General features: G+C 41.7%; 1 non-coding gene and 1 pseudogene across 1 annotated transcript; both read right to left on the bottom strand.

The window, feature by feature from the left end:
• Positions 1-4019: 4019 nt before the first annotated feature.
• On the bottom strand, positions 4020-81531 carry LOC128574181 (seizure 6-like protein; annotated as a pseudogene).
• A 28189-nt stretch (positions 81532-109720) lies between these two features.
• On the bottom strand, positions 109721-109827 carry LOC128574442 (U6 spliceosomal RNA). The gene has a single exon (XR_008376793.1). It is a non-coding gene; the product is annotated as a U6 spliceosomal RNA (small nuclear RNA).
• Positions 109828-125690: the final 15863 nt, after the last annotated feature.

Raw genomic sequence — 125690 nt, 5'->3', positions numbered from 1 at the left:
GAACATAGTAGGAAAATTAATAATTGTTGTCATTTGTATTTATTGGAATTCCTAGCATGTGCCAGGCACTATGGTAACATGGAACAGGGCTTATCTCATTGAATATCCTCAACAATGTAGGTCCCCATTTTTCAGAAGAACCATTTGCCCAACATGTCATTTAGAAAGCTAGAGAGCTAGAATTTGAGGACTAGTCTGTCTTGTTCTGTAATCTGGGTTTTAAATCACTCTTTCTACTGCTATAGAACAAAAACACACACAGAAAGCTATGGGAACAAACAAAATAGGAGGGAATAGAGAGCAGGGCAGAATGAAGGATGACCCTTTAACTTCTTGGATTCTTCAGGACCAAACCACAGAGCTACTCAGCTGTGAGTATGTGCTATTCTTCAAGGAAGGGAAGAATGACCTGGAAGGGGATGGAGAGGCTATCTGAGCTGCCACTGCTACCACAGGCCCAGGAACCAAGGCTATGTCACAGGGTGGGGCCGTGTGTCTGGTTTCAGCCAGGATGACCCCAGCTGGGGCCTCCTGGGTGGGCTGCCCTTTGAAAACAGCTGTGTAGACAGGGCTGCTCCAAACTGGGGGTGATGCTGTCAGCCCAGGGGCCTCTAGGGCAGAGCATCAAACTAAAGAGGTTTATCCTTGAACTTTCTGATCTAATGGGATTTGCCTGGCTGAGCTTTACACTTGCTTGAGAGCCTTTCCTTCCTTCCAGCGATTCCCTTTGGAAGGGGAATGTCTGTCCTATGCCTGCCCCAATACTGCATTTTGGAAGCACGTAACGTGTCTGCTTTCACAGGTTCACAGATGGAGAGAAATCTTGCCTCAGAATGAATCATACCTGGCGTCTCACTCATACCTGATTTAGATGAGACTTTAGTGTTGATGCTGGGATGAGTAAAGACTTTGGCGGCTCTTAGGGTAGAATCAATGTATTGCATGTGAGAAGGATGTACATTTTAGGAGGAGGCCAGGGTGGAATGCTACAAACTGAATTTTTTCCCTGCAGAATTCACACATTGAAGCTCTAATCCCCAATGTGGCTAAATTTGGAGATAAGGCCATTAGTAGGTAATTAAGGTTAAATAAAGTCATAAGGGTGAAGGTCTAATCTGATAAGACTGTGGACTTTTAAGAAGAGGAAGACCTCCCCTTCCATACCTTCCTCCCCCAGCCGTGTGAAGACACAGGCAAAAGGCCTGGAAGGGAGCTCTCCCTAGGGCTGGACCTGAATTGGCTGGCACCCTGATCTTCCAGAACTTTGAGAATTTTGAGAAATGAATTCTTGTTGTTTAAGCCATCCCACCTGTCTTGTTCCAAGACTTTCCTGAATGCTCCTGGAACTGTTCCTGAGTGGGCAGTCTTGTTTTTGCACTCAAAGTATCAGTAGGTCTTATGCCAACCCAGTACCCTCTCCCGACTGGAAATATCCCACTTGGTGCCACCTTGGAGCATTTGTCAACAAATAATCCCATACATTCAACTCTTTTTCATCTGTTTTATTATCATCAATATATACAAAGTGGAAAATGACTTAATTTCATTTTTTTCTACCTTAGAAAGTTTGTTTTGCTTTTTATTCTGTTTGGCAAGGAAATGAAAATGAAAATTTTGCAGGAGATAAGCCTACCTTGGAGGGTGCCGAACGATTCAATGATATTAGAACTCCAGTGACCCATCACGCCTCGTCAGGGACATAGAAAAGTCATGCCCTTTGCATTTACCTCCATGGAAAGGGCACTTTTGTCTGCGCCTCATGCCTCAGCCTAAACCTAGCCCAGGTAATTTGCCAAATCACTTCCTCTTTTACAGCCATGCTGATGATGTAGCCACCTGGCTTCTTCCTGGGCTGTTGGGCAGTTTTCAAAGCTATCAGCCTGAGATTCTGTAGGCTATCTCCAAGGAGCTAGCATCAGAAGGTCATCATTAAAACACATCTATGAAACTAAGTAAAGATGGCCATCAACTAGTGATCAGAATACTTATGTTAGCTAAATAATTCTACCAAAAAAAAAAAAAAAAGGCTAAAAGCTGAGCTCCAAGCTGCAGAGGGTCGAATGTGTGCATTTTTAAAGCACAGGGTGGTAGCTGACAGATACAGCTTATATTAATTAGCATGTAATACGTGCCATCACATGTATTTGCTGAAGCTCGCGATCTCTGTAAACGTATGTCCCACTGTTTTAAAAACAGAGTGGCTTGTAGGAAGGCTCAGTTCATTCTCGAGTTTCTCAAGAGTATATCCTGTTCAAAAATATTTAATCCCAGTGAGTTTTAATATTGATTTTATAAAAACACACATATATGAACTGTAATGAGATGCCTTGTGCGTTTTTGGCAATAGTATTATTATCATTTGTTTTTACTTTTACATGTTACAAATACACATTCAGATATTTAAAAAAGAAAAATAGACATCAACCTGTCTTTTCAATCACACTGTACCTTTCTGAACGCACATGATCCATCCCTAGGCTAAAACAAACTTTTAAAACATGGTTAAAGGTGCCGAACTACCAAGACAGAACTAAGACATTGGTCTCCTAAAAGAAAAAAAAATACTGTTTCTATCTGTCCAATAGCCGAGAAGAATACCTGGGCCTGGCCTGGTCAGTTTTAGGGAGCAGGTTTAGAATAAATATATGTGTTTTGTAAGTCTTTACAAAAGGCTAATGTTTAGTTTTCACATACCCATACTATGTTCTAAAATCAAATATCATTAATAGAATTCTTCATTCCAGATGACCCAGGGTTAGGGTTAGAATTAGCATCAAATAGATACAAAAACAAGGATTGGATTCTGAATTTTTTTTTTTAAAGGTTACATTATTTATGTGTGTGTGTGTTTTTTTTCTAAACATGATGTTCACTAAGCTCCTGGAACTCTTCTCTGGTTTTTGCATTGAATGGGGGTGGGCTTTGGGTCCTGGAAGCAGCTCTTACCGATTTTTTGCCATGTATTACAAATGCAGGACTCTCTTCTGGAAGAAGTAAAATATTATGGCCTCAGATCCCCAGGATTGAAGTCGGAGCTCCTGCTGGGAAGGACGAGTGTGCATAAAACCAATATCCCTGTCTTCCTCAAGATGTTTGCAAAGTAACTACTAACATATGGACTCCTAGCCATTCTCCCTATGGCATGGCAGTTTTCTTGTTTGAAAACCAGCAGACCTAAAACAATTCTATAAAGCAAGGGGGGCAGGGCTCTAAAAGCCACTGAGCCTGTCTAAGCCATCGGCCATTATTGCCAGTCCCAGAGAGGTGGATCTGCCTCACACACCCTATTCCTTCCTTTTCACTATACTTGTATTTAGAAAAGAATTTTTCAAAGAGTCATATGCTCACTAATATGTTGGGACAAAAGGACTCTAATAACTATCTATGGATGCCCATGTGATCAGATGTGGTGCTGTGAATTCCTGTCTGGGCCGAAATTCTTCCTTCTGCCCTCATTGGTGTTCAGGTCAGATGATACAAATTCCATTGGATAATTTGCTTTTATTTTTATTTATTTTTTGGGGGTGAAAAATACTTATTTTTTCAAGTGGGGATAGGCAGTGTGTGTGTGCATGTCTCATTGTGTTGCCCAGACCGGTCTCTAACTCCTGGCCTCGAGCGATCCTCCCACTGGCCTCTCAAAGTGCTGGAATTACAGGTGTGAGCCACCACACTGGGCCTGGCTGTGATTTTGAAGTCCCCTGCCTCTATTCTCTGCATCTCCACAGACAGCATTCATGTCTAACTGTCTAACATCCAGACAGAACTTCAGGAAATAGAAAAGAAGTTCCTTCTCACAGGACTCTCCCTGCCAAATTACTTATTCCTGAAGGTGACTCCTTTTAGAGAAAGAGAGTGCTTGAATTTCTTCTGTTTTGAGGGTCAAGACTTTCCAGAAGCCCAGGAGAAAAACAGAGTTCACCCCTGGATTTAAGAACACAGCGGCTCCTCTCCCTCCCACACAAGCCCTAATAACTATATGAGTGAGTCGGCCCGTGCCTCCAAGCCTGTAGATTTATGATCACATCACGGCCTCCTGAACAAGACGATGGATTCTGACACTTGTAACATAAATTACTTCCTCTTTCATCCTTGATGGAGTGTCAAAGAAAAGAACATTTTATTAATTCAATCCCCTCACCCAACATTCCCCCTCGCCCAGTTCTTCATCGCAACTCTCAAATCTCTCATTTTCTCTAGAATTTCTCCTTTTTGTCATTTATCACCTTTTTAGCAAAGAAAAAACAAGTTTAAAAAAAATTTGTCACTGTCCAGTGAGGCAATGTTGGTAAAACACCACATTTATGCAACACCTTTGCTGCCTTCGGGACCATGAGAGGGAGGGCATGAGGCAAACCCTGGCAGAAGCTGGTGAAACTGGAAGTAAGGACACAGCATTTGTTTCGGAGCAGACCTTAAAAAATGGGTGTAAGCACCCGTGCTAAATTCCAAACTGTGCAAAGCCAACAAGAGCTACTAATCCTTTCCAACCTAATCTTGGGACTGAGATTTGTCCTAAAAACACCTCTTTAGGGCATGGATCCTAAAGAGGGCGCAATTTGATGCAGCCTCAGCATGGCATGACTGATGGGAAACACCTGACCTGCTGTTTTCTGTTTTGGCTGCTGCAAGTCTTCCACCTGCCTTCAGCATTGAGGCTGTAACATGAATTTGGCTATGGCCACAATACATCCAAACCACACCTATTTCACTTTTTTTTTTTTTAAATATAATAAATACAGTGAAGAAAACAAGAAATCTTCAAGAAAGAGTCTAAAGAAAAGACAGTTGACACTCCGGGGTTTCCATCAAATGCCACATGGTCTCTGGATGGATGTCTTGAGGAGGTTGTATTTGTGTTCATATCTGTAAGTCCCCTTCTTCCGTGCTCTCTTTAGATGGAAACCTCATACTGTCTGGTTTCCTGCAAGAGAGAAGCACAGATTTGTTACATCTTGTGTAGTAGAGTAACACACTGATGGTTCCATTTCTTCACACCTTCCTGTGTCCATGCCCTTGGCTGTGACTTTGCAGTGCCCTTCCACCCTGACCCCACCTTGCATTTGCCAATGGTTTAGGGGGAAATGGCACATGCCAGCTGCTTGAAAAGGGCATGTGTGCTTCTTTTTTCTGTGTCTGCTTCTCTGTCATCACCATGAACAGGACACGTTCTGCAGGCCTTTAATCCCTACAGAAAGGTGAAGGACACACAGGAGAATTGAGTCACCAGCAGGCCAGTTCCAGGATTACCACCCAGCCGAAATTAGCTTCAATCACTGCCCTACACACTGATGAGCAAATTAATGCTTGCAGCTTTCAGCCAGTGAATTTTGGGATTGTCTTTTACTCTACTGACGACGTTTTAATAACGTCTAGTCTTGAAACATGTCTCTTTTCATCAGGCTGACTTTTATTCAAGATTTGTAAGTAAGCAACAAGAATGAAAAATAACACATGCCACTGCAATGATGGCTGTGTGTGTGTGTGTGTGTGTGTGTGTGTGCAGCAACAAGTTCGAGTTCTCCAATATTTATGCAGTACGCCTAATGTATTCTAGACCCCAGGGACAAAGAGCTGAGAGATACAAGAAGTCATCGGTCAGCCCTGGAAGTGGTCACTGTTACATGCTTTACGACAGGTCTCTAGTTCCTGCCGAGTCAACACAGATGTGCAGTCCCATCTATGGTACGGGAGACTCTAAGGTGGTTCTGGTGGACTGCCCCCCACTGCAGGGTGCACGGCCTTGTGTGGTACCTTCCACTTAAGGGTGTGCAGGACCTGTGACTTGATTCCAACCAATAAATAGAATACTAAGGTGCTAGGATGTCACTTCTGTGTATGTGACACAGGATTCTGACTTGTCTTGTAAGGTGTGTCTCTTCCTTCCTTTCTCTTTTTGTCTCTCTGTCTTGCTTTGAAGAAGCAAACTACCATGCTGTGAGGTGCTGTCGAGAGAGGCCCACATGGAAAGGAACCGAAGCTGGCCTCTAGATGACAGCCTGCAAGAAACTGAGACCCTTCTTCTAACCACCTGCAAAGAACTGCATGAACTTGCAAGAACTCTTCTAACTATCAGCAACTGCATGAACTTGGGAGTGACTCCTTCCCTGCTCTAGCCTCAGATGAGACCATAGCTGAAGCTGATGCTTTGATGTAACCTGTGAACCCTGATGCAGAGAACTCACCTAAATTGTACTTGGATTCCTGATCTCTAGAAATTATGAGATCATAAATGTGTATTGTTTTAGGCCCCCCAATTTTTTTTTTTTTGAGTCAGAGTCTCACTATGTTGCCAGAGTGCCAAGGCGTTACAGCTCACAGCAATCTCAAACTCTTGGGCTCAAGCAATTCTCTTGCCTCAGCCTCCCAAGTAGCTGGGACCACAGCGCCTGCCACAACGCCTAGCTATTTTTTTTTCTTTATTGCAGTTGCCACTGTTTTAGCTGGCCTGGGGTGGGTTCGAACCCACCAACCTTGGTTTATGTGGCAGGTGCCGTAACCACTGTGCTACAGGTGCTGAGCCTAGGCCCCTCAATTTGTAATAATATTGTTAGTAATGATATTACTAGATATTAATATAGATAATAGATAATTAATAGGGGAGATCAGAGGAGGTGGGATGCGGGGAACGTATCAGGGACAAGGAACAAGTCAAGGTTATTTCCCTCAAATATTGGGAGATGATTAAATGTAGGTCACTACAGAAGTTTTGAGACAGACTGTGTTACGGTCCATTATTTCACTCCCAAGAAACACAGTCAGCCGCGTCCTTTCAGATTCACGCGTGCAGGTTTCAACTTGCTTATCTTGTTGGTGTTGCTGGGAGGGTTCCATTTGTTTCTGTTCCTGTGGATTTCACATTTCTTGATTTTTATGTATCTCAGAACTTTCATAATGACCCATCTAGTGAATTTGAAGGTCTGTGGTTTTGAAAAGGCATGTTCAGCCTTTGGGTTTCTCATATGTGCCTGTGTGCTCTCTCTCCTCCCTGGTCCCTTCTTCGCCCACCTCCTACATCTCAGCTTGACCATCACTTTCTCAACAATGTCTTCTCCAACATTCTCCCCGTGTCCCTCAAAATATGCCCTCATAGAAAGCTGTCCATTTTTTTCACAGTCCTAAAAAATCATGATTTATAAAAACACAAGTATTTATTGGCACATTTGATTTTTGAGGTTCAAGGTGGGGCAGGATAACATAATGATTGAGGGCATCAGGTTGGGTTGCATCCTGGCGCCACTGTGCATTCTGGCCATGTGCAACCTTGGCCAAATCATCTTCTCCTATCTTTGGTCCTCAGTGACCCCAATAATTAAACAGAGATACTGTTGGAACCTATTGCAAAGAGTTGCAAAGATTTAAGGAGATGATGCATTTAAAGCACTCAGCACACAGTGCATATTATTATCAGTAGTTGATTCATTGATATCTTTCTCCTTTGTGAGACTGTAAGCTCATTGCTAGCAGGATCGATGTCTATTTGACTGATGACCGTGTCTCCAGTACCTGACGCAGGGCCTGCCACTCAGAGGTGCAGGCATGTGGCACACATGTCCTTACTACATGTCCAACGTAGTAAGGAGGGGGACCGTAGCAGGATATGTGGAAGTGCTGCACCCCTGGGCACTGACTGACCCATCATGGCCCCTCTCTGGGTGCAGACCCTTCTTTCTGTGAGTGTTCTGCTGAGACGAAGAGCCTCAGAGGCCCATCATCAGCTCTGACTCCTTTCAAAGATAGCTGGGTTCTCCCACCAGCTATCTTTGTAGGGGTCTTAGTGATGATGGGATAGGACCACTGGGTTTGCCTCTTGTCAGCAAAAGGAAATGAAACCTTTGATTTCATCATGAGGGCGTTCATTCAGAGCAAAGAGGAAGGAACTCACCCCTGTCTCGTAAATGGGGTTATCAAACTCGGTTTCGACAGTGATCTGGCTGTAGTGGTGGGAGTACATCAGGGGCAGGCGGAGGCTGGAGTAATAGCGACGTCTGGGGGAGAGACAGAGTGAGAGAGAAGTTACTCCCTGACTGCGAGACGCATCACCATGGTATCAGAACGTGAAGAGTCAGTGCCAATTCCCAAGCAGCAGCACCTCCATGAGTGACAACGAGGATGTGTGCAAACAGCCCCGAGAATCCTAGTGAGGTGCAAACAGAAATCATAATTGTTCTCAACCTGTAACCCAGGCCGCGACAACAAAAGCCTGTGACCTCCCCTTACTGGGGAAGGGGTGGAGCTTAATCTGTAAGGTAATCCAAGTCCCTCTTATTAAAGGGTAACAACAGCAATAATGAGCTTTCATTGAGCACCTTCTATATGCCATGTCACCTTCGAGCAGCCCTCTGTGACCACCTATTTTAAAAGGTGAAAGATTTATTTGCTCTGAAGAGAAACCAGAGACCACCTATTTAAAGGTAGTTCCTCTGTTACACACTGCAGCCTATCTCTTTTCTCCACTGGGTTTATCTTGGTGTGTCATCATTTATTTTTGTACTTACTATCCTCTTGCTCTACTAAACTGTGAGCCCTGTGAGGTCAGGAGAAACTTATATTAGGCACATGCCTGCCTTAGGACCTTTGCACATGCTGTTTCTCTGCCTGAAACCTTCCTCTCCCACATATCTGTATGGGTTACTAATCACATTCAAGTCCTTGCTCAAACGTCATTTCTCAATGGGGCTTCCTCTACTTACCTCATTTAAAATGTAACCACCACTTCTGTTCCAGAACCCCCTTTCCTCTCTTCCCCATCTATCACCTCCTAATATACTATATGCTGTTCTTATGTACTTTGCCTATTTTCTGTCTTCCCCCATTAGAACCTGAGCCCTCCGCAGACAAAGTTTTTCTTCTATTTTGTTCTCAAACAATGTTTCTAGAGTACAGAAAACTTCCTGGCATATAGTAGGCATTAAATAATTGTGGATTTGAATGAATTAGTGACTATCCTAGTTACAGTTTAATATCTTCTTTTTTTATCAAATGCAAGTTACATGATCCTCAATATCTCGGACAATGTCTGGGGCACAATAAGGAAGTCAATTCATATTTGTTGAATAAATTCTTGAATGAAGGAGTGGATAAGTCATTGTGCCCAGCGATGTGCAACGTCTATGTCCTTTCTGAACTATAAAGCTCCTTGAAGTCTGTCTTACTTGCTGCTTTGCACTCATGGAGGCCTGGTAGGTGCCCAGTGTAAATATTTATCTCATACAGTGGAGTTGAATCTCACCATCTCTACAATCACACCCATGCTGCTGTCCCCAAGCTGCAGGTGGAGATCCTCAGTCTCAGTGGGTGAACTGCCCAGTCCCCCAGTGTGCCAAGTGCTTGGAAGCCCCCTCAGTCCCCTACCTTGTGATGTAAATGTAGGCTCCTCCCAGGAGTAAGGAGATGATGAGGACTGGGATGAAGATAGCCAGGGCCATGTTTCCACCTTTCAGCGACATCTCCGCTGCTGCTTCTGCTACTGAACACAGGAGCCAATGAGATCCTCATTTCTCACACAGGGCCCTGGCTCCCAGGTGAGCATCCACCTTCCCAGTTCTGCACCACTCAAAGAGCTGGCATCACAGAACCTTAGATTTTCAAGAACCATCTCTAGAGGAGGAAAGAGTGCTGGTTCTTTGCAATGGGGCGCAGATTCATCCTTGGGTGGGCTGGCCACAGGGGCAGAGGAGAATTAATACTGCTGAACCCTGATCATGCCATGCTCATTTCTGGGGGAACCATAGTTGAAATATGGTTAAAATCCAATTCAAAAGAAGACTTGGCAAAAACCCCAAATGCAGTATCTGAGAAGTCACATTTACTGGATGTTTCATGGACTGGAGAGGGGAAAGAGGAAGGGGTCTGGACCTGAGACTCAGGAGTGGTGGGCAGGGTCAGATTGCCCCTACGTCCGTGAGGTGGGTGGTGCTGGGGGCCAGACGCCAGGTCTCTAAGCAGGGTTTCCCACCCCTGGCTGCTCACCTGGAGAGGCGAAGCTCTTGCACCCAGACTGGTGGACGCCTCCCAGAACTACCGAGTCACACTCTCCAGGAGCAGGCTGTGCGCAGCCAGAACAGCAGCTGGGACACCTGTCACGTCTTCATACCCCAGTGACACCCAACTGTGTAGAACCAGTTTTGATTCTCAGAGGCCACTGCTTCACATTCTTGGGCTGACCTTGGAGGCTCCTGCTACCTCCTGATGTTTGTGGGGAGTGGGTGTGTTTTGCCCAGCACAGCTTGAATGGGGGAACCCCACATTTCTTCTAGAAACTTGGCCTCTGGGTTTCCTCTGCCATTCTCCATGGTCCCATCTAACAGAGCTTAGCTGTACACCAATCTGTAATCCATTAACTGCCACTTCATGAGGTCTGAAAAATCAATCCTAGCACCCGCGATAAATGCCTGAGCACAAAATGTTACGATGGTGCTCATAATCTCTGAGCAACGGCAGCCATCTGAGATATTCTCATGCTTCATTGGTTGCCGTCTGAGATATTCTCATGCTTCATTGGTTGGCAAAAGACGGAAAAAGGATGCTCTGAGTGGAGATTAACACGAAATGCCCTCTATTTTCCAAGTGGAGTGACTGATACATGTTCTTCCCTTTCCTTATACTAGGGACTCGGCTCTGCCTGCGTGGATGGAAACATTGTCTGTTGCCAGTAAGAGCGACTGATGAAACATAATCCACATAGCCCCTGGTTTCCGAGCGAACTCATTACCGTCAGAAAGCTAAAGATGACTCCAGAAACAATTATACAAACTGCTTAATGGGTTGCAACATTAAAAAAATGAAACTGTAGATGACAGTGTATGTTTTTTTCCGATCTCTCAGCTTGGGTGAATGGTTTTATACCAAATTTAACAGAGGTGACAAGGCATACAAAATGCTCTGGGAAAGAACTGCAGAATGAAAACAGAACAAAAATAAAATCCTGGAGAGTTTGAAAGATCTGGTCCACATTAGTAAAGGTCACTTGGGAATTCCCAGTAAAAGGAGAACAGGAACAAGGAGAAGAAGGGGAAAGGGACTGGTATCTTGGAGAAGAAAAAAGACCCAGGGGAAATATGGACCATAGAATGCAGCCGGGGCAAACTTTTCCCACCAGAAACCAGGAGATGCTCAGCATGGAAGGCGAGATGTCCCTGGACCCAGCTCCCCCCAACAGCATCACAAAAAGTTTTCCAACAGTGGTATGTCTCCCTCACGCTTTCTCTTTCCTGTGTACTCTCAACTTTTCTCACATCAGTGTCACTGTCATGTATAGAACTGGTGCCACGTCCCTTCCAGGTTATAGCTAGGACCCTGACCTGCAAGTCCCATTATTATTTTTTTCTTCTTAGGATATTATTTGTTTTGAAATAATCTTTGACAGTGTCCAGGCAAAATGTATTATTTATTATGTTTAAGCTCCTGGATGAAGATATTCAAAGGCCTGTCCTTGTTTTCTATGATTAGATTGATTTATTGGATTTTTATTATTCTGAAACTCACCTTCTAAAGCATGTTCAAAACTGTCTTGATTAACTGAAAGAGAAATCAGGAAGCACTGGTCAATGTAAAGTGAACTTACTCTGTTTGCATGAAATGAAGCCCCCTCCACCCCAAATTTAGATGCAAAAGCCCATGCCACACTTTGCTGAAGTTACTGCTGTGTTTTTACTTATCTTGAGCTACGAGGGTCTGTGAAATGTCAGGGCATATTCACTTCATAAGTTGCCAAGAGAAAATAAGATGCATAAGACATGAGCCAAAATGGTGATAGCAGGTAGTTCCTGAACACTCACCACCTGTCCAGTATTGTTCTCTATACACTCGCTCCTCTAACCTTCACGGTGACTTCGTTAGGGTGCTACCGTTATCATCCCATTTTATAGAAGAGCAGAGGTTCAGAGAAGTGAAGCAACTTCTCTGTCATCACACAGCCTCTGAGTGATGGAGGCAGGATTTAAATTGGGACTTGTCAACTTTCTCTTGTGGTTAGGGTTGTTTCATGGTTTTCATGTGGGACAAAGCCCCCATGAATCATGAGGCTCTAGATCTTTATTAAATCCAGATGGAAGTCAAACTATTTTCCTACTTTGAGGTATATATAGAGGATGCCAAAAAATGTATACATATTTTAAGTGTTTTTTTGTGTGTGTGTTACTTTTCCAAGTTTTGAATGGAAGGTACCATTACTGGTCAAGTGTACCTAGACATGTTACCTATGTACATTGATTTTACCTGCAAATCATCGATTTTACTTACAAGGTTGCTTAAATTGTGCATACACTTTTTGGCACCTCCTATATTTATGTAAATCTTTCTAATCTCATTTTTTCCCCACATTTATTTGACTAGGATCTTTGTATTTCACATAAAACTACTTTCACTCATTTATAATTTTTGTAAAACTTCTCTGGAGGTTCAAAATGCTGGGGGCTGGCAGCCCATGTTTTGGAATAAAAGTCATCACAGTTGCTGAGCATAAAAATATACCAACAAGAAGGAGCGTTTCTTCCAGAAATCCTAAGACTTCCTAATTAGTGACTTGTTTAATGTTACTCTCTGATTTATGTCCTTGTCATCATCATGTGATGACAGTAAAGGCAGTTGAAAAGCAGACAGTTAAGTACAGGCATTGCTGGGGCTTTGGCATCAAGAACATGGAAAGATTGAGGCAGATGCTACCCACCCAAGGCATGTGTTTGACTGTGGTTGAGTAGTGGGAGCCCGTGAATGTCCACAGTATCTTAGAATGAGGAGGCATTGGATCTTACATCTCCTGGAGCCCCAAGTCCATGACCCCATGGAGAACATGTTAACATGAAGGTTTCTGAGCCCTTTCTGGGACCTGCCAAGGTGGTAGCATTTTTGGAGGTGAACTCCTATAGGTCTCCCCAGCCCCCCAGGTAATTCTGATAAAGCAGGCCAGTCCACTGACTCTTCTTCAGAAACACCGATCTGGGCTCACTCAGTTATTTCATACAAAGGGAAACTAAGGTCAGAGAGGGAGAGTGGCTCCCCCATGGTGACACAGATGGTCCATAGATGACTTAGGATGGAGTCCAGGGCCCCTGAGTCCTAGTTGGGAGGTCTCAGATTGGCAGGGAATCACTTCTGCAATCCAGATCATAAAGTCACAGACCCCACATCGTTTCCTTCTAGAGTTGGTGGTGGGAGAGAAGGACCTCTGGAGTAGAAATGGATATGGCAGCAAGGTATAGGGGTCTCCCAAGACACTTACTTGCTGGGAATTATGTCATAATTGTGGATGAAGGTAAAGGGCAGTGATCACCTGGTGGGGATTCAAGGGATAGTAATAGAGGTTTGCCACAGAATGGCAAATAGAGGTTTCAGGGACAGCCTGTAAAACTAAATATTTAAAAACTTTTTCCTGTTGTTTGGTTACTTGTGTATTTTCTGATGGCACTTGCATTTTCCTATCAGATTGACAACTTCAAAAATAATCAATAACCTCCAGTGCTGGTGAGGATGTAGAGAAATGGACATTATCACACACCATTGGGGGGGGGTGGATCACTCTAATTCTGGAAAACAGTCTGGCACCATCCACAACAGCCTGGAATTCTCAGGTCTTTGCCACAACATCAGGCCTGCTTTAAGAACTAGGTTCTACAGGATGGAAACTGCCAGCACCCAAGAGTCATGTACAAGGATGTTTTTGGCGAAACAAAACAAACAAAAACCCCAGAAGAGAATTGGGAGCCTTATCAACAGATAAAAAAAGACTGATACATTGAGAAACATGTATAGTGTGAACTGGTGGGTAGCGGTTAAAAGAAAAAAAAGATGGAGCCATGTGTTTGAAAAACTTATTTTTTTAAATGACTCTGCCAAGCAGAGAAAAAGCAAAATACAGAGGACACTATGGTCTGACTTTTTTTGAATCCTCTGTATTCATTAAGCGGTTACTGCCCGCTCCTACCTGTAAGCCCTGGGCAACCACTAGTTTGCTGTCTCTGTGGGTCTACCTGCTCTGGATATGATATTTCACAGAAATTGATATCTGACCTTTTGTGTCCAGCTTTATTCACTTAGCATGAAGCTTTTGCGATTCATCTAAGTTGTAGTGTATATTAGTACTATATTTCTTTCTTTCTTTTTTTTTTTTTTTTTTGTAGAGACAGAGTCTCACTGTACCGCCCTGGGGTAGAGTGCTGCGGCGTCACACGGCTCACAGCAACCTCTAACTCTTGGGCTTACGCGATTCTCTTGCCTCAGCCTCCCGAGCAGCTGCGACTACAACGCCCGGCTATTTTTCTGTTGCAGTTTGGCCGGGGCTGGGTCCGAACCTGCCACCCTCGGCATATGGGGCCGGCGCCCTACTCACTGAGCCACAGGCGCTGCCCATCTTTTTTATGTTGCATGAATATGCCAAAATTTTGCTTATTTGTTCAGCAGCTGATGGTCATTTAAGCTGTTTCCAGGGGCGGCGCCTGTGGCTCAGTCGGTAAGGCGCCGGCCCCACATACCGAGGGTGGCGGGTTCAAACCCGGCCCCGGCTGAACTGCAACCAAAAAATAGCTGGGCATGGTGGCGGGCTCCTGTCGTCCCAGCTACTCGGGAGGCTGAGGCAAGAGAATCGCTTAAGCCCAGGAGTTGGAAGTTGCTGTGAGCTGTGTGATGCCATGGCACTCTACCCGAAGGGCATAAAGTGACACTCTGTCTCTACAAAAAAAAAAAAAAAAAAAAAAAAGCTGTTTCCATCTGTTGGCTGTTATGAATAATGCTGCCATAAACGTTAATGTACACGTTTGTCTGAATACCAGTTTTCATTTCTTTTGGACCTATATCTAGGAATGGAAAAGCCAACTGAAAAAGTATTTTTAAGTCTTAAAGCTGGGGTTCATGAATAAGGCATTCAGGGATCCACAGAAGTTAGAGATCCTCAAGCAGAAATGTGAAACTTCATGTTTCTGCACCCCCCCCCGGAAGTGAATTCAGAGCTTTTTGCCTATTCTCCAGGGTGTATTCACACCACACAAGGTTAAGATCCCCTGGCCTAAAACATTGAACATATTTAGGATATTATTACTGACCTTACGCTGCAAAAGCCCAGATAAACAGATACAAATTTCACTTGTGAGGTCACAACTTCATTTCAATGATAAGTATTTTTTTCATGGATTCTCAGGTGCAATTTCCCCATTTTTCTATCTTCCCTATTGGGCGGTGCGGGCGTGGGGGATGGGGGGAGGTCTGTTTTAAATCAACGGTGTGTTGTAATCGTTGCCACTAGGAGGCGCTCATGAGACCCTGTGTGGGCCAATGTGGAGCGCAAGACCCCGCGCGCGTTCGCAGAACGAGTGTGAGCGCTTTGAGACATCTTGCAAGCGCTAGGGGAGTGCTTGGAACCTACGGGAATCAAGTGGTTGCGGGGAGTGGGCGCAGAAGGTGGGAAATATTCAAGCCACGTTCTCTAAGCGGATGTCAGAGCAGGCTGGCTCTCAGGGCCAATACTTGGGCGATACAAAACAGACGTCTAGATCACAAAATGTAAGGAGGTAATTGTTTCTCGAGGAGGACCGTACATCACAGGACTCAGGTTCTCTTTACATTTTTTTTTTTGCTTCCACACCTATCTTGCCTTACCCTGTCCCAAGCCCTGCTTCCACATAATTGCAAACCCTTATTACCAAAGACTTTACTTTAAAAAAAAAAAAAAAAAAAAGGACCTTCCTGAGGAATTCTGCCTTAGGGAATCGGGCCATATTGAATGGGGGGGAAAAAAGGACTCTGAAGTCTCTGAGTCAAAAATGATTTCAAAACGCAAGACTCTGAAGGTGGGGAAGATTTATTTTGTTTATATTTTCATTTTAACGTTTTCAAAAGTGTGACAAAACATAAAGATCTGAGCTTGAAAAAGCTCCTTTGAGGCAAAAATAGAAATGCTATAACTAGGAGAAGATATGGTGTCATAGTTTAATTGGCAGTAATTTTTTTCTTTCTCAGTAGTGCATGAAATCATGGTGACATCTTAGATCTAATGAAGTACAGTAGCCCAGCTTTTTAAAGCAAGTTTGGAAACCCTGGGGACCAGTCCTGACATCTCTGGCCCCTTGGCCCCCGTGTGCAGAGAAGACTTCTTTACCTTTACAAACAGGCAGTGGGCCATTCCAGTGGGATGGTTGTCCTAGGATGCATCGAATGGTTACTTCACCCATGAGCTCGAAGCCTTCATAGCACATGAAGGTGAGAGACTGTCCTGGCAGGTAGAGTCGCTTGTATAGGATTTGATATCCATTTTCAGGCAATCCTGGATTGGCACATGCTAGGGACTCCTCCGCTGAAATGCAAGCCAAAAGTATCTCTGATGAGATGATGCCAATCTCTGTGGGGTCCTACTCATATGTAGCCTGTCTGAAGCAATGTGGCCAGCCTTTCCAGTGTCATCTCTCTACAACCCCACCAGCATTGAGTTCTCGCTATTCCTCAAACTCAACCTTTCCCTCTGCCACATTTAGGTGCAGATGACACGTGGTCATGGTAGAATGAACTGGGCTGTGGAATCTGGGTTAAAATGTGGTTTCTGCTACTTATTAGCTGAGTGACTGCCAGCATCAGCAAAATGGGAATAATAGTAGGACCTCTCTCACATGGATTTGAATGACTGAATAAAATAAGTAAGAAAATACTTAGGATGTTCTTGGCATGTTATAGTTGATCAACAAATGATGGATGCTTTAATTACACAATATTCTTGCTGTATCTCACTTTACACCTACCCTGCCAGGGCAGTCCTTATTTCTCCTCCTCCAGGAGGCCTATCTTGGTGCCTCCTACTACTGAGTTACCAGTCTTTTAAGTTTTTCCTCCACACCAGCACTTCCCACACTGGTTGGTGCTGAATTATTGAATGTTTGTTTCCCTCACTGGAGATGAGACTTTAAGGTAAGCTCGAAGATAAGATTTTGGGACAGAGTAACATTGCAACAAATGCCTCCAAGTATTGAGCCCACACTGCCATCTGTTGGCTACTTTGCTCACTGCAGGCACAAAGTCGCTGGTAGCCTAAGACTTGTTGGACAGTTGAACCTGCATGGTTAACCCCTTCCAGTCCCTGAATGTAATCTAGTTCTTTTTTAGTACTCATCTGGAAGAGGCAACCAGCCAACACTTCTTTCCATACAGGACTACAAATACTAAAATATCTAAAATATGTTTTATTATTATTTTTTTTTTATTTTTTTTTTTAGCTGGGCACAGTGGCTCACACCTGTAATTCTAGCACTCTGGGAGGCTGAGGCAGGCAGATTGCTTGAGCTCATGAGTTACAGACCAGCCTTAACAAGGCTTAGACCCCATCTCGAAAAATGGCCAGGCGTTGTGGCAGGTACCTGTAGTCCCAGCTACTCTGGAGGCTGAGGCAAGAGAATGGCTTGAGCCCAAGAGTTGAGGTTGCTGTGAGCTATGACACCAGATTACTCTACTGGAGGGTAACAAAATGACACTCTGTCTCAAAAAAATTTTTTTTTAAATTTTAGTAAAATCTACATAATAAAAAATTTCCCATCTGAACTATTTCAGGTGTACTGTTAAACAGTGTTATGTGCATTTACAATGTACAATCAATCTCTAGGATTCTTTTCATCTTGCAAATCTGAAACACTGTAAGTGTTAAACAACTTCCCATTTGACTCTCCCCTCAGTCCCTGGCATCCACCATTCTGCTTTCCGTCTCTGTAAATTTACTACTCCAGAAACCACATATAGGGGAATCATACAGTATTTGTCCTTTTGCGACTGGCTTATTTCACTTAGCATAATGTTTGTAAGCCTCATCCATGTCATAAATGTGCCTGCATTTCCTTCTTTGTAAAGGCTGACTACTATTCCATTGTAGGCATATGCCACATACTGTGTTTCCATTCATCCACTGATGGACACATGGGTTGATTTACCTTTCGGCTACTATGAATAAGGCTGCTATGAACATGGGTGTACACTTATCTTGTTGAGACCCTTATTTCAGTTCTTTTGTGTATACACCCAGGAGAGAAATGGTTAGATTATATAGTAATTCTATTTTTATTTTTTTGAGGAATTGCTGCCTTGTTTTCCACAATGGCCACAGCATTTTACATTCCTACCAACAGTGTGCAGGGGTTCCACTTTCTCTACATTGAATCCTAAAGCAGTTGATAATTTTCTTCTGGACCTTGGTTTGACTTAAGAAGACCCAGGCTGGACAGGTGTAATGGCTCACACCTGAAATTCTAGCCCTCTGGGACAATGAGGTGGCTGGATTGCTTGAGTAGAGGAGTTCAAGACCAGCCTGAGCAAGAGTGAGACCCCATCTCTAAAAGTAGCCAGGTGTTGTGGTGGGTGCCTGTAGTCCCAGCTACTGGGGAGGTTGAGGCAAGAGGATCACTTGAGCACAGCGTTTGAGGTTGCTGTGAGCTATGACACTGTGGCATTCTACTGAGGGCAACAAAGTGTGACTCTGTCTCAAAGAAAAAAAAGACCCATGCCTTCAAATGTCACATCTGGCACCTGCCATCAGTAGTTCAGAGACACAAGATGAAATGGGTTTCTGTCCACAGCTTGTTTAGTAAAACTTTTTGAATGGCATGCTGCATCAACATATTCCTGTAACATCTGAGGGAGTTTTGCAAACTTACCAGTGTACTTTCCCAGCTTCTCAGTATCTCAACCCTGTAGATCCTTGATATAGGACATGGAGCAGGTGGCTGGCTGATATCTTGTCTGATGATTCTGATGTACCTTGAGGGGACACACTTTCTCTAGATTTGGCTCTTAAGGCTTTGTTTCATCTCCTGCCTCCCTTTCTGACCAATCTTTAACTCACATTGAACTAGTTGCATTTTGCCAGATGGATGACACTATTTTACCCTTTGGTGCTTTGGTTCATGCTGTTCCCTCTGCCTGGAACATCCTTTTTCTATTCATCTATAGGGAATATGGTAGTCATACTCTAAAGTTGCAGTCCCCAACCCCCAGGGCTGCATAGCAGGAGATAAGTGCAGGCGAATGCATGAGTAAAGCTTCATCTGTGTTTACAGCCATTCCTCATCACTTGCATCAACACCTGAGTTTTCCTCCTGTTAGATCAGCAGTGGTGTTAGCTTTTCATAAGAGCACTGACCCTACTGTAAACTGTGCATTCAAGGGATCTAGGTTGCATGCTCCTCATGGGAATATAAAACCTGATGATCTGAGGTGGAGATGTAATGTTTTTGAATCATTCTGAACCACCCCCCACCCAGTTCATAGAAAAATTGTCTCCCATGAAACTTGTTCCTGGTGCCAAAAAAGGCTGGGTACTTCTGCTCTAAGACACTCTTAATAACCCCTGCCTCCTGGAACTCACTCTTTCTGAGTGTGGGTGGGACCTGTGACTTGCTTCTAGCTAACAGAATATGGCAAAGGGGATGGGATGTCCTTTTCTGTCATGTTACATAGAACTGTAACTTCTGTCTTTCTAGCAGATTCTCTCTTACTTCTTCAGTGAAATAATTGTTTTTGACTCTGTAAACTGACTTATGGAAAGGACAAGGAACTGAGGGTGGCTTCTGGCCAACAGCTGGTAAGGAACTGAATCCTGAAAGCAACCAAGTGAGAATGGAAGTGGGTCCTTCCCCTGTCAAACCTTCAGAAGAGACTCATCCCTAGGGTTTCTGTGGTGAGAGCTCCCACACCAGAGGACCCGATTAAGGTGTGCCCAGCTTCCTGACCCACAGAAACTATAAGATAACAAATAACATATGGTTTGAAGCATCTTATTTTGCAGTTTGAATCTCAAGAATTCCCTCAAGACCCAGATCTGCCCCCAATGGCATGAATTCCTCTCAATTTGGAACTCTTTTCTATAACCTGCACAAACCTCTATATCTCTATTATGGTATCAGAATCTTTTCTAGCATGGTTTGGCTCTCATCTCTGCACCTCTTTCCCAGACTGGGCACATGTCAGGAACCCCAGTGCCCAGCACAATGCCTAATTCATAGAAAGCATTCACTTATTCAGTCTATACACGTTTATGGGTTTATGGAGCAGCTATTATGGGCCAGCACATAGGTAGCACTGAAGACACAGAATGATACAGATACAATGCCTGGCCCCCCTGAACTCACAGTTTGAAGAACACAGTGTAAGACAGGTCACGATTCAAATTTTTTTCTGTGTGACTATAATGCATCTGTAGACTCTATTTAGCTAGTGCAATGTAAATTAAGGGAATAGTTACTGAGCTTTGACAGGTAAGAATATTTCAAGTAATAATTTAGATTTCTGGCTTCTTTTGAAACACTGGAAGATTGGATGATCTTGGGCTCACAAAATCACATGACAATGATTGGCTGTGCCCCCTTAGACCAGGAACATGCTTTATTTTAGCCACAATCCCTACCACTCCCTATTCTCTTTCACTTACCTGGCCTGGTAGGCATTTTAATGGCCTATCACCGTTTCCAATGAAAATAAATGAATGAATCAGTGAACGAATATGTGTTAGTATTAAGTTATCACCACTAATAAGACTCACCCTCCAATGGGTGAGTCAGTAGAAACCTGACTTCTGCTCTTGAGATTGAACGATTTTCCTGTATACTTCAGTAACCATCTTCACTATTTTCTTCCCACCCTGGAAATCCAACCAGCCTAGAAGTTAGACTATGGAATGGAACTTTCCAGGTCACTGTGCAGTTAGAATGGTATCTTGTATGACAACATAAATATGTTCTGGCAGGCACTCATGCATTTATTCAGAAAATATAAGTGCTTACTTCATGCATGGCAATGCATCCAACAGAGGGGTCAGGAGGTGAATCACACACCATTCCTGCCCTCTGGAGCTCATGGCCTGGGTGACCCAAGGGGCCAAACAGATGTGTAAATGGACAATTTAATTAAAAATAGCAGGTGCTATAAGAGAGAGAAACTCACAAGACTCTGGGAGCCTGAAGGGGACCCCTGATATATCTGAGGGGAGGGGCTGTGAGAATAGTTGAGTGAGACAGGCAGAGATGTTGTATACATTTCTCTTTCGAAAACACTCCCAGAGATGAGGCTCCAAATGGTTGAGCTGATATTTGATCAAGGCTAATCCTTCCATTTAATGAAGATCTCCCTACACTTGAAGTTCACCCCCCACCCCGGCTCTCCAGATCAAGCTGGAGAGGAAGCCAGGCTTCTGCGTCTAAGCCCAGAATCAAGTCACCAGGCCTTCCTTAAATCAATCATGCAGGCCCCTCTGACGCAACACCCCATGATGTGTTTCTGGATGAGACACAAAATGGCTGGCAAGGAATGATTAACTTGCAAGTGTGCCTGGGTAGGGATGGGATATAGGAAGGGAGAATTTCATTTTTATTTTTTCCAGTCTATGTTTTGATATGTTATTTTTTAAGTGGGGGGCCTCCATCATTTCTATAACAAACACGAACGGCATTATGAATGGGACCCAATGACTATTGTGTTCTAAAGCTTCCTCTGAAAATATTCTGAGAAAAATCTTTGGTCCTCAGCCTGGGTGAATTCACTGCTCTGTCCCTGGTAGCCTGGTACACAGGAGGTGCCCAATAAATAGTTCTTGAAAGACCACATATCATTTCAATTAAAGGAAGATTACAGAGGAGAAGTGCTTGAGCTCAAGTGTCTGAGGGCTGAGGATTTGTATTCTAGTTGTGTGTCTGTGAGCATAACTAACCTCTCTGGGCCTCAACTTCCTCATCTGTGAAATGGGCTATCTCACAGGGCTGTTATGAGGGATCTTACTAGCTCATGAACATGAGAAGAGCAGCATATAATGAGTACCCAATAAACGTGAATTATTTTCATGAGCTTTATAATTGCTGTCTAGTCTCATATCAACTATACTATTGTTTCCCTAATACAGTGATTCTCAATCTTCCTAATGATGCAATGTATTTTCATTGTTAAAAGGGGATTGCAACCCACAGGTTGAGAGCCACTGCCTTGATACTTGTTGAATTTCTATTGACTTATTTTTCCATTTAAATTGTGCTATATAATTTAGACTCACCCCACATAATAATATTTCTATAATCACAGGTTTCAAATATTAGTCTTTTTCTCATTTTTCTCATTTTCTTAGCCAAATAAAGCAAAAAAATGTTCATCTGGGCATGAACAGGTTTAAAGCCAGGTGGGCACCACCATATAATCCTTCCTGGAAGATGCAGCCCCGTGCTCTGTACTTCACAGTTCATGAACTTTCAGAGTCCAGAATTCACTTTTTTTTTTTTTTTCTGGTCCTGTAGATTCTGCAGCACCTTTGTGCCAGGACTGAGCTGGGAACTGGGTATAGAGGGGTGAATTCAAAAACCATGGTTTCTATTCACCCAGAAGTCAGTCTAGTGGGGAATAGGGAGCAGTTTTCCAGTCATTGCAACCCAAAGAGATAATAGCTGTGCTGGAGAAGCACAGAGGAGAAACTTCCTTCTCTCTCATTGGGGTGGAGGAGGCTTCCTCTTGGGGACACTGGTGGCTTCACAGTGATTATTTTTTTTTTTTTTTTTTTTTTTGTAGAGACGGAGTCTCACTTTATGGCCCTCGGTAGAGTGCCGTGGCCTCACAGAGCTCACAGCAACCTCCAATTCCTGGGCTTCAAGCGATTCTCTCGCCTCAGCCTCCCGAGTAGCTGGGACTACAGGCGCCCGCCACAACGCCCGGCTACACAGTGATTCTTAAAAATCCCAAGTGTAATCCATTCATGAGTTGATGGACACTTGGGTTGATTCCATCTCTTGGCAATTGTGAATTAAACTGTGATGAATATTCTAGTGCAAATGTCCTTATGGTAAAAGGACTTTTCTTCTTCAGGGATTTCAGGATCAAATGGAAGGTTTACTTTTAGCTCTTTGAGGATTCTCCATACTTCTTTCCAAGGAGGCTGTATTAGTTTGCAATCCCACCAGCAATATAAAAATGTTCCATTCTCTCCACATCCAGGCCAGTATCTGTAGCTTTGTGATATTCCCAGGTATCCATAGTGTGAAATACTAATATGAACCAATAGACAAACAACTACACCCCCACATGAGAGAAAAACAACTAAATTCAAGTGGGGGGAAGAGTGAGGAGGGAGGAGGTAGGGAAGATCGGTAGGCTGTCACATAATGTGCACAAGGTAAGGGTATTCAGCCCACCCCCGGGTGCAGGGCTCAACTACAGCTTGACCTTAATCGTACAAATACAAACAGTGTAACCTAATCATTTATACCATCATATTAATCTGAACTTTAAAAAAAGAAAAGAAATCTTGACCTTGTTGGACAAACTTAGACACACAACTTATTAAATATTGTGAAAATAACGTCAAATGTCAAATTTTGTGTACTGTGTTTATATCCAGAAAATAGGTGAATAGTTGACAAAACCCTTGTATATTACTTGCATTGCAGCAAAGTAACCAGCAGATGGCAGTGATAAACAGGAAAAGATTCCTTTATATTACTGTCCCCAACCCTGTGCCTTGAGACTGATACCAGTCCCCGGCCTGTTAGGAATTGGGCTGCACAGCAGGAGGTGAGCAACAGTTGAGTGAAAGAAGCTTCATCTGTATTTACAGTTGTTCTCCATTGCTCACTTATCCTCAGCCATGGTGAGTAGTCCAATTATTTCATTATATACTCTGTGCTTGAATCACCCCCAAACCACCCCCACTTCCACCCCTACTCCAGCCCATGGAAAAATTATCTTCTATGAAACTGGTCCCTGGTGCTAGACAGGTTGGGAACCACTGCCTTGTCATTTTCCCTGAAATTTTCTTTCATACATTAACAGATTAATTAATAGCCTGGTATTTATTGATTATCTTCTGTGTGCCAACCACTGGTCTTGGGCATGGGCTTACAATGATAAGCAAAACTGACATGGCCCCTGCCTTTGTGTAACTTGACAACAGTATGTTAATGGAGTATTCCACAGATATGTCCTGCTACCAGTCTTGTGCCAGGCACTGTCCTGGCCCTCAGAAGGCAGAAAGCAGATGAAGGATAAATTATTAGATTTGTATGCAAAGGAGGATATTGACAGCACCCTGGGTTACCTAGTGCCCTGGCTCTGCCCCCAACCCCTAAGGTAATTTAATTTAATTAGTTCCCCAGTGTATGCTCTTTAAAACTCTCCAGGCAATTCTAAAGCTTGGCACCGATGCTTTGGTGTCTTGGCATGATTAACAAATTGATTTATCATTTTCATTAATTTATTCATCAATTTCCAAAATATTTCAACATCCATTCTGTGTTAGACGATTTGCATATGTTATTTCTAATCCTCCCCCAAATCTTTGAAGGTTAGAGCAATCAAGACCAAAATAGCCAACATTTACTGAGAGCATCCCCCAAGCCAGATACTATTTTGAATTGTTTGTCTATAAACTCAATTATCAGAACAACCCCAAGGCACAGATATTATCATCATCATCATCCCCATTTCATACCTGAGGCAAAGAAAGCACAAAACGGTTGGGTAACCTGTCAAAGGTCACAGGCTAGGGAGGGATAGAGATAGGGTTCAACCTACTCTATTGTTAACTACCACACCATGTGCCCATTTTACAGATGAGGAAACTGAGTCCCTCAGGTGGGGCTTATTTGTGACAATCCCACAGGAAGGCCAAGCTGTGATTTAAGCTGAGGATTCTCTGGCTCTCAAGTCAGTCTGATTCGATGTCGTGCCAACCATCAGTAAGAGTTTTTGAGACGGATGTCACATGGAATTTCTCCCTGTCAGGAATCAGTTCCTTGAAGGCCTTTGTGTGCATCTTCAGTGCCCAGAAGATGGCAGGAGAGTGATATGGAAAGTAAATTGAATTTGGAACTGGAGGTTTGGGCTTGCTGTGTGACCTTGGGTGAATCACCTTATGTCTCTGCTGGTAAATGGGCTGGACCACGACCTCATTCTCAGCTGAGACATGACTGTGCAGTGACATGTGGTCTTGCTTTGAAAAAGGATCATCTGAGACAGGTTATCTCCGCCTTGATGCCCTTCACATTTGGTCTGGATAATTCTTTGTAGTGAAGCCTGTCCTGGGCCTCGCAGCATCAGTGGTCCCTACCCTCTAGGTGCCAGTAGCACCCTCTGCAAGTTGTGGTGACCAATAATGTCTCCAGAAATCATACTGGCGGATGTCCCCAGGGGAGCAGAATTGCCTCTGGTTGAAAACCACTGGTCTTTGGTTATAAACAGTTGTGATTGTAACTGATGTGACTCCATCCTATTCCCCCTAAAGAATTCAGGTGAATTGGACTGATGGCCTTATGGATAGATCTACCCTCCTTTCTTTCTCTCTTTCTTTTTCCTTCCTTCTTTCCTTCCTTCCTTCCCTTCCCCTTCCCCTTCCTTCCTCCCTCCCTCCTTTCTTTCTTTCTAGACATGGTCTCACTCTGTTACCCTGAGTAGAGTACTGTAGCCTCAGCCTACCTCAAAACAACCTCGAACTTCTGGGCTCAAGCAATCCTCCTGCCTCAGCCTTCCAAATAGCTGGGACTGCAGGTGCCTTTGAGGCACAGTTCTTTTTGATAAAGTTTCTTTTGATAGCTCACAGTTTCTTTTGATAAAGCCCCTCCTTGGCAAAGCTGGGTTTTCTGTGGTTGCTGTGCTAAAAAGCAAGAATTGTGACAAAATCAACATGGAAAAGCACGCTAGGGTGGTGGAGTCCAGTCTGATCCCAAAGTTTGGGAATTTTTGCATGGCTCAACAGGTGCATATATCCCTGTAGCAGTAATGTTGTTAAGTATGAAAAACTTCATTTTTCTTTTCTAAAAGAAAACTATGCATTACTTTTCCAAATGGCTACTAATTACTCATTATGTTGTTTAAACTTAACTGCATAATAAATGGCAACTGTTAGGCATTTTGGCCTAGGAAACCTGTGAAAAATTTCTGCGACAGCCAGGGCGCTGTGAGTTGAGAAAGTTTGGGAACTTCTGTCCTGGCAGTGTACTTGCACACAGGAGGTCTTGTTGAATGACTGAGAGAGTTGCTCCCAACAACCCTTCTTGGTAGAGTAGGATTCTTTTTCACAGATGAGAGCTCTGATGCCCAGAGAGGGTAAGTTACTTGCCCAAGATACACCAGCAGATCTGGGGGTATATCTGACTGGGAAATTCAGGCTCTTCTCTCTGTCTATGCCTGAACTATTTTTGAATTGTCCTGAGGTAAATGGACAGGGATTGAAAAAACTAGACCTTGAGCCCCAGCTTGGCCAGACCATGGCCTTGGGCAAGTGACTAGGCAAGAGTCTGTAGACAACCAGAGCTTAAACAATTTTCTGTCTATTTCATGAGCTTGTTGGTGGAAGCTGTAAAGCCTCAGAGCTCTGCCTAAAAGCTGGAACTTCAAGGTGGTGAGGTAGGAAGATACTTTTGTGTTTAGTCAGGCTGAGTTAGAAACCTTGTCCTCTTTTCTACTGTGTGACTTCAGGAAAGCTACTCACCTTCTCTGGGCCGCCTTTGACCACTTTTAACTGGATGTACATTACCATGTGTGCAGTTTTGTGAGGGTGAGGCATGTTAATGTTGGAGAGGAGGTTAGCATACTAAAGGCACTCACCAAATGGGGTCTATTTCCATTGTTCAGTTGAGGGAAACATTTCTAAGCTGTGTTTTGTCTAACAGCCTCATCCTTAAAAATCCTTAACTGTCACTCCAGTTCCCTGCCGCTCAGCTTTGACTGAAGCCTCTTGTCTCCTGAGTTGTCTCCCATTAGCCCTGGCTGCTTGTGGCATCACATTATGCTGGGTTCTTCTTCAGGCTTTTGGAAGGACCATGCATCTCCCAACACGCCACTTGACTTGTGAACTCATTAGCATGGTGTCAGGGAAGCTGTCTCAACTTGGTGCTGCAGATCCAACATCGAATTACAGGGAAAGGGGCCCAGAGGGGATGCTGCAGCCCACAGGGTCTGCAGAGGCTGGGCTTCATTAGTGAGGTGCGCTTCCTTTATAAAAAATGATATCTCTACCTTTCTGTATTTTAAAATCAGCTTTTATTTTTGGCTTTGCATCTCTGGGTTGCTACAGTGTGAGTTCCCAAAGCTGCCACTGATCACTCTTATGGTCACTAGAAGAAATGGGAGCTCTGCTCATTTTCTAAGACTGCCAGTAACAAGGAGCTGAGGGTGTGGGGGGAGCTTAGAACAACAGAAACTTACGATCTTGTAGGTTCCGGAGGTTGCAAGTCCAGAAACAAGCTGTCAGCAGGGCCACGCTCCCCTGAAACCCACAGCGGGGAAGCCCTCTGTGCCTCTTCCTAGCATCTGGGTAGAAACTGGCAACCCTCAGTGAAGCTTTTCAGTCTCTGCCTCTGCCATCCCAGCACATTACCTCCATGCCTGTGTCTCTATCTGTGTCCTGATTCCCATATTTTTACAAGGACACCAGTCACTGAATCAGTGCCCCTCTTAATCCAGTGTGACCCCATCTTAACTTGATCACCTCTGCAAAGACCCTGTTTCCAATCACGGTCACAGTTCCACAGTTCCTGGTAGTAGGGAGGCGGTTAGGACCTCAACATATCTTTTGGGGACTAAATTTAATCCACAGCAGGAACCAATCAGTGTGGTCACAGCCCAGAATTCTAGGGATGGGGACAGGTATCACTGCAGTTAGGGGATTAGGGACATAACCTAAAATTCCACTGGGATGTCCCCATAGGGGTTTGTACCCTGTCAGCCATGGTGAATTGATGGTGGGGGTTTGGCTGGCATGGGGCAGGGGACTTGGAGACCAGAGTCCTAAATTTGAATCCTAGTTCTGTCTACAAAGGAGTGTTGTAATCTCCATCCCATTTCCCTTTTGAGTCTCAGTTTACATCTATATAGATATAGCATATATAATGTACATACACACATATACATTCACCAATAAATAAATAAAATGTGTCTTGCACATTCAATAAATGATAACTATTGCTATTATCTGTAAAATGGGGCAGCTGTATTTTATCTATGTTACCCTTCAGTTGTACTTTAGCCCCCAGATTTCCTTCAGCTTTGAAATTCCAGAATTGTTGTTGTTGTTTTCGAGACAGAGTCTCACTCTGTTGCCCTGCCTGGAGTGCAATAGCATCATCAGAGCTCCTCCTCTGCAGCAACCTCATCTCCTGGGCTCAAACAATTCTCCTGCCTTAGCCTCCCAAGTGGCTGGGACTACCATCCACCACCATGCCCAGCTAATAATTGGTTATTAGTATTATTTTTTTGGTGAGACATGGTCTCACTATGTTGCTCAGGATGGTCTTGAACTCTTAGCCTCAAGCGATGCTCCCGCCTCAACTTCTCCAAATGCTGGGATTACAGGTATGAGCCACTGCAATCCGAACTCTTAACTTCAAAGGCTGATGGAGACACAGGGATGTGTGGTCCAAGAACCCCTTTTGTTTGAGGGAACAGAGTAATAATGTTCCCCCTTTTGAGAAGCAAAAGTAGAAATATAGAAATAGAAATCTTCCTTTAATGCAGGAATCAGAAGCTAATTAAGGGAAATGTATGAGGCAAATGTGACCTAAAATTGTTCATTTATTTGGTTCCATGTGGTAAAACCTTTCTGTAGGCTGAGGAAGCTGAACGAATGAACTAGCAAAAGTGGGATCTTGGCCTTGGTTGGTTCATGAATAGAGAGCAGAGAGAAAGGTCTCGTGTGAGTTTGAATTTGACTGTGCTCTGTTCTCTGCCGAAGCAACAGACTCTTCGTTTTATTTTCCTTCCAGGAATACAAGAGTTAACGCATGTGACATCCTTAGAATAGTGCCTGGCCCAGGTGGGGAGGGTCAATTCTAAGGCTTGGACTCAGCAAGCATCAGCTTATCTAGTGGAAAAGGAAAAGACTTCCTGGCTTTCCAGTTGTCTTCCCACAGTGGTAGCTTTTGCCCATCTAAAAGGTAGCATTAAAAAAAAGATGCAGTCTTACAAGGGTACATGTGAAACTTAGTAAATGTAGAATATAAATAATAAAAAAAAAAGATGCAGACTTTGCATGTTTTGTATTTACTTTGATGGATTTAGAGAACATTCTCCTAACTATCTCAAGAAGGGAAAAGCAAGCGTCTCATGTACTCCATACTGTGTTAACACTAGTAGACCAACAACTACAGGCCCATTCGAGAGAAAAATACAGTTAAATTCAAGAAGGGCGGTAGGGGGAGAGGGGAAGAGTGAGGGGAGAGAGAGGTGGGGAGGGGGCGGGGTTTCAGGAAGTTCCCACCTGAGGGGCGCAATGTAAATGGCTCACCTCTTATGGGAGGGGCTCAAGGACAACTGGGATTCTTCCTAACAAATGCAAACAATGTAACCTAATTGCATGTACCCTCATATTAATCTGTAAAAGTGTGAAGCCCATTTTAGATAATTGTGAACAGTTGCAAAACATAGCCACTGTTGGCGCCAAAGCCATAAATTTACTCAGTGCTATTCATATCAGGTGTAGGTGAACTTACAATAAGCTTCTTGAAAGTCTATCTTTTTTTTTCCCTAAAGTGAAATTCTTAGTTCTCCATCCCTGCCAAAGACCTCAGTGTGGCTTCTGGCCTCTGTGCTGGCCGTGTCCCTAATTGGACCTGTTCACAGCACACTCATTAAAAATAGTTGTGCAGCTGACAGTTTTTAAACCCCGCACATGGTTTACAGCTCTGTTCTTCCCATATAACCTTATGGTTTCTTTGAGTAGCAGTTGTGAAGCCTGGTTGTACATTCGAATCCCTGGGGAGCTTTGAAAAAGGCCTCTGCTGTTAACTAGCTGTGTGCCCTGGGACCATGATTTCACCTCTCTGACTTCAGTATCCTCTTCTTAAAACAAAGGCAATGATACTGTGCTCCCAGGGCTATTCGGGGGAAGGAAAAAGGGAAATTAGTGGAGGACTTAGCTCCATCCACAGTGCATGATAAAATGACTGTAAATATTGTAGTATAAGCGCCCCCTCAGCTTAAGCTACTGCTGTGTGGTAGTAGAAATAATAAAAGCCCTCCCCCTGCCCCAGAGTAGGATGCCTAGCAGCTCAGCTCTTGGTTGAGAGTAAGAGTTAGTGAATCTGAGTCTACATACAGAAGGCCCAAGGCAATAAACAGGACTCACAAACACAGTGGGGCAAGCGCGACGTCCAGATAGGAGTCCCTGTTTGGCGGCTGTACCAGGTCAGAAAAGAACTCCCTTCTAGCACAAAACCGGGGTTGCAAGTGTACTGGATGGTGGTCCCCACCAGAAGCACAGGGTTGGAAATTAAGCGGGTAGAGTGGTCCACCTCTCCAGGGTGCAGTACATGACTACAGGAAACGAAATCAGACCAACGTGGGTGTCAGAGTTCTCAACCATCAGAGGTGTGCTCAGAATTACAGGATCATCTAGGAAGTTTTCTGACTCAGTTCTTTCCCCTTTTGGAAGAAAATTAAAGGTGGCTGGAAGCTAGACCAGTAGGAAAGAGACTTGAATTTCATTCCTCTTTTAGGAATTTCCCCGGAGAATTTGCATCAGGGCCCAAAGGTCTATGTAAAATAGATTGTATATCCCAGCCTTAGGCAGGAAAAATTTAAAAAATCTCAAAAAAAAGAAACAAGAAAATTCTTTTACAATGACTCCTTTAATGGAGGAGAGTTCAATATAACGGAACAGCCATTCCACATGATCCCAGCGCCTGAGGAGTGGCCTGGCCGCTGCTTTAGCGGTGCTTGAATATAGTAAAACAAGCATCTATTACTTTTTTAATTAAAAAATCAATACAGGTAAAGGGAAAGCAATAAACCAATTAAAGAGGAATAAAGTGGACAACGTGCGATATGAAAAGGTGTCCATATTTATAATTGGGAACAAAAGCAGCTGCAGGAAGCTTGTAACAATTCTCTCTGGGGGCAACAACCTCTGCAGCTATTTCTATGTGTCTATCTGTTAATTTACATGCACTGCACACACATGTACATGTATGTACAGGACGTATGTGCGTGCGCACACACACACACACAAATACCCCTCCCTGCATACTGTTGTAGGATACCTAGAACTGTTTATGTATTTATTTTTTTTCTTTTTTTGAGACAGAGTCTAACTTTGTCACCCTAGGTAGAGTGCTGTGGTGTCACAGCTCGCAGCAACCTCAAACTCTTGGGCTCACGTGATTCTCTTGCCTCAGCCTGCCAAGTAGCTGGGACTCCAGGTGCCTGACACAACACCCAGCTATTTGTAGAGAGGGCATCTCGCTCTTGCTCAGGCTGGTCTCAAACCCCTGAGCTCAGGCAATCTACCTGCCTTGGCCTCTCAGAGTGCTAGGATTACAGATGTGAGCCACCACACTTAGCCTTATGTATTCAGTTTTGTGGGACTTTGGTGGGTTCATTCACATTTCCCACAATTGCAATTTTCTTTTATGTTGAAATATTCATTATAGAAATTGTAGGCAACCCCCCACTACCACCCCTTCCCTGACACCCTCTTTCTCTGCTAACAATATCTTTTACTGTGTAACTGGTGATTCAAGTCACATGGAGCAGGTAGGTCTACCACAGTATCCCCAAGGATTCCCAACCAGAGGGTTGAGGATGAGAGATCCATTTAGGTGATAAGGAGGGTGTCCAAACTTTTTTTTTTTTCTCCGTGGCATATTAGAAGAAGAAGAGTTGTCCTGGGCCACACATTAAATACACAAACACTAATGAAAGCCGATTAGCAAAAAAAAAAAAAAGAGAGAGAGAGAGAGAGATAGAGAGATCCATGCATACTTCTTGTGATATCTGGCACTACAGGTAAAAAAAAGGTCCTCACAAAATCAGCAGGCCACAGGTTGGACACCCCTGATAGGAGATGGGAAGCCAGGGGACGAGGCCACTTTCAAATTTAACTCGGCCCTCGGCCAGTAAGGCATCAGTGTAAAAACCAGAAAGACTTCCTTTTTATATCCCTTTTCAAGACACTAAACTCTGTTCTTGCCATATGACTGGGTCATGTTCTTGGGGAGAACAGAAACAGTCAGCAGGCAGAAGGGATCAGGAGAGCAAGAGAATGCCCTCTGATGGAAAGACTTTCTGTAAATGTTTAGAGCTGGGGCTCTCAGGGCCAACTTAGGCTTATTTTACTTAGCACCTACAGGTCTTTTAAGATCTGAGTTGAATTTTTCTTTTTCTTCTTTTGTTTTTAACCCAGGCTACATATACTCCCATTCTCCACAGTCCACACTACTCCCTATTGTCTCTCACTCACCTTGTTTCACTCCTTTACATTATCTGCCAGACTTCTGAAGGCACTTGACTCTGAGATCCCACTGAGGGCTATAAAATGACATTTTTGAACAAAACCAATGAATTGGAAGGGCAGGGGATAGGCCACTATGTTCACACGAAAGATACTTCTGGGAGGGATTTGCCACTTAGTGACTGAGCGAGAGGAAACAAGACTATTCTTACTTTTCTCACAGAATGGGGGGTCACTGCTCCAGCTGAGGTCCCACTGACAGGTGAGGGTGTCACGCCCCACGATGTTGTAGCTGGGGTCACACTGGTAGGTGATTCTGGCTCCCCTCACAAGCTCCATGTGAGATGTGGTTTTCCAACCATTCTGGATCTTCGGCAAATCTGAGCAGGAGTCATTCCTTGACACCTCTTTAAAACAAAAACATCAACCTTAGATGGGGAGGTGGCCTTTTTTTGGTGGGGGGAATCCCTTTATGAATAAAAGCAAGAAGAGAAAATAGAAGAAAAGGCTTCAGAAATAAGTAACACACTTCAGAAATTCCTTAAATGGCAAGGACTCTTGCATAGCAAGGTTTTACAGTTACCTCTCAGTGGGCCGCTGAACTTAGGGAACAGTCTCTCGGTGTAAAAAACCCCAGTTTAGGACTGAGAGTCAGGCAGAATCCTTGCTTTGCCACTCATTAGCAACATAACCAGGAAACGGTGACTTCTTGTCCCTGTGACACAGTTTCCGCACCCATCATGAGGGAATTATTATCAACCATATTTGTAGATACTGCTAACTCACCAAACCCATGGGAACAGGTTCCCCCATGTGACCCTGTGCCATCACACACTTTGAGGCTCCCTGCTTGCTCTCTCTTGGATCTCTTACTCTGGGGGAAGCAGCTGCCATGGTGTAAGGAAGCTCAAGCAGCCCTCTGGAGAGATCCACGTAGAGGGAAACTGAGACCGCCTGTCAACAATTGGCATTGATTTGCTAGCTACATGTGCAAACCGTTTGGAAGTGGAGCACTCAGAGCCTGTCAAGCCATCAGATGACTGCAGCCCTGCCTGACACCTTGACACAAGACAGATCCCAGGACAGACCCATTCTGCTAATGCTGCTCCTAAATTCCTAACTCACAAAAACTGTGAGATAAGAAGTGCTTATAGCTGATTTGGCATGTAATATGTCACACAGCACTACATTAATATATTACACAGCAGTAGGTAATGCACTCAGCCCCATCCTAAGAGTATCTGTAAATCCATGAGTTTGGTGAGTTAGTAATACATACATTTGAAATACACATTAAGATAAATAATGGACTATTACAACACAAAAAATTGTTGGTCTATTCTTCACATGAAATTGCTTATTATCAATGAACATTTACCATACTCTAGAAAATGCTACCCAGGGTCTTTCTTGGGAATAATTGTTTCCCTCTTACAAACTCTTGTTACTAAGGTAGCAATCCAAAGCCCGCTATTATTATTCTTGCTTCCAAGTGCCCACTGCACAGATTTGGAGGAGAGAGCTAATTATGTTGTATAATTAATTTGCAGTTCTTATGTGCTTCTGGGGAAAGCAAAGCACCAGCATTGTCTGCAGGAAAATCGTTTTGAGAAGCAAGCAATGGCTTTTCCCGGGATTTCATCATGATTTTATTTGGGGAAAGGAGATCTCATGGGTGTCTGCAAGAAGAAGGGGCAGAGAAATGGCTTCCAGAATTGCTTGGGGGAGAATAGGAGCCTCTATTTTTAGGCCTTTGAAAAAAGTCAGCCAAGCTCTGGATTTGGGACACAGCTGCAAATGCACAAACTATGAATGAAAGGGGGAAAATGGGAGCAGACATTAGGGATGTGGTCTGCCTTGTGCCAAATGCTATGACACTGAGAAAGGTTTGCTTGTCTGACTTCTCAGCATGAGCCACTGTTGCCGCACACTCCCGCAGGGCCTCCTGTCTCCTCTGTGGCGCTCAGCGCATTTGTAATTACTCAGTTGCTGGCACCATGTAGCAGAGCCTGGGCTTAACTCTTGTCCTCACTGTTCACCAACTGGGTGGCCTTGGCTAAGTCACTTAACCTTCCTTTTGTTCAGTTCCTAGACTGCACCCCTGTGACACTGCTTCAGGAATTTGCATGTTTACAAAGCACCCTAAGTGGAGGCTCTGGAATTATCTGTCCCCATGGGCCTTCGTTAACTTTGCTAAGAATGAGAAAACTGTCCGAGGAGTCGGGGAACTTCTCTTCTACTCCTCTTTCTTTCTCAAGGATACAATGTGACTCCAGCCATGTCAATTAACTGCTCTAAGCCTTATTGTCCTCATCTGTGGAGTAGAATCAAGAATCCTTTTATCCCAAAGGCCAATGTGAAAGTGGGATATGGCAGTGTTGTGTGAACACTGAGATGAGTTATATGGATTCAGTGATTTGTTTGACTAAGGTTTTGACACTAGGAACACAGAGATCTGATGTCAAGATTTCAGTCTCTTAGTCAAGATTAGCACCAAAGTCCAAAGTTTGGCAAAAGTAAATGCCTGAATGCATTGAGTATGCACCACCATCTACCGGTTTCATGCTCATAACAGACATCACTAATCAATCACAGCCTTCTCTTTCTTTGATTCCAACTGAAACCTCCCAGTCTTTCTCAGTATAGTACTCTGGGGAGCCCCTGTTATTTTATTGAAACTTATTTATTATCCTAGGATTAGAGGAATAAATACAAAAGCAAGTGACTAATACCTCTTCAAAAAGCATTGCTTATCCATCTCTGTTTTTTAATCACTTCCCTCCCATGCACATGGTCACAGACACCAGGCAAAGAACAGGAAGCAGTGAGGAGAATGGGTCTTTGCCTCTCTTTGTGCAAAGGAGAATTCCAGGAGGTCAGAACCACATAGGGCATATAGTCTTCCCATGGAAGACTCTGACTGCAAGAACAGCAGATCAGTCTTGGCCACCTTTCTGGGCTGGATCTAGGCCTCTACATCAGTCTAGAAGCCGCAGAATTCTCTAGTTGACCTCAGAAACCCCTGATCCTACCATTTGATTCCTCCACTGAGTGGGAGTTGCATCCGGGAGTTGTCTATTAATGGGACTGCCTTTCTTAGTCTCATTGGTCAGGCTCAAGGGCAGGGATTCTAGTCATTCCTGACTCTGGTGCCTAGTGCATAGTCTAGGATATAGGAGGTGCCACAAGATTTTTATAAACCAAATTCTCTGGAAAACAGAGATAACGCATTTAAAGATGAAATTAAATTATGCATGTAGAAGTGTTTGCCAACTATAGATTGTCACACAAATCTAAGTTTCAAGTTCAATTAATGAGAACATTTCCTCTTCAAGATGTTGCATAACATGGCCAGACTTTATGGTTAACCTTGATCAGCTTTGGTTGGACGGAGTCAGATTTTTGTCATTGGGCTGAAATGCAGTTTTGGAAGACTGACTTGGGCCCCAGTGGAGACAAATGAGCAAAATGATGACCTCAGCTTTCAGCTGGGAGGGAGGGGAAATCCACGGAGAGAGGTTGAAGCCAGGGCACCAGAAACTCTCCTCCCAAAGGCAACCAACTCTGGGGGGGTACCTCGCCTGCGCAGCCAGCAGGAGTCATCCCTGGCATCTAGGGCAATGCCCAGTAAAGAATGGAGAACCTAAAGAGTAGTAGCAATAACATTCTAAAAATATTTAGCAGCACAATCAAAGGTAAAAAGGCCCCTGAGAAACATAAAAAAGAAGATCAATACTTGGGTTAGCCTCTCTGAGAGATGGACGTGTAACAGGCGGGGATGAAAAATGTTTTCCGGCTGGAAGTAAAAAAATGCAAGGAAGGAATTTTAGCATGCACGAGGCTTGTCAAGACAGCCAGTGGTCTGGGGGAGGGTGGCGTGTATTTTAGACCCAAGGTGGGGTAGAGAGAGGACAATTATATTAGATAGAGATGGGCAATTCTTCAAGCTAAGGGGAAGAAAGAAGCAAAGACATGGAGTCTTGCTGTAGCCAGAGGGTCTTTGGTGGTGACGGTGGTGGCGGAAGGCTTGGTAGGATGAGTCCTCCTTGTCACTGCTCCATCGTGGAAGTTGAGATGCCAGCCTAGTTTCTGGGAAGTGTAAGCACATCACTGAACTGCTGATTGAATCCTGCCTATTGAATTCCTGAGACTATCCCTTGCCCTGTTTCTCCCAGCTTCTCTGCTGCTGCCAAGAATCTTGGGGGTGGAGATAATTTACAGCTGGAACTGAGGAAGCCCAGGTGTGGGCACTGCTCTGCCCCTGATGAGGAGCCCCTCATTTTTGCTGGTACAGAGCTGCTTCTGCTGTAACATGACAGGGCTGCACCAGAGGCTGTGAGTTTGTGAAGTCCAGTCTTCCGACTGCCAGGGATGTTGGCAGCTTGGACTAGGGTGGTGTGGCCACTAATGAATGAAGGAGAGTTATAGGCGGGGAGAGAGAAGGGAAGGATGACAGTGGCTGAAGCCCCCAGGAATGGGTATCGCAGTGTGTGAACTTAGCTCCAATGTAATAGCAGGTTTTGTTTTGTTTTAACAAGAGCAGGAGAGAAAGGCTTGGCAGCCATATTAAGGATCAAAAAAGGTATTTCTCGCATCTGTAGACACTAAAGTACATGAAATGGGAGCTGTTATTTTTTGATGGGGCTTCAGGAAGAGTCTTCAGAGGAGAACCAAGCTTCTGTTCAGGCAAGAAGGTAAAGATAATGCTTTGGGAAGCTGCACATGATAGGAGAGTGTGTTGATGATGATACAAATCTCAGCTCACATCGAAGGACACACAATGAACCTTAAAGTTAGGAGGCCTCATCTACTAAATCCTGATTTCATCCTTATGGAGTAGGTCTTACTACTCCCATTTTACACATGGCACAAAAAAGGTGCAGAGACATTCCCTGACTGACCCAAGGTCACAAAGCCCTTGGTGACAGTGCTGGGGCTCAAACCCTGGTCCTCTTAACTAGTCACTAGTACTGAGGGCGAGAGACCCTGACTTACGAAAATGCACTTCGTAAAGAATGTGCAACATACTATTAAACTGAGCTTCCTTTGTGGTCCTGGAATTCAGCAGAAGTCCCCTAAGCTAAGAACCAGACCGTGGGTGCTGAATGTTCCCACTTTCTAAAGGGAGATAAAACTGCATTTACTAACTGCACTGAAACCTTAAAAGACCACCCTAGCACAAAACCTTCACACAGACATATCTGGAGGGAACCATCTTAACCTGCATCCAAGCAGGAAAAAGAAAGTTTACCAGATGAGACACTTACCAATGTAGTTCATGATAAATCCCTGGCCCTTTCCAAGGACGAGGCCAGCAGGGTCCGAGTGGAACTGGATGGTTAGGTCTGGTGTGGAGGAGTACAGCTTCTGGGGGCCACTATTCCCAAGGTACTGCCCCAAGATGTGGGGCATGACCTCATCACCGTCATAGATGGTTAAGATGTCACTGTTGCTCAGGTTCAAGCTTGAAGGGCAGGGAGAAGCACAGGGGTCACACAAAACAAAGTATGGACATTCAATAAGCCTTCAATTACTTTTTTCAGACAACACATAATTTCTCTCTCTTTCTTTCTTTCTTTTTGAGACAGAGTCTCACTTTGTCACCATCAGTACAATGCAGTGGCATCACAGCTCACAGCAACCTCCAACTCTTGGACTAGCGTGATCCTCTTGCTTCAGCCTCCCAAGTCGCTGGGACTGCAAGTGTCTCCCCCAAACACTAGGCTATTTTTAGAGACGATGTCTCGCCCTTTCTCTGGCTGGTCTCAAACTCCTGAGGTCGGGCGGTACACCTGTCTCAGCCTGGGGTTATAGGTGTGAGCCGCCGTGCCTGGCAACACATAATTTCTTAAGGCAAACTATGTGTTAAGTCCCAGGCTTAACACATTACTAGGAGTGACCCTTCCTATACACGTGACACACAGGTCTGTGGATGAATTGGGTTTTTGAAGATACATTTACGACATGGTCTTGCCTGCACAGGACCCACTGCAAAGTCAGATACTACACTGTAAGAAGAATCTCCTTTGACAACCCCATTATCAACAACCATTTCTTGGGCGACAACTACGTGTTGGGTTGTGACATGGGCCTTTCATTCTGCTTTGATGCGGAACATGCTGACAGCTTGCTAATTATAACTCACCTTTTCATGTAAAGTGAAATGATCTTTTCACTTATCATGTGGCAAATACCTCAAAGTCAACTGAGTTTTCACTTAAGAGGGGCAGAGGGTGGGACAGAGGCACTTTATTCAGGAAATAAGCCCAAACCTGCTATCACTGTTCATAGCATTAAAGAATGACACATTTTCAAAGACTTAAGTACAAGAAAGTACCTTGACACTAAATAATTGGGCCACAATGGACAGTTAATAATCCGGAAAACACTTCAATATACAACAGCAATGCGGGCCATCCTAGGCGTGCTGATGAAATTGATCTGATTGAAAGAATGCCAGATAGTTCAGCTTTGGCTGCGTTAGTCTTGAGCATTAACTCATGCTCTTTTCTTTTCTGTCTTCTCTCCCCCCTCTTTCTTTCTCTCTACTTCTGTCTCCTCTTCTTTGTCCTCCCTCCTTAACATTTTGTTCTGAGCACCTCTTGTATGCTAGGCATTGTGTTGCCTGGCAGAGAGTCACAGAATAGTGATGTAGCTAGATCATAAGCCAGGGATTGTGGCAGGAATTATGATCAAGGTAAGAGCAGAGAAGAGCTTCAAATTCAGGTTGAGGACATCATGGACGCCTCCCTGGGTGAGGTATTGCTTCTTACTCTGAAGCCTTAAGAAAGAGTAGGGGGACCTTGAGGCAGGTAGTCATGCAGGGTTGGGGGTAGACATGGGAGCTGCCGAGCTCCACAGGGACCAGACTATGGCTTACAGAGCTAAGCTCAGGACATCATCTTGCTGGAGATGGAGAGATACAGACTGGTTTGAAGTGAGAGCTGCATGACTGAGCAATTCATTGCCAGCGGAGAGGCATTCCAGGAAACGGCCCTGAGCACAGTTCCTGGAGCTGATGCAGGTTGACAGCAGCTCTCCCCACTGACAGCTTCATCCAAGGCCATGCTTGTCTGGGAGAGGGGAGGAGGACTGCCAGCTACCCATGTTGGTGTTTCAAGTGGTATGAACAAAACAACAGAAACGCAAAGGATGCTATTGAAGGTTTGCTTCTGGGGCACAGGGATTGCATTTTATTCACTCCAATACATTCTCATACCTCTCATGGTTCCTCATGTTAAGTTGCTCCAATGGGTGGCTGGAGGAGATTTTAACTGCCTTCCTCCCACAATCTTCATCAGCTTCCCCCATTCCCCAGCTACCCCCAAACAGCCTCTCCTAATAACTGCTGTCTGCTTGCTTTGCACACATGGCTTCAAGATAAAGCCCCCTGCCAGTTTTCATCTAGACAGAGCACTCAGCGAGGGCAAAGTTTCCCGAGCCTGTCTGCTCTTGACTTGAGAGTTGACTCCAAATCTCGACTATGTTGAAATGCTTGAGTTGCCACCTGCCTTCTCTTGCACACAGTAGGTGCTCAACAAATGCTATCGTATAAAAGAGGCTGCCAGAGAGTTTATTTGACAGCAGAAACACTGGGGTTGATGTCAGCTCTTGATCTATGCGAGGGAAGAGCCGCTGAAGCTCTGAGTACCATGAGAACATCAATCACTCATGAAAGTCTCGGATTAGGCTGGTGAGAAACATGGTAGAGGGCAGATATTTATTCCTTAAAGCTGACATCACAGCTGATCTTCTGGCAGCAGTGGGTTCCAGACCGTGTGCAACTTGGCTTTATTCTATCGTTCATTTCAATGATTAAAATGTGGCAGCAGCATCTTCAAGGGTGCAAATAGCTTTGGTTTAAAAACTGTACCACAACTCTTTGTTCTCTGCAAAATGACAAGGAGCAATGCAGTGGAAAGAGCATGCTGGCTGGGAAATCAGGGAGGTCTGATTCTCCTCTTTGTCACTTTCACGGAAGGCATGCAGTCTTTCTGATTTTTTTTCTGCCTGTGAATTGAACTTAATGTTTCTAGTCTATGTCCTGAGCTTTGGGAAGGAGGGAAGGCATGCACAGAGTTTGGAATCAAATTCCAGACTCACCATTAGCACCAGAACAAGTCTGGGATGTCTGGATGTTATGTTGTTATGTTCCAGTTTTATTATGGTCATCATGATTATGGCCTTTGTCATCGTCACGCTCACCCTAACATCATCACCACCATCTTCATTCTTCTCTCTTTGCATTTCTGTTTATGCTAATTAAGGTCTTGTTTCCAGCAAGAGGCAGTTTTGTCCCCCATGAGACATTTACTATGACTGGAGACATGATTTTCCCAACTAAGTGGGTATCACTGCTGAGTAGAAGCCAGGGATGTTGTGAAACATCCCACGTGTGTAAGACAGCCCCCATTCCAAAGAAATACTTAGTCCAAAATGTCACTAGTGCTGAGGGCGAAAGACCCTGACTTCATAAAGAATGTGCAACAGACTATTAAACTCAGCTTCCTTTGTGGTCCTGGAATTCACCAGCAGTCCCCTAAGCTAAGAACTGGACAGTAGGTGCTGAATGTTCCCACTTTCTAAAGGGAGATCCTTGGCTGCGGGTTGAGATTAGAAGAAGCAGAGCCAAGCAAAGCCTGGAGTGTTTGGCTGTCTGGGAGACTGTCCCCGGCAGTGCCTGGTGGGGAAGTGAAACGGGAGGATGAAGAGACGGAATTGATGCAGAGTGCGTCTGGGATGTGGTCCTGCAGGAACCTTTAGAGAGAGCGTAGGACACAGCCGGAGGGAGAGGGAGCTGGGGTACTTATCCTCCAACTTCTTACCCTTATTGGCTGAGGGCTGTTCCCAGGTATATTGAATCTTCGGCTTGCCCATGTGGTACCGCAGAAAGGCTTCCGGTGACCCGGGCTTGCTGGAGGAAGTCATCATGGGCACCTGTGGCCAGCGCTGCAGGCCTTGGAGAGGGTACCGATGGCAAGATCTTCTACCGTCGATGTAGCTCTTCCAGTTTGCACCCTTCCTCCAGCACCATATGAGAGAAGGTAATGAATCCACTGGGCCTTTGAAGAGGCCAGCAGGTAGGGTGCGTGGGCAGGGGAGCTGTCGCTGTGGGATACTATAGGGAGGAGGGGAGAAAGTGTATCATTTTCACTTCAGCCCCAACATGGAGCACTTCAGGGGAACTCCTGGTGACTGGGCAGGTGTTTTTCTCTTGAGGCACAGGGACGAGAGGCTGGATTTGATTTCCACCAAGAGAAGAGTAAGAGTAAAATCCAGCTGGGCCTGCCTACTTTCCTGGGGGCAGATCAAAGAGGGGAAATGGGGTATTGAGAGTGAGCTTCCCATGACTGATGAGGTCGGGGAACAATTTATTTTTCCCTCCAGGGAGCAGCCAACAATAGTTCCCCTTAGAAACGAAGGGCTCAACTATGACTTGAACTTGGCCTTAGAAGTGAGAACAATGCCACCTAAAAATTTGTATCCTCATGTTGACTTGAAATTAAAAAGAAAAAAAGAACTTTGCTGATAGAAACTAATCAAAGGGGAAAATTAAGAGTAGTCAGGCTCGGGAGACTTTACCCTCACTGAGTGCTCTGTCAAAAGAGTTTCCCCCGCCCCCCAGCATTCTATACATTCTGTAACATGACAGTGCAGTTGACTGAGGCTCCCCTGTCCTTTTCCCGTGAGAAAGAAGCAGCCCCTTGTCCTTTTTCACTGCAAAATTCCCAGCCAAGGGAGCCCCAAGGGAAAGGTGAAGTTTCAAATGAATAATGCTTAGAGTTATGTGATTATTAGACTGGACTGCACTTCTTATGAGCAGAAGACCCATGAAAATGCAGCTTTCACCCTGAGAAGAAAAATGACAGAGAACACACCTGAAGGGGCATTGGGAGAATGAGTGAAGTGACTCTCTGCTGCATCCTTCCGAATCTGCCTTTTGGACAGACTGGTTCCAATGACATGCACACACGGATACTGGCAGTTTAGTTCCCCTTCCCCTATGCACAGATGCCCCTGCATCTTTCTTTGCTCATCCACGTATTTGCTGAACGTATTCAGCATCCCAGCATTGGACCATTCTTAGAAGCTCAGACGAAAATGTGGAGAACTGACTGACCACAGGGAGATTGGCCACAGGGCAGATCGGGTTTTCTGCTGAGGTCTGAATTGAGATGTCAGCCATGTACAATCCAGGGAGGCGCTGAAAAATCAGGATGTCGGTTTGACTTCCGGACCAAGGGGAGATGCAGAGGTGGTGACAGGCAGGCAAGTTTGTTCTGACTGGGATCCCCTTAGGGAGGATTCTGCAGGACAAGAGAGCTTCCCAAGGCCACAACCTGCCTGCTCAGCTTTCCACAGGGACAGAGTATGGGTTCTTGGCAGGACCCCAGCTTCCGAGTCTCCTTCTACAATTCCCCCTTTCTCCTTGGTGATCGTCTGCAGCTTTGTTCAGATCACTGCCATCTTTCACCTGGACTCCTGGACAGCTCCCTGCTGGCTTCCTGACTCCATCCTCACCTGGCCCCAAGCCCTCCTCCTCTCTGCGGCCAAGTCAATCCTCCCAGAACATAAATCTGATCCCTTTATTCAACAGATGAATGGAGAAGCAAAATGTGGTCCACCCATGTAATGGAACATTATGCTGCCGTGAAAAGGAGCAAAGGACTGATACATGTGAACCCCCCAAAGATGCTCAGTGGAAGAAGCCAGACCTAAGGGTCACATACAACATAGTAGAATTCTTTCCATTGATATAAAATATCCAGAATAGGCAAATCCTTATAGACGGGTCACAGATTGGTGCTTGCTGGGGCTGGAGGGAGAGGGGAATGGAGAAAGACTTCTTAATAGGTGTGGAGGTTTCTTTTGGGCTGATGAAAATGTTTGGGAACTAGATAGAGGTGCTGGTTGCCCACCACATTGTGAATGTACTAAACGTATGTAATACATATACGTTAAATTGTATGCCCCCCCTGTGAAATTCACCTCAATTTATAAAAACCAGCTACCACCACCTCATCTTAGTGCAGAATGCAAACTTCTAATCCTAGTTTTGAGGCTCTGTATATTTCTCTTCTGCATCCCCTTCCCTCCCTGTAGCCTCGATCTCTGGCTGTCCCTTCTAAGCCAATATTTTACCACCACCCCGTCTGCACTACTGGTCAATCTCTCTTTTGCAGCTTTCCTCCTTACCTTCCTTTTGCCTTGAAGGGCTTCCTTAGCCTTTTTCTCTAGACCTGAGTAATTCCTGCCTGCCCATTAGTCTTGTTCTTCCAGGATTCGCTCACATGTAGATCCCCAGATGTTCCCTCTGAGTCTCGGCTGCAGTCCCTTCTGTGCTCCCCCCTCAGAAGGAGCTCAGCATCCGGTGTTGCAGTGGTGTGGAACACGTCTGCCTGAGACCAGGAGCTCCCTGTGCACTCCCCAACCCCATCTTGGTCATTACTGTGTCCCCAGCGCTTGGCACTGTTCCAAGTGTGTGCCAGGTGAATCAGTGCTGGCCCATGGCAGGTGGCTGGCTCTTGGCCTCAGCTCCCACTCAGAGTGGATGGGGCCCTGACCCTATCGGACTCTTACCTGGTCCAGCCTTGGGATGGGGACTTGGCTCATCCAGGGCCCTGACTACGTTCAGCACTTACTCTTGAGGTGTAAGTTGGAAACCTCAGCCCTGTCGCCTATCCCACAGGATTTCTGCCTGCCTGTCTCCAGGGCTCCTGTTGCTCATGCCCTCAGCTCTTAGGAAGACCAGCAGGGTCAAGTCTGATACCACCTGACATCCCTGCATCCCTGAGAGGACAGTCCAGGGCTAGCCCACTGCCTTGTCCAACTGGGCTCCAGCCTCCTCTCCTCCCCCATGTGGGTCTTGCTCTGGGCACACCTCACAGCCCCTTGGAGGGCCTGAGTAGCCAGTAGCGGGCGAGCTACCCAGTTCTTCCCCAGCTGGCTGCCTCTTTCATCTCCTGCTTTTCTCCAGCCAGTAAAAACTCTGATCTCATCCTGGAACCCAGGAAAGTATTTCCTGGAACCCATCTCTATCCTTTGAATAACAACAGTGCTGCCTACTAAGTACTAAGCATTCAAACAGTTCCATAAACTAAGACTTATGATTATCTCCACTTCACATATAAAAAACCTGAGGCTTGACCAGGAGAAACCACTCATCCAGGGTCACATAAGAATCAAACCCAAGACTCAGGCCTTAGGTCTGAGCCATCACTTTCTACGAAGACCTGTGAAAGCCACAGAAGCATGTCTCCAAGAAGCCTCCCTAGGTTCAGTCCTACATTAGAAAATATGACAAAAAACTGCAAATAAAACCAACCAAATACGGGTGAGAACGCCACATTTATTGCCTCCCCAATCCTGGTGTGCCTGTGTTCTTACGACGTCACTGCTAACATATATTTGATTTTGCCTGTTATTTCCAACTCTTTTTTTCCCTGCCAAGGTAATAATTATTTTCTGTACAACTTTTTGTTTCTTTTTCTAATTTTTAATTTAAAAAATTATTTATATTTTTAATCGAAATGTAATAATTGTACATACTTATGGGGTACAAAGTAGTATTTTGATACATGGATGCAAAGTGCAACGATCAATTCTATCACCTCAAACAGTTACCATTTCTTTGTTACCACCCAGTGCTAAAGAATTCTAGAACTGAGTCATCCTATCTGGCCGTCATTTTGTGTTCCAGACTCCCTGTTTTAAACCCATCTTGTCTCTGGTAGTGCCTGTGGCTCAGTGAGTAGGTTGCTGGCCCCGTATAGTGAGGGTGGTGAGTTCAAACCCAACCCTGGCTAAACTGCAACAATAAAAACAAACAAACAAAAAAACCCCATCTTGTCTCTTAAACATTGTACATTTCTCCATAACACATTTATTTCATTTTTTTTTTGTTGTTATTATTGATCATGTAGAGCAGAGTCTGCAATGAAATCAGTGTTAAACTTGTTACTCAGGCTGGGTGGCTTTATTTTGGTAGATAAGAGATTTCTGTAACGGTTTTTGAAATATTAGAAAGAGTTGGAGATAGATACATAAGAAAGAAATTGCAGTGGTTGCCTCTAGGCAGGGGAGCCCACCAGGGGGCTGTTTCCTGGGGAAAGGTGGAAAACAATTTTCACAGTAGACCCTTTTGTACCTTTGCATTTTGAATCATGTGAATGTATTACCTCTTCAAAAAGGATAAAAACAGCCTAAAGGACTCTCATTATTGTTTTCACTGGAGTCTAGAGAGTGGAAAAGGTGAGAATAGAATGCAAATTAGAATTTGACGCATGTCAGCACTCTTCTTCTGTGAGGTAATTCTTCTCCTCACCAGCAGAGGGCAGTGTATGCCTAAGCGCAGTATCGGGCCTTGCCCTCCCCGCCCCCAAGCAGGTGATCCCCGCCTTACTCCAATCCAAACCATCAGGATGTGAGGAGATGGTAGTAGGTGAAGTCTGTAACTACTGAGCAGGAGTCAAATTTTACAGAGGGTGGAGAAAGAAATGATGAGCAAACTATCTTACTTTTCTTTATTTCTTTCCGAACAAACATTTGACCCTTGCTTAGAAATCTTGCCTTTGAAAGTCTTCCTTGTCAGACACACTGTCTGAGCCTATAATTTTAGCTCTTTGGCAAGCCAAAGAGGAAGGATCACTTGAGGTCAGGCATATGAGCTCAGCCTCAGCAAGAGGAAGACCCATCTTTACTAAAAATAGAAGAATTAGCAGGGTGCCTGTAGTCACAGCTACTGGGGAGGCTGAGGTAAGAGGATCACCTGAACCTAGGAGTTTGAGGTTGCTGTTATGTAGGCTGATGCCACAGCACTCTAGCCTGGACGACAGAGTGAGACTGTCTTAAAAAGATAAATAAAGGCTTCCTCTAGTGATAGTCACAAGATAATTTTAGGCAGACAAACATATTTTAAAATGTCTAATGCTTACACATTCATTAAAATGAGAATTAGAAAAATATATAAATGTAAGGTTTTGCACATCAAATTCTAATTTCATGGGCATTATTTGCTTAGAGTAAGCCAAGTGAAAAAGGAGAGCCAATTTACATGGGGATTTTAGGAAGAACAACAACAAAAGAGAAGTAGCTGGTAACAGATCGGGTCCAGGGAAATAGCAACACTTTAGCCCACAAAATAAAGTCTGTTTCCTTCCAGGAGGTCTGCAGCTGGATCCTAACCCATCCTTTGCTGTCTCAAACGTCCAGTACAGCAGACCCCTGGGGCCCCCTAGACCTGCCTCCATGTTCTGTGCCTTAGTCCATGCGGATCCTTCTACCTAGAAAGCCCTGCCCTCTCTTCTCTGCTGGACATCTAACTAATTCTGCAAGGTTTTCCTCTGTGCTCTGTGCTCCAGCCTGTGTTTAAAGCTATCTAATAATTAGCCAAGGTTTTCCTAAGACTCTCCCTAGGTCAAGACCTGTTTAAGCACTTTACCCGTACCATCTCATCTTATTCTCGGACTAACATTATAAATAAGAGGTGTTCACGCCCATTTCACAGACAAGCAAACTGAGGCACTGAGAGGCAAAGAAGCATGCTCAAGCTCAAACAGCTAGTCAAACAGGACAGCCAGAATCCAGACGCATGTTGTTGAAAGACAGAACATGAGTAATAAAATCACCAAACTCCACCTGTCTGTGTTGGCTCTCTGAAGATACATGCTCTTCACCCCAATCTTTGGAGCCTGCACAGGGCTTGGCACAGGTGAAATAAATGTCATTTAAATGAACAGATTAAAGTGAGTTTATCTCCATTTCCCAGATGAGGAATCTGAGGCTCAAGGACTTAAATGACTTTTTCTAAGAAAACACTACTTTGCACTAAAGCTAGGATCTCCATGGGACAGTAGAGATAATGATTAAATGAACCCTAGGATATAAAAAAGGAGGACAAGAGAACCAAAACCTATAAATGCAGTTGTGGGTACAATACAATTACATTTATAGTTTTTTCCTTGAAAAAGAAAAACCTGGGTGGCGCCTGTGGCTCAAGGAGTAGGGCGCCAGTCCCATATACTGGAGGTGGTGGGTTCAAACCCAGCCCCGGCCAAAAAAAAAAAAAAAAAAAAAGAAAAAGAAAAACCTGTTTAGAGTTTCTTTTTTTTATTTTATTTATTTATTTATTTTTTATTTTTTTTAATTTCTTTTTTTTTTGTTAAATCATAACTGTATACAATGATATGATTATGGGGCATCATACACTCACTTCATAAACCATTTGACACATTTTTATCACAGTGGTTAACATAGCCTTTCCGGCATTATCTCAGTTACTGTGCCAAAACATTTACATTCTACATTTACCAAGTTTCGCAAATACCCCTGTAAGATGCACCACAGGTGTGATCCCACGGATCCCCCTCCCTCTACCCACTCCCCTCTTTCCCACTTCCCCCTATTGTTAAGTTGTAGCTGGGTTATAGCTTTCATGTGAGAGTCCCAAATTAGTTTCATAGTAGGGCTGTGTACATTGGGTATTTTTTCTTCCATTCTTGGGATACTTTATTAAGAAGAATATGTTCCAGCTCCATCCATGTAAACATGAAAGAGGTAAAGTCTCCATCTTTCTTTAAGGCTGCATAGTATTCCATGGTATACATATACCACAATTTATTAATCCATTCGTGGATCGATGGGCACTTGGGCTTTTTCCATGACTTAGCTATTATGAATTGGGCTGCAATAAACATTCTGGTACAAATATCTATGTATCAATTCTCTCATCTGATTCCCTCAACCCCACAGTGAGGTGGTCAGAGAAAATGTTATTAATCCCATTTTACAGAGGAGTGAAGTCCAGATACCAAGGCCCCTTGCCCCTTCATGATGCCACACAGGTGGCACCAGGCACTTCTCGACACCATGGAATTTCCAAGGGGCCCTTTGGCCCAGTGCTAATTTGGTTTCAATTAAATTTGATAAAATGGCAGAAAGGACAAGAAACCATGTCAGCTGCAGGGAGGGCATAGAAAACCAATTTCTTTGGTTCCCTAAAGGAAAACATAAAAAATTAACAGTTTTTTAGTTTCCTTCCTTATACTTTCCTTCCTCTTTTCCAAGTATTCACCCCCTTCCCAGTGGTTCTCAGCACTGGCTGTGGATCAGAATCTCTGGGGATGTTTAAAACCTGCTTTCAAACCAGTCAGGCCCTTGGAGACTCAGGCCCTTGGAGGAGGCTCCGCTGGGCAGCCAGGACCAAGAGACTTATGCTCAAAGTTGCAGCCTGGAGGGAACCTGGTCTCAGTCCCAGTTTCAGAGAGACGCTGTTTCCCACTGCCTTTCCGCTTTCCTTCTTTTGTCCACCTTTCTCCCCACTTCAACCTATTTTCCTCTTATTCCCAAAGGAAAGAGAGGGCGTGCCTTTCCTCTGGGCATGCCTCTGGCTGCTCAGGCTGTTTCTCTTTTCCACATCCCTGGGCCAACCCTCTCAGAGCTAACCTCGAGGAAGCATAGTCAATGGGGGAGGTTGGATTTGCATGTAGAGGTGTGTTTGTTTGTATGCTGTGTGTGGTGTATGGTGGTGTGATGTGTGTGTGACATATGTCTCTGTGTGTGTGGTGTGGTTTGTGCGTGAGATGTGTGTATGTGTAGTGTGGGATGTCTGTGTGGTGTGTGTGGTATATCTGTGAGTGTGATGTGTGGCATGTACCTGGTATCTCTGCATGTGCCCACACACACGTGCATGTGTGCAGAGGGAGGTGGGCCCAGGGCTCTGAATTGCTGGAGGAAGATATTAGAGGGCTTTTTCTAGCAGATGCCAACAGCTGCTGTTGTTTCTAGTCCTTCCACATCCTTGTTGGGACCTGTGTCCTGAAGGCTCGGCCTTGGTGCAGCTCATCTGAGCAGCCAAGACACTCCAATAACTCCCACCTGGGGATCTGCTCCCACCTGGGGTGGGAACTCCGCTAGGAAAAAACAAACCCTTGGAAACCTGGAGGGCTTGTCATGAGTTCTCCCTGGGAGCCCCCCAAGGGGCTTCTAGGGTCTTCCCTGGGCTTTGACTGTCACAAGACCACAGCCCCGGCCTCAGCCACAGTCCCTCAGCCTCCTGCCTGGCTCCCTACACCTCCACCCCACCCTCTGCCTTCTTGAGTGTGGCTCTGTTTCACCCTGGGTCTGAGCATGCTGCTTACCTGCTCACCTGCTCAGAACTCTCAAGAGAGGCTGCCCTCAGGATCAGTCAGTTCTATTTTGTGAACGAGGATTGAGGGGAGACAAGGGACATGGTCTCAATATTAGACAGCCAGGTCTGAATCTGTGTCCAACAGTTAAGCATTTCCCCCGTTGGACAATCATTTTCCTCATCTGTAACATGGGAAACAAATACAGTAGAAGCTCCATAGTTGACTACCTCTCTACATTGACCACCTCTATAAGTGGATAGATTTTAATAGACTGGACATGCACTACATGTACTCAGTGGAACATGCTGACCACCTCTGTATGTTGACCAGTTTGTTACAGTCCCTTGGGTGGTCAACTTACAGAAGTTCTATGATAGTGTGAATCTCCTGGGTTGTTTTGAGAATTAAATATGTTGCAAGAGGTAATGTGCTCAGAACAGAGTGTGGCTTGGAGTAAGGGCACATTAGTATTTTGGCACAACAGTAATCTGTGTGAGTTATTCTTATCTCCAGACCTGTGATAATTGAATGAAATATTAGCCATGTGGTGGGCCTGCAATAAACACTTGTTGGTTAGTAGGCACACGAGCACAGTGTATGTCAGAGATTCATAAAACAAGCAGTTGTGGCTCCCCAAGATGTCAGGGCTAATTGCATCCAAATGCCTTGAACTTGTAGGTGTACCTCAGTAAGGCAATATCCCACCTCAGACAGGGGACGGTCCCCTGCCACAGCTGCTCTTGTAATCATCAAAGCTGAGAAGAGGGTGGTGAGGAGGAAGACAGGTGTGTGTGGTGAAGGACCTATCTCCAGTGTTTGTGTTTACAAGTTACCACCATGATCTCCTACAAACTGTAGGGAAGGGGCAGGTAATCCATCAGGTGGGCTACCTGGATAGCACCTGTGTAAGAATCATTCCTACAGTCCCACTTACACCACAAGCTCAGAGGAATCAACCCTTGTGTGTGTGTATGTGTGTAATGGCATAATGAGCTCATGGGCCGCGGGAAGGGATTAATCATCGTCATCATCGTCATTACAGCTGTCAAGTAAATTGTGGAGTGTGTGTATCAGGCCCTTACTGAGTGCTTCTATTAATGGCTTTGTTTCATCCTCTCAAAAATTCTTAAGAGATGAGTGTCACTATTATTTTCATTAGGAAGACAAAAAACTGAGTTTCAGAGAAGTAATGTGACTTACCCAAGGTCACACAGCCATTAGGTAAAAGGTTTGGGACTTGAACCCAAGACTTCCTACTGTTGGCAAAGGCTGTTTCCTCTCCCTGAGAAAACTCAGAATCTTTCCAGAGTGTCTCCATATGTCAAAAGCATTGTGTGGAGGAAGAAATATTTTCTGATCTTTCTATATGCTAAGGCACCAAGCCCTAGGTACAGGTCTTATCTCTTATTCTTCCTAGCTTTGGGATAGTAGACAAGTTCCTTCATCTCTCCGAGGCTCAGTTTCCTCATCTGTAAAATGGGCACCATTATGTCCATCTCACAGGATCATTGAACATGATTTCATTTGGAGCTTGGAACTGGAACTAGAAGACCTGATTTCTAATCGCCATTCTTTTGGAGTTGTAGTATCTCAAAGGCCAAAATAGTCTCAAAGCTTGGTCCTTCTCTGTATTCACACCATACATTTGAGCTGGCCCTTGCTTTGTGACTAGTGATATAATATAGCAGACATAATGCTCTGATATTTCCTCATGTAGGTTCAAGAAACCTTGAATGCTTCCCTTCATTCTCCTGAAATCCTGTCCTGTCACCGTGGGAACAAGTCCAAGCTAGCAATTGGAGGATGAGAGACATAAGGAGCAGAGGGGAGCCATCCCAGTCCATCTAGACATCCAACAGACAACTCACCCCTAAGTGCATGAGAAAGGCCAACCAAGATCAGCAGAACTGACTACCCACAGACCCCTGTGTGAGCCCAGCTGACAGCGGAAGAACTGTGTTGACATGTAGACACATGAGCAATTATACACACTTGCTGTTTTATGCCATTGTGTTTGGGGTGGTTTGTTACACAGCAAAAGCTGACTGATAGAGTGGTCCTGTAGCAGTCTCTTCCCATCTCTGGGACTCAGTTTTCTCATCAGCACCATGACAGAATTTGGGTTCCTACCAACTTTGCTGTTCCTTTCCTTACAAATTTTGGCTCTGGGGAAATCCTGTCTCTCTCTTCTAATGGGCTGGAAAACCTGGGTTCAACTAGCTTTATTTTTATTATGGTCATTTCTCCCATGATTTCTGCTGATAGCTAGAAATCCTTTCTCCTGGGACCAATATTGCCTCAACTCTTGAATCCCCCTTCTCCTTGCCTGGCTCTCAGGTGGAATTCTTGCAGCCCAAAGCACCTATATCTCTGTTTGAAGAACTGAAGTGCCTCTGCAGAAGGCACTTAAGTTTTAGGGCTTGGAATTAACTTAGCACAGAACAGGTTGGCAGCAGCCAAAGAGAAATACTCTGCGGCTATCAATCATATGGTTACTGGGGTTTGTTATTCCGTCCTTTTATTTCTAGCTAGAGATCTGTACAGGGGCCCATAAACAGAGAGTGATGTTGGGACTAGGCTCTGTATTAAAGCCAAGGAAGGTGAGCTGGAGCTTGGTTGAGACTCTTTAGAGACGTATGTATGAGGTCTGACAATTAAGGTTGCAAACTCATTCCAGAAAAAGTGCTACCATACCTCTCTGCTGAATATCCCTCCAGTCACCTTTGAGTTACTCCCCTTGGGAAGCTGAGCACTGACTCAAGCACCCTTAAAAGCATTTTTGGAACTCTTTTTCCGGCATGACCGTCAAAGCTGTCATCATCATAGGAGGTCTGACAATTAAGTTCGAGAACTTGCCACCATGCACTTGTCTGGGCAGCACTGTACAGACAATTAGGTAAGGTCTCATAACTTTGGTCTATCAGGGTCTCAGAGCTGTGTTTGTGTTGGTATATGGTGGTGTCTTGCTGAGTGGCAGTCATTATTATCGTTGGGTATTTTGTGTATCATATGATGACAACTCTGATGCTCATTCCAGAAAAAGAGTTCCAAAATTGCTTTGAAGGGTGGACTAGGCACTTGAGTCAGTGCATAGTTTCCCAAGGGGAGTACCTCAAAGGTGACCAGAGTGATATTCAGCAGTGAAGTGTGAAGCGTTTTTTCTAGGATGAGTTTGCAAATTTAATTGTCAGACCTCTGAGTGTCTGCAGTAGATGCTCAGGAATGGGAAGGGGCACCTCTCTGAGCCTCAATTTCTTCTTCTGTAAAATGAGGCGAGGAATTTTCCCCTTGTAGAGAACCTCACTACCATTTATGGTGTGGCTATGACACTGGCTTTGGCCTTGCCAGTTCCTAGCTCTGTTGATATTGGACAATCAATTTTATGTCTCTCAACTTCCATCTCCTCATCTGTAAAAAGGGATAGTCACACTGAGATTACACACGGGGTATTATACAGGGTACTAATATCACACTAGAGAGTTAAGTGAGTTAATACAGGTAAAGCACTCAGTCCCTGGCATATCGTAAATACTCAATGAATGGTAGGCTTTGATTTCTAACCAATGAGATCATGTACACCAAACTTGTAGCATACAGTCTGAAATGTGGTAGGGGTTAAAATAGTTTTAGCTGATGATTATCTGTCTGTTTTGTGCCAGAAGCCTTATGATATTTATGCTATTTTAGTTTTTTAATGTTATTTAATTTTGTTATATAATTAACTTACACACTCACTCTCTTGTGTTTGATAGGTATTTATTGAGCACTTTCTATGTGACAAAGTGAGCAAAATATTCCATCGTGAGGCAGTATTACCACCATCAATAATCTGCCCACAGCCACAGAGCTGGTGAACAGCAGGATAAGAATTTAAATTTAGTCTTTTTGACACTAGAATTTTTTATGTCTTTTTTGCCACACAGCATTTTCAAGGTTGGGGCCCTTGGGCTGAGCTTTTGCAGCCATGTACAGGTTGTTTTTTGGGTCCTAACTCTTGCTGTTAGGTGCTTGGTAAGTTATTTTTCCTCTCTGGGCCTCTCCAAGCTTTTCTATTCTGTGATACCTTCACAAATAATTCCTTAGTTTTCTTATTTTCTTGCCCATAATTTATTTTCCGGGGAGGCAGGGGAGAGAGAGAGAGCGATCGAGATCTCATAAGGATTTAAAAGGCTTATTATGTTCAGTTGTGTTTTGAGGGTAACAGACAGATTCCTGATGGAGCTGGGAAGTCTGTGGGAGGTTAGGAAGGCATTTTTGGTGTGAAGGAAGTTAAGCCTGGGGCTTCCTGGCTCATTGCAACATTATACCGTCCTTCTCGCCGCCAACCCTGCACATAAGCAATGCAAGGCAGATAGATCTGCTTTGTTTTGTTTCCTGTATTTTTTTTTTTTTTGAGACAGAGTCTCTCTGTTGTCCTGCCTAGAGTGCTGTGGCATTAACCTAGCTCACAGCAACCTCAAACTCCTGCCAAGAGATCCTCCTGCCTCAGGCCTCCTGAGTAGCTGGGACTACAGACACTCTACACAACACCTGGCTAATTTTTCTATTTTTAGTGGTGACAGGGTTTCTTTTTGCTCGTGCTGGTCTAAAACTCATGACTTCAAGTGACCTCCCGCCTTGGCCTCCCAGAGTGCTGGAATTACAGGTGTGAGCTACCGTGCCCAGCCCAAGGTGCACAGTTCTTACTTCTTCAATTCGGAGCATCCATCCCACGCCTAACAGTGATAGTCTTCACGGCCCTGATCCTTCTCGCATGACACCCTCCACCCCCATTATAGCTTGGCCAACTGACTTTCTTCAAAATTCTGCCTGGATGTCACCCTCTCTGTGACATTTCCATGCAGAGATAAATCAGTGCACCTCTACCTCCCCAGCCCATCCTCCAAGCCATAGCCATTTGCTTTCATTTTTCCAGGTTGTCTGCTCATGCCTCTTCTTCCCTATGTGAACTTTGAGCTCCTGCAGGCCTGGTAGCCTCTCTGCATTATTGCTAAGAGGTACAGCTGATCCCCCACCTCGCCCTGTAGAAGCCTGTGCAGGTCAGTGAAAGTGGAGGCTATGGCGTATGCTCAACCTTTCTTAGCTATGCGACCTGAGAGAGCCACTTAACCTCTCTGTGCTATCATCATCCAATCCATAAAGTGATGTTGATAATATCTGCCTTGTCAGAGGATTCCTGATAATCATAGTTTCCATTTATGAAGCACCAACTATGTGCCAGATACCATGCGATGTGCTTTGCATACATTATCTCTAATTTGAGTAATTACCCTTCTGTAATTATCTCTACTCACATTAGCTCTAATTTATGTAATTATTATCTCTACATAATAATATTCACATTCTTTTTTGCTCATGGACATAAACTATGCAGCTTAGGGCCTAACGCATAGTAGGCTCTTAAAGGGTGACTAGTGAGAACTGTCTTTATGCCCACAGCATCAACAGACTGCTAGCAGACGAGGAGGGGAAAAAGGTCCCCTTTTGCCTGGCCCACGTGGCTCATGTCCTCATTCATGACTCAGCAAACCTTGCCCAGCACCCACTACGGGCCACCTACCCAGTTCAGTCTGCCGAGCAAACTCCTTCCTCCTTGTTGATGTGATAAATAACAATTGCAAACACTTAGGAGTGCTGAGGGGCCCGGAGGACGGAATTATTTTTACTATCAAACCCAAGTTGGTTTACTAAAACTGTCAGTGGAAACCAAGCAAGATAAATTAAACCCAGCAGCTCTTGGGCCTCACATAACCCTGGCTGGTGAGATGCTATTTTCACTCCCTCTGTGGGAGGGAGGAGGTGCCAAGCCCAGATACAACTCTGCCAAGTGTGTGCCAGAGCTTGTCAGAGCAAGCCTTGGGCTGGTGACCAGAGGACTCGGCTCCCTTTTGCAAAGCTTTAATCCCTTTTAGTGCTTAAGACCTTTTCCCTGCTGCCCAGTTTGGGAAAGCCCAGATTCCCTAATGCGGCCTTTGAGGCCCTCCTCCATCCCACTAACCCCCCGGATGTCCTATTTTATTGATGAGTCATTGAGCCCCAGAAACACAGGCAGGGCCGTGGAGACATGGCAAGCAGGGTTCAAATTTGAGCCCTGCCAGTTCTTGGCTGTGCAATCATAAGCACTCTTCCCCCTCCCTGAGCCCCAGTTTACTAATCTGTAAAATGGAGATAATAACAGAACCACTGTATCTGCTTGTTATAAGGATACCTAGGACGTAAGTGCCTGGGATGTCTTAAGTGTAAGCACATATTAAGTGTCATGGACAAATAAGAGAGCTGTTGTTTTCCTGCCTCTGGACCTCAGCACATTCTCTTCCTTTTGGCTGCAGCACCGTTCCCCTCCATCTTGGCCCACTTTCTCTCTCTTTTTCTGGTCTCAGCACAGATTAGGGTTTCTCTCCTTCATCACTATTGACATTTTCTCAGGTGGGGGGCTGCTCTGTGCATTGCTGGATGCTGGGTAACCAACCTCTCTGGCCTCTACCCACCAAATGCCAGGAGCACCCTCCAGTCCACCCTCCAACTGTCACAACCAGAGAAGCCTTCAGGATATCAGAGCGTGTCCCCTGGGGCAAAATTGAGAACCTCTGATGTAGAGATTACTTTTCCAGGAAAGCTTTTCCTGCTTCTGCACCCCCAAGGGCCCTGCATTTCCTCTCGTGCACACCAGGTCCGCTTACAATGCGGCTCCCTGGGCAGGACTCCATTTGACTTGCTTCCCACCAGTGTTCACCCACAATGCCTGCTACCTAGTAGGTGCTCAAAAACATTTGTAGAATAGAATTGAACTTGCTTAATGACAATAGTCACAGCCCTCACAACATGTCTATGGTGGATGAAGCTGAAACTGAATCAATTCTGATGTTGCTGCAAGTTCGCAGGTGGGACGATGTTGGTTGCTTCGTCCTTGGGAGGGCACAGTGTTGCCTGAGGGAGAGCAGTGCCCTCTTCACTGGCTCCATACTGACCCTGGCTGTGGATACACCACCACTTTCAGGTTGGCTTAGCATTTGGTACCCCGATTATTCAGAAAAACAGTATGGCCTCCCCATACTTCACCCTACTTGGTCCCCAAACTCTCCCAGCATATTTGAACATCACTGGACTTGGGGCCCTCTGAAGTCCTCCCACTCTAGATATTCTGATTCTGAGGTCTTTGATGGTGGATGCTTTGATATTAAAACTCTATAAAACCTCTCGATGGTCTTCCGGCTACTGTTACTGAAAGAACCAGACCAGCGCCATCTTAGGAGTTGAGTTTCGCTCTCCCCCCCCCCCATTTCACTCAGTAAGTTTAACTTTCCAGGCAAGCCCAGGCAATTCCCCCAAATCATGAGACAACTGCCCACCAATCAGGGATCCCCCCACCTGACCAATCTAGAAGCGTCCCCTTTGTTTCAAGCTGTGCACACCCACCCGCTGCGTGGAACCATAAAAACCCCCTGCTCCAAAGCTTGGGGCTCCTGGCTCTGATCCATTGTAAGGGATACCCTGGGGGCCCAAGCTCGAGCTTGCAATAAAATGGCTTTTTTGCTTTTGCATCGGACTCGGCTCCTTAGTGGTCTTTGTGGGGGATTTTGATATCTGGGCACAACATTACTTTATCTGATAATTTAAAGCCAAAATGTTATTTCTTACCAACTAGGTTTCTTATTGTATAATATATGTAAGTTTATTGACAAATGGAGGCCATGTCCCTAGAAGACCTTCCTATATTTGTCTTTTCTCCCCTTTCTTGTACATTGTAGCCGACTAGACATGAATTTGGGCTTGAATTCTGGCTTTGAAACTTTATGGCTGTATGACTATGACAAGTTACCATTGTTTCATTGGCTTTTATTTATTGAGCCTCTACTATGAGTCATGCATTAGCATCTGTGCTGGGGTTACTGCAGTGAAGACAACAGGAAAAAATCCTTCTGTTCTCATGGAGGTGACATTCTAAGTAGAGAAGGTGGGAATTAAAACATTTCAACAGATACAGCAATGTGCAGTGTGCCAGGTGGCAATAAGCATGGGAGATGTGAAGATGAAGAGATACTCAGACATTTGGGGCAGAACATCCCAGTAGAGGGAAGACAGCAGTGCAAAGGCCCTGAGGTCAGTGTAGTCAAACGAAAAGAGTGAGGAGGGCAGAGAGCCAGATTACATATGGCCTTTTGTAAGAACTTTGGCTCTAACTTTGAATAAAATGCGGAGCTATGGTAGAGTTTTGAGCAGAGCATGATGTGATTTGACTTAACAGAATCTTTTTACAGGATCACTCAGAATGGTAGATTAGAAATAGTGCAAAGGGGACAAATGTGGGAACAGGGAAACCTGAGAGGAGGATGTTGCAATAATCCTGGGAAGAGATGGGGGTATCTTGGACCCGGGAGGCAGCAGAGCAGATGTCAGAAGCGCTTGGACTCTGGGCGTGTTTCGGTTTTTGAATAGACTCAACAGTATTTACCGAGGATTTAGATACAGGATGTGAGAGAAAGAAAAAAATTCCGTTCACAGTGAATGTGCTGGAGCCGGCTGATCCTGGTTTGTAAGGGCAGATTGTTAAGTGCCCAGGCATTTGCTGAGCCTATTATCATTACATTGGTGTTTTGAAACCGGCTATGGTGGGAATATTTACACCATGGAAATAGGCAAATATTACAAATCAGGATGTAGCCCACCCCCTCCTCCCCTGCTGAGAAATCCAGTTGTTCAGCATTTACCAGCATCCCACGGGGCCAGAGGGACTTCAAGGGGTTACTTAAAATCTTTCAATTACATTTTATTTTTTTTTTTGCCTGAGCAGATGGTAGAATGGATTACTCCTTACTGAGATGGGACAGATGGAGTAAAATAAGTATCAGGAAGGAGAATCTGAGTTTTTATTTCAGATACATTTTGTTTGAGATGCCACTTAAACATCCACATGACTCAGTGAGGCAGTAAGTCAATATATGTTGAATATAATAGCTGGAACTACCTTATAGGATTGCTATGGGAGACAAGTGAGGAAATTTATTTTTTACTAGAAATTCATGTTAGCAAAGACCTTACCAAGAATAAATGCTCAATAATATAAATTTCTTCATTGCCATGATGAGAAAGGGCCATCATCACTACCTAGAGCAAGGGCTGAAAACTGGCAGCTCTCAACTTGAATCCAGTCAGTAGACAGTTTTATTTTTGGGGGCGTGGGGAAGAATGTTACCTTAAAACATCAAATTTAGATGATTTAGATGGGTCATCACAGGGCCTGCACTCCATACTATTTCACACCATCCCCAATTCCCGTATTTAGGTTACTTGCCTGGCTCTGTAAGGGTTAGAGTTTGTCCTACCCTGGATAATGGCAGCTGTCATTATGCAGAGGAGGAATCTGAGGCCAGAAGAGGCTGGTGTTGGGTCCAGGGCTGTTGATGGCATGGAAAGGGTGAGCTGGGGGATCCTCTCTGCCAGTCAATGCTCACATTTAATGTCGCCAAACAAATGATCAGAAGAGAGAAAGTCTGTCCCTGGAAGGGTCCCCTTCCTTCCTTCTGGTACTGGTGCCAGTGGCCTGGATTTGGGGAAACTTTAATTGCTTGTGTTTCCCAGATCAGCCAGCTCTTCACGTGAGTGGTGGGAATAAAACCCAATCTGGGGTGAAGCTGGAGGTTAATTGAATATTTGATGCCTAGAAGTGATGAAAGCAGGAGCCCCATTTCCCTATGTCCTCATCCCAATCTCTGGCACCAAGGAGAGATGTGGGCCAGTCTTATTTAAGCAAAACCACCCTAAACTGTCCCTGTGAGAAGAGAACAGCAGAGCTACATGCAAGAGAGGGGATCACAGACAATTTCTCAGGGTTCAGGGACAGATGACAACCTCTGCAGGATAAAACAAGCACCCTGGAGTTGATTTTACCTTCTCTTGGCTGAAGACTGAGGTGGCTGCCCAGTGACTTCTGGGAGAGGGAATTCGTAAGCTGGGACTATAAATTTATATTTATCATGAGGCTTCCTAGAGGATGCAGCCTCCAGCAGGCACAGCTTTTAAATGAAGTTTTCTACTTGAAGTTTCACCTAAACTCCTCCCAGATCCTCTCTTTGACCTTTTCCTTCTATAACTCCTACCCAACCACTATGCTCCAGCTATATTAAACCTCCTTTATGCACGGAGGTGGGGCATACTCTTTCACTTCCTCTCTTTGAAGAGGCTGTCTTTGTCATTTGGGACACTCCGCTCCCCCTCTCGCCTGCCTACCTTCTCTTTCATCCTGGTGGAGAAGTCATCTCTTCCCGGGAGCCCCCCTAACTCCACCCCAGCACTCTCAGCTGCCATCCTCCTCCTCTCTGCTCGACCTGGAGGAGGACACCCCCCACCACATATGGAGGTGGAGACTTTTCTGTTTTCCTTCTAGTTGTATCTCTGGCACTCATCCTAGGGCTGGCACACAGTAGGTACACAGCCACTTTTTCCCCCTAGAGTTAAGAGAGACCATTCCATGCTTTGCCAAAATAAATTTTACCACACCTATGAGAACTTTGCAGGACTTAAAATTGTGCTTGGCTCATAGCAGATACTCAGAAAATACGTCTAGAATGAATGAATGAATGAGCATCTCCTTCCAGACTCTAGAAGGCAGAAGGGAGGGAACAGGGGAGAGAGGGTGAGCACGTGACTCAGGCCGGGGGTAGAGGCATACACCCTCTGCTTCCTGTGGCCACAAAACACTGCCGTTCCAAGACCTCCGTTACAGATGAGAAAAACAGAGGCCCACAGGGAAGCCCAAAGCCACGCAGCGGGGAGGTGAAGAGGTTTGTTCTCAGCTTGGCCTGGTCCTTTTCCACAAGGAGCTCTGGAAGTTTTTGACTCCACTGGAATAGAAGCTTTTGGGACAACCTTGGAGAACACTTCTGCTGCCTCTAAGAAACAACCTAAAACGCCAGTCACTAATAATTTGAAGATAGTTCCCTTCTCTCTTGCAAGGCTCCTCTGCAGAGCCAGGCAGCCCTGAGTTCTGTTTCCAGTCTGCTGGGTTTTGGCATCCCCCCTCACCCTCAGCCACTTGGGTCTGCCAGGGAGTCTTTTTATTTTGCTCTCACCAGACACCACCATCTGTCTTTGTCCCCTTCTCACGCTCATCTCACACAGGGCAGTGGAAAGAGCACAGCTGAGAAGCCACAAAACTTAGATCTCAGCTTTGCTACTCGCTAGCTGGGACTTCTCCCTGCACTTCAGCTGTCTTATCCAGACGATGGGGATAATTACCTTCCAGGCAGGGTTCCACATGAGAATTACCTAAGATATAAATGCTTAGACCAATCACTGTTTTATCTGGCCCAGAGCAGGTGCTTCCCTGCTTCCTGTGAGTGTCATCCTCCTGGGGAGGTGGGGGGAATATTCTGGATGAAGCATCTTATGGTTACTCCCTCTGAGAACAGAAAACACAGCTACACTGTCCATTCATTAAACAGTTTTTCATTCAGCAATCATTTCCTGAGTCTCTACTATGCATCAGGCTCTGTGTTAGACCCTACAAACAAGTAAATGAGACCCTGACTGGTCTCACTGATGGAGACAGATAGGAAAATAAACTACCGTAGCACAGTGGGCATGCGTTATAGTGATCCCCTCTTCCTGGCCTCACTGGGCATTCGGGCTTTTGAAAATGTCGTGTTTGCTCTTGCCACAGGGCCTTTGCACATACCATTCCTTTGGTATGCATCACTCCAGCTCATCCTTTAGTTCCAAGCTTTAGGAAGCCTTTTCTGATGGTCCTCTTTATTTCAAATCCCCATCATAGAATCTCATAGTACCACCAGGCTTTCCTTATATTTCTTGTTAAAGTTCCTGTATGCAATTATATATGTGCATACTCATTTAATATGTTTCCTCAGACCCTGAATTTCTCAAAGATAGGAACTGGGGTGGGGTACGGAGCAAGATGGTCAACTGGAGCCAGCTTTCCACAGAGGCTCCCATCCTGAAGGAGAGTTAAAGGACAGAAGTTTAGAAAGTAAGCTGATGGTTTGGAGCTGAGCCAAGAGAGAAGGTTGAAGGATGCACATTAACCCTGCTGAGGTAAGCTGTGACCCCAAGGATACGAACAATAGGTACAAAATCCATCACCGAGCGGATAGAGTCCCCTCACCCATGAGAACGGCCCGCAGTATACTTTCTACAAACAAGTGGGCAGAGTTCAAACATCCTCCCATTTTATCCCACGGGAGAGATCCTCAAAGATAGGGACTAGAGCAGCATCTGCTGCTATCGTTGGTCTCACCAGTTATTTACACAATCCCTGGCCCATTGTAGATGCTTAATTAACATCGGTTGAAAAAATAAAACAAGAGCAATTTCCTCCCCAATGTCTTAAATGTGTCTGGACTGGCAGGGGTGGGGTGGGGGGGAGGTCACCCACGATAAACACTCACAACTGGATAGCTAAGAAGATCCGTTTTTCTTCGCTCACATGGATCTTCCAGATATAGTCTTCACCTTCCACGTAAGGCTCTGGCCAGTTTGGGGACAGCACCACCCCAGCCACAGCAGAAAGCTCCCCACCACACATGGCTGTAAAAGACAGATAGATTTTGTTTGTATGGTGAAGTGGCTAAGAGTGTGGGCTGTGCAGTCAGACAGCTATGGGTCTCTGTGGGTCGTGGACAGGTGTTTTCACCTCAGGCAGGCAGCATGTGTATATGAATAATTAAATGAGAGCTGGCCACCTGCCTGCTCTTTACATAAGGGTTGGTAAAAGTTGGGCTAAGGGTGTTGTAGCTCTTTCAGGACCAAGTGCAGAGCCTAAAGGTCAGACTGAATCCCCAGCTGCCCTTTGCACAGGGCAAGTAGTGTGGCCAAGAGACAGTCACTCAAGTCAGGTGCCTGGGGGCCTGGAGGCTAGTCTTGTATCTGCCACCAATAGGCTTTAGGAGAAGGCATGTAACGGCTTGGAGCCTGAGCTCCATTTCTCTATAAAACTAGGGTAACTGCTGACTTCATTGGGTTATTTTGAAGCTCAGTTGAGTTCATGAATGTGAAATGTACAGCACGGTGCCTGGCACATGGTAGTGCTCAGTAATTTAGATGACTTTACTGTGACAGTTCCTGGCCCTGAACTGGAAGCAGAGATGTGGCCATGGCTGGTGCTTTTTAAATTCCATTTTGTATTTACTGCTTTGGAAAGTTCTGAACGTGGCAGAGGCCAAAGTACCAATAAATTCCACTCTGTTAAACCAGCACATTTAATATAGGGATCAATCCCTCACCATGGCAAGGCTGTGATTTTATGCCAACTGCCATCCAGGCAGTGGCTGCCAAGAGCAAGAGAAGCCTTTGTTATTCCATGTGCCACCTAGAGATCCAGCCTCAAGGTAGCTCAGTGGATATGGGGAAACAGGCAGGGAGGGACGCTGGGGGCCTGTGTAGGTAAGGGCCCCTACACAGCCAACCTTGTCCAGAGCATAGATCTCTAAAAACAGGGAGACCTGAGTTCCATTTTTGTCTCTGCCAATGACCTCGATGTGTTCTTAGATGTGTCACTTCATAGCATCAGTTCTTTCATCTGTAAGTGGGACTAATGATATCTGCTTTATAAGATTGTGGAGAGGATGAAATTAGATAGTGCACATACAGCCCTTGGCAGAGTGCCGGTAGTGTAGTTATTACACACCAATTGACAGCTATTATTATTACCACTATTAATGAGATTCAGGACTGCCGAGTGTTGTGGGGTGGGTTGGCACTGCACGAGTGTGTGCGCAAGAGGTGTTATGTAGGAGCTGAAGTCCATGCAGGGGTCCGAGATGTGCAGCATCCTTGGAGGAAGGAGCACCTTTTAAAGTTTATCCATTTTGCAATTTTCTCAAGACAGGTAGCAGCCCTGATCCAAAGGGTAGTGAGCCCTGGAAAGGTTTCTAATCCCAATATTGGTATGTAAATGGGGGACATGCCTGTGAGCTGTGGCTTTAGTCCTCCCATCTGAAGGGTAGAGTCCCTGGGAAGAGGGCAGAGAGCCGCTTACCTCTGCACAGGGGCTCTGTGTCATTCCAGTACGGGTCCTGGACATTGATGCACTCTATGATGGCCGGGCCCTGCTCCAGGGAGTGGCCAGGGTCACAGGCAAACTCCACTATGGTCCCGATGTTGTAGGTTGGGTCCGATGTGGTGAAGTTCCCATTCTGAATATAAGGCTCATAGCAGTGGCCTTTCTCAAATGCTGGGGTGGGAATACAAAGGGAGACGTCCACTCAGATGAGTCGGGGCCACCCCAGGGTGCTGCATCCCAGGAGATGAGGCCCCTCTTGTTGTTTAGAAAAATCCCAAGGAATATAAGTACCAGAACATGTGTCCTTGTTCCAGCTGACCTGATGAGACCCCTTGGGCCATTCACTTGCCTGTTTGGGGCCTAATTGTTTTCAAATCTAAACTGGGAATAAGACTCTCTGGCTCTCTACTCTGCAGAGAGTTGTGTTTTAATTTCTTTTCATATCCCATGGGGTTCCCACTTCAGAGTCCTGATTTCTGCCACCAGAAACCATACATTTGTCTGTGATAATGGCCAACTTTTCTTGGGGGAGCCAGAACAGAAATTCCCCCAATGTACATGAAATACCCAGAGTGCCTCCCCCTGAGGCTGGAGCAGGAGAGGCCCTTGCTAGTTCTTCTTGGAGGAAGAGGTTGCTGGACTCTAAGAGGTCCACTGGGGAAAGTAAAGTGAAAGATTAGGAACCCCTGTAAGTGCTGGAAAGAAATCTTAGCGCCATTCTTGTCTGCTGGTGGTGTTGGGCAAGTGGCCCAAGTTCCCTCAGTTGCCTCATCTAAAACTGGAGATAATACTAATCCTAACATTTCAATGTGGTTGGGATCAAATAAACAATGTATACAAGGCACCAGGCACATAATAAGCACCCAGTAAATGGTGGGTGAAATTATTAATAGAACCAGGAGTCAAAGGATCCCTATGGCCACTGGGTCTTCCCCATCCTTAGGAGCCCAGATTTCTATCTCTCAGGACCCAGCACCAGCCCCCCCACCCCACCGAATGCTTCTCATTCACCAGGCCCCCAGCCCAAGAGAAGGAAGGGCCCTCCAGGGACCCTCACCCTCAAATCGGATGTTGAAGGTGGATCCTGCCCGGTCCTGGCTGGATGTGAACTCAATGCGGATGGTGTTGCCATCACTCAGGAGGCCCTCAAAGGGGACAGTCTCGGTTTGGAGGGAGTCATACAGAAGAGCTGACTTGTTGGTCTGCCCGCTGTGGACCATCATCCTGGTGGTACAAAAGGAGATGATGAATTCTGAGAGATTTTCCTGTGCCACTGACTCAGCAAAGAAAGAACTGTGCTATGATTGCCTCCTTTGGAAAGTCGCATTCCTGGATTCAAAACATGACTTTGCCTCTTGCTTGCCCAGACGACCTGTGTCACCATGGTGGACCTGATTCTTCTTCTACAGAGTGGGATTAAATGCTTGTCCTGGACTCCCTATGGATTTATTCTGAGGTTGTAGGGAAATTGGTAAGTGTGATGTAATAAACCAATTAATGAACTATCAAATTGATGTTTATTATAATATCAGTCATTGAGAAGTTGGGATTAATGAACTAATATCTTTGCTGAAACAGTGGCTTATATAAAGTCAGGAAGACCTGGGTTTGAGTCCCAGCTGTATAACTTCTAAGTTGTATGACTTCGAGCAAGAGAAATTTACCTCTCCGATCTGTTATTTTCTCATCTGTAAAGTGGGTACAATCAGACTTATGTCAGAATGCAGGGATGAGAGATCGTGCATATAAAGTATCCAGGACAGAGCTGGTGTTTAAGTCCCATTTATTAAGAATTTGATCCCTATAAGGCTCTAACTATGATCCTCGATTCCTAAGAGCACTGTGTGGGAAGTAGTCAGGAGCTCTGATTTCCAGTTTCCAACTCTCAATCAACCGAGTTTACATAAGTCTCAAAACATCTTTGGGCCTCAATTTCCCCAGCATGAAAGGAAGGATTACCTCTTTCTGACCTATTTTATAAATACACTTTGAAAAAATTTTAAAATAAAGTGCACTGAAAAATAAAATGTATTTGACAAAATGTTGGATGTTTATTTTTATGGTTATTAAGACCGTTTGATACTTGACTGCTTGCTAGTCCTGGTATTTTTAAAGAAATTATACAAAAGTGAGGAAGAAAACAGTATACAAATTAGATAACTTTCTTTTATGGAGTCATAAACACACAGTTTTAATCCTTTGAGCCTTTTACCGTGACTCATAAAAACGGTTTATGTTGCCCAGATGAATTTGTAATGTAAGACGCATAAATGTGGGAGCAAAGTTTGTTCATTTTGCCATGTGTCAAGTGTGGCTGAGACAAGGAGGGAGCTGCTGTGGAGGCCAGGGGCCGTCCCAGGAGTGGGGAGGGGCATCCCACAGACTTTTAATCTCAGCTGACTCTGTTATAGCTTGGGGGCTGTATGCCAGGGCTCCTCTTTCAAAGAACAGAAGTCTTTGGCAAAAAGGGTCACTCAAAAAAAGTTCAACTCCCAGATCAACCACTTTCTTTCCCATTCTTATCACTATGTCTGCTTCCAAGGGAACCCGAGCCAAGAAAGCAACTGAGACCCTCGTTTTTAAAGAATATTCTAGAATAAGTTCCTACAATATTAAAGTTTTAAGGTTCTGGATTCTATGCCTATTACTTAGAGGCTACAGACGTGCTTTTGCTTAGATGTTGCCTTGGAACTTCTTTTGAGTTGTGTTATGGGTATTAGGCTAATTTTTCTATTTCGACTTTCTATCATTCCAGGAACCAATGTTCTTTAATTCTCTGCTGTTCCCCACGGCACCAAACACATGGCTGGGCACAGAGCAGGTGATCAGTAAACACCCCTTCCTCATTCCACTGCAGAAAAGGATGTGCATTAGCCTCATGCGAGAAAAACTCAAATCAAGTCAGGGTGGGGGACAGGGGAAGGAGGGCTGGGGGTTAGGGTGTATGGCACGCCTCTTGGGAGCAAGAAACAATTATAAGAGGGTCTTTACCTAACAAATGCAATCAATGTAACCTAATTCTTTGTACCCTCAATGAACCTGAAATAACAACAACAATAATAATGATAATAAAAGGTGGTGCAAAAGAAAGAATGAGGCAGGCAATGTGGGGCCTGGATGCCCGGTTTGTTTTGCCTCCCCCCTGCTGTGTGGCCAGGGGTAAGTCTGTTTCCCTCTCTATGCTGTAGTTTCCTTATCTGTAAAAAGAAGAGATTGAAGCTGATGGTCTCTGAGATCCTTGTCATTCACCCACCTTTTCTTTTCTTGAATTCCATGAGTCAAAGCTTCACCATGTCAGGACTCCAAACCCTTGGCTACAATCTAACACTCCGGGAGGGAAAGGGGCTGTGTGCAGACCTTTCGAGGCTTACCTGTCCTTCTCATGCAGCGACAGCCTCTCAAAGTGGAGGTGCAGCTTCTGTCCCTCCGGAGCTTCAATGGTCCACATGCAGAACTGACTCCCATTGGAATTTCCAGGGTAACTTGGGGAGAGGACGCGGCCAATGGTAGCATTGTGCACTGCCCCTCCACAAGGGGCTGGATGCGAAAGTAGGGGTGGGAGGGTGAGAGGGAGAGCAGAGACAGAGGAAGTTAGTGTTTGGCTCTTTCCCGACCCTTACCCCTAACCCTAAGCGAGAGTGAAATACCAGAGACCTGTGGTGGGAAAAACAGGGCAAGGAAAGGAAAGCTTGGAAGAAACTTGTTCTCTTGGGAGGAAATCATCCTATTTTACAGAGGCTCTCACTCCACAGTTGGAACCTTCAATGTGTGTGTTTCATGGTAGGGAATGACTGCTGCTTAAGGACTTTTGCATGGCACTAGCTTTGCCCTGGTTTTAATTATAAAATGGTAATCAAGGATGTAAATAGGCATTTCACAACAGAAGAAATGTATATATATGTACATATATACATGTACATATATACATATATATGTACATATATACATATATATATATATATTTTTTTTTTTTGAGACAGAGCCTCAAGCTGTTGACCTGGAGAGTGTGGTGGCATCACATAGCTCACAGCAACCTCCAACTCCTGGGCTCAAGCGATTCTCCTGCCTCAGCCTCCCAAGTAGCTGGGACTATAGGCGCCCACCACAACGCCTGGCTATTTTTTGGTTGCAGCCGTTATTGTTGCTTGGCGGGCCCGGGTTAGATTTGAACCCACCAGCTCAGGTGTATGTGGCTGGCACCTTAGCTGCTTGAGCCATAGGCACCAAGCCAGAAGAAGTATATTTTGAGTACTTAGTAAGCACTAAAAAAAATTCGGCTTCGCTAATAATAAAAGAAATGTCAATCTAAACTACATTCCACTTTCATCCACCTAATTGGCCAAAGTAAAAAGCAGTAATAAAAGTTGAAAATGGTAAAAGCTTATTCTTATTCACAACTGGTTAGAATGCAAACTGTGATGTGCTTGCAGGAGAGCTTTCAGTGAGAAGTCTAGAAAATAATTTTAGTACTTTGACCCAGTAATTAGGGTTCTGGAAATTTATCCTAGAAAGAGATCTGGAGATTTGCACAAAGATTTAGCAATAAACATTTTCACTGCTCTCTTGTTTTGAAGAGTAGAAAGTGAGAAATAATATGAATGTCCACTCCAGATGTTTAGTGAAATACAGTCATGCACCACATAATGACGTTTGAGTCAATGACAGACCACATATAAAACACTGGTCCCATGAGATTATGGTGTCCTATTTTTATTGTACATTTTCTAGGTTTAGATACTGAAATACTTGCCATTGTATTCCAATTGCCTGGGAAATTCAGTACAGTTTCATGCTATACAGGCTTATGATCTCTGAGTAACTGGGGATATAGCCTAGGTGCGGAGGAGGTTATACCATAGAAGGTTGTGTGAATGTACTCTGTAATGTTTGCACAATGACAAAATCACCTAAGGACACATTTCTCAGGATGCATCCCTGTCATTAAGTCATGATACATAACTGTAAATAATGCCACTGCTATAGTTAGAAAAGACCATGTCCTCAAGGAATGCTTAAGAATATAGAATTCCTGGCTGCACCCATAGCTTAGTGGGTAGGGTGTCAGCCATGTATACCCAGGGTGGCGGGTTTGAATCCAGCCCAGGCCAGCTAAGTGGGTAGGGTGCCAGCCACATACACCCAGGGTGGTGGGTTTGATCCAGCCCGGGCCAGCTAAAAACAACAATGGCAACCACAACAAAAAAAAATAGCTGGGCTTTGGGTGGTGTCTGTGGCTCCAAGGAGTAGGGTGCTGGCCCCATAATACCGGAGGTGGCAGGTTCAAACCCAGCCCCAGCCAAAAACTGCAAAAAAAAATAAAAAATAAAATAATATAAATAGATGGGTGTTGTGGTGAGTGCCTGTAGTCCCAGCTACTTGGGAGGCTGAGGCAGGAGAATCACTTAAGCCCAAGAGTTGGAGGTTGCTGACACCACAGCATTCTACCGAGGGTGATATAGTGAGACTCTGTCTCAAAAAAAAAAGAAGAAGAAGAAAAAAAGAACATAGGATTCCTTAGAAGGCCAAAGCAGGAGGATTGTTTGAGGCCACGCATTCAAGACCAGCCTGAGAAACATAGGGAGATCCTGTATCTACAAAAAAAACCCAAAAAACAAAAAACAAAAAAAAAACAGAAAAATTATGCAGGTGTTGTGGCATATGCCTATAGTCCTATAGACCTAGTTGCTAAGGAGGCTGAAGCAGGAGGATTCCTTGAGCCGAGGAGTTGAAGGCTGCAGGGAGCTATGACTGTGCTACTGCACTCCAGCCTGGGCAACAGAGTTAGACTCTATCTCAAAGAAAAAAAAAAAAAAGGACATAGAAAAATGTTCACTATTTTTTAAGGGAAAAAAACCTAGCAAGTTAGAAAATGGTCTGTCATACCTATTTTAATGAGCTATTTGCAAGGATCAATTGAGACCAGGAATATAAAAGTGATTTCTTTCTACTTTATACACTTCTATATTTCTTGAATTTTTTTTAACCAAAGTCATATATTACTTTTATCATAAAAATCTAATAAGGAAATATTACCAAGTGATTTGTACACTGGAAAGAACTCTTTCTAGTTCACAAATAAGGAGGTATTCTTATCTGTATTCTTCGGAGATATTGGGAAATAGTTTTCACGTGCATGGTTAGGGAGAGTTATTCTGGTGGGCAGCAGACCCCTCTCACCACAGGAAGGGACGTGAAGTATAACCAGGGGGTTGTGGTGGGTGAAAGCCCCGAACCATGACCAGGTTTTCAAGTCTTGAGATCCATTTCTGTTTTTTAGATCAAAGAAGCTTAAAAAAATGTTTTCGGCCCAAGAACATGTCCTTTGGTTTCCCCTCCATTTTCAGAGGAATACAAGGATGGAATACAAGGATGAAAAATTGAACAGGTAGTTTGGAGCCATCTCGCAGAGGGTTAAAGAAGTTTGTAGGTTCCACAAGAGCTGGGACTGTTATTTTGTTTGTTTTTCATCATACCAGCAGAAGCCAGAAGAGCCCATAGGATATGATCAGTAAATATTTATTAAATAAACAGAAACCATTAATTTTGGAAAAGAGGTAAAAAGAGACTGGAGGTGTTAAGTCACTTGCTCAAGGACACATAGCCAGTGAGTGGAGCAGATGGTACTTGAGCTCGGTCTGCCTCGCTCCAGAATCTGTTATGGAAGCCTCTGCTTCACCCTGTATCTCCTGATGATACTCTGTTGATCCAGAAAGGTGCATGAAACATTGTGGGTTCCTCATAAATGTTCATTGATTGAAAGAATGAATGTTTTTTTTTTTTTTTTTCTTGTCCTCTGGCACAAGTTCAAAGCTTGACACATGGCAGGCACTCATTAAATGTTTGTTGAATGACTGTATGATTGAATAGGGCTGTGATAGGAGGAAAGGGTAGATAGCCGTCCTGTGTGCTTCAAACTCTGCTGTGACAGTCAGCAAAGCCATTGCCAAGAAATGCCACACTTCTCTCAGGATCACAGACAGCATGAGGTTACTGTCTCTCTCCAGGCTGTTTATTTTTAGGTGGAGAGATTGTCCTCTCAAGCAAGCTAGTTCTAGGTTCAACCCTTGCTTGTGCTAGTTATTTGCTGTGGCTTTAGGACAAGTCACTTAAGTTCTATGAATTGAGTTTACCCATATGAGGTGAGTAAAATGGTGGTAATTATTCCACCCTCCTTACAGGACTGCTGCGAGAAATCAATGAAATGATGTGTACAGAGAGCTTGCTACCATTCCTGGCACAAAGGAGGTGGTCAAAATGCTGCCAGCATTATTGCCCTGTGGCTTGAGAGCTGAAGATGGAGGGCACTGCCTCTGGTGGGGGGTGCCAGCCATCTGTCCACCCGAGCTGCTGATCATTTCCTGCATTTCTGCCCCCTTTTGGCCTTATTAAGCCAATTGATGGCTCTGTCTGGCTTCAGTTTGCCAGCCATGGCTCCCCATCCATCTTCCTTAGCACAAATTGAGGCTTAATTCTTCTCTGATTTTGCACATAGGTAAAAATTAACATGAGACAGGCAGGGAGACTAACTGCCCTATGGTCTGAATTTGCTTTTTGTTAAACAAACCAAAAAAAAAAAAAAAAAAAAAAAGTGAAGTTCTGAAGGGCCTTGGGGGAACAATATTGCCACAATGAAATCTCAGAATTTATGATCAGCTCTCATTTACTTTTTGAATTCCACTTGACTGTAAATGCCTGGAGAGCAGAATTTATGTTTTATTATTTCCAGTATTCTCTCTGTACATGGAGCATAGCCTGGCACATATTAGGTGCTCAATTAACATGCAAAACCTATACTCTCTCAACCACTATCAGGATTGTTGAAAATCTAAAAAGATTTTTGCTTTCTTGATAGCTGAAGATGGTTGAGGCTGGGCCCACTAGTGCAAGGACAGATTTCTGCAGCCTAGAGCTTCTTAAACTTTAATTTGCACATGAATCATCCAGGGGGCATGTTAAAATAAAAATCCTGACTGTGTGCATGGCTTATGCCTTGAATCCCGGCACTTTGGGAGACTGAGGCAGGAAGATTGCTTGAGGCTAGAGATTCCATACTAGCCTGGGCAGGATAGAAAGACCTTGTCTCTACAAAAAAAAATAAAATAAGAAAAATTAGTCAGGAGTGATGTTATGTTCCTATAATCCTAGCTACTTGAAAAGCTGAGGCAGGAGGTTTGCTTGAACCCAGGAGGTCACGGCTGCCAGATCTTGCCGTGCACTCCAGCCTTGGTGACAGAGCAAGACCCTGTCTCTAAAAATAAAATAAGATAAAATAAAATAAAGTATCCTAATTCAGTCAATCATTCATGGGGCCCAGGATTCTGCATTAATAATCTCATCAGTCTGAGGACCATACTGAGTAGTGAAGGGATAAGGGAAAGCGCTCAGGAGAAAAGGATGCTGTACGGAGTCCTGCCACTTTAACCAGGAGACTTCTCCCTGAACCTCATTCTCTTCAACTGTCGAGGGGCAACCCTTCCTCCCTGAGCTCAAGTGAAATAGCAGCTGCTGTTGTCTTAACTGATTTCCACAGACCTATTCTGACCGCCTCAACCCTCTGTTTTCCACATAGAAGCCAGAACAATCACTCCTCTGCTTACGTGTTTACAGATTCCTCCTTCCGGTTGCTCACATCCTCTTGGGATTTAGGAAGCAATACGGTTGTTGCCCACGGCTCCACCTCCTATCCTGCCATTTTTACCTACAGTTTCACCAGATTGGTACTTTCTTTTTTAACTTCCTCAAACTTACCTAATGCCTTCTCACCTCTGAACCTTTCCTAGTCTGGTTCTTCTGCCTGGACTAATCATTTCCATTCTGCATCTACAGTTCAGTCTGATGATCTCCAACTTAACTTCCAGATCGTGGTTTAAGAGTCTTCTCATTGGGTGACCCTTCCCTGACCCTTCACACATCACCTGGTGACCCTTCCCTGACCCTTCACACGTCACTGTCCTTGTCCCAGGTCGGGCCCCATCGCCATTTTCTCCCCGCATGCCTTTTCTCCATTGTAACGCCTCTCACAATTACACCCATGTCTCCTCTGTGCTTGCTTACTCTGCTGCATTCCGCCCTGTGAACGTCCGCCCCGGTACGTAGCACAGTCTGTTAGCATCACATCTGCCCCCTTGTTTAGTCATTTACACACACTATATCCTCATCTCGACCAGACACTCTGTGGGGGCAGGGTCCCTGCAGTAGCTGTAGAACCCAGGCAGTGTCTGGCAGCCAACAGTCACCCAGTGGATGTTTCTTGAATGATTACATAGATCCACATAGAAAAGTCTTTGAATGACAAAGAAGCAGCAACATATGCTTAAAATTCCTCTGCCTTGAAGTCTCAGATTCTATCTGCAAACCCAGAAGGCTTTTTCCTTATTAGAGAGCATCAGACTGCATTAGCAGGCTAACCGCAACAATTTCTGTCTGGTGATTTTGAGCAAGTGACTTCACCTTCACAAGCCTCATCTGTAAAATGGGGATAGTGGCTCCCATCACATAGGTTTTCTGTGAGAACCAAGTGCAGCTCCTAGTATGATGCTTGCCTCATATTGGCTGAGCTAAGAAAATGGCAGCAGTCACAGGCAAAGCACAAGAAACAAAAGAAAAAATAATTAATTTTATTAAAATTAAAACCTTTTAGCATCAAATGATGCTATCAAGAAGTTATGACACAGCCCACAGAATGGATCAAAATATTTGCAAATCAGATAGCAAATCATCCCTAATATGTAAAGAAGGTTTACCTCCCAACAACAAAAATAACCCAATTAAAAAAATGGGCTAAGGACTCAAATAGACGTTTCCACAAAGAAGACATCCAAATGGCCATCAAGCACATCAAAAGATGGTTGACATTAGTCATCAGAGAAAAACAAATCAAAACCAGGATGCACTACCTTCATACCCACTAGGATGGCTATAGTAAAAACAACATGGAAAATAACAAGTGTTGGCAAGGATGTGGAGAAATTGGTAGTCCTGTACATTGCCAGTGAGAAAATAAAATGGTGCAGGCCAGGCACAGGGACACACACCTGTAATCCTAACACTCTGGGAAGCTAAGACAAGAGGATTAACCCACGAGCTTGAGGTTGCAAGGAGCTACAATGACACCACTGCAGTCTGCCTGGGGTGACAAAGTGAGACTCTATCTCAGAAAAAGAAAAGAAAAGAAAAGAAAGGTGCAGTTGCTGTGGAAAACATTTTGATGGTTCCTCAAAAAGCTAAACACAGAATTACCAGATGACTCAGAAATTCCATATCCTTAAGAAAGATGAAATCTATATCCTCACAAATACGTGCGAATGTTCATAGCAGTTGTTCATAGTAGCTAACTAGTGGGAACAACTCAAATGTATCTATTAATGAATGAACAGAGAAAATGTGGCAAAGTAGGTTATTATTCAGCCATAAAAGGGACTGAAGCTCTGATACACGCCACAATGGGCATGAACCTTGAAAACACAAGGGTAAGTGAGAGAAACCAGACACAAAAGTCACATATTGTATGGCTCCTTTACACAAACGTTCCCAATAGGCTGATCCCTGGAGATGGAAAGCAGACTGGTGGCTGCCAAGGTTGGGGGTGGGGTTGGGGAGTGACTGCCAAGGGTCACAGAGTTTCTGTTTGGGATGCTAAAGGTATTTTACAGCAAGTAGCGGTGGTGGTCGCACAATATTGTCAACATGTGGAATGTCTTTAATGGTAAATTTCAAGTTATGTGTATTTTGCTTCAATAAAAAAATTTCAAGGGCAGCAGTCATCTGTATTGGGAGCCGTCTGTTCCCCTGGGCTGAGAGCCATTCCCTGAGGTCACTTCTGAGGTCCTGGGGGTTGGTCTTCCCCGTGAGTTTGGTCCATCTGAGGCTGGCATGTACCTGAGCAGATGGGCTCCGGGCTGCTCCAGTGGGGCTTGGGGCATTGATGCACGTCAGTGTCTGGCACCCTGGAGCTCATAGCCCAGGTGGCAGTGGAAGTGGGCCATGCCGCCCGAGTGTAGGTCCATCACCGTGACATCCCTGGAGTTGGGCCGCCGGGGGAAGTTGCAGCTCAGCATGAAGGCTGGGAAGAAATGCAAAGGCAGGCCACGTTATCCCTCTGAAGAGGAGGCCACGAACACGGCCTGCAGCCTGGGGCCAGATTGTGCTGAGGTGGAAAGATGAGGCCGCTGGGGACTGCAGAGCACCAGAGGATGGGATTTTTGATCACAGGGCGCTGAAGCTGCCAGGTGAGCACTTTCCTGGGGTTCAAAACTTCCCATCTTGACTAAATAGGGACAGTAGGTTTGGAGTGAAAAGTGAGTCCCCATGCCTCATTTGAGCCTCTCTCTACGGGGAGATAGAATGGCCTTATCTTTGGAAACATGAGAAGAAGGATCACTCAGAAAGGTTGGCCCACCCGCACCCACATCTTGGGTATTTGTTTTAAAATGCAGGCATTTGAGGTCGGGTGTGTTAGCTCAAACCTGTAATCCCAACACTTTGGGAGGCTGAAGTGGGAGGATTGCTTGAGGTCAGGAGTTTGAGACCAACCTGAGCAATACAGTGAGACTCCTGTCTCTACAAAAATAGAAAAATTAGCTGGACATGGTGGTACACACCAGTGCTTCCAGCTACTCAGGAGGCTGAGGCAAGAGGATCCCTTGAGTCCAAAATTTTGAGGTTGCAGAGCTATGGTGACACCACTGCACTCTAGCTTGGGTGACAGAGACTCTATCTCAAAAAAAAAAAAAAAAAAAAAGTAGGTATTTGGACCAGCCCTTGAGGAAAAATGCCCAAGGATGTGAAAACTTAAAACAACTGACCTAGTACATGGTGGGGGGAGGGGGAAGGGGAGAGCAGAGAGAGGGAAGGAGGGAAGGGGCTGGCAGTGGGACATGATTATAAGGGGGACCTTGCCTAACAAATGCCATCAGTGCAACCTGGTTCTTTGTACCCTCAATGAATCCCCAACAATAAAAAGAAAAAAACCCATCACTGGCGTGGGAGGTAAGTGCTTGGGCTTTGGAAGGAGACCAACAGGAGCTTATATTCCCTTTCTATCACTTGGAATCCATGTGACCTTGAAACAAGGACTCAGTGCCCTGAACGTCACTGTCTTTATCTTTCTGATGGAGCTGAGAATTTCCCCCACCTCACAGATGGTAGTGGGAACTGAAAGCCATAATGCCGAAAAAGTGCCTCCTTAGCACAACATCCAGCACATGACACTCACAGGACATGGGGGTGGGACAAGGGCGTGCAGTCCATGTCGAGCCCCTCAGTTTTCAAAACAGAACATCAGGTTTATCCTAGCTTCACCCTAGACCATGGTCTGAATTCTCCTACAGCCTAGAATATCTGATTAATTAGGAGGCATAAATTCAAGTTCATGGCTCAACAAGTTATTATTATGATTATTATTTCATCTTTAAATTTCCACCACCAGCAAAGAGCAACATTGAAAAGTTGTGGTAAAGAGAACACACCCACACGTAGTCATCTGCCTGTTTCAGAAACAGGTGAGAGAAAAGTAAAAAAATTTTTTTTTCCAGATGTTAATTTGATACAAATGTGAATGGTTCCCCGTATCCTGATGTAATTCCAGCCCTTTGGGAGGCTGAGCTGTGAGGATGGCTCACGACTCCACTTTCCATTCAGTTCTTTTGGTGGCTGGCAAGTCTAAGGGGAGCTCCTGATTGAGAGAAGGGAGACCTGAGATCTGCCCAGGAGCCAATGGGAGGGAGGGCGAGGAAGGGGAGGAAGGAAGGAAAGGGAAAAGGAAGGAAGAGAGGGACAGCAGCAGAGGAGGAAATAAAGGAAGAGGGAGGCAAAGAGAAGGAAGGAGAAAGGAAAAAAGAGAGAAGAATGAATAGAAGCAAAAGAGAGGAGACTGAGAAATAGACTACAAGGAGAGAGAGAAACATGTTGGAGGACGAAAAAAAGAGAAGGACCCTAGTGCTTCTGGCTCTTTTCCAGGAGTCTACAAACTCACTCAGGATCCACGTGCTCAATGTGGGGACTGTGAACTTGAATGGGGAAGAGTGGTTTTCTCATTTTCATTAATCTCTAAATGAATGACAGCACTTCCTTTAATTATGAATGTAGGCAAAAAACTGCAACATATTAGCAGAACCTGTGATTTTGTCATCAAGAGAAAATCCCAGATATTTTTCATATCAGAATGAATCTCTTGACATACTTCTTAAGCTCTTTAGTACTTTGAAATTACAGTAATTATCAGAACTGCTAAGAGATATTATTATTTAATGAATTAAAAAAGAAGCACATGGATTATTATATCCTGGATTAGAACAACATTTTGACAACTGTACTTCATTATGACCATCTTCTTTTTTTTTTTTTAATTCTTGAGAAACTTTACTAAGTAGAGAATGTTCTTTAGCTCCATCCAGGTAATACAAAAGGTGTAAAGTCTCCATCTTTTTTTATGGCTGAAAAGTATTCCATAGTATACATATACCACAGTTTATTAATCCATTGCTGGGTTAATGGGCACTTGGGTTGTTTTGTACATCTCTGCAATTGTGAATTAAACTACTATAAACATTCTAGTGCAAATGGCCTATGGTCAAATGATTTTCTTTCTGCTGAGCAGATACCTAATAATGGGATACTATCTTTGTCCTTTTTCTTTTTTTTTTTTTTGAGACAGTCTCACCATGTTGCTTTCGGTAACATGCCATGGCATCACAGCTCACAGCAACCTTAAACTTCTGGGCTCAAATGATTCTGTTACCTCAGCCTCCCAAGTAGCTGGGATTACAGGAACCCACCACAACACCTGGCCATGACCGTCTTCTTTTAAAAATTGCATGTATTTTATTTTATGCTTTTAAAAATCTTATTCTCAGTTTCTCTGAGAAACTATTTTTTTATTTTTGCTTCTAATAAAAAATCTTTTTGAAAAATTATAAAAAAATAAAAATAAAAAAATAAAAATCTTATTCTCAGAAGAGGTTCACCAACGGACCCCTTCTGAGAATAATAGGTTTTGCCAAACTGCCAGAGGGGTCCGTTGGACAAAAAGTTTGAGAATTGGCTACAGAGGGAAACTGAGGCACACACCTATATCTCATAAGCCTTGGCCCGACCCTACCCTGGTAGTGCAGCTGGAAGGTCCCAAGGCCGTCATCCTGGAAGGTCCAGAAGTAGACATAGATGGTGTTGGTGGGGATTCGGATTACCTGTCCCTCCACCAGGAGTGTCTGGTTAGCCAGGACCATCAGGGTGGGGCCGTCCACCCCGCGGATAGAGAGCAGTTCCCCCTCGGACGGGTTCACGCTCTTCACCTGGGGACACACAGGAGCACACAGGAGCTCTGAGTCACATGTGAGACAAGGCCTCCCAGGCTGCGAAGGTATCAATGCAGCACCTGCCAACTAGCCCCATGTCCATGTGCCCCAGCCCACAGGGGCCCTGGGAGCATCAAGGCTGCTGAGGGGCTTCATCGGTCTTGTACAAGTAATAAAGGCTGAGGGGACAGTGAAACCAAGCTGTGGGGCAGACTCATTGCAAGGGACCCGTGACTCTGAGACCCCCACAGCTGCCACTTATGAGAGAGGCCCTTGACAGCAGCTCTGGCTGGTGGTGGGATTGATTCTCCTGGAGCTGCTGAATGGAGGCAGGGGTTTGATCAACTTGTGCTTAAGGCCCAGTCTCCAGGGAGACAGGAGAAAGATTCCACCAGAACGTGAGCTCCATCCACAAGGGTAGGGATTTCTTCATGGTATTCTGTGCCCCTGGTGCCTGGCACATGGTAGGTGCTCAATCAATATTTATAATACATTCTCCCCTCCTGCATGAGCTGGGAGGTGGGGAGTGAGGGCTGCGCTTCTAAGGGCCCTCTCAGGCCCCTCTTTTACCCTCCCAAATGGTGGCTACAGCTCCAGAGCAATCCATTCTTTCTTCAGAGAACTGGCCACTTGCTTTGCCATTTCCATTTTCCAGGTTTGGACGAGAAAGAAAGGAGATGCTGTAGGTATACACCATGAGGTTGGATAAATGGACTGTGTGTGTGGTGGGGGGAACTTAGTTCCCAGTTCTCAGTTTGAAGATTTACGCTATGATGAGGGCTTGGAATTCTATCCCTTTTGCCCCTTGTCTCAGCAGGGCAAGCCTCACCCACAGCTCTTCCTCGTTTTCAAGCTATAAATCTTACTTCTGTTTCTCTTTGTTAAACTCCTCATTCGTCAAAACCCCATGAAAGCCGCCCTCCTCTGTGAGACCTTGCCTGACTTCCTAGGAGCTTGCCTATTTCTCCACTGTGATTCCACAACATCCTCTATAAACACCCGCTGGAATCCTTATCAAATAGTATCTTAGGTGTTTCTATATATCAGTCTGTGAACTCTGTTAGGGAAGGCATTGCATGGTTTTGCACAACACCACGTTGCACTGTGTGAATGAATTCTACTGTGTCTGATGAAGGGCTCCACGCAGTACTAGACATATAGTGGGTCTCTTCATTTATGGCGGGAGAAAGGGGTTTATTAAGCCCAGAAGCTGTTGGACTACAAATTTCCTCCCGTTTACTTTATTTCTGTGTATATTTATTAAGCACCTATAACGGACCAAACACCATGCAAAGCTCTGGGGACTGCAAAGAGCTTCTGAGGGGCTTAATCTGTCTTGTACAAGTAACAGAAAAGCTTTCCTAAACAATGTTCTGGTAAGGTCATACTGCCCCTTATTTTACAAGGGGGAAACTGAGGCTCAGCAAGTTGAAGTTCCTAGTCAAAGTCAAGCAATTGTAGCTGGAAGCGGTAGGACCTAAAACCTAGATGTATGGGCACTATGCCTCCCTGCTTTTTCTTTCTTCCTTTGTAGGCAAAATTTTAAGAATCAAATGAACCAAGTGGGGCTTGCTTGAGTGTGCAGGTTATATGTTTGAGAGAGAGAGAGAGAGGGCATCAAGGAACTTTCCTATTGGGTATAGTGCCTCACTATTCATCAACATGTCTCACCCATGTATTACAAGCTATTTCAGAGGGTCACTGAGTTGGGAACTCCTATTCACTCATCAAAACCCAGCCAAAACTGCCCTGGTTAAAGAAAAGAGAGCACCAAACTGGTTAGGATGGTTAACAGTAAGTCTGACTCAGACAATCCTCCATAGACTTCCTGTCAGGAGAGGCAACTGCTTCAGGCACCTCTCTGGGGTTACCTGGAGTTCCACTCCATAGCTGGTGTACACCGTCACGTTGTACGTGCACTCCAGGAAGTTGTTGAAGGGCAGCGGTGGGTAGTCACTGGAGTCAATGTACCCCTTGGGATCGGAGATACTCACACTGCAGAGAGCTGGAGGGAAGTGCTTTAATTAGGACTTGAGGAACAACTCAGACGGAAGCTCACAGAAGGGCTGGGGGGTGGGACGGGGCCTCTGTGGGGACTTGTATTTTCCGGTCCTTGCTTCTTCGGCTGTTGTTGATTCTTCAGCTCCAGAATGGACATGATAATAAAAATATCAATAATGGACAAAAGTGATCATCTACCATAATACCCCCTGCTAGGCCCCTTCTAGCTAGTCTGTAGGGAGATCCACTCATTGCACAGGATTAGTATTTCATTCCCATTTTAGGGGTAAGAACATAGATGCGCAGAGAGGGGTGTTGTCTGGGCCATGCCCACATAGTGAGCAGGATTTGGACCCATTGTGTTTGTCTAAAATCCATGTATGCTTGACAATTAGGGGTCCCTCTCTCATGTGTGAAGATGCATCCATGGAGGTGCATTTCATTAAGTCTACATTTCATTAAGAAATACACCTAAGGGTGAAAGCCAAAGCGCTCTGGAAAGGTCAGTGGCTCCCAAGCAGGCAAAAGAGTTTTGTTCCAAGATGAAGAGGTTTCAAGTCCCTCTTATTAGCTGTGTGCCCTCGGGCAGGTCGCTTGGGGTCTCATCTTTACAATGGGGATGTTAATTCTGAGCCCAGCCCGGAGGCCAAGCTGGTAACTTGGACTTCTCTCTGCCTTCTCTCTCTGTGTGTCAAAACCTGTTCTAAGCCCTGGGGGCGTAACTCAAAATAAGTCAGGAGAAGCCCTCCAGCAAAGAGCTTCCATTTTAGTGAACAGAAGATCCAAAACCATGTACATGAATAAGCAGACTTAAATGTAGCGTGCCTGCTATAGTTACACAATAGTCAGAGGAATGAAAAGCAGGGGAAGGAGTAGAAAACAGGGTGTGATGCTATTTTAGGTGATCACAGAAGGACTCTCTGAGCAGGTAACATTTGAAAAGGAACCTAAATAATGTGAAGACGTGAGCCAGGTAACATGCAGCAAGTGTAAAGGCCCTGTGGTTGAGGCATTGTCAAGGTTCCCAGGAATAGGAGAGTATAGGAGTACAGGTGAGTGCTTCAGGTATAATGTCTGGGAGGTAGCCAAGAGTCTTGGAGGCCATGGGAAATACTTGGGATTTTAAGTGTGATGGAAAGGCATTGGAGGGTGAGTGTGATCCGATTTATTTTTAAATAATTAATCAGACTGCTTTTTTAAGACTAGACTGCAGTATTGCCAGAGCAGAAGAAAGGGCACCAATTGGAAGCAGTTGCAGCTGTCCAGAGAGGGGTGACCCTGGCCTCTCCGGACAGCTGCAGGTGGCTGTGGAATTGCTGGGACGTGCTTGTATTGGAGTTGTGTTCTGATGGGACAACAAACAGGATATGCCGGCAGATAAAAAAATATACAAGGCCCAGTCTGTGTTAAATGTCCACTCCTTCCTTCTTGTTCTAAGGATGCATCAGTTTCTTCCTCAGAGCCTTCTAATGACCACGGGAAGAAAGCTCTTTATCCCTACAGTAAATATCCCCCGTCTGGGCTTTGCTGAATTCTTCAAGGTGTAATGATAACTTTCTGTCATTTATTGCGCTGTTTCCATGTGCTACCAAGCATAATAAATTATATACACACATCATATGTATATGCGTGTGTTATGTATGTATGTGTGTGTGTTTGTGTATTTAGAGGCATAGAATTTATCACAAAAGCTGAATGAGGTAGGTGTTACCATCATATCTGTTTTGGATAATAAAATAAGAAAAAAAAAATGTATGTTCAGGCCCAGAGAGGTTTGGTAACTTCCCACAATCACATTGGAATCCATCTGATACCAAAGCTCTTTCCACCTGGACAGACTGTCCCCCCCCCACCCCATGCTCCTATTTTCCTGACCTTAGATTGTTGACCTTCTGCCTCCAGAAGGAATTCTCTGGCTTCCTCCAGCTGTGTCATCTTGCTTCTAGAGCATCCGTATGTGTGAGTTGGAGGACAGGGTTGTTAACATTTCTATGTGCCCGCAGACCCACTGGCTGGTTCTCTACAGCTGTTCCAGGGCCCGTCTCTCTAACTTGAACTGTCCCTTTCAGGTGGCAGGGATGTCCTTCCTGCCAGCTCAGGTGTGAGGGTGGAGGGAGCAGAGGCCAGGATTCAGGGAGCATGTTTTGCATTAAGGGAGATAGAGGGTTAAATAGGCAAAGTGTATTCTGAGGTCCATTTGCCAAGTGTCTCATTTTTGCTGAAAATCAGTAGCTAAAAATCAACTAACAGAATTAGCTTATTCCCTGAAAACCACCAAAGTTTGAACTGGTTGTCTCTGCCACAAAATCGTAGGCAGAGACCTCCCAGCTGCCCATCCCCCACCCAAGGGAGGTTGTGTTGGGGCAGGAGTGGGGCCTGGGACTCCCCCTCTGGCAGCAAAGCCTGCTCCCTGCGCCACACCAGGACCCATCGTGGTGACTGAAGAAGCCAATCTGGGGGTATGCTCCCAATTCCTAATCAATATTGCACAGCCATGTGGGATGTGGGTGGGGGAGGTTTGCAAAAAGGTCTCCACCAGACAAACCCATCTGTAGAAGCTGTTGAAACTGTCCTCTGTGGGACAGGCTGCCATGCAGTTTACTAAGTGATTGTCAAAAGCAATGTTCAGCAGATTCAAGGGGATGAGAGGGAGTGCCACTACTCCCTTCGACCCTCCTATCCCCACTTCTCAACCTGCACACACTCTCAGCTGCACTAAAACTTCAGATAATATTTAGAACAAATCTCCAAATTGGCCATTCTCCTAATTGATCCTTCAGCGAGTCTCATCTAATTGTCTTCCCTCTGTCTTGGTGATCTGATTATTCAGCAAAGTTGTCATGCAGCAAATTGTTTTGTGGTTAATTGGTCTATTTCCAATAAAGTGTGATGTGTATTATAATAGGGGAAGTTCAGGGTGCTAAGGGAGCCTATAAGCCAAGGAAAACACCTTAGTAAAAACAGCTTCCTGTGGACAAAACATAGTTCCAAGCGTGTTACATGCGATCACACGCATGGGACATGGCAGGACCAGGATGTGACTCCAGGAATTGTGGCCCTGGGGAGTCCTTGGCTACTGTTGAACCAGGGGAATGGAAGATCTGTTTTGTAAGGGACACAAACATCATGTCATCCCCCATGTGGGTTACACTGTAGGCAGTGTGTCGTGGCAATTTCAAAGCACAATGAGAAATGCTTGGTGATTGTGGTTCAGCAGTAGTAGACACAAAGAAATCATGAAACAGGATTTTTAAGAGGAAGAAGGCCTTGAGTTTTTTTTTTTTTTTTTATTGTTGGGGATTCATTGAGGGTACAATAAGCCAGGTTACACTGATTGCAATTGTTAGGCAAAGTCCCTTTTGCAATCATGTCTTGCCCCCATGAAGTGTGACACACACCAAGGCCCCACCCCACTCCCTCCGTCCCTCTTTCTTCTTCCCCCCCATAACCTTAATTGTCATTAATTGTCCTCATATCAAAATTGAGTACATAGGATCCATGCTTCTCCATTCTTGTGATGCTTTACTAAGAATAATGTCTTCCACTTCCATCCAGGTTAATACGAAAGATGTAAAGTCTCCATTTTTTTTAATGGCTGAATAGTATTCCATGCTATACATATACCACAGCTTGTTAAACCATTCCTGGGTTGGTGGGCATTTAGGCTGTTTCCATATTTTGGCGATTGTAAATTGAGCTGCAATGAACAGTCTAGTACAAGTGTCCTTATGATAAAAGGATTTTTTTCCATCTGTGTAGATGCCCAGTAATGGGATTGCAGGATCAAATGGGAGGTCTAGTTTGAGTTCTTTGAGATTTCTCCATACTTCCTTCCAGAAAGGCTGCACTAGTTTGCCTTGGAAACTAGTTTGTACTAGTTTCCCACCAGCAGTGTAAAAGTGTTCCCTTCTCTCCACATCCACGCCAGCATCTGCAGTTTTGAGATTTTGTGATGTGGGCCATTCTCACTGGGGTTCGATGATATCTCAGGGTTGTTTTGATTTGCACTTCTCTAATATACAGAGATGATGAACATTTTTTCATGTGTTTGTTAGCCATTCATCGGTCATCTTCAGAGAAAGATCTATTCATGTCTCTTGCCCATTGATATATGGGATTGTTGGCTTTTTTCATGTGCATTAATTTGAGTTCTCTATAGATCCTAGTTATCAAGCTTTTGTCTGATTCAAAATATGCAAATATCCTTTCCCATTGTGTAGGTTGTCTCTTTGCTTTGGTTATCATCTGTACAGAAGCTTTTCAGTTTAATGAAGTCCCATTTGTTTATTTTTGTTGTTGTTGCAATTGCCATGGGAGTCTTCTTCATGAAGTCTTTCCCCAGGCCAATATCTTCCAGTGTTTTTCCTATGCTTTCTTGGAGGATTTTCATTGTTTCATGCCTTAAGTTTAAGTCCTTTATCCATCTTGAATCAATTTCTGTGAGTGGGGAAAGGTGTGGGTCCAGTTTCAGTCTTTTACATGTAGACATCCAGTTCTCCCGACACCATTTATTGAATATGGAGTCTTTCCCCCAAGGTATGTTCTTGTTTGGTTTATCGAAGTTTAGGTGGTTGTAAGATGTTAGTTTCATTTCTTGGTTTTCAATTTGATTCCAAGTGTCTATGTCTCTGTTTTTGTGCCAGTACCATGCTGTCTTGAGCGCTATGGCTTTGTAGTACAGACTAAAATCTGGTATGCTGATGCCCCCAGCTTTATTTTTATTACTAAGAACTGCCATAGCTATACGGGTTTTTTTCCAGTTCCATACAAAACGCAGAATCATTTTTTCCAAATCCTGAAAGTACGATGTTGGTATTTTGATAGGAATGACATTGAATAGGTAGATTGCTTTGGGAAGTATAGACATTTTAACAATGTTGATTCTTCCCATCCATGAGCATGGTATATTCTTCTATTTGTTAATATCCTCTGCTAATTCCTTTCTGAGGATTTCATAGTTTTCTTTATAGAGGTCCTTCACCTCCTTCATTAGGTTTATTTCTAAGTATTTCATTTTCTTTGAAACTATGGTGGAGGGAGTTGTGTCCTTAATTAGCGTCTCATTTTGACTGTTAATGGTGTATACAAAGGCTACTGACTTGTGGACATTGATTTTATATCCTGAAACATTACTGTATTTTTTGATGACTTCTAGGAGTCTTGTGGTTGAGTCTTTGGGGTTCTCTAAGTATAAGATCATGTCATCAGCAAAGAGGGAGAGTTTGACCTCCTCTGCTCCCATTTGGATTCCCTTTATTTCCTTGTCTTGCCTAATTGTATTGGCTAGAACTTCCAACACTATGTTGAATAGTAAAGGTGACAGAGGACAACCTTGTCTGGTTCCAGTTCTAAGAAGAAAAGCTTTCAGTTTTACTCCATTCAGTAAAATATTGGCTGTGGGTTTGTCATAGATAGCTTCAATCAGTTTTAGAAATGTGCCACCTATGCCTATACTCTTCAGTGTTCTAATTAGAAAAGGATGCTGGATTTTATCAAATGCTTTTTCTGCATCTATTGGGGGATCATGTGATCTTTATTTTTGCCTCTGTTAATATGGTGGATAACGTTTATGGACTTGCGTATGTTAAACCAGCCTTGCAACCCTGGGATGAAGCCTACTTGATCATGATGAATGAATTTTTTGATGATAAGCTATAATCTATTGGCTAGGATTTTGTTGAGAATTTTTGCATCTATATTCATGAGTGAGATTGGTCTGAAATTCTCCTTTTTGTTTGGGTCTTTTCCTGGTTTTGGTATCAGGTTGATGTTAGCTTCATAGAATGTGTTGGGGAAGATTCCTTCTTCCTCAATTTTTGGAATAATTTCTGCAGTACTAATAATTCTAATAATAATTCTAATAATTCCTTCAAGGAATAAGCTCTTCCTTGAAGGCTTGATAGAATTCTGGAGTGAAGCCATCTGGACCAGGGCATTTTTTGCTTGGAAGATTTTTTATTGTTTCTTTGATCTCAGTGCTTGAAATTGGTCTCTTTAGGAGCTCTATTTCTTCCTGGCTGAGTCTAGGGAGAGGGTGTGATTCCAAATATTTATCCATTTTCTTCACATTGTCAAATTTCTGGGCATAGAGTTTCTGGTAGTATTCAGAGATGATCTCTTGTATCTCTGTGGGATCAGTTGTTATTTCCCCTTTATCATTTCTGATTGAGGTTACTAGAGATTTTACTTTTCTATTCCTCGTTAGTCTGGCCAATGGTTTATCTATTTTATTTATTTTTTCAAAAAACCAACTCCTTGTTTCATTAATTTTCTGAATGATTCTTTTGTTTTCAATTTCATTGATCTCTGATTTGATTTTGGATATTTCTTTTCTTCTACTGAGTTTAGGCTTAGATTGTTCTTCTTTTTCCAATTCCATAAGATCTCTTGTGAGATTGTTGATGTGCTCTCTTTCTGTTTTTCGAATGTAGGCATCTAAAGCGATGAATTTTCTTCTCAAAACTGCTTTTGCAGTATCCCACAGGTTTTGGTAGCTTGTGTCTTCATTGTTGTTATGCTCAAGGAAGTTAATGATTTCCTGTTTTATTTCTTCCTGCACCCATCTGTTATTCAACAGAAGATTGTTTAATTTCCATGCCTTTGTGTGGGGTCGAGCATTTTTGTTAGAGTTGAGTTCCACCTTTAGTGCCTTATGGTCTGAAAAGATACAAGGTAAAATTTCAATTCTTTTGTTTCTGTTGATATTTGTTTTGTGTCCCAGGATATGATCAATTTTGGAGAATGTTCCATGGCGTGATGAGAAGAATGTATATTGTTTATCTTTGAGGTGGAGTGTTCTATATGTTTCTATCAAGCATAGTTGTTCTAGGGTCTCATTTAAGTCTCTTACATCTTTGTTTAATTTCTGTTTAGAGGATCTGTCCAGCTCTGTAAGAGATGTGTTAAAGTCCCCTGTTATGATGGTATTATCCGATATCATATTGCTCAGACTGAGTAAGGTCTGCTTCAAGAATCTGGGAGCATTTAAATTGGGTGCATAAATATTTAGAATTGAAATGTCTTCGTGTTGTAGTTTTCCCTTGACCAATATAAAGTGACCATCTTTGTCTTTTTTGACTTTAGTTGCTTTAAATCCACATGTATCTGAAAATAAGATTGCAACTCCTCTTTTCTTCTGAATTCCATTTGCCTGAAAAATTGTCTTCCAACCCTTGACTCGGAGCTTTAATTTGTCTTTTGAAGCCAGGTGTGTTTCTTGCAGACAGCAAATGGATGGCTTATGTTTTTTAATCCAGTCAGCCAATCTATGTCTCTTCAGTGGGGAATTCAAGCCATTAAATTTATTGAGATAATTGATAAGTGTGGTAGTATTCTATTCGTCTTATTTGGTGAGAGTCCATTGCTTAGTTTTATCTTTTGCATCAGTGTGGAGGTTAGGTTCTGTCCTTTGATTTCTGAGTTCTTACTTTGCTGCTGATCCATTGTGGTGGTCAGTGTGCAGAACAGGTTGAAGTATTTCCTGTAGAGCTGGTCTTGTTGTGGCGAATTTCCTCAATGTTTGAATATCCGTAAATGATTTGATTTCTCCGTCAATTTTGAAGCTTAGCTTAGCAGGGTACAGAATTCTGGGCTGAAAATTGTTCTGTTTAAGATGATTAAAGGTAGATGACCATTGTCTTCTTGCTTGGAAAGTTTCATTAGAGAAGTCTGCGGTAACTCTGATGGATTTGCCCCTGTAGGTCAACTGGCGCTTACTCCTGGCAGCTTGCAGACTCTTTTCTTTTGTCTTGACTTTGGACAGGTTCATCACAATGTGTCTTGGAGAAGCTCGGTTAGAGTTGAGGCGACCCGGGGTCCGATATCCCTCTGAAAGCAGTGTGTCAGAATCTTTGGTGATGTTTGGGAAATTTTCTTTTATAATATTCTCTAGTATGGCTTCCATTCCTCTGGGGCATTCCTCTTCCCCTTCTGGAATTCCTATAACTCCTATGTTGGAACGCTTCATAAAGTCCCATAATTCTGACAGTGAACGTTCTGCTTTCTCTCTCTTCTTTTCTGCCTCTTTTACTGTCTGAGTTATCTCAAGAACTTTGTGTTCTACCTCTGAAATTCTTTCTTCTGCATGGTCTAACCTGTTGTTGATACTTTCCATTGCATCTTTAAGTTCCCTAATTGACTGTTTCAGTACCTTCAGGTCTGCTATATCCTTTTTATGTTCTTCATATCGTTCATCTCTTATTTGATTCTGTTTTTGGATTTCCTTTTGGTTATTTTCCACTTTATTAGCAATTTCCTTCATTGTTTCCATCATTTCTTTCATTGTTTTCAACATGTGTATTCTAAATTCCCTTTCTGTCATTCCTAACATTTCTATACTGGTGGAATCATCTGCAGTAGCTACCTCATGGTCCCTTGGTGGGGTTGTTCTAGACTGGTTCTTCATGTTGCCTGGAGTTTTCTGCTGATTCTTCTTCATGAGTGATTTCTTTTATCTGTTTCCTTGCCCTAATTTTCCTTTCACTTCCTCTTGCTCTTTAAGTTCTTGTGCCTGTGGACTAAGGGTTACAGGACCAGAAGGGTGAGAAGGTTGAAGAGCAAAAAAGGGGGATGAAAGAAAGGAGAACCGAGTGATAAGAAAAAAAGAAAGATAGAGAAAGGAGATGGGGTGGGTATAAGGAATATTGACAAAAAGAAGAGAGGCACAGAAAGAGGGAGACAGGGCAATATAGGTGTACAGTAGGGTACTTTGACACAACCTTAAAAAACCCCACGTTCTGGGGGTACCCAGTTGGGTGGTACCCTTGAGGTCAGCAGCTCTTTGCTAACCTGATCAGACACAGTACCCCACCTCCACCAAGTAGAGAGGAAAGACAAAAATGCTATAAATCAAACCAAAACAAGCAAACAGAAAGCTTTATAGGGATAAAATTGGGTGAAAAACCAAATGATATCGGTAGAAACACTAGCAAAAATGAAGTTGTAGTTATTTAAAAAGGCAGCAATGGGAAATTATAATTAAACTAGGAAAATTGAGAAAGAAAAAGGGATCTATATGGAAAAGATTGAAATTAAAAAAAACAAAAGAACATCAGCAACGTCAAAGTAAACAAACAAAAAAAAACAAACAACAAAAAAATAGAAAAAATACACAACCAAAAACAAAGCAGTTTGTATATGTTATTGAATATTGTCTGGGAAACACGTGGTCTTCCGGGGTATGAGATGTTAGTCACAGTTCTGATACGACTGGGGGCTGCTGATTTCTCAAACCCCAGCAGGTAGACACCCTAAATCTCTCTTCAGCCTACTTAAAAGGCACTTTGAACTTGTAAACTTGCTGGGCAGAAGCTTTCCCAGCTTTCTCGCTGGAATCACTGCTGAAGTGGCTATCCACTTACCCAGTGTGCCAAAACCGGTCTCACTCTGCCCCTGAGGGTTAGGGCTGCAAGGCGGCTCAGACCCCACCCTTAGGCTACTTGGTTGCTGGGTTACCAGCTCCCACCCGTTTCTAGCTCTGCGACCCTGAGGGCGGAGCTTGCCGGGGCAGATCACTGACAATGGATCCGTGTGACCCACCGGCAAACACTATTAGCTCCGTCTGGCTCAGCGGGTCAGACTGGGGCCCTAGACAACTGCCAAAGTTCTCCGCACTCCCGCTCAGGCCTTCCCCAAGGCAGTTCAACTCAGTGCCAAGTCCAAGGACATCAAAACAGTTCACAGGTAAGGCCTTTCTGGTTTGCAGTCTCGCTGCTACTGAACTTACAGTTGTGGGCGGGTTTAGACGGATTGAACACACGCGACCACTTGCCGGTTTTCCACTGTTTTAGTCCTCCTCTTGGGGTCCAGAAGACTCTTGCTGACTCCCTGTATCCTCATAGGAGTGATGATAGGCAGTTCCCACCAGCCAGAGATGCCTGGAGTCCTATCTCCCCAGACTCACGGTGCCCAGATGCAAGGAAGCTGTTACTCGGCTGCCATCTTGCTCCGCCTCAGATCCAGATGTCTCAGGAGTTGTTTTTTTGAAAAAATAAATAAAATACATAAACCATTGGCAGACTAACGAGGAATAGAAAAGTAAAATCTCTAGTAACCTCAATCAGAAATGATAAAGTGGAAATAACAACTGATCCTACAGCGATACAAGAGATCATCTCTGAATACTACCAGTAACCCTATGCCCAGAAATTTGACAATGTGAAGGAAATGGATCAATATTTGGAATCACATCCTCTCCCTAGACTCAGCCAGGAAGAAATAGAGTTCCTGAACAGACCAATTTCAAGCACTGAGATCAAAGAAACAATAAAAAAATCTTCCAAGCAAAAAATGCCCTGGTCCAGATGGCTTCACACTAGAATTCTATCAAACCTTCAAGGAAGAGCTTATTCCTGTACTGCAGAAATTATTCCAAAAAATTTAGGAAGAAGGAATCTTCCCCAACACTTTCTATGAAGCAAACAATCCACATTTTCAGAAAAGGAGAAAGGACAGTTCAGTAGAGAAAAGGCCGTACAAAGACCCTAAATGGCGATACATTCACAGAGTTCTGGGAGCATGAAGACCAGGAACCTACAGAGTGGTACTTAAGAGCAAAATGATATTAAAAGAGGATAGAGGCTTAGATCATGTCCAGATACTAGAGTAAAGAGCTGGGGATTTATGTTAGAGTTTTGAGAATCCATTGAATGATTTTAATTATAATTATGACATAATCTAGTGTAATATGAAAAAATAGTAAGATTCTGCATGGTGAATGCTCAGAGTGGGGAAAGGGTAGAGTTAGGGAGACAAGTGAGGAATCTGCTATAGAAGTTCAGATGAAAAATAATTAAGTCTTAAATTAGTGCTTAGATATTGAAAAAGAGAGGCATATTTTGGAGATAATACTATGGAACTTGCTAATTTATTTAGATATTAGGGTGGCTGTGAATAATAGAATCCTGGATAACTCTTAAATATGAAGCTTTCACAACAGAGAAGATAATTGTTTCATTTTCTGAGACAGGGAGGCCTGGGGGAGGACAACAATTTAAGCTGGGTATTAGGCATCAAAGGTGAGGTATAACTAGACAGTTGGATATATTAGTTTAAACTCAGTAAAAGTCTGAGTTGTCGAAAAAGTCACTTCATATAAATGGCATTGATCATTGTGATAATGAAACCAATCACTAAGGGAGAGTGTGCAGACAGAAAAGGGAAGAAGATGGATGCTTAAATGAGTCATCAGGGAGTACAATGTCAGGCATTGCCTTCTTTCTAGTTTGAAACTATAAAACAATCCACACAAACTTACTGGCTTAAACAAAACAATGCAAGTGTATTAGCTTATAATTTTGGAAGTTACAAATCCAAAGTACATCAGTGGGGCTTTAGGAGGCTGTAAGAGAGACTCCATTTCCCTGCATTTTTCAACTTCCAAAGTCTGCCCATACCCCTTAGTTCTTGACTATTTGTCATTCCAACCTTTGGTGATGTCCTTGCAACTCGTCTTCTGACTCTTATGCTACTGTTTCTTTTACTTATGAGGTCCCTTGTGACTACCCTGGGCTCAACTGGATAAGCCAAGATAATCTTTCCATCTCAAGATCCTTAACTTAATCACATATGCAAAGTCATTTTGCCATGTAACACATTCACAGGTTCCAGGAATTAAGAAGTGGACCTCTGTGCGAGGTCATTATTTTGCCTACCACAAGCAGGTAGTAGAACCTGGATTCAATTGAAGAGACTGTGTCTTCAGAGCCTATATACCAGAGACATTTTGGATATCAATTATCCTTGGATATTACTGTGCAGGGAAGAATATTACTTAGAAAATAATGTACTAAGATAGAGAATTAAATTTATAAATATTTAAAAATGAAAAAATATTAAATATCACTAAACTGGAGTATCTTGTAATTCTTATCCAATTCTTATCCATATGAAAGAATAATTAAATCAGTTTGATGGTCACTAATTAGTGGTAAAGCTAGGACTTAAATCCAGACTGTTTTTATATGCAATCCCTTATACTTCCCTCTCCACAACTTAACCTGATTTTTAGTAGACATGTTGATTAAAGACTATCTTTTGCAGGACTTCCTGAGTTCGAGTTCTGGATCCTTCACTTATGAGATGCATGACTTCTGTCATCTCTCTCTTGAATGTCTCCATCTGCCATGCAAAACGATAGTAGTGCCTTTCTGTTGGTGTGTTTATCAGACAGTCCAAGTTCCTGAGGGAAAAACGGACCAATGCCAGTGTTATCTAGCAAGGGATTCGTTCTATAGATTAGACCTACAACGTTGTGGTGCTCCTTGAATTTCCTTACATCAATTGCTGTTTTGTTAGGACAATGACACCATTTTTGGCTTACTTATGAGGAGAAATAGCAAGTACTAATTCTAACCTGAGTAATGAAAAGACTATCTTGACACAGACACCATACCTTTTCTATAGATGTTGTGTCTATCTGTAATGGTCTGGTGACAAGAATACAAAATTGCAAGAGCCTGAAAGAGAAACCCCAGTTTTCTCTGTCATTTTTTGTGCGAGAATTTTTATTTTTTTTGCCTTAAGCCAGTGATATCTTTTTTTTTTTATTATCACAATATATGTTGGCATATTTCTAATGCAAAACTGGTGAAATATTAGCAATTTCATATGTTGCAACTTAGTAGTAAATTCAGATAAATGTAACATGCTACTAAGAATTATTTTCAGTGGGTATTTAGCATAATAAAATGCTATTCTAATCAGTGTACTATTAACTGTGAAATTGGTTGCATTTAGCTAATCATATTTTGGTTCCACAAACATGAATCTTAAAATTATTATTTGCTTATTTGGGCACTTTAAAAAAGAAATGCAAAAAGATGGAAAGAAGAGAAAGTAAATAACAATAAAAAGAACTATGAATGATTACTGTACATTACTGTAAAATCAAGCAGAAGTTCCAAATTTATAACTGCTTCTCCAGTGCATTTTTCCCCAAAGATTTTGTTTTATAATATAAATAGAGGAAAACAAATATTCCCAGTGACGGTGTAGGGAACTCTATTTTCTATTTTTCTCTGCTGCAATATTTCATAACACCTCTTCCCATATTATAAAGATAGAATTATCCTAGAGGAATTTTCTATGAGGAAACAATGATAGAAAATAAAAGGTTGAAAAGTGCCTTTGAAACCATCCGGCAGAGTATCCTTGCTATTTGAAGCCTATATTTTCGGTACAACGTTGCTACCAAGTGGCTATCCAGCATGTATTTATTTCAGGAATCTGAAGCTTACTGGCTGTGGAAAAAAAATTTTTTTTTTCTCCTTCTGGTCACCTAAATCTTTAGAAAATTCTCCCTTATTGAACATTTGATTTATTTTATTCTGTGCCCATAGGTTCTGTTTCTACTCCTTACGATACATACAACAAGTTAATTATTTTTCATTGTTTCTGGAGGCAGAAGTGAATTAATATGTGTGTCTATGTCTTTTACAGACTAAAACCACTATATAAGCACGGTTTCACAAAATCTAGCCTTAAATTAAAACGTTCCAAGCAAAACTCAACTGATCTTGGCACTTACTAGCTAATTAGAAGGACAACGTTTTTTATAATAATCTTCCACTAACAGAATTATAATTGCAATTGCCTTTTAGAAAATATGAAAATATCTCACAGTTTTAATGAGTTGGGAAGAAAAATGAAAATATAGATCAGTCTGCCTTTTCAAATGCTATATCCACTAACCTAAACCAATATAAGACATGAATAAACGAAAATTTAAAAAGATAGAACTAAAATAGAGAACTGTAATTAGGACAAATTCATGAATTCATTTATGACTTTGGCTAAAATACATCCCTCCTCAAACCAGCTTGAAGCTGCTGGCCCAGTAGGGTGTTTCACTTACTAATGTTTATTGGCTTCCTCAATGACAGTTATTTTTAAAAAGCTGCCTTCCAGGACTTTGAATAAATTATCTATCAAGTGCAGCAGTGCATGGCAACACCCAAGACACAATTTGCAGTCTTGCACCGGCTCTCATTATTTGGTGTAAATGAAATCCCAAATCATTAAACTTCTTAAAACACGAAGGCACCGGGTGGCGCCTGTGGCTCAGTGGGTAAGGCGCGGGCCCCATATACCGAGGGTGGCGGGTTCAAACCCGGCCCCGGCCAAACTGCAACCAAAAAATAGCTGGGTGTTGTGGCGGGTGCCTGTAGTCCCAGCTACTCGGGAGGCTGAGGCAAGAGAATCGCTTAAGCCCAGGAGTTGGAGGTTGCTGTGAGCTGTGTCAGGGCATGGCACTCTACTGAGGGCCATAAAGTGAGACTCTGTCTCTACAAAAAAAAAAAAAAAAAAACACGAAGGCACCTTGTATTAAAAATACAAGCATCTGAAAGTCCTCCTAGGTCATTTGTTTCAGTCCATAATATGCATAGTAATTAGGCTGAAAATAAGTTCAATCCTCCAACAATTGTTTACTTTCCCTTTGAAAGACAAAAGTTGTTTCTGTCAAACACATAGCAGAAAATGTTCAAGCAGGCTAGTTTCGTTCTGTTCCCCTGGGAAGACTCCTGGAAAATTGGCCAAGAGAAAGGATAGCACAGGCAAGGGTGATAAGAAGAAACATATTCTGACTTTTCAAAGTTACATGTTATATGCCAACAAACTATGTATGCTGCCTGCTGAATAATTGCTCATGATTCATAATTCTATGTGTCTGAAGGTTTTTTCACTCTTTTTATATTGTAAGCTTTAAAAAAATACTAAGATGATCAAGAAGAACTTTTCCTTGATCTGGTTAGACAGGCCTTATCAATTTCAGGCAAAAAGGCAATACTTTCTTGACAATGAATTTCAACAAATCTGCAGTCTCTCCTGCTACGTTTACTATGAATTTCGGTGATGCTGTACATAAGCCTCTAGCTAGCTATTTGATGTCATGCTTTTAATCCATAAACATAGATTCTTAGCCCATCAAAACACAGTCACAGGGCGGCGCCTGTGGCTCAGTGAGTAGGGCGCCGGCCCCACATGCCGAGGGTGGCGGGTTCAAACCCAGCCCCTGCCAAACTGCAACAAAAAAAAAATAGCCGGGCGTTGTGGCGGGCGCCTGTGGTCCCAGCTGCTTGGGAGGCTGAGGCAGGAGAATCGCGTAAGCCCAAGAGTTAGAGGTTGCTGTGAGCCGTGTGACGCCACAGCACTCTACCAGAGGGCGGTACAGTGAGACTCTTGTCTCTACAAAAAAAAAAAAAACAAAAACAAAAAAAACAAAACACAGTCACAAACCAATATGAAGTAAATGTTATCCCCCATAGCTGGTTATCTGTTTACCATTGCAGTAAGTACATACGGTGATACGATGCAACATCTTTATAAAATTAATGTTGAGGAAACACTTTAAACATTTTCTTTTAAGTTAACCAACATAGGTGTGATTTCACTCTGTATTACCAGTATGTTTTAGATATAGACTAACCTGTGGTATATCTGAATCTGTGGAAGTACAAAAAAACAAAAAAACAAAAAAAAAAAAGAAGAAAGAAAGAAAGAAAGAAAGTCTATTGGACTTATCCACTTATCCAGAAAAGTCTGAATGCAATTAAACTTTTAATTAATGTGGTTATTCTCTGCAATAGTTAAGTTCCATGAGTGCAGCTTATTTCTTTTATTTTACTCAATATGCTCTCCTTATTTAGTATGTTCTTGGCATAGTAGATACTTGTCAAGTCTTATTTTAACTTAATGAATGAATAAATGAATGTAACTGGCATACTATGTTATTTTAATTCTTGAGTCTTCTGCATTCAAATGTTTCCTTCGAAAAGGTCTCACATATAATCAAATTCCAAATTTCTTTGTTGTTCCAAGTATTATAATGGTGTATTTAATAGAAACATACTAGCACTTTAAGAAATTTAGAATTAATCCAGTGTAAAACTGCTAACCAGTTCTAGCATACTCTTTATAGTAACTGTGATTGTGGAAGGCCGTGTCTTAACATATTCCCAGGCTCTTGGTACTGATGCTCTGTGGATTATCCTCCCAAGTGCTCAACATACCTAATACTAGTGCTGTTATGCTTTGGCAAAAGTAATGGAAGTCAGTTCTGAAACTAGGTTACCAAAATGATCTCTTCTCTCCTTTTTCTTCTCTCTGCTCCTCTCCTCTCTTTTCCTCTCCTCCCTTCTCTTCTCGTTTTCTCTCCTCCCTTCCCCTTTCCTTCCCCTTCCCTCCCCTCCCCTCTCCTCTCTCTCCAACCAAGCACAACTGTAATTTCCCTCTATATGTTTTAGCCATAATTTATCCTGTGCTATATCTGAATCTCTGGAATTAAACAAAAAGTCAAGTTTAATGACTTTTAAACTCCCCTCTCTCCTTTCTGAACACCTCTCTCTGTCTCTCTGTCATTGTCTCTCTTTCTGTTTCATTCCTCGGAGTTGGAGAAACAAACTGCCAGATTGTGAGTAGCCCTATACACAGGGCCCTGTGCATGATCCAGCAGTCCCCAAGAACCTGAAGTTTGACAATGACCACGTGAGTAACCTCAGAAGCAGAACATTTAGCCTCAGTGCAGTTTTGAGAACACAAAGGCCCTGGGTGAAAGGTTGGCTGCCAATGAGACACTCAGAGTCATAGCCACAGAACCTACCCTGAGATTTCTGACCTACAGAAACCATGTTATAATAAAAGTCTGTTGTTCCCAGTTATTAAGTGTTTGTTACTTACATAGATCATTAATACACTGAACGTGCTTAAGCCTAATAATACTTAAGGAATAGAAACAAAGCAAATTAGGTTGAATCATAATGAGAAATGGGACAAATGGTTGGTTAGTGATAAAGTTGGAAGAGCTGGCACAAGCCAGATGTAGTAGAGCTTTGAGACCCAAGGAAGGGGCTCATTTTTTTGTATTTTAAATGCAATCGGAAGCCCTTCGAGTTTGATCAGGTGAGTATCAAGACAAAATCTCATACATGGACCTTCACAGGCTTTGTGAAGACTGTGCCTCTGGTGTGCGTTTGCTTCCGTATCAGGCGTATTGGTGCCTCAGAGTTAACGATAACTTGGGTTATTACATAGAAATAACTATTTTTTTCCTCTTCTACTCTTGCTGGTAAAGAAACCCTGGCTCTCTGTGAAAGAATTGTCAGCCAAAATGTTCCATTTGCATTCAGAAAGAATGCCAAGCTCTTTTCTGGAATCTCTTCTATTCAAGTAGGCTCTTGAAAAATTCATGACAATTTTCTAAATTTATATCCAGATCTGATGACAATCATAATAATAACAGGAAAACAAAATGAGGTATAAGTAATAGAGTGTGTACTTCAAATAAGTGAGAAGTTCTGAACCTTGGACCAGAAAATACCAGTCGATAGTACAGAAGGTGTTCTACTTTTACTTGGTATTTCTTGGATTATGACATCATCTTCTTACATGAGAAACATGAGAAAAATGCAGTAAGCTCAACATATCTGGGTGCCTTGGTTAATGATTGCTATGCAGTGACAACAACAAACACAGATAAAAATCTCAGTGGCATAGACATTAACAATTGCACAGTTTGGCTGGAGCAACTCTGTTACAGGCTATTGTTCGATTGGGCTTTGTTTCAGGCCGTGGGTCTGCTCTATTTGTCTTCTTTTGGGCCCAAACTTAAGGGATAAAAACTACTTGGGGTACTGGCTCATAGCAGAAGTTGGAAGTAACAAATGGGTATGTGATTTTAATTTACACATTGCAGTGTACATATTTATAGGGTACAGTTTGAAGCTTCAATACAATGTTGTACATTTATGATGATCAAATCAGGGTAGTTAGCACAAATTCTCTTTAATCAACACTTGGGTTCATGACTTATCTGTTGTCTTTTCTGCCTATTTTCGATTGGCCAAAGCAAGAAACATGACAAAGCTCCTAGCAGGGGAGGGGACGCTCCTTTTTCCCTAAGGAGAACAAAGCAGGTAATGGAGTGATGGTTTTCTGAACCAATGGCAACTACAACATGGTGGGTCTCATATTGTTATATAAAAACATGGTCTTTGTATAAGAACCCTTGGATTGAATTCAGTCAACGTTTTAAACTATAGCTAAGCTGTAATCTGAAGTGTTTCTGGGCCCCACTAGTATAGTCTTCATTTAACCCCAGTTCTTTCAGTCTTGTTTATACAGCTTTTCACTTTGTCCAGTTGACAGGTATTGCCTTCCAATCAGATCACTGACTATGCCCCACATGGTCTCTATCCTGTATCCTGGATAATGCCAACAGCATAATTTAATGCATGGATTGTTGACCTAGGTAGAACACCTCTAACAATTCTAAGCCTCACAAAAACAAGCATATGATTTAATAATTAAACTATCTTTTTCCTAGAAACAAAAAGTAGTGTGGTTCAGTTCCTAGCAGAGTAGGGGGCTCAATATATGCTGTGAGGAGATAATAAAAGAGTTTTAGGATTACACTAGGACTGAATCCTCTGATTTAGGATGAACATATTGCCACAATGACCAGCTAAATTTTTTTGTTTGGGTAGAGTCTCACTCTTGCTCTGGCTGGTCTGGAACTCCTGAGCTCAAGCAATCCTCTGGTTTTAACCTCCAAGAGTGCTGGGATTACAGATGTGACCTACAGTACACAGCCTATTTTGCCTGTCCTGAGGTACTTTTTTTTTAAATAATAAGTCTTTATTCCTAAAATTCTCATTTGTAATTTCTTAAATTTTAATTTACACATTGCAGTGTACATATTTATGGGGTACAGTTTGAAGCTTCAGTACAATGTTGCACATTTATGATGATCAAATCAAATCAGGGTAGTTAGCACAGATGTCACCTCATTCATGAGGTAGTGTTATAAGTTTAGTCAATTGCTTAACTTCGTTTTCCTTTCAGAATAATAGGGGGGGACATATGTTTTATTTACATACTGTGTTTTTGTGGAGATTGAGTCAAAGTTATAAGTGTGCCCTACACTCACGTAGTGTGCAGTGTACCCAGTGAGTGAATTTACCCTCCTCTCCTCACCCTCCAGCTGTATTTTCATTGACATTTACTTCCATATGTGCACTTAGGTGCTGATGGATTAGTTCCAATTTGGTGGTTGAGTACATGTGTTTTTCCCTCCATTTTCATGATGTTTCACTTAGCAGAATGGCCTCTAGTTCCATCCAGATTGTCACAAAAGATACTAGATTGCCATTTCTATTTATATCTGAGTAGTACTCCATAGTGTACATGTACCACATTTTATTAACTCATTTACCTATTAATCGTAGGTGCTTGGGTGGTGTGATTGTGAACTGTGCTTCTATAAGCACTTGAGTGCAGGTGTTCTTTTTACAAAATGACCTTTTGTCCTTGAGTTATATACCTAGCAGTGTGATTGCTAGATCAAATGGTATGTGTGCTTTAAGTTCTTTGTAGAATCTTCATACAATTTTCCACAGAGGTTGCCCTAGTTTGCAGTCCCACCAGCAGTATGTAAGTTTCTTTCTCTCCACATGCAAGCTAATGTCTGTTGTTTGGGAGCTTTTCAATATTGGCCATTGTCCTTGGAGTTAAATTGTATTTCCTTGTGGCTTTGCTTTGCAGTTCTCTAATGATTAGAGACTTTGAACATTTTTTCGTGAGTATTGGCCATTAGTATATCTTCATTTGAAAAGTTTCTGTTCACGTATTTGCCATTTTTCAAAAGGTTTGTTTTATTGCTTCCTGATGATTTGTTTGAGTTATTTGTGGATTTTGTTTATCAGTCTTTTATCAGATATATAACAGGTGAATATTTTCTTTCATTCTCTGGATGGTCTACTTGTTTTTTTAGTTGTGTCTTTGGTTAATGTCTGCTTTATGAGTTTAAAGGCTTTTCTTTCTACTTTGTAAACTCTCCTGCTTAAGGTCAAATGATTGTAAGTCCTGAGCTGAATCTTAGAGAACAAATTTGAATATCATGTTTTTACAGAGGAGGGGAAGTTAGCGGGGATAAGATAAATGACTTGCCTGTGGCACATACTCCGATCTCCTCTCAGCTGAGCTATATATAACAAAGGGACAGTATCTCGTCCATTGTGCTGTGCTGTCTTACTCTCCATGGACCCCTTGCCATTCCATAACTTTCACCAATTTCAGTCATCATTGTAAGCTTCATTAGCAAGGAAAAGCCTTCTCGACTGAGAAGGTGACTGGACAACCTAGGATGTCCTAATTACATTTTTATCAGATACCCTCAGCCAGAAGGGGAGGAATGCCTCATATAGCTGTGTGTGTGTATGTGTGTGTACATATATACATACACACACAGCTGCATCTTAAAGCTCTTCATCCTTGGGTTTTTGAGCTGGCGCCAATTTTCCTCTCTTGATTGATACAACACTATAATACTTAGAATTTCTTCTATGTCTTTGGTTGTTCTCTCAGAGTCATTTTCTGCATCATTTTTCCCCACTGTTACCCTTATTCAATAAGAGAACTCCCAAAGAATGGATTTTATTTTGTTCTCTTCTCATGCCCAGGAAATATAAACCAATACCGTGACTTTAACTCCCCTGTTTCTGTGAACTACTTTCATTACCGTATGTTTAGCTTTCTTTTATTTTTTTAATGCTACTTTCGCATTGGTCATTGAAATATTCATTATACATATACTGAAAAGTTTTTCTAGTTCCCTTGCTTACTATTTCTCTATCACCATCTCTCTATATCTTACACACATACCCCCACAAATATACATCCCACCCATCTCCAAATCAATGTCTGTCAATTGCTCTATTTTGTTGGTTATTAGTCTTGAAATCTGGTTACCTTGAGTGTGTCTATCTGTCTTTCATATGATTACTGCTTGTAGGCAGCCTATTACATGGCAACAGGGACACCATCTTGAAACAAAGCTGCTTTGTGATGAATGTATGACTCCTGCATATTAAAGTATTCTGCACTAAATTCTATACATAATATCTGTAGCATAAGTAAAACTTCATTAAAATGTTTACTTAACCTTCACAGCAGTCATAAGTTTTGACAAGAAAGTCTAAGACATGACCAAGTGCACATGGCCTTACCCTAAAGTTTCCATATGAAAGATTCTTACTAGAACAGTGAGTGCAGAGATCTACCACGCTGCAGATGTCTGAGACGTCACCTCTCTTCCTAAGTCCCTTATTGAATATTTCTTTCTGAGAAACTAGATTTTTCAGCATCTTTCTTTGGCCTCTCAGTTCCCTTGGACATGGAGGGGGTAGATTTTCATACACCTCTTTACAGAGGAGCACTATCTTAATTTAGAAATTCAGTAATTTTTCATTCTGTTTATTGTGATATATTGAAAAAAGTATTTGCTTTCCTTTAGCCTCTCCTGCCTCCAGAATATGTTAGCAAACCTGTTTTTTGAAGCATATCTGTTTCTCATACAACACCTTTACATAAGAAAAATCTAACATTCTTATCTAACAACTTTATTTTGTCCTCTGTGGACAATGGAATAAAATCAAAACTCCCCATTAGAGGACTGAAAATTTTTCCCCATTAGAACCTAATTCATCTTGTCAATCATTTTCCATTTTTTTTTAAATTTTTTTATTAAATCATAACTGTATACAATGATATGATTACGGGGCATCATACACTCACTTCATAAACCATTTGACACATTTTTATCACAGTGGTTAACATAGCCTTTCCGGCGTTATCTCAGTTACTGTGCCAAAACATTTACATTCTACATTTACCAAGTTTCGCAAATACCCCCGTAATATGCACCACAGGTGTGATCCCACCGATTCCCCTCCCTCTACCCACCCCCCCCATATATGGAGAACACTCAGAGATCTAAAAATAGATCTGCCATTCAATCCTGTAATTCCTCTGCTGGGCATATACCCAGAAGACCAAAAATCACAACATAACAAAGATATTTGTACCAGAATGTTTATTGCAGCCCAATTCATAATAGCTAAGTCATGGAAAAAGCCCAAGTGCCCATCGATCCACGAATGGATTAATAAATTGTGGTATATGTATACCATGGAATACTGTGCAGCCTTAAAGAAAGATGGAGACTTTACCTCTTTCATGTTTACATGGATGGAGCTGGAACATATTCTTCTTAGTAAAGTATCCCAAGAATGGAAGAAAAAATACCCAATGTACACAGCCCTACTATGAAACTAATTTGGGACTCTCACATGAAAGCTATAACCCAATCATTTTCCATTTTAACCTTTATCTTTGCTCTATAAGTAGTGAGCACTGTGTTTGTTTTCACTCTACTGCCTCTGAATTTACTGCTTCTGCTTATTCAAGGCTATCTGCCACAATTCTTCATTAATTTCCATCTGCCCAATTCTTCATGTGTTAATGTCAAGCCAAAATGACTTATCTTTCAAAATGCTTTCACTTATTCAAATTATGGAGTTTCTTGTGATTTATTATAATATATTTATTAAGTAATGCATTTCCTATTATCATTCATTAGGCTATATACTATTTAAGGCTTTTGCTTGGTGGATAGCTAAATATACATTTAAAATGTAGCTGTTTAATGAATAACTTAACAAATTTTCAAAGTTATAGTTCAAAATAAGTAAGAGTCACTTCAATGTTATTAAAACTGGGATAATATTTTTGAAAGGATTTTTGATCATATAAATGGTATTTATCAATATTTTGTAATGCTATCTTGCTTTATAATGAAATTATTATTTTTTGTATCTGATTATAATTTTACTTCCCTGTGAGTTCCCAGAAAATTATATGTACTAGAAAATTGGACTTACTAATTGGTAAATAATTTGTTATTTCTGTCCAAATATAAAGAGAATATATGTGATTCAAAAGGGAACATATTTTCTTGTTAAAAGAAGAACTGCATATATTATAAATTGGCCACCTAACAGACTGGTCAACATACGCAGGTGGTTAACATAATGAACTAGGCCTACTGTGCTGATACATACATGTATTGCATGTTTATGAAAATAAAGTCAATTTAACAGTGTTTACATTAGGGACCATGCTTTAAAAAGCCTATTCTCTTTCAGTATTTTATAAATAATCATCTTTAAATATTTGAGTAATTTCATTCATTATAATGAAGTGTAAATGTTCTAGGATGCATTTGACTTATTCATTACAATCAGAAGCTAATTTTATCTTTATCCAAAATATCAGGTTTAATTGTTTTGTGCTTTTTATTCAAATATACTATTCTTTTCTGATTCATTTGAAATTTCACCTCTATTTGTGGTCCTAATAAATAAGAATATATATGATCAGTATATCTATTGCCGTACCCATAGTATATTTTGATTTATACAATTATAATTTAGGATATTGTTGAGTGACATGATATGAAATGCAATCAACAAAAATATACTTTCCATCTAATTTTCGCATCTTCCTTTGATCCTTCAGCATTGTGCAAGTGAAAGACTAAAGCTAAAAAGACTTAAATGGATTAGATTAAGATCTGTGTATGTGTGTGTGTGTGGCGTGTAGTAGTAGTTTTCTTGAATTGACTATAATAAGCATTGTAGTAATAATTATAATAATAAAGTTGTACTGAATATGATCCAAATAATCCAAGTATTTGTACTCTTGTATAGATTTATATATTTGGAATTGTGGTTAGAATAATTCATAGTGCTGGTTGAGTAAATTTTCATGTTAGATTCAAATAAGTTTCAGATGTCATTTTCCCCCCCTATAAACTACACTAAAAACAAATACACCAGATCCTTGAAGGAAACAAATTTTGTTTTCCATTCCCAGTATCTAACCTTACTTAAATTTGACTGTATCTCTCTTGTCTAGAAATAACTATGCTAGATACTATTGAATTTTTGACATGATTTAAAGGAAAGAATTTTTAAAATCTATAAAGAGCAATAAAAAAGAAAAAGTATATACCCTCAATTTATGCTCCATTTCCTATCTCAAGTTTCATTCTCTCAGAGACACAAAAAAATAAGAAATGTTATAAATAAAACACTAAATTTGAATACTGAAAAAAATCATTTTGACAAAAACATACTTAGGAATATGTACATGGAATTTGAAGACAAATTATTACCCAGGACTGAGTTTTAAAAATAACTAGAAAGTAAAATTTATTTATTTATTTATTTATTATCTTTTTTTTTTTTTTTTGTAGAGACAGAGTTTCACTTTATGGCCCTCAGTAGAGTGCCGTGGCCTCACACAGCTCACAGCAACCTCCAACTCCTGGGCTTAAGCGATTCTCTTGCCTCAGCCTCCCGAGTAGCTGGGACTACAGGCGCCCGCCACAACACCCAGCTATTTTTTGGTTGCAGTTTGGCTGGGGCCGGGTTTGAACCCACCACCCTCGGTATATGGGGCCGGTGCCTTACCGACTAAGCCACAGGCGCCGCCCCAGAAAGTAAAATTTATTAATGAACCTCTGGCAAAAGTATAGATAGTATTTTACAGAAAATTTGGCCTGATGAATGACTAAACTCATGGCCATCTGTAGAAATATCAAGAAAAGCTAAGGCTAAACTTTAGATTATTCCAGGAAATATGGTCAGAGACCTAGCCCCATAATCTCATAATGCAATGCAAATAAAAATCTTCATCTAATTTGTATTTGGCTCCTAGATGTTGTTTGCTTTAGCATATTTAAAATGAATATTTCTAGTGCTCTGAATAGTCACTAAGTCCAAAAGGCACAGTTGATGAGTAAGCATGGGAAACGTATCTATTCTGTGCTCATTACTATTCCCCATCTCAATTTGCTTCATCGCATTATGAACAACATTGTTTATCACTCAGATAATGGCAAAGCCTTTAATAAGGTTAACCTACATTCTTTCCAAACACCTATGAAAATATTAAAAAGCTTCCTATTAGGGTAAAGCAGAAAAAAATTAATATTAGGAGTGCGAGAGAAAAATACAAATAAAATATTTCTGCAGTCTACATTAATTCACTGTACAGACATTGAGCCACACGTATCTGCAAAGTCTATTATTATAAAATTGACTCACTTACATTTTTGTATAGTCATTTTTATTAAAGATACACCCATTTAAAATAGTCAATGAAACAGTGTTCTAAGAGGAACATTTTCAGACCCAAATTTTCAAAGTGTGCAATCCCGAAGAAAACAAAAGCCTAAGATGTGGTATCGGAGTAAAGCATACATGCTTCACTGTTTTTCCACATATTCTAAAATAATCATTAAGTATCACCATGAAAGATTTGGTTACCATTCGAGGGTGCTCCAGGATGCAAATAATAACTATAATTTCTGAGCTATTTATTTAAACAATTTGTTGTTTGTGCACTAATCCATGAAATTTCAAAATGAGTTTGCATTTTTTTTTTTTTTTTTTGTAGAGACAGAGTCTCACTTTACTGCCCTCGTAGATTGCCGTGGCCTCACACAGCTCACAGCAAACTCCAACTGCTGGGCTTAAGCGATTCTCTTGCCTCAGCCTCCCGAGTAGCTGGGACTACAGACGCCCGCCACAACGCCCGAGTTTGCATTTTTTAACTTCCTGTTTCTTTTTGTTTTTATGAAGTGCATCCAGCTACAGAAAACGATAGTCGGAGAAAGAAGAGCTGATGTGAAAGCGGCGTGTGCGATGCCCTCGCACATCCTGACTGCTGAAGGGATGGAAATGTACATCAGGAAAGAGGAAAACTTGATTCTACTTTCCTCTGAAGGAAATTCTTTCAGAAGGTTTAAAAAAATCATGCTGGCTTTTTTTCCTGAAATAAACCGAAAAATTGAAAACATCAATAGAGAGCACTAACAGGCCGTTCTGAAAAGCCTTTCATTCCATTGCTCGTGACAATGAAACCCAGCTGGGAAGGCAGCCGAATACAGTTGCAGAAGAGATATTGAAGGGGAGGAGAAAAACAAAACAAAACAAACAAAAAAAAAGCAGGCATCTACATTGTCCTTGAGCAAAAAGATAAATTTATAACCCTAATTCATTAAAATGTGATTTGCTCTCCCTTTATTAGACTTTGTCTCAAATGCTATATATTCTCTAATGTACTTGCTTTTTCCTTGCTGGATTTATTCAGATGAAATATGTTTTAAGTATTAGACCCCTTTGTAGGTAACTGAACTCAACCCAACAGAATATTTAGTCATCCAGTCAACTCTGCCTTATCTATATTTCTGAAGATACACAGAGATATTCCAAAAAAGAACTATCTACAAATAATATTTTTTCTTGAAATCTTTCCCCTATATTTTCCTTTTGAGGTAATTTTTGGTACTCCATGAAGTAAGATCACAGAAAGATATCTAAGGAAGTAATGAAACTTTAAAACAAACCATTAGTAAAGTATGTACAAAAAAAAAGTTGTTTAAATATTGGCAATGAAACAATGTTGCAGACACTCCCTTACAGGTTGTGATTTCAGGAACTACAAGAAAATCTCACTTTTCCTTAAACAATAATCTATAAATTCATTCATATCCTCTATTCCATAAGTATAATTTTCTCTCATTACCTGACCACTTAATATTCAAGAGGCAAATATTAGGCTGGGCAGAGTAGATCATGCTTGTAATTCCAACACTTGGGAGGCCAAGGCTGATGGATTGCCTGAATTCATAGGTTGGAGACCAGCCTGAGCCAGAAAAATAATATTTTTATTTAAAAAAAAAATAGCTGGGCTTTGTGACAGGTGCCTGTAGTCCCAGATGTTTGAGAGGGTGAGGCAAGAGGATCACTTGAACCCGAGAGTTTCAGGTTGCTGTGAGCTAAGACGCCATATCACTCTACCAAGGGTGACTAAGTGAGATTCTGTCTTAAAAAAAAAAAAAAAGAAGAAGAAGCAGCAGCAGCAGCAAATATTAGTGGAGAAAGAAACAATGCAGTTTATCATTTACTTTTACCAGTTTCGCTGGAAGTTTATCCCATGTCTTCTGCAGAGCAATTACCTGTATTAAGAAAAGAAGGATGGGGCGGCGCCTGTGGCTCAGTCGGTAAGGCGCCGGCCCCATATACCGAGGGTGGCGGGTTCAAACCCGGCCCCGGACAAACTGCAACCAAAAAATAGCCGGGCGTTGTGGCGTGCGCCTGTAGTCCCAGCTGCTCGGGAGGCTGAGGCAAGAGAATCGCTTAAGCCCAGGAGTTGGAGGTTGCTGTGAGCTGTGTGAGGCCACGGCACTCTACCGAGGGCGGTACAGTGAGACTCTGTCTCTACAAAAAAAAAAAAAAAAAAGAAAAGAAGGATGTATATTAAAACCATAAGTGTGTATGGGGGAAGGGGGCTTGGCATGCAAAGGAAACTAGATTCCTGAAGAAAAGTTCTGGTTCCAAAAAGGGCATGGCACTGACCAAAATTTTTTATTACCAGTTCCTTTTGCTTAAAGCAGGTCTTGGAGACAAGGAAGAGCTGTGAAATAATTTACAGCAGTTATTAGTTAACCCTCCACCTTCAATAAACAGAAATATCATATTTACTTAGGAAGCTTTTTCAATAAAATCAGGGGCTACAATAATAAAGAGGTCATATTGCTCAGGTCAACAAAGGAGCTCAGATTTTATTTGTGGACACAGACATTCAAAAAATAATAATCGGTTGCTTATTTTAAATATAATGAAGCACAAAAGAGCGAGTGGTTAATTCTGCCTGATATCCTTAGAGAGCAAGTTATATTTTAAAGTAGAGTTTGAAGGGCAGGCAGGAGAAGAGCATATAGAACCTTGAGATCCTCACTCGAAATGGAAGACAGAATTGTCACTCATGCACGGTGGGACAGGATGGCTTAAGGCAATAGTAGGATTTTCAGTTTTTTAAGAAATAGATAATTGGTTTGGGGGTGTAGTGGGAAGTGAGGTTGAAAAATAATTTAAAAATAGATTGTGGTTGCTGAATTTTATCCTATGGATAATAAATAGCAAAGAATAGAGTAGAGGGGTGTGTGACAGGAAGACTAGATAATGGGGTGGTGAAACAGTATCCACTGAAGATAATGAGAGTCAGGGGAAAAAGTCAGTGTCAGTAGCAATAGAAACATATATGCAGTGGTAACTCTAGTTTGAATGCGATTGTGTTCACTTTTCTGTAAATTTCTAGATATCTGGTGAAATAGACACAGCAGAAATTTATTTACATGGAGAATGCGATAGCTCCTGACAACTATACTGGCCATGTTAATTATAGGGATTCAGAATTGTATGCTGAGGTCTGTTGAACTGGTAGGACAGGAATAAAAACAATTTATATGCAAGGAGATATAAACGATTCATTCAAAAAAATACATTTAAGGTGAAGAAGGAAATGACAATAGCAAACACTTAGTCATTTCCAAGACTGGCCACAATTTCGTTCATGTTTAAATACAGTGAAGAAAAGCTACTGGTCTTGGGTGTGTGAGTGTTAGAAAATGGAACTTTTTGTTGTTGTTTATAACTCTATAAAATATGAGGCCATCGTCTCAATTAAAAGCAATAAGAAGTGTTCTCTTCTGTTTGCCATAGGATATGATCCAGCTGAAGTCTTTTAGTTTACTGATACTTGTTCTTGCAGAGGTCAATGGCACATTGTTGGGATATACTGTCCAGTAAACTCTTATGTCCTGGGGACTCCAGTGGCTGTAGCCTGAGAAAGATTACTGTATCCAAAGGACCTCTGATGTTTCTTGCAGCACACAGCTGTACTCATCAGACTGCTTCCCAGGGGGAGAAAGAGGTGCTGAGCACAAGGAAATGCCAGCACTAATTATTATTAGTTTTAGAAAACTAATTATTATTAGTTTTTGGTCTGATAATGATACATGCTGAAATCGATCCCTATGTCCAGAAGGAGGAGTAGAATATTTGCAAACATGTTGGTGTCACGTATAGCAATAATTGAAACAAAACTACAAATTAGTTAGTGGATCACATATGATTATGAGAAAAAGCGGTTAATGTTTACACGCTCCTTCATTCGAATTTTTTTTTCAATTTTAAGTAATTGTCACATAGCCTCTAACTTAAAGGCTATTTTTCCCATAGTTTTGAATGATTATCTAGTATTTCTTCAGAAAGCTAGGTAAATACAATGCCAGCTGCAGAACTACACACACCAAAATCACTTGTGCAGTCAGAGAGACAGGTCTGCATTCACTGACTGCCCTCAGCAACTTCCAAATAGTTGCTTCACCTTCAGACGTGTAGTTGATGAAACTGAGTCATTTTCCTTAACTCTAAAAAGCACAATTTCACTCCTTTGAGTTAAACTCAAGATTAAAAATAAGTATGTAAAGCACTTGGTATGTTTGAGTGCTTGAGAAATGCTTCTAATCCCATATTCCTTTTTCTTTTTTTGAGACAGGGTCTCACTATGTCACCCTCAGTAGAGTACTCTGGCTCACAGCTCACAACAACCTAAACTCTTGGACTTAAGTGATTCTCTTGCCTAAGGCTCCCAAGTAGCTGCGACTACAGGTGCCTACCACAATGCCTGGATACGTTTTGGTTATAGTTGTCATTGTTTAGCAGGCCAGGGCTGAGTTCGAACCCACAAGCTCAGGTATGTGGCTGGAGCCCTAGCCGCTGAGCTACAGGCACTGAGCCCAAACTCCTTTTTCTTACAGATATGATTCCTTTGTCTTTAACAATTTTTCACTAAATATAATATGAGTTAGCTTAGACAGTATTGTTTCTATCATCACCTAACCACAAAATACACCATTTGGTTTATGCTTTATTTTTTTTCTATCCTCTACTGTTTCTCTGTCAGATATGCATAAGATAACTTTTCCATTACCTGAAGTATAGTATTGTACTGATTGTATAGTATTAAGCGTTTTTTACTTAATATTCGTCAATAAGTTTTTAAAAATTTTATTTGTGTGTATAACCATGTAGGTATGCGTAAATCCAGTTTGTCATCATTTACAGAGAGAGATGCATCTCTTAATAATAGAATTAATAATTATTAAGAAAGCAACAACATATTCGTTCCCAATAAATATAATTTAAATATAATTTTCTGAAAATTCAATAAAAATAATTGAATTTCTGTATTTCTTGACATGGCAATGGTTATAAAACTGATTAAATACATTGAAAAAGCCTTATTATAAGTGGAAAAATATGAAATATTTTGCATGTGCTTCAGGTAAAGGGATATCATACTGAAAATTAAAATTTTTGTGTTATCTTTCATTTCAAATACAGGCTGCTGATTATTTTCTTTCTTTTTTTTTTTTTTTTTAAATATGGAACGCTTCACGAATTTGCGTGTCATCCTTGCGCAGGGGCCATGCTAATCTTCTCTGTATCGTTCCAATTTTAGTATATGTGCTGCCGAAGCGAGCACGGCTGCTGATTATTTTCATGTGGTATTTCAATTAGATTACCTGTCAACAATTATTTCTCATTTTAATCATTTTTTTCTTTTATGTATGAGCCTGTTATCAGTTACATTTTTCTCTGTAAACTTTTCAAGTTTGCATCTAAAATTTCTTCAGCATGCTTCTACACTCATCATACTTTTTCTATATTGCTACCTTTATTCAAATCTTAGATACATTTAATTTTTAATTAATTTGCTAAGTAAATGCTTAGACATGCTTATATTTCTAATCAACACTCAGATTCTTCCTGTCACCTGTTAGTGTCACACTTGAATATTTAATCGGTAGTTTTCAAATGATAATCAGATACTTGCATTTTTTCGCCATTATAGGAATGTGGAAATTATAACTGGAGACATATACTTGAACATTCAGTAGATAGACTGCACTTTAAACTGTGCTATAAATTAAATTAATGCCACTAATTAAAAAATGACATTTCAAGCACTACTGTTCACTGTATGTTTGGTGTATTTGTCAGACATTTTTCTTTAAATTTTCTAAAATAAAAAATTCTAAATGTGTTTTTTTGCAGTTTTTTGGCCAGGACTGGCTTTGAACCCGCCACCTCTGACATATGGGGCCGGCACCCTACTTCTTTGGGCCACAGGCACTGCACTCTAATGTTATCTTTTAGAGTTAAAATTATTTTAACTAAAATTATTTCAAATGTCCATATGAATTATATTTTAGTTAATTATTTTAACTAAAATTATTTTAACTAAAAGTATGAAATATTTATTGAGTGTATTCACATATTTTTTTTGCAGGTGGTGGTTATTTTTATCTGTCAACTGGGCCAAAGTGCCCAGGTATTTGGTCAAATATTATTCTGGATATGTACATGAGGTGTTTCTGGATGAGATTAACATTTACATCAGTAGACTGAGTAAAGTAGTTGTTCACCAGAAAATGGATGGGGTTTATCTGATCAATTATAAACTTTAATCAAACCAAAAGGCTGAATAAGAGAGAAATTATTTTGCCTGATGGAATGAGCTGAGACATCCGTCTCTTTCTGCCCTTAGATTCTAAGATTCTAACTAAAATTTTGGCCCATCCTGTGTGTTGACCCTGCAGTTTGGGCTGGAGCTGCACCGTCAGCTATACCGAGTCTCCACCTTGCTGACTGTAGATTTTGAGATCTTTCACCATCTGAAATTGCATGAGCCAATTCTTTGTTTTATATACATATAACTAAAAGGAGATTATATATTACATAATATTATGTAATTATATATTATATATTATAGGAGATTATATATTATGTAATATATAATATATTACGTAATATATAATCTCCTACTGGTTCTATTTATCAGAGGATCCCATTTAATACACTACATTATACAATGAACATAGAAATTGACATACCATAAAATGTCAAAAAATAATAATTCTTTTGAAAATTGCTAACTGGAACTATTTTAGTATTTGACCCATATTGTTATTTAAGCAGAAATGAAATTCTACAAAAATATTTCAGCCATTATTATTATTCAAGAAATAGTAAAGCTTTTCCTACTGTGTATGTAGCATTGCTCAGATTATTCATTTACAGATAAAAGTATTATGGTCCAGACAGGAAAAATTACTTTATAGATCATAGATTTGAGAGCAATATCACCTAAATTCATTTAAATTAATCTCACCATTCATATAAACCAGATACCAAAAAAAAATTTCAAAAATGTCCATATGAATTATATTTTAAGCACATTTTAGGTCATATTTTTAAAAAAAATAAGAAAAAATAATTATTATTTAATTATATTCTGAAAAGGATTACATCAATAATTTACAAATAATCTCCTAAGAAACATTTTCCAATGATTAGGGTGTTAAATGTTCTATTTTAGGAGAATGCCCATGGAATAAGGAGGGGTGAACAATTGTTAACATTTTATTGGTAAATGGCTCCGCGCTTCTGTTTCAAAAGGATTCACTGTTTATCTTGAGTAATTCTGTTTGCTCAAAGATTAACACAAACTATCACAAACCACAAGAAAAAGATAGACTTTATAAATTCACTCATTAAACTATTTCTCTCAACATACAAAAACAATTTTTAATCATCCAAAGAATTTTCAGAAAAGATACATCATCAGAATAAATAAGGATGTTTAAAAATTTGCCAAATATAATTTTGTAAATATGTATTTCTTTAAGTACATGGAAAAAGGTACAAAGCTATTATAGAGACACTCAGGGAAAATAAAGCCACAAAATGTATGAATTAAAAATCAAGGCACAAAGCACATCACAAGAGAAATCCTTGTATTTTGAATGCAAAACATTTTATATCTTTGAAAAAATAAATATGAAACGTTAATTTTAATAATGACTAAGAACTATAAACTATTACTTATATAAAATATGGTTCACAAGAATCAGTATAATAATATACGATAACTACTATGGGTATAATGGAGAACATTTTATTCCAGAAAGCTTAAAGTAGAGGCACAATGTAGCAACTTACTGAGACACTAATTGGGGCATCAAGATTTTATGATCAGAAGTACTTTATGAGAAAGAATGTCAAAATATAATCTCTTAGTTAAGAGATGAAAAAACCCACAGTACATTTTAACTCCTTAAGAAGAAAATATCTATATTACTTTAATATAACATAGACATTCTTTAGAAATTTCATATTAATGTTGTATAAAATGAATTAGAAAATATTATTGGGTTTCAATCTGTTGTCCTCATTCTTGACAACCAAATAATAAGACGGCATTTAAGAAAATATATCCACCATTGTGTTAATAATTTTACAGTCAATTTAACTGTAAGGATTACCAAAAAGCCAATTTTTATAATGATTCTGTATCCAGAGTTACCCATAGAACTCCCAGCAATGAAATTTTTACAGTAAGAAGGCTGCTTAGATGGTCTTTGTAACACCATGACTCATTTCTTTAAATGAATAATCTACAGTCTTGCCATTCAGAGATTGATGACTTCTATATTTGGAATTGTTCAGTTTTAAATATATCTAATAAATACCACATAAATTAGAATTTAAGAGCTTCTAATAAGTTTCAATATTTTTATTCTAATGCTGTCATGAAATCAATATGTTAAATATCACTTTAATGACTCCAGGAAGTAATGACCTTCCTATCGAGAAAAAAAGAAGTTCATGCCTGCCTATTTTTACTTTTATTGTAACTTAAATTTTTAATATTTTACATTTTTTTTTTTTTTGTAGAGACAGAGTCTCACTGTACCGCCCTTGGCTAGAGTGCCGTGGCGTCACACAGCTCACAGCAACCTCTAACTCTCGGGCTTACGCGATTCTCTTGCCTCAGCCGCCCAAGCAGCTGGGACTACAGGCGCCCACCACAACACCCGGCTATTTTTTGTTGCAGTTTGGCCGGGGCTGGGTTTGAACCCGCCACCCTCGGCATATGGGGCCGGCGCCCTACTCACTGAGCCACAGGCGCCGCCCATATTTTACATTTTTAATATTTCCTTCATGTTTGTGGGGGGAAGTCACCCCAAAAATATAGAGTGGAAATTGTGACTCCTGTTTCAATCTTCTAATCCTCTGCCTACCTTTACTTTTCAGAAGTAAACACTGTTAAATATCTTGTTATATATCTTTCCAACTTTTCTCTAACATTTCATATTCATATAGTTACTCCTTAACATAAATCACAGTAGATAAGTCATAGTAGATACATAGTTATATGATTTGTTCCTCACATGATAATATATCTAAGAAATCTTCCATGCAATTTCTCAAAGGTCTGCCTTTTACCTCATTCTATGTATAAATAAATCTTCTCTTCCCCTCCCTTTTTTTTCCTAGTAAAAACAGCATTGCAAAAGATATCCTTTTAAGTATATGTTTGGACACAAATGCATATATTTCTGATCATAAGATCCTTGGAAGTAAATTTCTTAGACAAATAATATGCATATTTGATACTTTAATAACATCCTTTATACTGTATTCTCAAAAATTCATATATTTAACATTTCTACAACTTTGTTTGAAAGTATCATTTTCCTCTCAATTTTCATACATTGTTCTTATATAATTTTCTAAAGCGTAATACAAATGGAGTAACATGCTCCATTTCAACATTTAAATATTCAAATATTTAGCAAAATTTTATTTTGTAATAATTTGCTGAGGTTACTATGTAGCTAATTTTTCTTTTTGGCCACTAGAAATTATTTTCGTATATATGACTATAAATACTTTGCATATACATAATATTTTAACATTCATGTTTCTGCTGTTATAATGCTTTACATAAAACAAGCCCTGAGTTTCTATGACTTTTGAAAGTGGTTATTTACTTTGTTTTTGATCTGAGGTCTGCAGATTGCCCGAGCTTTGGCAAATTTTGCCTTGGTATAACTGGGCTTGACTCTAGTATGTATGTAAATCAAATATAGAAATCGTTCTTATATCTCAGGCTAGAAACTATCAGCTATGTGGGCATGTTTTTTGTTTGTTTGTTTTTTCCCACTAATGGTAAATGTACAAGAGAATGAGTCTGACCGCATATATATATTTAAGGTCACTGTCTGGAAAGCAAATGCATCGCATCTTTTCAAATACTACTGATCAGAGCAAGTCACATGACCATGCCCAACATCATGACAATAGTCATAAAACACCACAAAAAAAATATATATATGTTATTAATAAGTCATACTGTCTGCCAGCATATTGTAAATATTTTCTCCTGGTCAATTACTTATGCATTTGTTTTTATACAGTTTTAAATCTATGCATTCTAATAATATGTTATTTTTTAAGCCACGTTAATAATAAATATTGCCCTTTTTGTTTTATCTTTTGTTTTTTGTTTTCTTGTCACCCATGGTAGAGAGCCATAGCATCATAGCCCATACTAACCTCAGAGTTTTGGGCTCAAGCGATTCTTTTTCCTCAGCCTCTCCAGTAGCGAGTAGGTAGGACTACAGGCGCCCACCACAATGCCCAGCTATTTTTCTTTTTTTTTAAGAGATGGGGTCTTGCTCTATCGAGCTCAGGCTGGTCTCCAACTCTTGAGCTCAGGCTATCCACCTGCCTTGGCCTCCCAGAGTGCTGAGATTACGGGTGTGTGAGCCATTGCGCCCAGACAAAATTGTCCCACTTTGCTTTTAATTCTTTTACAGCATTGACTTTTACACTCATATGCTTTAATCTATTCAAATTTTGAATTTATGAATACTTTAAGAGAGAATTTTTTTTGTTGGTTGTAGCTTATCTTTCTAATTTTCACAACATAATTTTTTTTAAGGTTAATCTGAGAATATACGATTAAATTGCAGCATTTGTGTTTGTAAGGTAAAATCCAAAGTCCGAGTTGTAATTGAGTCCTTTATCCAGGAAGTGTGCCATATCCCCCTACATTGAACCTAATATGTGGAAAACCAAGCATCCCACGTGCTCAATCCTATGCTGAACTAGTAGATCAAAAGCTATAGCCTCACACTAGAGAAAGAAGCAACATAATTTTTATGAATTCATTTTTGCATGGTTTGAAATGCCATCTTCTTGATATAAATTGACAAACATAAATTGGTTTCTTGCTGACTTCTTTATTTTTTTTCTGTTAATCTACTTCTGTATTTCTGCACCAAAACCATGTAGTTCTGATTTCTGTAGTTTTATAAAATGTTTGATACAGAGTAAGTCAATTCCTAGATCTTTTTTTTTAAGTTTTGTCAGTTTTTCTTGGTGTTTTCTATGTATTTTCTCCACATAAGCTAACCATCATGACAATTTTATATCATCTGAAAGAGAAACATCATATATATCTTTAGCTATCACACCCATATGCTCCACTTACCAAATCTTAAGCAACTAATAATCTATTTTCTATTCTATGTATTGGTCTATTCAGGACATTGCTTAAAAATGTGGTAAATTATGGGATTTTTTTGTAACTGGCTTCTTTCACTTAACAATGTTTTCAAGTTACATCCATGTTATAGTTTATATAAATATTTAATTTCTTGAACCTCTGTAAATTGTTTATCACCCATGAAACTGTAATAAACAGGTAGACATACAGAGGTGGTTACAATAAGGAATGAGGCCTACATACACGTGGTACATGCCTAGTCTATGAAAAATAGGCCAACTTAGGGAGGTGGTCACTGTGGGAAGCTGGACAGCTATGGAGGTTCTCCTGTATTTCATTGCATGGATATATATCGTCTTGTATATACACTCATCAGTTGGTGAAGATTTTGGTTGTTTACCCATTTGATTGATATACTCCCATAAAAAAGTTTTTTTTGAGCATAGATTTTAATTTGTCTTTGAAATATCCTGGCATGTAGAATTACTGGGCCATAAAATAATTCTATGTTTAATTATTTGAGGAAATACTAGACTGTTTGGCTACACCATTTTGCATTTCAACCAGGAGGGCATAAATGTTCCAATTTCCTCACATCTCCTCCTTATTTGGTTGTAATTCAAGCTGGTGTTAAGTAGTGTCTCGTTGTGGTTTTCATTTGCATTTTCTTAGTGGTTAATGACATTGAGCATCTTTTCAACATACTTATTGGAAATTTGCATGTCTTCCTTGGAGAAATGTCTATTCAGATTCATTGCCCATTTTTTACTTGGGTTGCTTGTGTTCTATTTTCTGAGTTGAAAGAGTTCTTGATACAAATTTCTTATTAAAAATATGACTTGAAAATACATTCTTTCATTCTATGGTTTCTATTTTCATTTTCTTCATAGTGTCCTCTAAAGCAAAAAAGTTTTACAAAGCAGTGGTTATCCTCTCTACTCTTTATGAGTAATACTTTTAATATAGGATGTTGAATAGGCTTCTAGGGCTGCCATACAAAGTGTCACAGACTAGGCGTCTTAAACAACAGAAATTTACTGTTTCACAGTTCTGGATGCTAGAATTCCAAAAGCAAGATATTTGCAGGGTTAGTTTCTTTTGAGAACTGTGAGGAGGAACCTTTTCCAAGTTTCTTTCTCACCTGGCTTCTGGTGGTTTATGGCAATATTTGGCATTGCTGGCCTGCAGAAGCATCACTGAGATTTCTGCCCTCATCTTTACAAGGTCTTCTCCTAGTATGTGCATCTCTATCCAAATTTCTACTTTTTATAAAAACATTAGTTACATTTGATTAGTGGGCCCACCTTACTCCAGTATTATGTCATATAAACTAATTATATCTGCAGCAACTTCATTTAAATAAGCATCATTCTGAGGCACTTAGTGTTAAGACTTTAACATTTGAATTTGTATGTCGGGGAACACAATTCAACTTGTAATGAATGCATTATCAAAGCAATAAGTACTTATTGAATATTTAATGAAACATTGCTTAGTAAAATATTTAAATTTACATAACTCTTAACTATTCACAAGTTTTTTCCCCCCACACAATTGTCTCATTTATTTTTCTCATAACCACTTGGTTTGATAGGTAGTACTTATTTTTATTTCCATTTTATACATGAAGCAATAGGCCTCCAGAGAGATCACCACGTTTCCTCAGTTTGCTAAGTTTCTATGTTACCAACACTCAGGGGTACGAACTCACACTTGGCCTTCTCTCCAGGGCCTTTTGCATTCCTCAGAGTAATACTTGACTATGTCTACCTAAAGGAAAGAAGCCATGAGTTTTAGTGCTCAGAGATTTCTGTGAATGTGTAAAAAATAAATGCTTAAGAGAAATGGCATACAATTTTATCCTGCAAAACAAATACTTACATTCTGTGAATTCTATTCAGTTAGATAATCTAGGAAATGTGGAAGAAATAAAACTTAAGTCCCTAACTAATATTATTAATTATTGTTATTAACTGGTAAATATTGACAGTTAAGAATAGTAAGAAAAAATGCATAAAATTATAAGATCAGAGAAGCTATGATGAATTACTCAACAGTGCAATTCAGAAGGTAAATGGGGAATTAAATATGGATGGATCAGAATTTTATGGGTTGTTTTATAATGAACATTTGACTTCACTTAGGGACTGATGTAAAGGTATGAAGCTTAGGACCACAAATGGAGTATTCCAGGTGAGGCCAAAACTCAAACCAAGGTAAGAAAATTGGAATGTAAATATTCTCTCAGAGGGAAAAAGTTCAAATTATAGTGGCTAGAGAAAACAAATAATTGTAAATTTAATAATAGCAATATTTAAAATTATCATTTGTCTCATTTCATTACTTATATATCTGGTGATTATTGAGTTCACTAAGAGGTATGAAATTAATAACTAAGAAAATGCCAGGAGGGCTATGTTAACCAGTGTGATGAAAATATGTCAAATGGTATATAAAACCAGTGTATGGTGTCCCATGATTGCATTAATGTACACAGTTATGATTTAATAATAAATAAATAAGTTATAAAATTATATTCTGATTACAAAACATTCATCCAGTAAGAAGAAAACCGTTCTTAGAAATGAGATCAAGTTTTTAATTTACAGTCTTAAAGAAAATAAAGCATAATAAAAGTAGCATGCTAAGCACTTCATTTGTCTACTTAATAAGTAAGTATGAAGTGAGGGCCAGGAAAGAGCAAAGTTCCCCTCCATGGAAAGTTGATCCTAATCTGATAGGTCGGCACTTTAACCTCAAAGCCTACTCAATCCATGTCTATTTTTCTGGAACTACCAACTATCACATGCCACATGTGATCCATACACTTGTCCACTCGAAACTGAATGGGAGCCATCAACTCATTTCACACAGGTCAGCAAACAGCAATCAGAGGCTAATGGCTTTCTGTCACCACTAACCCAGGCTAGGTGCAAAGGTTGACCTGAAGATTAGAGGCGCTGCATCCAATTACCTATCCCAGGAGCTATCTGGTCCCCCTCTAAAAAGTAATTTGTTCGGTGCAAAATTGAAAGTATTACCTGGTTTGCTGTTTTCCCAGTGCTGTGTTTCAGATCCAAAGAATTTCTAAAGTAGCAAATCTGATGGCTGGCTAAGTATTTGAAGGTTCAAAGAAGCAGTGATACGGGAACTACTAGAGAAAAAAGGTCACGTTATGTTATTCTAAGAATTAAATAAAAATTCAATACATGACAATGAGTCTTGGGCTAAAATTTTTACACAACTATTGTTAAATGCAAAATATACTCACACAAAAGTGTTTCCAAGAAAAGCTTTTCTTTTACAAAATGACCATTAAATAATATTAGTGATTAGAGAAAAGAATAAACAAAAATAATGACTTTTATGGCTACAATATTAGTAAACAGAATTAGCATATAGTGTAGGCAACTTAAAGCAACATTTGATATCAATATACTATGACTCAAGAAATGTTTGCTTTCAGAAATAATTTGCCCCCAAACTGTTAAGTGTAAAGTTCCACATATTGTGTCTTCAATATTAGGATAGCGTTTCCTTAAAGTTAATAGAAAAACTATCAAAAATGCAACATCAAGAATCACAAATGACTATATTCTCAAATTACTTAAGATTAAATTTTGAGCACCTTCAAAATCATAGATTACATCCAAAGCTCTAGCAATTTCTTATTGATTCATCATTTTTCTTGAAAAAAAATCCAGGGTGGCGCCTGTGGCTCAGTGAGTAGGGCGCTGGCCCCATATACCGAGGGTGGTGGGTTCAAACCCAGCCGGCTGAACTGCAACCAGAAAATAGCCGGGCGTTGTGGCGGGCGCCTGTAGTCCCAGCTACTCGGGAGGCTGAGGAGGAGAATCGCTGAAGCCCAAGAGCTGGAGGTTGCTGTGAGTCCTGTGACATTATGGCACTCTACTGAAGGCAGTAAAGTGAAACTCTGTCTCTACAAAAAAAAAAAAAAAAAAAAAATCCAAATAATTTGTATGCACGTCTACCACTTGGCTAACCAGGTTATGAATTTATAAATCCTATAAAAAATGATGTCTATCTGTTTTACTCATTCCATGCAAAATTCATCAGAGAAAATGTTTGAAGATTCCTCTTTGTGAGCCTCTGGGGGGAGACACAGCCCAAAAAGTGGTTACATTTTCTCATGCTAGTTTGTAGAATAACTGCTCCCAGAGACACACACACATACACACACACACACACACACACACACACACAGGCAAGCACAAATGCAAACATAAAAGTGGAATAAAACCTGATTGTTACAATCTTTAAAAGCCTCAACAATTCTACTCAGGAGGAAATCATAAAATATCTGATTAACTTAGTTGTCTGTTACAGTCAATAGGACACAAAATTACATTTAGTTACACAGAAATTTCATGATGTCCAGTGTTTTTTGTTTTGAACACTAGTTCCTCAAGGATGCTTTGTAGGGTGAAGTAATTCTCACAATTCACAAAGGACCTTACAAGACCTTAGAGTACATATTGTACACTTTAGCTCAAATAATAATCCTAATGATTCATCATAGCCATTGACTTTCCCACAAATTTTGTGTGTAAATGTGTGTTTATTATATTATTAAAGTTAATTATGTATCACCTGGAGTATACATGTCATATTTTCAGGACAACATAGGAATCATTTATAGAATATCTTTTTTTTTTTTTTTTTTTTTGGCCGGGGCAGGGTATGAACCTGCCACCTCCGGCATATGGGACCGGCGCCCTACTGCTTGAGCCACAGGCGCCGCCCATTTATAGAATATCTTTATAATATGGGCACATGAAATGTGCCAGACCCAGAGCAGAGTTTAGAAATCCATCTTGTCAAGACAAATAAATATAGTTTACATTCTAAAACAACTCACTTTAAAGACTACATTTTTTTCTAAAAGTGGAATATATTTTATTTTGAACTAGTTTTAATCTTAAAGAAAAGCTGAATAAAGTGCAGGAAGATGTTGTATACTCTTCACCCTTCTCCCCTTAAGGCCTATGTCTTATTTAACTGCAGTACATTTTAAAAGCCAGGCAATTAACATCGGTCAAAACTATTAACTACAGACCTTAATTCGGTTTCACTCATTCTCCTCTTAAAATCTTTATTAAGATGTTTTACTTTTTTCCCACTTTACCATTCTGTTAAGGAACCAACTAATTATCCTACTTTGTATTTAGTTTTTGTTCAAGGATCCAACACAAAATTGTACACTCTATTTAGTTACTTCTCCAATTTGTGTCTTTTTTAGTCTTTTATTTTGCTGTTTTGTTTACTTTCTGGATCATAAAGATAAACATTGATTTTCACTGCTTATCTATTGCTATAGTGTTTTATCATCATTGCAACCATTGAAAATTAAAAGTAAAATTATCGATAATTTTATGAAAATATTCAAAACTACACAAATATTAGGATTATTTAAGTGAGAAATAAATTGAACACATATAATGTAAAAGCAGCATTTGATATATCTTTTCCTTATCTCATTTTTATAGTATTTGTTAAGAATACATATTATTAAATCTCATTTTATATGAAAAAAACTGAAATTCAGAAATGTCACTTGCCTGAAATAACTTAGGTTATTAATAGCAGATCAAAATTTTAAATCAAGTGTTTTTTAAATTATAATTCATATGCTCTAAACCATCTCTAGTGTTAAGTCTGACAAGATTTTTACATAACATAAGATTTGTATCCTGCACCTTTTTTCAGCTATTTTGCGCTTCAACTTCCTACTCACAATAAAATGTGATGGCATTCTTAGAACTATTGTTTGCAAAAGACCCTTAACTTTGAATGCAACATTTCTAATTAATGGCTTCAAATATACATAAGTGAGTCATGCTAACATATTTCATATAAATTTTGATGGCCTAAATACTCCTTATACGAATACCAGTACTAAATTTTGTCAGACATCTTGCCTCCCAGTTTTCAGAGGAGTCATATTCAGAAAGATGTATCCATGTACTATGCATCTATTCCCCCACAGTCCTTCTCACCAAGTTGCCATACCAGTGGAGCTGCCATTCATGAAGTACAGGTTATCTGACATCCTTAACCCTCAATGTAGGCATACGTGAAATCCTTCCATCATGGAATAGAACAGTATATAAACATGACTGGGCCTGAGCAGCCCCTGAATGCATAAGTTACATAAACAAGTGGTCTAATGCTGGTGGTCCTCACTCCTCCTACAATCCCTTCTCTCACCCAGTCTGCATCTATGGTCTTTTCGGGAGCTCCCTACAATCAGTTGACAAAGGAAGAGAGAACTTGAGTCTGGTTTTGGATGGTTTTACATCACATGCCCTCCCCAAAGTGGACAGTTTCAGCAAGACAAACTCTCTCTGGGACATCCATGAAGGACACTAGTAGAGGCAAATCCTCTTAGGGCACCCAATTGTGCACTTAGTTTGGAAGAGAAAATAAGGCCTTGCAATTCTAAACCAATTCATCTGGCCAATGGTTTAGCTGGAATGGTCAGGGACATAGAAGAAATAGGATTTCCAAGAAGATTGGAAAATTAGAGAAATGAAAATTTGGGCAAGATATATGTTGATATTCTTGTATGAATTGGCAAAAGCATGAAGATTTATGGGTCCTGTGTGAAGGGTTACCAAAGGATGAACTCAACTGAGTAATATTTTAATAATCAAGTGGATAGATTGACCCATTCTTTGGATACCAGTTAGCCTCATTTCCTAGCCATTCCTGTCATCATCCAATGGACTCCTGAAGAAAATAACCATGGTGGCAGGGATGGAGATAATGCATAGGCGAACAAATATGGCAATCACCCCACCAGGTTGATCTGGCTACATACACTACCGAGTGTTCAATCTGCCAGCAGTAAAGAACAGTGAACTCCCCTACATGGCAGCGTTTCCTGAGCTGATCAGCCACTTGATAACAAGTTGATGAGACTGGACTACATCTACTGCGGTAAGAGCAGGAGTTGAGTAGATATTTACTCTACATGAATTTTTGGCAAATTACTCCTTTGCCAAAAATACAATCCGAAAGTCTTACCCCTGGCCGTGGCATTCCACATATTATTGCTTCTGATCAAGGAACTCCTTTCACAGGTGTTACCCACTTGGAAGCAGCTGTTTTGATCAAATATAAGAATGACCTTTTGAGACTCAGTTACGGAACCAGTTGGGTTGCAGTACCTCTCAGGACTAAGGCAAGGTTCTTCAAGAGGCTGTATTTGCTCAGAATCAATTCAATTGATGGTGTTGTTTCTCTGCTGCTGGTATTCACAGATCCAAGAATCACAGGGCATAAAAAGAACTGGCAGCACTCACTATAACACTTAGTGACCCGCCAGCAAAATTTTGCTTTTTGTTCCCATATTTATCTCTTTTGGCCTGGAAGAATTTGTTCCAAAAGCAACACAGTAATGACTCCCTTCACCTAGAAGATGGCTGCTCAGCAATTTTAGACTTCCCAGGCCTCTGAGTCAACTGGAAAAGAAGGTTGTAATAGCTACAGGGCTCGATGGCATGATTGATCTTCCCACAGATCTCGAAGAACTATGCTAGTCCATAGTGTAGGTAAAGGGGAACATGTCTGGAATACAGAAGATACTTTAGGGGCATCTCTTGGTATTACCATGCCCTTTATTATGATCAATACAAAATTATCGCCCACCGTGGGTGGGTCTACTGATGGTTCAGTCCTTTTGGGAATAACTGTTAGTGTCATTCCACCAGCTGAGGTGCTTACTAAAGGTAAACAGAATACGGAGTGGACAGTGAAAGAAAAAAGTTACAAATACCAGCTGTTACCATCTGACCAGTTACAGGAAAAGGACTGTAATTGTTATGGGTATTTTTTCCTACTCTGCTATGGCTATGATGGTATGTGTATATACACATACATAAATAGTAATATGTTGTTTTCCTGCCTCTCCTAGTACATTGTCATGTGACATAAAATGTATTGACTATTATAATATTTAGGCATTGTTAATTTTACATCATAGTACTTAAGCTAAGAAATTTAAAAAGGAAGAATGAATGTCACTCAAGCACTTTACCTCCTCTTTGTGGAAAGGGGTTAATGCATTTTCAATGTACACAGCATAGTTTTATTATGTTAGGCAGAATTATGATTGCTTATAGTTTTTATTTGGAGATTAAGTATGTTTTAAGGAGTGTGCATGAGTGCCAAATTGATAATAAGTGAACGTGTGCCGCTTAATTTTATGTGCCAACTTGACTGGAATACTGAGTGTCTGAGATTTATTTAAACATTATTTGGGGATATGTCTGGGAGGGTGTTTCTGAATGATAAAATTAACATTTGAATCAGTGGGCTGAGTAAAGCAGATTGTTTTCTCCAGTACAGGTAGGCCTTGTCCAATCCACTGGAGATGTATATGGAACAAACAGTGGAATAAAAGAGGGTCCTTATTCTCTTTCAGCCTTCTAGTTAGTCCTGCAGGCACTGTTGGAAAGCTACACAAGTAATTAAATCTTTCTTACATTCATAATTCCCTCCAAAGGACAAGATTTATGGGCTAAACAAAGCTATTTCTACCTGTTTCACACATCATACTCACATAGTGTGTTATTTTTCTAACAAAATAAGTGAAACTCAGTGGTGTAAGGCAGTATTTAATTGTAATATCAAAGTTTCCGTAGGTTGGAAATCCCAGCAGTGGTTAACTGTATCTTCAAAGAAGTGTTTTCCAGTTTTGAAATAGAGGTGCTTCCCTGGCTGCATTCTCTCCTGGAGCTTGCGATTGATCTTCGGGACCTACTTAGATTACTGGCAGAATTTGGTTTCTTGAAGTGGTAGGATTCAGGTTCTGTTTTTGTTTTCAAACTGGCTGCTCTCGAGTCTTTAACACATGGACCCTCCATCCTCAAAAACATGAATGGAGACTGTTCCTACTGTGGAATATGCCTGACTTCAGGAAGGGCTGTGTCTAATTAAGGACTCGTCTGCTGGGTTATTCACACCTAGATAATCTCCCTTTTGATTAACTCAAACTCAACATGTTAATGTTAACAGTCTAATTATGGGAGTGATAATTCTATCATATTCAGAAGGAGAGAGAATTTTCCAAGGCATGTGTGAGAAAGGTCTGAAATCTTTGGGGCCTTTGCAGAATTCCATCTTTCACATACATTGTACAGGGAAAATACATCGGCTAAGAATACAAATTTTAGAGCTGTACTTCCTGAGTTCAAACCCAATTGCACCACAATTTGTCATGCAATGTTGATAAGCTTTTTAAATTTGACATGTTTCTGTTTTTCCATTGGTAATATATAACTTATAATATTGTATTAATTTGCAGGTTGTTGTAAAAAAATACACAGACAAATATGAAGCAATTAAAGAAGTTATATCTGTAACTCACATTCACATGAGCATAACTGTATAAATTATAAATGAATCTTTTTGCTTTGGATAAAAAGTGGAAGATAAAAGTTTTCATTCATGAACAATTTGATATGTGAAAAGCAAAGACATTAGCTTTTCTGGTTTGATTAGCAAGTCACCCCAAGGGTAAAATATCTTTCTTCAATGATAAGAAAAAGGTTTATTATTTTGATTTTTTTCATTTACCTCTATCTTTTATTGTTAATGTAAACGTTAATTTAAAACAGTTCATCAATATTCTTATTGTTTTATTTCTTGAAATAATATTATTTTACATACTCTAACTTGAATGGAGACATTTTCCTTATAGATATGATGGCATTATTTCTCATATTACTTATTGAGTTTTTCTATTGATTTTATTCACTCTCCAGTAAATAAATATTTATTTATTTGGCATTTGTTAAGTATGCTAAGTACATTGGAGGAATTATGAGGTGTTTTGTTGTTGTTGTTGTTGTTTGTTTGAAACAAACTTCTTACTCTGTCATAATGGTAGAGTACAATGATATCATCTGAGCTCAATGCAGCATCAAACTCCTGGTCTCAAGGGATTCTCCTACCTCAGCCTCCTG

The sequence above is a fragment of the Nycticebus coucang genome, chromosome 21 (genome assembly GCF_027406575.1).
Source record: "Nycticebus coucang isolate mNycCou1 chromosome 21, mNycCou1.pri, whole genome shotgun sequence".
Classification (NCBI taxonomy): Eukaryota; Metazoa; Chordata; class Mammalia; order Primates; family Lorisidae; genus Nycticebus; species Nycticebus coucang.
The sequence above is the reverse complement of the archived record's forward strand: the minus strand, read 5'-3'. Positions and strand labels throughout refer to the sequence as shown.